Source organism: Aptenodytes patagonicus, chromosome 3 (genome assembly GCF_965638725.1).
Source record: "Aptenodytes patagonicus chromosome 3, bAptPat1.pri.cur, whole genome shotgun sequence".
Taxonomy (NCBI): domain Eukaryota; kingdom Metazoa; phylum Chordata; class Aves; order Sphenisciformes; family Spheniscidae; genus Aptenodytes; species Aptenodytes patagonicus.
Window position 1 is genome coordinate 96,161,917 of NC_134951.1, and position 136,634 is coordinate 96,298,550.

General features: G+C 57.4%; 4 protein-coding genes across 12 annotated transcripts; 3 read left to right on the top strand and 1 right to left on the bottom strand.

The window, feature by feature from the left end:
- Positions 1-27,043: 27,043 nt before the first annotated feature.
- Positions 27,044-37,926, bottom strand: MRPL14 (mitochondrial ribosomal protein L14). The gene is made up of 3 exons (XM_076335548.1): positions 37,869-37,926; positions 30,261-30,354; positions 27,044-27,700 (listed from the first exon to the last, which is right to left on the bottom strand). The coding sequence occupies exons 2-3, from the start codon at positions 30,332-30,334 to the stop codon at positions 27,334-27,336; spliced, it is 441 nt and encodes a 146-aa protein (XP_076191663.1). The 5' UTR covers positions 30,335-30,354; positions 37,869-37,926; the 3' UTR covers positions 27,044-27,333.
- A 103-nt stretch (positions 37,927-38,029) lies between these two features.
- Positions 38,030-87,478, top strand: TMEM63B (transmembrane protein 63B). 3 transcript variants are annotated; one of them, XM_076334339.1, is made up of 24 exons: positions 38,030-38,147; positions 68,030-68,228; positions 68,804-68,883; positions 70,740-70,778; positions 74,434-74,524; positions 75,355-75,392; positions 76,166-76,308; positions 76,567-76,618; positions 76,908-77,016; positions 77,556-77,626; positions 78,448-78,528; positions 78,660-78,783; positions 78,873-79,006; positions 79,156-79,293; positions 79,569-79,722; positions 79,991-80,097; positions 80,916-81,002; positions 82,397-82,462; positions 82,602-82,764; positions 82,917-83,022; positions 83,169-83,336; positions 83,477-83,592; positions 83,828-83,908; positions 84,970-87,478. In XM_076334339.1, the coding sequence occupies exons 2-24, from the start codon at positions 68,052-68,054 to the stop codon at positions 85,132-85,134; spliced, it is 2,490 nt and encodes an 829-aa protein (XP_076190454.1). In that variant the 5' UTR covers positions 38,030-38,147; positions 68,030-68,051; the 3' UTR covers positions 85,135-87,478. The 3 variants fall into 3 exon arrangements, with proteins under 3 accessions (XP_076190454.1, XP_076190456.1, XP_076190455.1); XM_076334340.1 differs by lacking the exon at positions 38,030-38,147 and adding an exon at positions 38,524-38,557; XM_076334341.1 differs by lacking the exon at positions 70,740-70,778.
- Positions 87,479-89,271: 1,793 nt separating this feature from the next.
- Positions 89,272-103,726, top strand: CAPN11 (calpain 11). 2 transcript variants are annotated; one of them, XM_076334344.1, is made up of 22 exons: positions 89,272-89,300; positions 93,354-93,636; positions 94,233-94,302; positions 95,772-95,890; positions 96,033-96,166; positions 96,337-96,505; positions 97,098-97,181; positions 97,268-97,353; positions 97,565-97,639; positions 98,055-98,215; positions 98,295-98,464; positions 98,691-98,702; positions 98,999-99,210; positions 99,334-99,373; positions 99,641-99,706; positions 100,055-100,112; positions 100,211-100,275; positions 101,141-101,209; positions 101,341-101,419; positions 101,883-101,999; positions 102,075-102,133; positions 102,397-103,726. In XM_076334344.1, exons 2-22 carry the CDS (start codon positions 93,391-93,393, stop codon positions 102,421-102,423), a joined length of 2,118 nt encoding a protein of 705 aa, XP_076190459.1. In that variant the 5' UTR covers positions 89,272-89,300; positions 93,354-93,390; the 3' UTR covers positions 102,424-103,726. The 2 variants fall into 2 exon arrangements, with proteins under 2 accessions (XP_076190459.1, XP_076190458.1); XM_076334343.1 differs by lacking the exon at positions 89,272-89,300 and adding an exon at positions 90,224-90,278.
- A 7,196-nt stretch (positions 103,727-110,922) lies between these two features.
- On the top strand, positions 110,923-131,008 carry LOC143158418 (uncharacterized). Of its 6 annotated transcripts, none has more exons than XM_076334345.1 (33): positions 110,923-111,481; positions 114,640-114,747; positions 116,145-116,300; positions 117,006-117,137; positions 117,253-117,444; positions 117,526-117,609; positions 117,761-117,879; positions 118,048-118,162; positions 118,436-118,522; positions 118,844-118,959; positions 119,136-119,280; positions 119,501-119,607; positions 119,721-119,802; positions 119,976-120,110; positions 120,184-120,315; positions 120,576-120,832; positions 120,991-121,114; positions 121,280-121,474; positions 121,785-121,940; positions 122,479-122,699; positions 123,041-123,218; positions 123,535-123,681; positions 123,908-124,306; positions 124,665-124,784; positions 125,936-127,477; positions 127,872-127,952; positions 128,189-128,275; positions 128,443-128,534; positions 128,738-128,823; positions 129,461-129,527; positions 129,647-129,810; positions 130,109-130,240; positions 130,452-131,008. In XM_076334345.1, exons 1-33 carry the CDS (start codon positions 111,053-111,055, stop codon positions 130,685-130,687), a joined length of 6,423 nt encoding a protein of 2,140 aa, XP_076190460.1. In that variant the 5' UTR covers positions 110,923-111,052; the 3' UTR covers positions 130,688-131,008. The 6 variants fall into 6 exon arrangements, with proteins under 6 accessions (XP_076190460.1, XP_076190464.1, XP_076190462.1 ...); XM_076334349.1 differs by having other exon boundaries at positions 123,989-124,306; XM_076334347.1 differs by having other exon boundaries at positions 119,721-119,793.
- Positions 131,009-136,634: the final 5,626 nt, after the last annotated feature.

The window sequence follows — 136,634 nt, forward strand, 5'->3', positions numbered from 1 at the left end:
TTTCATCACACTGCAGAAAAATGGGAAAGGATCCTGTACAGGCCTGAGCAGTGGTACAGCCTCGCCCAGCCCTGCCTGCCCTTGGACCCCTCATCTGCGATTTCTTCTTGCACAGCCGCACTTCCCAGCACATTGGTCTGTGATGCCCGGCTCCCTCTCTCCTCCCCTCCTCGCCCTGCCGTGAGGACCACACAACCTCCCACTGTGCACACAGGATGCAAAACCATTCAGAGCTGTCATGAGGTGTGATTTTGAGGTAGCTGGAAAGCACTGGTATAAGCTGACCAACTCTCCTGTGCATAAGCAACCATACCCTGTCCGCCCCGAGCTCCATCTCCAAACCAAGGCTGGAGCCTGGGTACCGCTCACAGGTTAAAGATTGGGCACTGCCATTCTGGCTTGGGGGGAGAAAGAAAGTGAAGGCAGAAAAGGATGGAGGGTTTTCTCATACTTCCTTCACCCCAACAAAACACATCTCCACTCCAGCAGCTCTGTGAAAGCAAATATACAAGGGACAGGCGTTGCAGGTAGGTCCACTCCAGCCAAGCACTATGAACATGCTGTCACTCTTCCCATGCCAAGTGCCGGTTTTCAGCCGGTTTTAACTTGGCCATACTTAAACCGTTTGGGCTGAACTTTGTCTTGCTGGTTGGCTGCCTAACGCTGAACTATCTATACAAGTATAGATATAAAATATATAATTTCAGCCAAAATGATTCATCTGCTTCCAAGAACATTGTAAGGGGAAATACTTTGGTTTCTCTTGCTTTTGTTACAGAGAAATCTGATGACCTTTTCTTTGAAGAGCTCTTGAAGCTGCATGTTTTTGGCATGCGGACTTGAAGTTTGGCAAAAGGAGAAGCAGGGAAGGTCTTTGGTTTAGTCCAGATGCACCCTTTGCTGCTGCCAAACTTAGCCAAGTCTTTGAAATACTCCGTTTCACATGTGCTCCCTTAAGACAGCCTTATAGTGCTCACCAGCTAAATTCCCTGAAACTTTTCCCCTTTCAGGATGCACTCCAGCCAGGGACTGAGCAGGATTTCCAGATAAGCAAAGCTGCGGACCGCTGCTATCCAGACCACAAGTCCAGTCCCTCCCTGGGATTAGGCAGCTCCTGCCCCCCTCACACTCCCTGTCCTGGCCCAGGCAGCATGAGCAACGCACACACAGGAAGGTGGAGAAACGAGCCGGTCGGACCGAGAGACACGGCCACAGGAACTGCTGGGAGGAGAAGGATTTGGGATGGGTATTTGGCTGAAGGGAGATTGGACTGGATCCAGGAGGGGAAAGGAAGGTGAGCCTCCATGAGGAGTCAGCATGAAGAACTGCGACCAACCGAGAGCATGGCACAAGGATGCAGAGGATCCTGCAAGGATGCAACTCTGGAGAAAGCCAGGGTATCCCGAGAGCCAGACAAAATGAGGAGCAGGGTGGGAGGAGGGGGGCAGCCAGCTGCTGAGTATCACCAGCATGAAACGAGGCAAGGGTCTGGGCAAAACCAAGAGGTCTTGGACAGCATCGCAGGCAGAGGTGACAGCCAAAAGGTGAGCAGGGAGCATAAGAGCTGATGTTTGGGGATGTCAGGACAAGACCACATCTGCAAAGAAGTTTTTTTAACACGAGGCATGGAGGGGAAGCTGCATATCATGGAAGTATTACTACGAGGGCTCATCCTAGTAGGGGGTGAATCAGTCCTGTACCTTGACATCGGGGTCCTGCCCTGCTAGTGGAAATCAGCAGAGCTCTGTAAGTGTGAGCTGAGGGTCTCGTAGAGGTGTGCAGGCTCCATGCTCTGAAGACAGAGGAAGGAATTAATCAGAAAGTAATAAACTATAAATCGGGACATTGTTTTCAAGCAGGGAAGGACACATCCTGCTTGGTATGGTGCAAATGAAACCCTCCAGTATGGCGGAGGCTCAGAATAGCTCCATTTGTTTGTTTGTTTTCATTGTGATGCTCTGGTTTTGCTTGGAAGCAGCCGCACTGAAATCTTCGCAGCTCCGAGGTCTCTGACCTCAGCTCCAGCCCAAAGGAGGGCAGAAGGTTTGGAGACCATCCAGGCAAACATTTGAAGCTTGTGAGCCTCGCTTTGCACTAGCATTAAGAGCTCCCTTCACAGTCATACTTCATTAGCTCTAGGCACCAATGCGAAAGTCTCTCCATGGACGTTAGCTGGCCTTTCATGGGACCGCCGTTCTGCACGGATGAGCAGTCAACACTACCAGTGTCTGCTTTTGCTTTATTCTTCCCTTAAGGAGGAAAATTCTCTTACCACTTTCTTAAAAATAAAAAAAAACCCAACACACAGAGAAAAAAAAAATGCACTTACACTCACAGAGCGGTGATACCTTTTCATTTTTCCCCCAGAATCCCACAGGAAGTCCAGGACAAACCCTGCTACTTTTTCTTGGGAAACATCTCTTCTTCCTCGTTTCATACCTAGGCGAGAGCAGAATGTTTGCATTCAGGCTGTGTCAGCAGCACGGGGGTGACTCGCCCATCTTCCACCTGGGGTGCCAACCAGTGACTCATCTGCGACGGAAATCAGGGAGCGTGAAGCAGAAGAAGAATGGAGAAAGCAGTGGTCCAAGTTATTCCGAGTGCATCACTCCACCAGGAGATGTCTTCCTGTGCAGACGGGGTCACAGGCCCTGGCAGACACGATGGGCAGAGCTGGACCTCAAGCTGTGGGGAAACCTGTGATGGAGAGTGTTTGTGCATGTGAGTGTCTTTGAGAAAGGGAGTGTCTCTGGGCAGCTCTCCACTTAAATGCTTCCTGTACAGAGCGGCTGGAGATTATCTGTTGGAGCTATTTCTTTGTATTGAACCTTTTATTCTGTTTTAACAGCAGGTTCTGGATTCTGCAGGGAGCTTTTATGTTTTAACACAAACCTGCAAACGCCCTCCCTCCCCCAGGCCTTGACCCTGAAGCACCGGGACTGCCTCCTGGTCCCCGAGCCCTGCCTTGCCATGCTCTGCCCTGCCCTCCCAGGCTCTCCCCTGTCCTGCCAGGCCCTGCCCTACCGTGCCAGGCTCCCATCCAGCACCGTGGTCATGTCACCACATTTTGTTAGCAGGGCATCCTGGCGCACGGTGGGATCTGCAGTCCAACCTGGGGGCTGGGCCTGTGAAAGGGCAAGATGGGCCCGAGCCACCTGGACTGCAGCTCCCAGGAGACAGAACAGCATCGAGAAGTTGTGAGAGTGACTTTTTTCTTGACAGGAGCTGAGCAGCTGGAGAAGGAGCAATGCTCAACCAGCTCTGCATTTTAACCTCCCTCTCTAGAGGAGGGCCAGGCAGGCATCCGAACGAGGGTAGTCCTCAGAAACTGCACAGCAGAAGTGGCTTCACAGGAGCATTTGGCATCAGAAGAAGGACCAGATGAGATTTGGCTGCTGAAGTCCTCCTGCCCTCAACTTCTCCTCTGCAGGCTGGCTCCTGCCAGCTGTTCCTCCGTCTCTTTGCCGCAGCGCTGCCAGCTTTGGCCAAGCCAAGAGATGAGCCTTTCCAGCCTCAAAGCTAGGAGCCTGCCGAGGGGAGTTAGACCTTAACCGAGATCCTTAGCCTCACAAATTGATCTGAGAGCTCCTCCAAGGGGCAACGGCACCGCGGAGGAAAAGCACGCCCACTGTCTCTCTCCCTCCACATCCGCAGGTGTCTGCAGAGCCATCAGACCTGTGGTGCTCCGTGACCTCAGGCGTCTGCTCCACTTTCTCTGGGAGAGACAGCCAGGGCGCTTCCCTGGGCGCGAGCAGCTCCCACGCAGCGGGCCAGCACTCGGTGCCAGGGGATGTGTGTGCAGAGCCAGCCGGAGGTAAAATGCGAGCCTGCTTTCTCGGAGACAGCCAGGGCCAAGCCCAGAGGAAGAGGCGAAGAAAGCCTTTGCTGTCAGAGTCAGGGTTTACAACCAGCCATAAATGGCCTCGGTCCCTAAAGTTCCCATGGTGACAGTCCTGGTGGGAACTGAGCTGTCTCCTCTGCCCCGTCCCCACCAGCCCTTCCCAGGTCGGGGTGTGCAGCCGCCTGGCGCAGCCCAGATGAGCCCACACAGCTCCAACACCCCCTGAGATGGGGAATGAAGTGCAGCCCCAGCTCCGGGGGAGCAGCAGCCAGGGCACCTTGTGTAGTGTCCCTCCAGGGCCAGGCTGCAAATGCAGCAGCTTTGGGGTTTGCTGCTTCTTGTTCAGCCGAGTGCGGGGTTTGGTATTCGCCTCCACTCAGGCTCCAAAAGGCAAAAGGTCGGTGACAACAATGGATGACCAGTTCTCCCTGGGACAGAGACACGGAGCACTTACCCCTGAAGCCAAAGGCAAGCTTTCGGGAGAGAAAGGCTGTTTGCAACCCATGGTCTCTGCTATCAGCTCCTCTTGAATTCACCAGTTAGTTTTCTTTGCTGGTGCCTGGCCAACTTGACTGGCAACTCTTCCCAGCACATGATATTCCCCTGCTTGTTATATCAACTTGCTTATTTAACGCATTCAGATGGGGGAAGGCCCACTGCAGAGCCACCAGTGTGTAATGCAGACCTAGGTTCTCTCCCAAGGAAGGCTTCCCTTTGACCTGCTGTGAGACCATGGGCAAATCCCTTAATCCTTCTGTACCAAAGATTCCCATGCATAAAAAAAAGACAGAGCTTTTTCTCTGTTCTTGCTCTGCCTTCCATGGTAGTAGAGAAAAACCTCTTTCCTTGTGGAGATGGATGTATGCACCACATCCCACCACAGGAGCTACTCTAGACTCCCTCCAAGTGGGACTGGTCCCATCAGACTATCCCCAGTGTGGACACTGCTGCCTGAGCTAATGACCCCAGGCTCCCCATATAGCTGGTGGGAAGAAAAATCACCTTTAGGACTTGATGGAGCTAACTTATTTGAGATGTCTACTTGAGGATGAAACAACTGATGCTGTGTAAGTGCTGCTGGCTGCTCACAAAGCCCAGGACATCTTGGTCGCATTAGATGTCTCCACTGCAGAGGCTGAGATGTGGTCAGACAACTCGTGCTGGCCACAGCAGCTGCAGTTTGGATGCACAGATGGTGTGACCCTGGTGAGTGAAAAAGATTACTTTCCCCCAGTCATCTTTCTGAGCGTAATTCCTCTTAAGGCAGAAGGCCTTGCCTTGGCTGGTTACGGCATCGCTGTGCAACGAACGTGAGTCACTGCTGAATTACGACTCCTTGCTTGCCGAGTTTAAAACAGAGGAAGGCAGCTTAAGCAAACGGAAGGGGCTAAGCATGTGAAAAATGTTCCTTTTTCAAAACTGCCATTAGCCAATTGAAAATCTTTGTATTTGGGCTGCAAGTCTATGCCAAGTCTCTGTCTGAGGCTCAGTTCAAACACTCAGGCTATATAATCCCTTCCAGTCTGGGCTCATAATGGAAACGCCAACAGACCGTTAAGCACAGCGGTATTGCCAGGTTCTACTATAATTAAACACACACAGGAAAAGGTATAAATAACCAGGTTAAATTAAGGCAGGGGGCTGTGATTGAAGGGATCTCCGGGAAAGCCTGCAGCCCTGCAGCCTGATGATTGTGTCTGACTGGTTCAGGGGTGGTCGACCGAGGACCTGGGTTTTGCGCCTGGCCCAGGTGAGCCCCCTCCAGCAGATGCTGTGTATTAAAGCAAAGTCATCTGGCCACGATCACCTGCAGAGCATGATGTCCCAGCTCCCAGGCTTGCGCTTCTGCCCTCTGTGCCTTGCAGAAAGCCAGGTGAAGGGGAAAATGGGAGCCTCCCTGCCTTCTGAGCCATGCTCAACCTTGCTGGGTTTATTTGCCCCATTGGGATGACTTTATCCACAGCCTTGGGGTCCTCTGAGGGAAGCACCTCTCTGCAGCATGGAGGTGTTGCAAAGCGGCCGGAGGAGACATGGCAGGTCCCGCTCTCTCCTCTCTGCAGGTTGTTACCACTTCCATATCCCGGCTGTCTGACAAGAAACCCTCCTGCATGTAGATGCTGGGGAAAGGTGGGACACTCCCCAGCGGGACACTGGCCTGGCTGTACCAGCAAACAAGTAAAAAGCCAGGAAAACAGGCAGACTCACAAGCGAAACGTTCCCACGCCAGCCTCCTTCCTTGTGCTGATGGGTGCAAGAAGTAACGCCACCTGAATGCTGCGGGACCCTCAGGTAAGGCAGTGTGGGCTGCAAGACCACAAATGCCACCACACAGTCCCGTGCTTGTTCAGGACAGCAGTGCTGGCTCCCGAGCTTTTCAGCAGGATAAGCTGCACGCACACGTCCCTCCTGGTTTTCCTCCTGTGACTCCCAGCTCGGTTCGACTGAGTTTTCTGGGCCAACTCTTCTAAATTTGTACAAGTATCCAGGGAGCTTCAGTAAATAACACAGTAAATATTTGTTTTCAATAGCCCCACCACGAAAAGACAATGAGGCAGCAGCCACGCAGCCACGCACAAGGACACAGCCATGCGTACGACCCTGGGCGATCGCGGAGCACGCCCCACATCAGAAAGCTCGCTTTTCTATCTGAAGAAATAACTCCACCGGGATTAATGTGAAAAAGACCCCCCTCCGCTGAAGCCAGATACACGCATGCTCCAGCACATATGTATATTTGTGTACGCTCGTATATTTTTCTGACCGCAGTCATCAAGCATCAAATCTTGCACTTTCCATAAGAAGAAAAAGCTCATTTCCAGCCTGCAAGACCGACTCTGACCTCAGCCTGTGCTTCCCCAGCTGAGCTAATAACGCTCCCAACCCCCAAAATATGGAGGCAGCTCAGAATGAAAATGTTAAAGAGCCGTAATTCCAGAGGATGTGAATGGCTAATTCTGTACATTCAAATGAAACAGAGGGGAAATATACTGAATGGAGCCCATGTATAAGATCATATGAAATGTAAAAAGACTTGTTGTTCAGCGCACACACTGCCTCTTCAATCTAGTTCTGTTCAAATGCCCATTCTTTTCGTTTGGCATCTCCTTGTCCCTCGATGGCTGAATCAAAAGAGGAACGAAATAATGACACAAAGATTTTAAAAAACTCAGCCCCAGCTGCAGCAGGGAGAAGCCTGAAGCGAAACGTGAGAGCGTACGGCTCTTTGTTAAGGTTTCCTTGGCTATAGAATATGGTATATGAAACGCCTGGCGGATCCCGTTTGGTCCTATGGAGGGAGAGCTCTTAAGGTGGCTCCCTTGGGTTTGGGGAGGGCTGCGGGAAGGCTTCGCCGCATTTGCAGGCAGCAAGCATCCCACCTGCAGAGACCCCAGGGCCCGGCCAGTTCCCCCTCCAAACGCCCCAGGGGCCTGTGGCGCGTTCTCTGCAGACGGTGGGTGGTCCAGCCTTTTTTTGTCTTTTTCTTCATTGTAGCTGCCGCTTTACATCGGGAAGCCAAGCTCAGCGCTTCTTGTTGGGAGATGGTTCCAATTTATATAGGTTTCCAGGAAATAAATATGGTTTTTTCCATGCCTCTGAGGTATTATGTGGATGCCCGTCCCCAGCCGGCAGAGCCGCGCATGCAAGCAGCTACGAGGCCTTGGTGCCAGCAGTGCACAGCCCACAATCCCTGGCCACAGCCTTTTCTAAACTCTGCATTTGGAAGCTGGTGAAAGAGTTGATGTCCCGATGACTGCAGGGACCCCAGCGTCACCAGCCCAGCAGAGCCAGGGCAGAGCCTGCCTGTTGCCTCCCGATCTCCAGCGTCCACATCCATGGGAAAGTTCGGCAGGTCCTCGCACCAGATGCCCCCACTACAACCTCCTTGCAAATGCTGCAAGAGATAACGCCTTTTAGGAGAGGGCATCACCCAGAGCATCCACTTCTGGGAGGGGAAACCACCGTTTGTTCAGCTCTCTGGCTATGAGGAGCAACCAGAGAGAGAAGGTGCAGTGCAGAGTGGAGGAGGAGGCTCATGAGGACAGGGCCAGCTCTCCCCGCTGCCACCCAGCCACTTGGCCGGTGCCATGAACAGCAACACCGAAAGACATCTAGTAAGTACGGCGGTGACTGGCTCCCCACAGCTGAGCAGCTTTGAGCCATATTGCTTAATCTAAACAATGTTCTGTGAACGTCAACACTAATTCATTTTCTGCACAGTTTTCCTCTCGGAGGCTCTTCCAGCAGCTGCAGCTGATTTCTGCTCATGCCCAGCATGTCGTCCCCAGGACCCCCCATCTTCACGGTCACCAAGGTGGTTCTCAGCATGTCCCCTCACAGACCCCAGCCCTTCGGACATGCTGGGAATGGGGTCTTTCCATGGGTTCCCTGTGGGAAAAACCAGTGATGCGGAGATGCCCTGAGCTAGCATCAGCCCTGAGGGCCCAGTGGCCGACCTGTGCCTCCTGGATAGGTGCTAAAAGTATTCATTGGCATTGATGGATTCTCTGTGTTGTATATTACTTGGGACAGACTTGGCTTGTGGGCTCCCTGTACATTGTGCCTACCCCATGCAGAGGAAGCCTAGATATGGTATCTATCTCCTGTGGTCCTGCTCCAGCATGTCTCAGCGCTCTTGGCCATGGCCAGGCTGGACCTCCCAGCTCCTGGGCACCCACCACGGGCCAGCACAAGCGGAGTGCCATGACCAGCCAGGCAGCAGGATGCTTCCCCGCAGCAAGGAGCACAGGGCTGTTCTTCTCAGCTCTTTGCCTGGCAAGAGGGCCTTTGCAAACCACTGGGGAGACATTTCCAAAGGCATCAGGTCACCCCAGCACCCTTGGCTATCTCAGCTAAATCCCAGAGAGGAGGGCTGCCACGACCACCGCTCCCTCCTGCTAGGGCTGCGCCCCGGCCACGTGTGCTGCCGGCACGTCAGGAGACTTGTCACCCGCCTGTCCCCAGGGCTGGTGAGGAGGAGCACATTCCTCCACAGCCACTGAAGCCACCACATGACGCTCGCATGCGTGGCTGCCAGGAGGCTGGCGCGATGCAGAGGAGGACAGCCAGAGTGGCCATGTGATCCCCTCGCTGCTATTCCTGGTCCCCGGGGAAGCTGGAGGACTGTCACATGGAGCAAGAATCATCCAGCTGCAGCGTACAAGCCAGGTGAGTCCAGCTGTGGTGACAACAAATTCCTAATTAGTTCATTGCATCAGACCGGCCAAACACTCACAGTCATTACCCAAGGATGGCCTACGTGCCGGGCAGGGTGTACTCCCCTGATCCCTGCTTCCCAAAACGGGAGTGGGAGAGCCAGACTAGCTCGCCCTAGAAAAGGGACACGCTGTGTGCTGTGCCTGGCAGGCCAACCAACTCCAGGTCACTCAAACCACACTGGGAAATAACAGCGAGACAAAGTGCCAGGCATGCAGCAAATGGCCCGAGTGTGACTGTCCTACACAGTGAGGTCTCATCCTGCCCCATGCATGGATGTGGAGTGGGTCTCTCTTACCCACGGCCACAGGGACCCGGGCACAGGATGGTGGGGTGCACACTGGCTCCTCCATCCTGCTCCCCTGCGGCTGGGGGTGTAGGCAGGCATGACCCACTCCTTTGTGACCGCTTCCCGAGGACGGAGAGCCGGGCGTACGTTTGGAAGACCCTCAACATGGCAGTAGCGGGGCAAGCTCCCCACACGCTCGCCAGCAGCTTTGCAGAGAGGTGCTCTCCCTGCGAGCTCGGCTGGACACTGCACGAGTGACAGCTGGCAGGTCGGAGCCCTGCCATGTGCCCGCTCCTGACAGCATCAGAGGGCAGCAGCACCGCTGTCTTGGAGGTAGCGCAGGCAGGTTTGGCAGGGAACTATGTATCTTGGAGCTGCTTTCCCCACGGCGGTAGCTGGAGCCGATTATGAATACTTAGCTGGTTTAATATGCAAACAAAAATCCCTAGATTGTCAGGTCTTCCAAGCAAGGGACCATCTGAGTGCTTGGCAAACACGCAGGGCACAGGGGGAGCTGTGGCAGCCGAGCAGCGATAGCCAACGCTGGTCACAGGACGGAGGTGAGAAACTATGGGCCCAGCCAAGCAGCCCGGGCTGGGCTCTGCTTCATGCTCGTTCTGAAGTTTAGCTGCTCTCCTTTGCTCAAGCCAGGCTCACACAGCATGGCAAGGTGTGCCCCAATCCTCCCTGGCCTTGAGCCCCATCAAGGCCTGTGCTGCCGGTGGCTTCAAGACGCCGCAAGGTGCCGGGCCAGGCAGGGACCTCCTGCCAACCACGAGGTGGAAGCACCCATGCCGCTGCAGGCCCTCCTGTCCTCCTCCTGCAACCCGACCCCGGGGGCACCTCACCCCACTGGCTGGAGAGTAGCCCTCTCATCTGCCCTCTGGATGCAGGATTCTGCAGGATCCAGGATGCCACTGAAACATGGACTCCTTTAGGGTGGCACGCAGTAGCCACCTCCCAGTACACAGCAATCCTACCTAACTGGTTCAGGCAAGGGGTGATGAAAAACCCTGCATCCTGCTGAAACTGCTGTGGGATTTAGGTCAGGCAGGTGGGATCACCCAGGCTGGAGCGGGCAGGAACCAGTGCCTAAATGGTGCCAAAGGCACCACCAGATCTGCAGGATACCACCTTTGAGGCACAGCTGGCCAGGCTGGGGGGGTCAATGCTGCAGCACCAGCCTTGTCCATCCCACAAGTAACGCAGGCACTGCTGAGAAATGGGGCCCAGCCGCTGTGAGCGCCCTGCTGGGGCTTTCTGCGGTGTCCCTCGCCCACGCCGCAAGCCGGCTCTGCTCCTGTGCTGTGGCACGGGGGTGCCACAAGGGTAGGTACCCCCAGCAGGAACCCAATCAACATGCTGTTCAGAAAAGCCATGTTAGAGCTTCCCTCGTGGAGAAGCGCCGCTCTTGGGGGTCTCCTCCAAAGCTCCCCCTGAGCATCTCTGCACCTTGAATGCTCCCCAGAAGGAAACTCAAGCCTCACCAATGCAGGCAGCCAAAGCTGCGTCTGGAGGAAATTTTATCCCCCATGTGGCAGAGTGGGCAGAGTGGATGGGAAAGCAGCGATTCCCTCAGCCCGCTGCCTCCTGGGAACAGCAAGGGCTGTCCGTGTCGCACTGCAGTCACGACCCACACCCGCCCGGGCGTTAGAGGGAAGGCTTTGGGGCTGTGCACAGTCACTACGACGGCTGTTCAGTCACCCATCCCACAGCTGTGCCAACGATGCTAATGGCCCGGTCCCTAGAGTGGGAAATCCCAGCTGCAGCTGGAAGCGACCGACACATGCAGTCCCAGGTGTTACCTCAGAGGCCCCAAAACCGTAAAAAAAGGGGTTTTCGTCTCCTTATCTCAAAGCACTGAGCACTCATCACCCCCAGCTTCTCTGCCAGCAAATGGCAGGGAGTTACTCAGCTTCTTTTCCCGGCTTTCCCCACCAAAAGGGACCTCCGATGCAAGTGGGAGGTCATGGGAGAACGGGGTGGGGGGCTGTGAACAGCCCCCAGGGCACAAAGAAGCTGCAGGGGAGGAGGATGTCCCAGCGCTGCCTTGCGAGGCCGGGCATAGAAGTGGGCAGTGGGGAGAAGGGAGTTTGTTGACAGCAAAAGGCGGCTGTGCCCCCCAAAGCCCAGCCTGCTCCCAGACCCCCCCCCCGCTGGCCCAGCGCCCCCACCCCGGGGCTGCCGAAAGCTGTCCAAGGGGCGCGTGGAGAGCATCACTGGGGCGCGCCAGGGCCCAAGGTCACAGCGGCAGCCCGGTGTAAAACCTATGGGGCAGCGCTCGCCCCGAGCCAGGCTCTGCTCGGGGGGCCGCCGGGGACCCGGGTGCGGCGGGGTGCCGGGGTGTCGGGCGGGAAGCGGCGGGCGGGGGCGGCGGTGCCGGCATCTCCGCGAGGACACCTTAAAGTCGGTGCCTGCGGGCTGCCTCCCCGCCGCCCCGCTCGGCTCCTCGCTGCTCCTCGCTGGGAAGCAGCTGACTCGGGGCGGCTGCCAGCGCTGCTGGCTGCTGGATCCGGCCGCTGCAACGTGCAGCCTGACATGTAAACCCGGGCAGGCCTATGCTAATGGCTGGGGGAGGGCGCCTGGCGCAGGGGCGAGGGGGAACGGAGGTGGAGGCCGGAGCCCAGCCAGCAAATTCCCCCCCCCCCCCCCCCGCTTCTCCATCACCACCTCCCCGCATCCATCTGCCTCCCCTCCTCCTCCTCCTCCTCCATTCATAAAATCCGGGCGGCACTGCCATCTACCGTAGCGTGCGACAGCCAGCCCGCCGCCCCGCTCGGCCCATGGGCAGCCCCCCAAGCCCACCGCCCCACCGGCATCCCCGCCCGCGCCCCTGCCCCCTGCCCATGGGTCCCGGCCCCATTGCGAGCCCTCGTCCCAGCAGCACTCCCAAAGCCCCCACGAGACTTCCCACGGGGCAGAAAGGCAATCCTGTCCTTGGCCCTTAATGCCAAGTTGGGGTCTCTCTGTCCAGCCCCTCACCCCAGCCTCAGGCTTGCCCCGGCTGTATTTGGGAGGGTCTCCTCGCCACCCTCTGGGGCAGCACAGCCAAGAGCTGAGCGGACAGCCCCACCGCCACCGACCAAGCAGCTAGAAATCAGGAGGCGGCAGACAGCGGTCTCCTACCTATGCTGTCTGGTCTCCCACCCTTAGGCAAACCCTCAGCTCATGTTTTCAAGCACCTCCTTAAAACCACAAAGTCCTCTCTCAGCACGGGGAGATAGGGGAGATAAAAGCCCAGCTTTTCCTGGAACGAGCCATGGGCCTGAGATGAAAGTAGCACATGCCCGCCAGGAGAAGGGTGAGAGTTAGCCATCAGCCATAGTCCCTGCTTGGGAAGAAACCCTTCCAGGGCCAAGCAGCCTCCTCCATGTGGAGACACTAAGGGGCAGCCCCTTTCCCGCAGTGATCCCTTTCCAGTTCCCCACTGAGGAGGGCCTGGGCTCCCACCCCCCTTTGCTTACAGCGTTTTATTCTCCCTCCTCAACGTGCAATGGGGCGATCCCTGGTTGGGTCTTATTCCACATCCCTTTCCTTACTATCACACACAGGAATAAAGTCTTGCCCACCCCCTCCCCACATCAGGGGACCCTCCCCAATCCCCCATGCCCTTCCTTGCCTTCCTTCCCTCCCCTTGCTAGGGAGAATTATCCCCAGGCAGCAAAGATGGCAACCCCACACCCCACTGGGAAGCGAGCAGCCCTGCGGGGTGGCTGGAGCCGGACCTCCAGGCTCACGGCTGGGCGAGCAGGAGCAGCAGGCTCCGTGGCCGAGCCTCCCCACTGGCAGCATCTCAGCTTGCACCAGCCTCCCTCTTTGTTCACTGGAGCTTCCCCCCGGGACTGAAGCCACAGGGTGAGTGGGAGAAGGGGAAGGTGGTGAATTTGGACCGGCCCAACAGAACAACCTGTAGGCGGGTCAGCGTGTGCAATGCATGTGCAGGTGGGAGACCTCATGCTTGAAGCTGAATGGGGAGCACTGTCTGAGCATCTCTACAGGGAAGAGAGAGAGGGAGGGAGGGAGGGAGGGAGGGAGAGAGGGAAAAAAAAAATCTTGTGAGTGCAGCGTTTGCAAAATGAGCTGGCAGTAAATAGCTGGAGGATAGACAGCGTCTCTGTACGTGAGGCACAGCACGGAGAGCTGCACCTGAGCGAGGCTGGGCCACTACTCGCTTCAGCATCACACGTCACTTACTGATGCATCCTCCCCAGCCTGCCCTCTCTCTGCACCGGCTCCCCCGCCTCCGCCACGAAAATGCAGCGGGAAAAAATGGGTCCCCCCCCACACCCGATGCAGGCACAAAGAAGAGAGCTGGGAGAGGCACAACTGAACTTGATTCAAGGTCCAGCTCATGCCTGCCCTGGTTCCAGAGGGCATTCAGCAGCACAAACCTCCTGATCCCCTTTTCCTGCTGGGGACCCACACTCCCCTGAGCTCAGCCTCTCCCCACGCCCCTGCTCAGGCGCTTTCTTCCCAGAGCAACTGCAGCCGTGTTGCCAACACTCCCTGCTTGCAAGTGTCAGTCTCGCTATCCAAGTCCCTTTGTTCCCCTCGCAGGGCAGCCTTCCTCTGCATTTCACAGCAAGAGGCTGAGGCCCAGCACAACTCATCTCACCTGGGGTGTTCCAGGCAGGAGACCACCTCCCTTCCTCCCCGCGCTGTGAAAGACCAGGCAAAATTCACACAGCACCTGAAAAATGTAGCGCCTTTCCTACGTGCCGTAGGAGAAGGAGCAGAAGCCATCCTTCCCCTATAGAAAGGCGCACTCAGGGGTATCGGCTATAGCAAAACCAGCCAATTATTTGCAGTTTTCCAAGGCTTCCTCCCCAGGCCCCGCTGGGTTTGCTGGTCCCACCGGCGTTAGCGAGCGGTCCGGCACCCCGTGCTCCGCGGGAAGGCCGGCACCCGCCTGACACCGTGTGGCCGCCGCCCGCCTTGCAGGGACGCGGGGCGGCGGGGAGTGTGGCGGAGCCAGCCCGGGGATGGGGAGCGAGTCGGTGGGAAGGGGGGGAAGGCTGCGTGGGAGTGGGCACACAGGGTCTCGCCCAGACTGACTCTTAGCAGGGCAAGGCTAACAGGAGCGGGGAGAAATCGCAGACCGAGCACATGCCTGACTCCTGCCACCCGCCAACCAGGGATAAAATGCTGCGTACTTTAATAAAGCAGCACACGTGTCCCGGCAGTTTCCATAGGTGCCCATGGATTCAGCCCAGCATGTCCAGAAGGAAAAGAATTTCAATTTACTGCTAGCTGATGCCCCAGACTCACATGAGCACACGAGACCTCTCGCTCTATGGGCAGCGTTTGACAGCAGGGGGCTGCTATGATAATGCCTCAACAGATGAGAGGCCCCTAAGAACATCCATATGGGTTTCAAGCCCCTCAGAGAGTCCTCCCCGTTGCACGGCGGGGCCTTTCGCCTGCCCTTCCATGGCTTTGCTCACCTCCTGCCAGAAGGCTGAATTTCCACTTCCCGAAGCACAAAGGTTGGGGGCTCTGCAGGGGCTGCGCAGGAGTAAAACCCAGTCATCTGCATCCCACCAACCCCATGGGGTGCCCATTTGCTGTGCCCACCTGTGAGGTGTGAGGGTCAGAGCATCCCTGTATGGCACATGTCCCACACAGGTCAGGGTGGGGGATATGCTCCTGCAAGAGTTGAAACACCCCAGCAATTCCCACTGCTCGGAGCTGACCCTGCGGCATCCCTGAGGCACCACCAGCAACTACGACACTGCAGGACTCCAGCTCAGGGAAGCTCCAGCAGCAGCTGGGGACAGGGCTGGCACTCAACCTTCTCGGGGGAGCGGGAGGAATGGCTCCATGTGGTGCCCCAGGGGAGTTACTGACCCTCAGCATCCCCTCCTGCAGGGACAGCTGAGGTCTGCCCTCATCCCTGGAAAAGCTGCCGGGACGCTGGGGGCAGGGGGACGTGAAGGTGTTTGCTGAGAGGGCTTTGAGAGCCAAGCCACCTTGGAGCAGGCAGCCCTTGCTTCAGGTGTTCACCCAGGTACCCAAGTGAAGCCCTGCAACCTTCATGGAAAAGCTTGTCTCTATTTAGGAGAGGATCCTTTGGGTACCCTTACTTACCTGCCTCCCTTCTCCATTTTACAAACCCCAATGGATGTCCCACCTTTACTCCTCTCGGGGCCTTGGAGAGAGACCTCCACAGGTCTGAGCACCAAGCACTGAGCATGGCTGCCAGTTGGTTCTCCTGCAGGTACATCAGCCGTGCCCAGGGAGCTGGTGACCCCTAACCCTGCCGTACTGCTCACAGCATTCACAACCTCCCCCGGGCATCTCCAGCTCTGCACACCTCTGCAGGGAGAGAGGCTGTTTCTCATTCCCAGGCCTTCCTGGAGCAGAGCTTGCCCTTGCTGCAGAGCCCGTTGGCAGCAGGGTGGTGCAGCTATCAGCTGCTTTCTCTGTTCCAACTTCAGTTTCTCTAACTGTCTGCAGTTCGGAGAGAGTTTGATGTGATACTCTGCCCCAGCACGTCCCTCTGGCCGGAGCCCAGCGGGGAGAACCGGAGACATTCAGACGGCGCATCACAGGGGAACCATTTTAATTAAAAGTGATGGTCTGGTCAGTGGGGCATGGGCTTCTTTGGGGATATGGGGGGGAGGAGGAGTGAGCTGGGTGAGTGACGTGGAGGGAAGACGTGCCTGCTCAGGGTTAGCTCTGGACTCGACAGCTTTGCAAGGAAAGCGGGAAGCGGCAGGATGAGCTGGTGCTCGCTTCCCAGCGGCCTCACCATGGGGCTGGTGCTCCTGGCAATGCTTACAGTGCCCTGAAAGCCTGGTGCAAACTGGGGGACTCCCTCCCCCAAACCCAAAGCATTTGCTGCTTCCCAATACCAATCCCTCTCCCAGCAGAGAAGGAGGACGTCTGTGCGCTGCTTATGGATGTTTGGGGGTACAGGGGCCTCACACTGGCTCTCCGTCTCTGCCAGAAAAGAAAGCTAAAAGCTCAGGAGGGCCCTGCACCAGGTGGGTTATTGCAGCGTCGTGAGGAGCCACCGCAGCCACAGCCACCTCCTGGAGGTGGGAACGACCACTAGGTCTGATGTCCCTCCCATTGAGCCACAAACCGTGCCGTGCTCTCAGCTCTGGTGGCAGAAGGGATCCATCACTGCCGGGGATGTGCTAAGAAGACCAGAAACGACTTACGAGGGGGAGTAGGGTTTGAGGAGGAATTAGGCAAGGGGATTTTTCCTCATGTAGAAGCGCGGGATCCCCAGGGACTGGGAGGCTTGAAAGAGGGCCAAGCCCTTGTGTCCATCCTAAAGAGCCTCTCTCAGGCTGGCCTCCTGGCTAGAGCCTAGTCCACCCTGGGTAGCTGTGATCCTCTCGCCTTCACCCAAGGTTCCCGGGATGCTCTGGAAAAAAGCCCCCAGACACCAAACCACGTGGCTGTAAATCACCAGGGACGTGTCTTCCTCCAAACACCCACCAGGCCTTTTTTCTGCTCCCGGGACAGCCGTGGAAAGCAATGGCTGGGCCCTGCACGCTGTGCCTGCCCGCAGCCATACTCCTGGAGGGGTCAGAGGTGGAGCAGCCTCCAGCCTGGCACAGAGGCAGGTGCCGTGACGGTGAGTGACGCCACACTCCTGTCCCAGCAAGGATGTGTCCCGTCGCCTCCCCACCTCGGCTAGCAGCAGCCCGGCCACATGAAACCACAATTATATTTCAGGCAAAGCGGGGAGCATTTCTAGCCCGCGCCGCCAGTCGCTGTGAAAAGCCGTATTTGCCGATCAGCGCCGGCAAGATGGAGAGAACGTGGCCGGAGGATGGGTGGCATGGGATGGAGGTGGGGAAGCTATGCCACCAGTCCTTGGCAATGCCTGGCGAGACAGCGAGGAAAGGGTGGAGAGCGACTACGTGATGCTTCGCAGGGAGAACTGATCTTATTAATAAAAGCTGCTTCTTCCCAAGGCCTTGATAATCTCTCCTGCTGCAGATTATTTACAGCTGTGGAATTTAATACTCTAATGAACAAAGCTCCCCAAAGCAGAGAGGGAGCAAGCGGACTGTTAACCCTTCTGCATGGCACCAGGGGCTTTCGGCTCGGGTTTGATGTCTCAAAGCAGCTAAGCCACAGGCTGCCACAGCCCCACCGGATCTCAGCATCTATGTGGCCACCACCCAAGCCAGGCCGATACTTGGCAGAAAGTCAACCCAAAGTCCATTCAAACACCTGGATGGGGAGAACACCTCTTAATTAAAAAGGCAGGCCAGTGAGCAGTGCTCAGAGGCAGTCTGGGCAGGGCTGGGGGCTGTGCTGTCAGTGAGGTGGTGCTGCATTAACGCCCCTGGGTAAGCACTTGACCTTACAGATACTGGGCCAACAAACTCAGCCCGCAGGCTGAGAAGATTGCCAGCCCCAGCTAAGTTATCCACCCCACACGCTCAGTGTCAGGCATGTGTGAAACTGAGCCAGCTAAGCCCTTGGAGCCTTGCTCCGGGTCTGTAACACCGACAGGGCCGCGAAATGCTGCACAGCACTCCCTCTGCCCTCCCTGGGACCAGAAAGTCCATAGTTAAAGTATATGCTTTAACATACTCTGCAATGTACCCCCTTCCTCAGCTTGTCTTGAAATTCAGTGCATCTCAGGATGAGGGCATAGGACCCATCGGACTTGGCTTATTTGCCAGAACAGTCCCTTAGATACAGCTGATTTGGAGGGAGAGAGAATGGGGTGGGCTTCAGGCGCAGCCTGGCGAAAGCAGGGGTAAGAGGGATGTGTAGGAAGGACTGGTTAATCATACGGGCTGGTTGTCTCACCAGCGCCTGAGCCTGGTTTGAGTGTGTTCATTGCTGAATGGGATGGGCACAAGAGAGCAACCAGAGGAAGGGGTGGGCAAAGGGATGGAGAAAGAAAGGCAAACACCAGGCCTCACTCACACGCTAAAATCCACTAACCACCCCATAACAAAGTCGCAGATTGTGGAGCCATAAATGCAGCCTGGTTTTGATCTCCACCTCTCTTAGCATGCCTGTACTTCAGACATTCCCCAAGGACCACACAAATCCTTGGTCCAGTTCTGCACAGCATGGTTTAAAGGGTCACAGTAGCATCCCTAACGTAAACTACATAACTATAGTCCCCGGACATGATAAACGGCCCCCATCCACCCCACACAGCTCATGTAGGAAAAAGCAGAGCTATGGCAGAATTCAGGTGGGATCTGCTATCCTCTCAGCCAGTAAAAGCCCAGCTCCTGAAGCGCAGGAAACATAGAGCTCACGCACCAACTCACGAGTGTCTTGGGATGGCACCTCCTCTATTTCTCAGCAGCACCCGGCCTTTGCACAGCGCCAGAGCAGCCTACACCTGCCCTAAAAACACAGTATGTGCCTCCCAGGTTACGCAGCCCTTTTGCTCTTGACCTGCAACACCCCTCCCTACAGCCCCTCTCCCACCCGTGTGATGCCATCTGGCAAGGATCTCTCAGGGCTCTTCCCCATCATTCAGCCACCCCACATAGGAGGAGCTGGAGGTTGTAGAAGGGAGCTCAGCCCAGCCTCAGGTGGCCCAAAATTTCCACGGGACAGGCCATTAACTCTGCATTTCCCCATTCTTAAAAGTCTTAAGGTTTGCTCAACTTTCTGCAGAAACACAAGATACTGCCTGCCTGCCACCACTCTGTGTTGGCAGAGCCTTTTGCCATTGAGTTTGCTAGCAAGCAACGCAGGCTGCTGTGAGCACGTTGAGTGGAGACACCAGCAGTGAAGGGAGCCCAGGGAGCAGGGGGAGGATGGATCCTACCCCACAGAGCCCAACGGGTGTTTGGAGACCCTCTCTCACAGGCAGGAGGCCAGCCTGGCTTCCCTCTCCCCCCTGCCCCAGTGCCTGAGCTGCCAAGCCTCCAGAAGGGAACTGCCTCCACAGGTCTGGGTTTGATGGCCCTGAGATTCCCGTGTCCTCAGCTCACCCCGCTGCAGGTGAGGCCTCCTGGGGACCCGTCCCTCCTCCACAAGGCAGAGCCGAGGCACATCAAAGGCAAAGTAGCAGACTCGTGAAGCTAGTTAAACCAGCTATTTACTGCTGTTAGCATCATGAAACGCAGATTCGAGGCTTCCTAGAGCTGTCTAGGGCCTCCTGGAGAAGGAGAGCCGAGCATCAACCTCAGGAAACAAGGGCAAAGATAACATCTACCATTCTACCACCTCCTCTCCTCACTTTATCTACCCCTCCGAGCAATGAGTTTTGTGCCATCAGTGAACTAGAGCCTTTCCCACCACTCTCCAGATGCACACGGGGGATCTTGGGCCTTGTTTTGAAGAATGTAGACATGGTTAGGAGCAAAGCTCAGGTGGCTGGGCAGCACGCAACCATTTTCTCTGCTCCAGGCATGCATGAATGCAAAAGCCCAAAAGCTCATTGTGCAGAATTAGCCCCTCCTGCACTGGAGACAGCTACCACCTTCCTAAGCCTCTGGTGCATCCCAGACTGCTTGGTCCAGACCATGGGGCAAAGTGTGAAAGTCAGGACAAAACAGCACCTGGGGGGCCCCAGGCAGGCCTCCCCTAGGGATGGCTCGAAGCATGGTGATAAGAAACGCACTCTGGCCTTTAATCCCAAGAGATGCATCTAATACAGGAAACCGCATTGGGATGCCATGGTCACAACCGGGGTCCATCAGAGGAGGAGGTTTGGTTCAGAGTCTGGGCCACATGGCCATGGTTGTGAGCTCCGTGATGGCCCTCTTTGGCCAGGGGTGGATGTCACGGGGTGACGTTACCATATCTGGGATGTTCCAGCTCTCAAGGACTGAAGGTCAGCCACCATCCACATTCATACCGGGGAGTTAGAGCAGCAGTCAGGAAGCCCAACAAAGCATTGCCCTCGGTTTTGGTATGAGGACAGCCCCAACTGGGGGGACTGCTGTACAAGGGGTAGGAGATGAGAATTTCCCTGGGCTGGCCCAACCTTGGCTCATTCCTTTTCCTGCCCTGCCCTGGTAGATCCTGGCAGAAAGAGCAGCTGGTGGACTCTGGATGCAGCTTCACCTCCTCTCCCCACACTCCACAGGCAGCCTGGGATACAGCTGCTGTAGGTCGCCACTGGCAGCATCCCGGTACCTGGGACAGGATGCCTGCCGTGCTCTTCCCAGAGCTGCAGTCCTTCGGCAGGCTGGGATGCCGGCAGAGCTCGCCCCGCCATGCCTCCAGGCAAGCAGAGGGCTAGCCTCACAGTACAGGAGCTGCGGGACCACCGCGTCCTGGCCTTGGCCCCGGGGGAATACTCACCAGTGCGCCCCCTCACTCCACACCCAAGTGCTACGAGGCCATAACTATGAAGAGCAGCTCATTTGAGCTAGAGAGCAAGAAAGGTCTGGGGTATGATCTTATACCAAATTACCTTGGATTTACTTCACAGGCTCTGCCTTCGTCCATGTTGTATCTTGGGGCTTGCGTGTTTATTTTTAAAGAACCACATTAGGTTCATGGAGTTTACAGCCTTCAGACATTTTCAAAGCAAGCTCGTATTTCAGATGCCCAAGTGACAGCCTGTCTTTGGTGTCTACACCACAATAACTGGGCACATCACTTCCCAACCTTTTGGGGAGGGCGTGTGTATTATTCATACCGAGCACGCTCACTCTAGCTGGCATGAAGGTGAGCGTCCAGGTTCATTTTGAGCTGTATTAAGCAGTGGAGCTTGCTGGTGCCCTGGAGCAATGAATTCCATGGGGCAACTTGTGCTTTGGGTGAAAGGAAAAATGAAAAAAGGCTAATTTTATTTCCTCCGCCAGCCTGTTTGATTGAACGTCACCTCTACTGCACTCTGAGAGGGTGAATGGATGTGCCTGATGTGCTTTCTCCACATCCTTCTTTTTATCCTTCTGTCATGAGCCCTCATTAATCTTCCTTCTCTCCAGGCTAGACACTCCTGAGCTTTCCAATTCTATTTTCTTGTTAGAGGGTGTATCTGCGACAGGCCTAGGAAAATTCCTGTCCTCTACCCCTGACAGCTTCTGAGATAAGCCGTCCAGCCCGGCATGCACTAGCTCACTTGAGGCTCCACCACTGATTTATGCAACAGCATAAAGACTAGATTCAGTATCATTCACCACCCCATTTCTTATGCTGGAGAACGGGAGAAACTACTCAGAAAATGAGTTGGCAAGGCTGCAGTCCGTGCTAACTCACCCACGGGAGCCCTTTGGGCAGCGACCTTGGGGCTCTGCCCTGGCAGTGATGCCAGCCCCAGCCTCCTCCCCTCACTCCCAGCTCTTCACCCCCTCCAGCCCCTCTCGGTTTCCCAGTACAAGTGTCCAGCCCATACAGTCTCCCTGATAGATGCTCTCCCCCTGCCCTTGTCTATCTTGAACAGTAGCTTGTAGGATATAAACATGCGAGGCCCTGGGTCCAGCTGTTTCCCGGTCCTCTGCTCTCCCTGGGTCATGCGGATCCTAAACAGCACAGCCATGTCCAGAAGAGAAGCAGATGGCTAAAAAAATCACAACCCTCACTTGTCTCATCATAAGGGCTCGGCAGGGTCCTCCTGCTGCCTTTCCACGGGTGGCCGGGTGGAAAATGCTGCTCAGCTTGCAAACCCCACTCACTGCCTGAGGCTTGGCAAGCCTCTCCCTCAGGGAATGGGATTTAGCATCTGCCTCTAGGTGAAAGGCCCCGGCAGGGGGTTTCAGTGCATTTTGAGGGGTTGTTTTGCATCAGGAGAGTGGCCCAGCTCCAGGCTTCCCAAGAGAGCCAGGCTACGCCTCCCTGCTGCCCACCCCTGCCCCCTGCTTTGCAGCCTCCTGCCATCCATGAGCCAGTATCCTGCCGCTGGGCAGGGCATCATGTCCCTCCTCTCCCCGCCACGAGCAGCTGCCGGCCCTGTGGGAGTCACAGCGCCTCTCGCAGACCCATCTTTCCATTGATTTCCCTAGCCCAGCTTGCCCTCACCAAAACGGGACGGGGGTTAGATGTGACCCTGCCACCCCTGGCCACTCAACACCCCTCCGTGGAGACAGGGCTCAGCCCCAGTCAGAGCTCCCTGGCTCTCGCCAGATCTTTCCCCAAGAGACCAGGTCAGGCTCGATCGCCCCAAAGTCTCCATCTTCCTCCTCCTCGCCAGCTGCGGCTCTACTGCCCTGCTGCGGGCCAGCGGCTGGGGAACGTGCTGACAGAGGGAGATTTCAGCTCTGGCGCGTCAGTCAGGCTTAGGGGCCCGCTGAGCGGCGCAGGGGGCCATGGGGGCAGGCTGCCGGGCACACCATCACACCCACATTGCCATCTAGCCTCCCACTCTGGAATGTGCAGCTCGCCACCCTCACCCCTGCCAACCGAGCAAGGCTCGCTTTGGACCAAAGTCCGGCCTCTGGCTGCATCGCCCCCCGGTTCGGCCGGGGTTTTGGCTGTCTCCTCCTCCTCCCAGCCCCCAAAGTCACTAGCTGCCTCCCCCAGCTCTGTGGTCCATCCACCCTGCTGGCGCAGGGCCACGAGACGGGGCCGCCTGTCTCCCAGCCTCGGTCTCCAAGCAGATGGAAGACATCAGCTCCCTGCTGCATCCCTCCACGATAATCTGTCTCGCCCGCTTCCTTTCGGGGACACCCCTTCTCACGGCCAGCTAATCCCCAGCGCTTGCCTGTCTCTTTCCAGATCCCAGCCCTCACCAGACAGCCCCGTCACATGTCTTTTCTGGGCAAGCATCTCCCCAAAGGCCATCTCTCCCTACCCATGCAGGATGCCCTAAAAAAAGGCCCCTCTCCCCCAACTCCCATGGAAGAATGTCTGGGCACAAAGTCCCTGCCATCGCCAGAGGAAGAGGCACCCTCTCGGAAGCAAACCCCATATCCAAACACACAGGAACGGACACTAACCCAGGGACCCAGTTGGGGCTGACCAGGGAGACACGTTTGTAACGGGGCAAGAAGACCCTGGGAGGACTCTGCCTTTGGCTTCCCCTTCCCTCTGCAGCGGGTGGCAGCTCTCCCAGAGGCTGCACAGGAGATGAGAGAATTTCTCCTAAGCACTGTCTCACGCTGGGAAATTTTCCCATTTACCATATAAAATCACGTTAATGGCAGAATAATAAACATAAATAGGGTGCAGGGGAGAGAATGACCTTCTGGCAGCAGCTGAGGTAGGTGGTGTTTTGGTTTTGCTTCCCTCCTCTGAGGGAATCATCCCACCAGCCTGCAGCCACCCTTCAAGAAAAGGAGCTGCAAGAATTGCTACCCACGGAGGAAATCACAACTGATTTCCTAGCAGGATGGATGCACAAGGAAAAGCCTCCCATTTGGGGAGAGCTCAGTCTCAGGCAGATCCCAAAGAAAGACGCCGCAAACTGGAGCCCAGGAAACCCAGCAGCCGCTCCCGGGGCACCACTGCCTCGCCGCTCAGAAGGCTCTGGCATGTCCGGAGCAGAGCCGGGGCCAGCCTGGAAGTTGAGAACAAGCAGGTATCATCCCCTGTGCTGAAACAAAAGAGAGGACCTGGAATACAGGGCCTGCTTGAAGGAAAAGAGAGAGAGCCTGGAAAACCTGCATCAGCCTGGGCCGCTGGCAAGGCGCCATGCATCTGCTCCTGCCTGTGCGGGCTCCGCTGCCGGAGCAGCGCTGGGGCAGTCAGGGGCTGACGATCCCGCAGCCGTGGCAGGGCCGAATTCAGTGGGACGGGTGGGAACAGGCTAAGGGCTCATCCATGAGCCAGGCCCTTTCCCCTCGGAGAGATGCTGCTACAGGCAGCGCCTGGAATTTGCCAAGCACAGAGCTGTCACCGTGGGCCGGGGATTTCTGCCGAGGCTACCTTCCTCATTAGGGAAAGATGGGTAAAAACTGCAGGAGACACTGCATGGGATATGCTTAGCTTAGCTGTCTGCATGTCTGCTTATTAAGCTCCGAGGTTAAGGATTTAGTTCCACATATCAGTTTACTTAGAAATAAAGCATCGCTTCACATTTTAATCTCAAGTATGCTGCATTGTCTTGCCCGCTTCCTCCCGTGCCCTCTCCCCACGACCTCTTCCCCAGCAAAATGCTGGAAAGTTATTAGCAAATATTCTGTGAAATATTTAATATCCAAACAGCGGGGTCTGTGCATCCCATGAGAGACTCATAGCCCTTATGGTCAGGACAAGAAAAACAAGGATCGTTTGCAGGCCCCCAGATCCTACTGGGAGACGCTTCGGGGCTGGAGTTGTTGCCAAGCAAAAACCTCACAGTAAAGCAGCCCTTTAGATGAGTTACAAACCAGGCTAGCTGGGACCCAGGTATTCCAGCTTGGGATGGACCTCACTTCCACTGTGCCCACAGCCTTTCCACAGAAATGAAATACCCCGTACAGGTGCCATTTGAAAGTATGTTTTCCGGCCCTATGTTAGTGGAAGCCATCTTCCTCTTCTGTTCTCAAAAGGATTTACATTGAGGAAGTCTGGGCTCCTGTCTGCAGGAAGGGCATGACAGACATGTCAATTGGCTTATGATTTGTTCATTAAAAAAACTATAAAAGTATTTCTTTACGTGTTTATCGGGGTTGGGAGACTTTCAAAGGTTGTGGAAGGTTTTCTAAAGCAGGACCACAGAGCTGTTAAGCGGCATAAACACTTTCCCTAAAAATGCATAAAAGCATACACCCTTTTTCTACTCAAAATACTTTAGCCTGCTACTGGGATGAGCTTTGAAAAAGCTAAAAAGCACACCTGAAGTGGGCTGTGAAGATTTACACCCTGATGGCAGGGCACAACGCTGACTTTCCCACCCCTTAGCCGAACTCGGGTAGATTCAGCACCCTGCAGCCCTGCACAAAGCTTCCCCGGTGCCAGGATCGCACCTGTGCGCCCAGCACTCGCTAAAGCCCCTTGACCTTGAGCAGAGCCTGGCTAGCCCCGCGCCCCCGGCCCGGCTCTGCTCCTGAAGCCGGGGCGGGACGGGACGGGACGCGGGACGGCGGCGGGCCCCGCCCGGCGGCAGGGAGCCGCTAGAGGGCCCGGCCGGCTCGCCGGAGGATGCCGGGGCCGGGCAGGCCCGGCCCGCTCCCCGCCACCCCGCTCCCGGCATCGGTGCGCCCGCCCGCCCGGCTCCCCACGGCCGCAGGGCAGGCACCGAGCATCGCCCAAGGGCTGGGAAGGCGCTCATCCCCAAAAAAAGAGCCCCGGGAGCATCCCACGCTGATCCGGGAATAAATTCAACCAGGGGAAAAAAGGCGGTGAGCGATGCCCGAGCAGTCAGGCCGTGCCATGCCCCTGTGACACGGAGGCAAACCCCAGACATGGAGGCAAACCCCACCCGAGGAAGGGAGGCCAGTCACGCTCGTCGCTGTGACTGGCACGCACAGTTTGCTCGCCATCCTGCTTAGCAAAATGGCATAAACATCGCCTCCGAGCATGGGAAGTTCCTCCTGGAAACTGACTGCGCTCGGATAGACTGGAAAGACTGACACCAGCCAGGCGAGCATCCGCTCCACCGCTATGCCAGCGGGCAGACACCTGTGAAGCAAGCAGGCTGAGGGCTTAAAGGCAAAGCCCGCGGGGTTCAGGACTCAGAGCAGCAGACTCAACATCCACTGTCCCATGGACAACAGCAAACAAGGGATGTGCTGCCAGCAGCAGTCGATTCTGCTTTCCCACAGAACTGGGCAGCACATAGGCGTGGGCCCCTCCAGTTCACAGGGAAATTTTACCAAGCGGGACAGTGCCGTTACTTAAAGGTTGAGATTGAATTTAAATTTGACGTATCACCTTATTTGCATTACCTGGAGTAATGGAGTACGAGGGGATCCAGGGCTCACCTTTTCCGTGGGCAATGTGGGCTCCACAGTGGGGAGCATGGGGCAGATACATCTGCCAGGAGTAACTAGTTAAAGTGTGGAATAGCTCAGCACTGCAGTCTTCAGATCTTCACAGAGGGGCAACGCAGGGCCAAGGTAAGGAGCTTTCCCAGCACAACAGGGAGGGGAGGTGGAAGGACAAGGCACAGCCAGCAGCCACTGCCACCAGACCTGTGAGGGGTCGGCTCAGGGGCCTGAAGCTGGCCAGACTCCCACTGGCTGCATCCCCCACACCCTCTGTCCCAGCACTGCTATTTCTAGGAGTGCTCTGCCCCGATGTCCCTTCACCTGCCACGAGCACCAAGTTGCTCTGCTCAGCTCCATACAAAGGCAGCTGTTTGGCTCCTGGATCACAGCTGGCCCCGAAAGCAATACAGTAGCATTTGCCCACTATTGTGCCCGAGCTTAGGAAGCTGGACAACAGCCAGTCTCACCAACTGACATCACAGACAATGTCTGACACAGTCCTGAAAAGCAGTCCAAAAGGAAGCTTCTTTCTGTGGACCTTTCAATCTGAACCCAGCCCTTGCATCACTCGGAGAACACAATTTCCTGAGGTTGGTCAGGTGGAGAGCATAGGCTGCATCTCAAACCTACCCCATTCACCTCCCCTTCCTGCCTCTGCTTCCCCATCTCTGGCATACCCTGTTCAACCACACACGGCTGAAGTTGTGAGCCATCGTGCTCTCCCAATTCTGATTCCTCCTAAAGACTTTTCTTAGGCAAAGACGTAGAAGCTAATCCTTTCATTGAACGTGCCCAAGGCACCACTAGTTCATTATGTATCTCTCCTGCTCTATTACAAGTGAATCCATTTTGTAGATCCCAGTGCCATTGGGCCAGGAACTGCGCTTTATGTCTTGCTCCTGGGGAACTGGGAAAGGCAGAAATAGGGAAAAGAGAGCATAAGCAGTACAAAACAGGAAGGATTTCCACATTCTCATTTTAATGATTAGACACGAAATTAACACCACTGGAGCAGTAAGGGTGAAAGACCATTTCCCAAACACACTGCAGATGTTCTGTGAAATAAATCAACCTTCTTTTGGAGAAAAACAAGGTATTTAAACTAGTTGCTTGTAATTCTTAAACATGAAGAGAGGTTCTTGATGAACCTCAACTTTTTCACATTTCACCATTTTCTAGAAAAGGACCGAGGAACAGCTACTGTATGAAAGGATATAAACAGGACTGCCAGAGACCTTTCTTAGCTTTCATACAAAGTTGCAGGCAATGGCCAATACTTTGGAGAACTCTCCTTCTCTCCGTCGCAGGATATAGGGTATTGGTGTTTTTATTCTAGTCCCTATTGGATTTCCGTTGTCTTCTATGAGTACCACATTGTTGGAATCAAATCTAGGCGTCATGGTGGGGCCAGGCATCTTGTGCCCTACAATTAAAGCCTTCTTCTTTTCTCCTTTGATAGCCAGAAGGATTGTATCTCCTACTTTGCCAACTCCCGTCTTGTTGTACACGTGGATACATTTTGGTGGCCGGTGGTAAGGCGTGTTCCCCAAGGCGCTGTTGTCCACCACTCGCACGCGGGTGAGTTTCTGTATTGCTCGGCATGCTCCAGTGATACTAGCAAAAGACAGGAAAGAATGAGAGACAGATCTCCTCAATAATCCTTGGGGAGCGAGGGCAAACCCAGCACAGCATCTTGTCATTACACAAACCACTTGGAAGGCGCCAGCAACAAATACGTACCATATGGGTGGCACATTTACTGCGTGCAATGTGCTCTTTGAAAGCCAGATGCTACTCTGGGCTTTGCACAGTCTTCACTAAATGTCAAACATAAAACGACCGTTCTACTCTGAAACACGACTAAAGATGGCGTGAAGAGTGGCTTGCATTTACTGAGCTTTTCAGCAACTGCAGATGATTCCAGTCAACTTCAATTTACAAGCAAAAAAATGTGCTTGCTTCTGCCACAAACAGCCTACAGGAAGCTAAGAATCAAGTCAGGCTCTTTCAATCTTGCACACAGTCCCCAGCAATAAGGACTTTTCTGACCAATCTTCTTTTCAGTGAAGTCTATGAGGGTCTCCCATCTTATTCTGCTCTCAGCGAGACCTCTGAGGTCCTGCTGTGGCTGCGCTAAGCTGCCACCAACTAGAATCTAACAGATCATCACCTTCCCCATGTGGGAGGAACCCAGAGAGACGCAGTCTCTTCTGTATCTGTTTGCTCTGTGGGATTATCAGGAGTAAGAAACAACAGAAATAAACTGCACGATACTAAGTTGTTAGATCTGAATCTGAATATGCTTGGGAACAGCAGGAATAAACTGAGAAATAATTCAGCCTCCCTTTCAGGAACGACTATTCTTTTATCCAGTAAGCTCAAATTCAAGTGATTTGTTGCTTCTCTTCAAAGGACGCCCAAACACAGACCATTGGAAAAGCAGGAAGATCCTTTCTACTGCTAAACAACTGCTTTGCAGTAAGGTACTAGAAACGTGCTGGCCAGACAGCTGCAGGAATGCCAGGCTCCTGTCAGCTGAACTACTCAAATAGACAGCATGTGGAATCAACCTAACCGTTCACCTTGTTTTGCAGAGCAGAAGTGCGTACAGCAAACAAAGACCAATGGGGACCACCACCCCTTCTTGAAGACGAAGGACCTGGATTTGCAATGCTGCCTAAAAGAAGAGCAAGCCATCCCCAGCGTATCAAACACAGTGTGGATGGACATCAGTTGAAGCAGACATTTTTACATGCAGTAAGTGAAGGCCGGCTGGGTCAGTCTGCATTAGTCTAACTGCTCAGACATCCAGTGCTGCCTTTCAAGACTTGTTTCCCCCAGCAGAGGCCTACCCCAGCTTTCCCCTACAAGAGGGCACCTCTCCTCTCTCAAAGTCACTCACCTCTGCAAGCAGCCACCATCTCCCATCCCTTCCCCTGGCAGGGACTGTGGTGTACCACACTCTCTATCCTCTGCTTGCCAGGCTGTGGCTGCACAGCAGGGAAGGCAGAAGGGAGGAGGCTGGAAAGGGACAAGAGTGTTGTCGCAGGAAGCAGAAGGGGAAACCTAGGTGGGACCAAGGCCACAACGCAGCAGTAGCAAACAACTGTAAGTGTGATTGCCCAGGTACCACTAGACAAGAGTAACTGCATAAGGAGGACTTTTTCTTTCCCCTCCTTCCTTCATTTCTACCACAGTCTTGGAGCAAAACCCCACCACATCCAAAGCAGGCCCACCACAAAGGAAAGGTTTCCCCATTAAAACTGCTGACGTCCTGCAGTAGCACTGCTCACCTTTGTGGACTTGGCCTCCCTCTCACTGTCAGCATATATATATCTTTTAAATGGAGAGAGATATATAGAGATATATATACACACACACACACTGGCCAATGCTCTCATGCAGCCCATATACAGAGAAAGCCAGTAAGACTTAAGATACCTCCTTGAGATAGCTCCTGGAACTATCACACAACCTAGCCCTGAGCATTGTCTTAATCCCCTCCCTAGACCACAGTCATGGGAATGACTATTCTCACCCTATAAACTGAAGCCCTGACCCTTCAAAGAGCTATATGCTAGAGAGTCCCCATACCCGCACCGAGTGTGCGGTAGGATTAGGCTCTAAGCTTTGTGCAAGGCGCTGTAAAACATGAGGTCCATAAATTTAAGAAAGTTTAAATGCCTTGAGCCTGGAACAAGAACCTAAAGAAAAATAACAAAATGGACACTGTTAAGGTACAAGACAATAATTTTTCAGGTTACTCTTGTTCTAAATAACTGAAATTATAAGCTCTGGAATAATTTTAAACATGTAATTGGCTTCACATCAGCAGGGGCTGGCTGTTGTCTTTTTGGACTTGGCTAAGAAACACAAGCACTTTCAACTTCTGCTTGCAGGCCCTTGCATCACCCTCAAAGGCCTAAAAGCCTCCTTACAAGCATACAAAAATGCAGAGTTCAGACCACACTCAGACTGCCAGGAACCTGCATCTGTTGTTGTGTCTGGGTTCACTTTACAACCTGTGAAGAAACAACTATGAGATTTTATTATATTGTATTATCCTTTTTGAATTAAAAATACTCTATCTTATGCTTCACCTACTTAACAGCACCTCTTTCAATCAGGAAATTCTCCCAAGAAAACAAAAGCAAAAGCTGGATTTGAAAATTACCTGAAGTGTCGCTGGATCACTGCGCTGCTTAGATAGGTTAAGGATAAACCCAATCTCCTATTCAAGAGAGCCATTTGGATTCTGGTAACCCGCCCTGTGTAAGAAACAAGAGAATTATGAACTCTGGAAATTGGAAAAAATTTATTTCACTTCATTTTCCTTATGTGAATCGCACACTAGTCTCAGCACCTCTTTAGACGCTGCAATCCACAGCACACAGAGTGCTAACAGCATCCACAGCACGATACAAAGCAGATCAACAACCCCTGCCTGAGTTCAGCAGACAGTATAATTCAGATGCGTGCACTACAAATCTGGATTCAGTATCACTGCACTGCGGTTTCCTGTGCACAGAGGTAAGCGCCCTTCTGCATGCACTGTGAACCATGTAACAACAAGCAGGTTTGAGAATTTTGGATGTGAACCAATTTAGAGGCCGCAGTGACCAGTAAAAGCTACCATAGTTACTTGTAAAAGCTACCAATGTTACCTATAAAACCAAGCAAAAAGCCAGAGGTCCTCTGTAGACTGGCATCAGAGCTTCGAGAAACAATTTGCCAGACAAGAAACAAGACAAAGCTCCACTGGTGAGGGCATGCTCCCTCTTAGCATATACAAGGTGTTCAGCAGCCTGTGTTTAGAGACCAGAATCACACCGCTGCCAATCTCGCCCTGTTAAGGCTGCCCAGATGAAGCAGTTCCCTGTAACTTTATGGTGAACGCTCAACCCAAACAGAAACACTACCCCGACTGCAGCAGAGCTGGGTTACAAGGTTAACCTCTGAGGTTACCACACCCTCTTCCCCGACTACATCTGTGGCGGTTCCCTAACCTCATTCTGTCAGACTGATGGGGACCAGCTTGCACAAGCAGTCGCAAAGGCTTATCTGAACCCGCATCACTTTGCCGGACATCAATTAGGGAGTGATGACCCAGGCAGCTATGCTGGCAGATCCAAGTGAAGGGAGAAAACAACACAGACCTAGAGCCAGTCCTCTTTCAGGCCAGCTCAGATAAAGCTAAGACTTTCCATCTGACTACAACTACCGCTGTGTGACACTGCTTGCTTAGACCTCGGCAGCGTAACCGACACATGCGCTGCTTCTCTCCTTTCTAAAGTAAACATTGAAAAGACATTGACCACTTACCTCCCTTTGCCAGTTCTGATGAGCTTAGGGCCAAACTGTAGCAGTACATTGTAAAGCCATTTTCTTAACTTTTATTTTAAAAACAAAGCTGACCTAACTTCTCTAGGAAGAAAAAAATACCCACAGAGCCTTCTGACAGATGATGCCACAGCTGTTCTTATTTCAGCCAAGTAAAGTCCAGGCTAAATTTTCACTCTCTCTTTATTGTTTTTATTTTTCCCCAGTGTGTTTGCTTACTTGGAGATGTGTGTATTTTTTAGGGTTTGCGGTTGTTCTACAGAGCAAGCATTACCTGACAGCAGGATGAGAAGTACTGGAGACATGCACCACAGCAATTTTGTAGCAGCACTCCCTGAGCAAAGCACACCATACGTGGCAAACGGTCTTGCTTGTCACACAGGCAGGTTTGGAAGGGATCAGCAACAGCCAGAGCTTATATTTATTTGCTAAACAAAGCCACTTTTCTGTGGGGTAGAAGATCTCCAGATGAGTTCAGAGCTTCCCTTCAGAGCCTGCCTGCAGTCCCCTCTCTTGGAATGAGATTCCAAGAAGGCTGTGTTTTTGCCACAGCTCCTTACCCAGCTGCGTGATCCTAACAAAAACAAGACCCTGTGGTATTTACAGTGCTGCTGGCAACCAAGGTCCAATTACCTGGGCCTTGCTGCTGCTAGGATTTCTAAGCAAGTCCAACTACGTTGCCTTGCTGTAAGCCCACACCCCGCGTTGGCAGGGAGGACAGCCTGTGTCCCATTCTGCACTTGGGTGTACTGTTTCCCCGTGTGAAACTCAAACCCAGTGGGTAATATTGCTCCTACTTCCTCCAGAATTGCACTGAGGCCCTGCGTCCCTCTAGAAGACCCAAACAAGCAGCAGCGTGTCAGCTTCTCTGTGGTCTTTGATGGATGCTTCCCGGGGAGTCCAGCTCTATTCCCCTGGCAGGCATGGTGGCCTCGGTGGCAGGAGAGGATGGGCCTGCTCATCCCCACCACCACATAAGACCGATAGGAGAGGTCTGCTGGCTCGTGACAGGGCAGGCGTGGGCGCACGCTCTGCCCGCTGTCAGAGGGACAGCAACGTCACGGCCAGCATAGCTAGATGCGCTCAAGGCCGCATGTCAGAGTCCTAAAGCACTGCCTAAACTCTGAACTCACTCCCCACTCCTGGGAGGAGTCACCGTTTGTTTCTTCTACCCTGTGGCAGCAGTGAAGGTTTGAAGTCATGAAAACTACTGGCAGAAGCATCAACAGTGTTAAGTGTCCAAGGACTGTTTGTTTTTCCAGATGACTCAGCGCTCCCTTCTTTGCTAAGAATTATTCCTCGGCACATTAAGATGTGTCACAAGCTAAGAAACTTTGTATGATTGATAATTTGGTATGAAGCATCCTGTGAGGAACTGAGTAAACAGGGGGGATGCTTCCAATTAGCAGGAAGGTTCAGGGTGGAGGGAAGAGAAGAATGCATCTGTGGCATGGAGTACAGCATTCAAGGGTGCAAGCAGGTTCACGAACAGTGAATCACATCTTCAGCTATCGTAACATGCCAGCTTGCCTTCCAGAAAGGAACAGCCAATAGTTTGGGTCTGTCTCCAGGCACTCCTCAACCAGACCCAGTCCTGACTTGCTCCCTCTGCGGCTGTGAACAGGGCACTCGATCTCCTCCACCCTCAGTTTCCCCCTCTGTGGAGCAGCTAATTACTAAACTAAAATCCAAAGGGCACAGAAGCCACTCCGTCACGCTGGGTGCTGCCACACGAACGCTCCGAGTTGGTGCCAAAGTTGAAGAGCCGCTATGAAGCGATGACAGCCATCGGCCCCAGCGTACCCGGCACCTCTCTCCTTCCCAGCGCTGATGTTGCCTCACACCAGTAGGCCTTAAAAAGGCTCAGAGGAGGCTGCACTTAGCACAGGCACGGGGAACGCAGGTTCACCCGAGTCTGCTTCTGAAGGTGGCTCTCCCCAGGTCGTCAGGTTTCAGTGCTCAGAGGTATATGGGACGCGTACCCCCACAACCCTCAAGCACAGGAAAATTTGCAGGAATTCCCAGAAGTCTGCTGTCGGTATTGCCCAACTGATACAGGAGTGCACCCTACAATACCCTGGATGGGCAAAACACCACCGCTGCTTAGTAATTTAGTCACTAATACACTCCTGACCAAGGAATCGGAAGGGACTTTTGGAGGTCATCTAGTCCAATCTCCTGCTCAAGCACGATTAATTTCCAGGTTGTTCATGCTAGGCAAGAGCAGTATTTAAACAGACACTATCCTAAAATGAAAGGCCCAACACAAAGACAACAATTGATACAGTGTAGGCCACACGTAGCTGCACCAAAGCAGTGATAAAAAACAGTGCAGAGCAACCTCTCTCCCACCTCCTACCCTGCTGCCCCTAAATTCTAGCAGTGGCTCTATCTCATGGTTAGAGAGACTAATTTCTTAAAACCGGAATCGTAGAGATGCTTTGCTTCTCTCTGCTCCATACATCAGTTAAAAGTCAGCACAGATCTCAGACTGAGTTCAGAGTAAGATTCAGAAAGGGTGAAGGAGTCTGTTAATCAAATATTCACTAAAATGACCCAATTTCTACTTCACTGAAGAAGTCTGAGCATGCAATAACCTGCTGCAGCAAACACTCCCTTCTCGAGGGCCCTTCAGCCATACCCCATTCAATGCAACAGACCGTCATCAAATTCCAACACCGCACAAGAAAGGAACTCTTCACCAGTTATAAACCTCTGGAAGTTATTTACCCACGGCACCATTTTCAAGTGCCATACTAAAGCTACCACCTTCGCCATTTTCCCTTGAGATTAAAGAACTAACTTACATTTACTGCAACCTTGAGTGTTTTTTTAATGGAAGAGTTCTGGAAAATTTCATCCCAGCTACCAGAAGCAGGCCACATAAAATATTTTCATCAATCGCATGCAAACACACCACCTCAGGGAGCCGCTACAAAGCAGGGACATCTTCCAGATAAGGAGGACAGGATTACATACTCACTTTGAACCAACGTCAGGGCACACAGTACCAAGAAAGGAAGCCCTGTGTCCCCCCAACACACATTTCCATCATCTCCCTTATGCTGCCTCTAGCATTCATGTAAATCAGTCACAGTTTTCAGCCAGATCAGTCCCCTGATCCAACTCATCCCGCGGCCGCGTGAATGCTGGTGCAAGGGAACGCAGCAAAACACAAGACTGGGACTTCTCCTTTCACTGCCAACCCAGACTTACACCGTGACAGTATCTCCGGAGAAACACCAGGAGATTTGGACAAGAAAAGGGTCTCTTTCATTTCAGCAAAAATACTGATGTGCTTCACAAGAATGGTCTGGATGAATCTGCACTATTAACACAGCCATGGGAGCACTAAAAAGGTCTGTGTCTCAATACTCAAGAGGCCAGTGTGACGGCTCTGACCAGATTTTTATCAGTGGTGTATACCCTAAAAACCAGTCAAGGTGCCGTTCTTACCCTGCCTGCATCCTACAGTAAACGTACTTTTAAATAGTGCTGTTACCTAGCAATCCAGTATTACTTTCCTTTTTGATCACAAGTTTTGGAAATGACACCTGCTTCCTATATTCCCAAGATCCGTTGTTCCACAACCATTCAGCTATTTCTTTTCCTTCCTTCTGCTAGTAACTCATCCACAAAAACAGGCCCCAGGGAAAACCAATGGATGTTGCAAAAGCAAATGCTGAGGCCTACAGCAAAGCCTGCTGTCAAACATACAAAATAAAACAGGGAAAAATATTCTTCACTTTAATAGTCATAACCTGATCTGCACAAACAGTGGGGCCAACATCCCCTTTATTCTTCTAAGAGACCAAAATAGACATGCTCCAGGCACCACAAAGATTTGAACCGCATCTGTCGTCCATCATTAAAATGCAAGAAATAAATCCAAGACAATATGCACGATGCAAATACCTAAACCCCTACTCTGCCACTGCAGGTTTATTTATAGACCGTCTGCCAGGGTGAGCTACAAGAGCCAACTGTGAACTACGGGACTCAATCCATTCACAGCTCTCCTCATAAAGGAAATGATGTGATTAAGGGCTTGTGTGTGTTAAAAATACACAAGATATTCATTACCAAGACATAATTGGTTTTACATTAATGACAGCCAGAAAGGCCAGGACTCAGAAAGAGGAATTAAGTATTTTCAAATTCATTTATGAATAGGATTAGCTATTAAACAGGATATTTATTGATCCAAGTTACCAACAGAAACTCATTACAGGTACATCTGTTAACAATTTTGAAGCAAAACACACTAACCTCATTTTCCAGATCACAATCAGGAAAGACAGATTAAAAAAAAGAGCTGAATATCTTTAATGGAAAACTTATTTTTGACATTTTAAGTACCCAGAAGTCCCAGTTCTAAGGTACTTATGGCTCTTATTGTTCTAGTATCCGAGCACCTTAAACCATTCTAGATATTCATATTCACAGCACTGTACTAAAATAGGAAGGGATTATTCCCAGTGCACCAGCAGGAAATTAAGCTACAGAGAGGACAACTTCCTGTGTGAGGTCAAGGGAAGAGAGCGGTACAGCAGGTATCTAATTCCAGAAGCTCTGCTCTGGTATGGTCTGCGGGGCTGGAAGTGAAGCCCAGTGAGGTCCTGCCTTGTCCACGTCTGTTGGAATTCCACGTGAATTCAGAGAACTGCCCGCACTCCCATAATGTAATGCTGCTATCACCTCTCAAATGTATCTTTACTACTTCTGAAAGTACTGAGGTCTCAGGACCTCAGGTGGCAAGCCACAAGACCAGATTCTGTTCCCAGCCCTGACATGGATGACCAGGTCCCAACCAGCAAGGTGCAATCACAAACCAGATAGCAGTAACCGCGCTGGGGGGAGCTGTGGCAGGGAGAAGGACACAAACAAGAAGAAAGCGAAGGTGGGGAGCTGTGGCTCAACCATAAAAAAAAGTCAGGAACCACTGACCTAGGCTAGCTGTTCACAGAACAAAGAACAATAGTGGCTCCAGGCCTTCCTGATAAAGCTACACCAGAAAAGGCTGGCTAATACAGACCGAATTCAGGCTGAAGAGAAACCTAACCTGGAGATAAAGGCACACTCATGCCGCAAGGCAGCACAGAGCTACCTGCAGCTTTGCTGGAACAAGCCTCGCTTCTCACTCAAAAACTTCCCTTAACTCAGTTTCTCTCCTTCCCAAACAAGACCCTCCCAGGTAAGCTTGGAGAACTCTCGAACCAGACAAGTGAACACAGCTCAGATGAGCATCTGTGTCCTGCTTTTAAAAAGGCTGGCTGCCTGTCTGCTTTTACTACAAGGAGTAAGTCTTTCACGCTTGTAAGAAACCTGTCATGCTGTCTTCTTCCCCAAATTGCCTCCCCTTACTCACCAGACCTCCAAAGGGGTTTTTTGGAGAATAACCAGCAAAGCACAGACTAGCACCCACACTTCCTGAGTCCCCATGACACACACGAGTAAATGCCGCGCTTGTCAGGACACAGGAATTTTGGTCCAACTTTGCTGCATGACTACTCATACCCACACAAGCCTAATCCCGGCAGCACAGCCCCACATGAATTCTGAAGCAAAGAAACGCTCTGAAGGACACACGTGCAGGAGTGTCAGAATAGTGTCTTCTTCCTCCCCCAGGCCAGACTGCTAAGGCACGGGCTTAAGCCCACTGGGAGCTGAGGGTGCTGCCTGTCGGAGAGGCAAGATGCTGCCAGTCACCCCACCTGCAGTGCCCTGCCTGCAAGCCACACAAAGGCTCCAGGCTCCAGCTCCCAGCTGCTTTTGCAAGATGTCACAACCATCTGCCCTGCTGTGTGCCACTCAATCCCACATGCCACCTTCGGGGCCTGCGTTTCTCAGTCTTTTTAGGGCAGCAACCCATGCTCAGGGTTTAGACCTTTCAGGCCCTGTGCACAGCGCGTCAGCGACCCCTGCAAACGGCTCCCTATGAGGGACGGGCAGCAGGGCCGGTACCCGGGGGAAGGGAGGACCCAGACAGCCCAGGCGCCGCAGGGCCCACAGGCGAGCACGGCAGCCGCACACGCACTGCGGCCCGCTCTCACCCAGCCCCAGCGCCCGGGGGCTGAGGGGGCCCGCCCGCGCCCCGAGCGGCTCGGCCACGAGGCCGAGTGAGGGCCCGGCGCCGGCTCCGGGGGAAAGCCAGCACCCCGGGAGCAGACTGGCCCGGCGGCGGGGCAAGGCCGCCCGCAGGCCGCCGGGTCCGCAGGCCGCGGCCGGCCCCGCCCGGGAGGCCCAAGGCCCCGCGACGGCGGCGCCGCGGCTCAGGGGCGGGGCGCCCGCTGCCGCACGGCTGCTCCCACCCGGCGCCCGCTCCGCTCCCCACCGCCCCGCCCCGGCCCGGCCCGGCCCGCCGCCGCTCCCGGGGCCGCCTTTGCGCGTCACCCCCCCCCCCGGACAGAGCGCGAGACCCCGGCCCCCCCCAGCCGCGCACCTCCGAGGGGAACACGGGCCCGCCGCCCGCAGGCCCGCGCGCATGCGCAGCGCCGCCGCCCGCCGGTCCCGCCCACCGCTGTGCAGGGCCGGCACCTCCGCGCCCCGCCCACCCGGGGCCCCGCCCCGCGCCGAGCTCAGCCGAACCGAACGGAGCCGAGCCCAGCCGGGCGGTCGCCGCTCGCTCCCGTGCGCGGCGCAGAGCGGTACCGCAGCGCCCGGCCCGGCGGGGCGAAGCGAAGCGGCAGCCCGGGGGGAGCCAGTCCGCGCCTGACACGGGGTAAGCGAGCCGCCGGCGCGGCGGGTCGCGGCGACCGCGGCTCCTCTAGGCCGGGCGGGCCCGGGGCCGCAGCCCGCCGCCGTCGCCTCGGTGTTTGCTGGAGGGGGTGGGGGGGCAGCGGCCGCGCCTCGGGCCCTCCTGAGGGCGGAGCGGGCCGGGCCGGGCGGCGCGGCCGTTGCGCGGAGCCCCGCAGCGGGGGCAGCCTGGGGCGGGGGGCGCCGCCTGCCATCTTGGGGCGGAGCGGGGCGGGGGGCGCGCCCGGGTGCGGCGCCCGCGGAGCGCCCCGCGTCCCCCCCCCCAGGGCCGGCCCGGGCTGCGTGGAAGCGGCGTGGCTCGGGGCACCGGGGTTTCTCGCCCGCCTCCGGGGCGCCCCTCCTCTGCCGTCTCCCCGTGCGCCGTCCCTCGGCTGGGTAAGGTGGTTTCTGCACCCCATTTCTGCGGGGTGGCACCGGCTCCCATCTCGCTTGCGATCGCCGTCGGGGGTGCTGAGGCTGCTTTTGTGCGTGCTCGGTCTTGGAGAGCTGCCTGTCCTCCTCCCTGCCCCTCTCCTCCAGGCACCGCTGTGACGGAGAGTAGCAGGGGAGGCGGGAGGGATGTTTCAAGGGTGGGAACAGCAGGCAAATTTCTGATATTGCCCTGCCTCTCGTACCCTGGAGAACTTAGCAAAGAGCTATTAGATGGGGCTTGTGTACGTGGTTGTGCAGCTAAGCAGCCCCTTTCTGCTCGTCTTGTTTACCAGCCCCTCCAAATCAGCAAACTGTGGTTTTTCCTTCTGTCCTGGAGTGCGCCCTGGGTGTCTGTATGTAGGTACCTGCTGGAGGCATCGTGCCAAAAATCTGTGACGTGGCTGCAGTCAGCCGGCTGCCCATAGCAGGTTTGATAGCTCTCAGCTGGATGGAGACCAGGTGTTTGGGGAATTTGGGATTCTGGGCACCTCCCTTCCTCACTCTTCCCTCGATAGCAGGAGTTGGAAGCAAAAGGCTGATCAGTGTGTGCTCAGGGTGTGCTAATTTAGTTGTGCGTAGACCACAAGAAGCCCCACACCTTGCATTTGTCTGTAACTCTGGAAGTGTCCTGCTCCATCATGTCATCCTCCAGAGTAAGCGTGCATGGAAAGCCACGGGCTGCAGGGCAGGAGCATCCCATTAGCAGCGGTCACAAAGCCACTGAAGGGTTGCACAGCACAGGTGCCTCCTGGGTGGTCCTGCAGATGCCCCACCCGGGGGTGGGACAAAGCCTTTAAAATGCATTGCAGGGACTGGTACCCCTCCAAACACCCATGCTATATATGGTCCCTAATAGCCTTTTTTTTTTTTTAATGCTTCTGAGAGAGCAGAAAGCCAACTACTTAGCTCTTAACCGGCTCCGGGAGGACTCTCTTCAAACCAGAAATAGCAAAGCATTAAGGATGTTGCTTTTAATGACTGCAATTAGCTGGTATCTACCTAGGAAAGGCCTTTTTTGTCTCGAGCCTTTTAGTGGTAGGAATATGCTATCTTTACAGGGAGAGAAGTCCTTTCTGCAGTCTTCACCTGGATACCTTAGGAGCAAGATAAACATGAAAAGATGCCTTTGTGGGGGTTGGAAAGAGACTCTGGTTTGGCTCATGAGTATGTTTTGTTGCACTAAGTTTGCTCTATTTTTGTCTGTTCCTGTCTTCAGTAACCTTGGAAGGAACTGAAGCTACTGTATTTTCTGAGGGTGTCGGTTTTCTTGTCAAGAAGGCATTGCCGTGAGGCTTTGCAATGCTGTTTTCTTCCCCTTTGACTGGAGCATGGTGCAACTATCCTGAAATGTCCTGAAGCCATGAGTTGAGCCAAAAAAAGAAAACTACTGAGTGCTTTGCTTCTTGTTTGTTGGGGGTTTTTTTGTTTTGTTTTCCTTCTGGGTTTTTAAAATACCCTTGGTCATATGTTTTAGCTTTCTTCAGCAATAAATTGAGCTAGGAACTTGCTTGGGCTTTTTTGATAAATTTTTACATTAAAAAAAAAATATCGGCATGAAATCGCTTCGTTCTGGGAACTAGGACTTTAAGAAAACCCCAGGTAGTGTGACATTTGCGATAAAAGCCTGAGAGCTGGCAGTGCCGAGGGCCTGCTTTTTGTCCGTTGCTAATTACGCTTTCCTTGAGCCCAGGGTAGCTGGAGCGCCTGGGATCACGGGGAGCCCTGCAGCGTCCTACCAGCAGCTCCTCTGCCACCCTCCCCATCCATACCGAGGTGCAACCCCAGCCCATAAGCGCCCCGTCTCCATCCTGGCAGCCAGGGTGAGGCTGTACGCTGGGGACCCGAGGGCTCCGCGGGAGGCACCTCCCGCTCCCAGGAAAGACAGCCGGGACCTGCGCCGTCTGACGTGAAGCCTGCGCAGCCGTGGGGTGCCTGCTTCGTGACGGAGGAGGCCCTGGGCGTAGGATACTCGGTGCGCTGTTAATTGCAGACGGCGCTGGTTATGGATCCTGTGGCTGATTTACATATCAAAGCATCTGAGAGCTCCGCGATGGGTAACGGAGGCAAGGATGACAGGGCTTGCTGGAGGCTGGGGCCGGATGTTCCCTGGGGCTTCTTGTGGTGCAGAGATGAGACAAGATGATGGGGATGTTTGGAAAATGGAGATTGTCTCCATGTCCTTGAATGACAGCACCGTTAAGCCTTTTTTAATCTAGCAGCTGCTTTCCAGGGGGTGGGAACCAAGGAGAGAGGGAGCAATCCTTGGTGGCCGTTCCTCGGGCTGCTCCTGCCCTACCTCCTTTGCTCCAGTGAGAGTTTGCCGAGCAGCCCGCTGTGTCGAGCCCGGCAGCCCCGCGCTGCCCTCCGGAAGCTGTCCCCCCCTGGCTGGTGGCTCCTGCGGCAAGCGGCCGGTATGCCAGCCTGCTGCCTGTTCTCCACGCTGCATCTCCCACAAGGAGGCGGAGGCCCTGCTTGGAGCCTGAAGCAAAGGGGCAGGTTTGCTACCGCCTGAACTGGCTCTGCAGGGTCGCAGGTCTCGCCTGATGGCTCAGGAGGCATTGCGGGGGGAGCAGCGGGAGCCTTGAATGGGCCGTGGCCTCTGGGATGCTGCATGAGTCAGAGGAAGGTTTGCCTGTGTCTGGTCTCAGCAGAGCTGTCTCCTGCTCCTCCCGGCTCTGGAAACGAGCCTGGGGAGCTCGGCGCTCGCTTGCAGGCTGAGCTGGAAACCGAAATGTAGGTTTCCAAGCAGGAAGAGAGGGAGGGAGTCCCCCTGTCCCCCTGCCGCTTTGTTCTTCACAGGTGTGTTGCTGGTCCTGATGCTCTAGCTTTGAAGGACTGCAGCATGGGACAGCCGGCCTCTCTGAGGGTGGCTCTGTGTTCCTCGTGGGAGCGCCTGCTGCCTGAGACTGCAGCCCTTGGCCTCTCTCCCATGGCCCATGCAGCTCAGGCTCTTGCTGGGAAGGACTCCTCATCTTGCCAGCCATATGGGGAGTTGGTGTGTGCAGGAACTGCCTTGAGCCTGGCCTTCTCAGGAGGCACCTCTTTGCCTGCAGCTCTCGTCCTGTCAGCAGCTCTCTGGCTTGCTCAGGAGCGTGAGTTGGGAGTCCTGATACATTGGCTAGAAAGTTGGTTAAAAGGAGAAAAACAAAAATCAAGGAACGAAAAAGAAACACACATGTGTGTACGCACTCTGCAACAGAGAGAGTGAGATTCATGAAGCTGGTGCCAAGCTTGTAGAGCAAAGGCTTGCAGTATGAAATGGCTTTTCTCTGAGCCTGCAGGCCTGTGGTTGGCACTGCCTTCTCACTTCATGTCCTTCCAACATGGAGCTGGGTGTCTGCCCTCTGCTCCAAATACAGATTAGCTGCAGGAAGCCCGAGACTCTCTTGCTAACTGTGAGATGCAGAACGTTTTCCTCCGTGCAGCGCTCCCTGCCCTTCGCTGGGTTATCTTTGCATGCTCATTGTGTGTTCCCCGCACATGATTGCTAAGCAGTGGTAGTAATACTTCCGTTCCCCCCCCATGGCTCTTGCATGTTGATATTGCCTGCCTGCCATTCCCCCTCTTCTGCTTTCAAGTCCCTTCCTCCCCATCCCTCGTAAAGCCAGGTGGGGCAGTGGGAATGCTTTCCCAGTATCCCAGTGCTCTCCTTAGGCCAAGCTTTTATAGCAGCTTATATGCACAGCTTATATGGGCAAGATGGGGATCCTGCTGGCATAGCCCACTGCATCTTTTGAGCGAGGTCTCCTGTTCTTGATGTGCTTTGGTCTAATTGTCGATGCCAGCAGCTTCTGCCCACATGGTTATTGTGCTGGGGAAAGAGAGAGGTCTTGTCTTATGCATGCTGTTTTTTCCCCAGAGAAATTGGCGGTTGGTAGTACGGGCCTGGCTTAAAGCAAGGTTTTGGAGATTCCAGTTTGTGTGGCCCAACCTGGGAAGATGTTTGTGCTATTGCATTAAAGAAAAGGGCTGGATCTCTTAAGGGACTGTGTATTTGAAAGGCAGCACATTGCATCAGCACCAGGAGAAAGCAGCTGCAGGCAGGATTCACGTCTGCCTGTTTTCAGTATGTTCTGCAATTGCTTTCGTGAACCACCACAACCATGCTGCCTCTGAGAAGCAAGCCGAAGAACCTCTCTGCCTTTCTCTGGCTGGAAGAGTGGCTGCTGTGGGTCTTTCCTGCCCAACTGTTGCCTGTTGCTCCCTAGAAGGACTGTCTGTCCCTGGAGCTACTCCTGTGAGTCCCTGTGTTGGGTGTCCTCATTCCCTCTGCACCCCTGTAATTCTGTGTGCAGAGCAGTTGCTTGCTTTGACACCCCTTCCCTGCCCCCTAGGGATCCTCCCGCTGGGTCCATGCAGGTCTCTTCTCCTGGCCCAGTGCAGAGCTCGCCCTGCAGACAGCCAGCTGCCACCAGCGATGTGACCTCTGGGCTCTGTCATGCCAACAAGGAGGCCACGTGGTGTAGCTCGTGGGGAGGTGGTGTGCTCTCTCCTGTTGACCTGCACGGAAGAGCAGCTCTGACGGGCTCCCTTAAGAGCATCCCACAGTCTCCTGATGTGTTGCCGACATGGGTCAGGGGGAGGGTGCTTCTCTTAAGTGGAATTTCTTATGAGAGTGCATTTAGTAGGAGAGTCATGTGTTGGCCTGGCCCTGCTTTTGCCAATTAAATAGGGGCCTTTAGTAGGCTCTGTCTTGGGTCCCTTCAAAGCCGGGGGTGAGACAGTCTTGGCATGATCTTTTACTTAGAGGAAACTCAGATGGCAGCAGGCTTTGTCTTGTGCTTGAAATAATTATCAACATCTGATGTATTCTGCTTGGAGGTCAGAGAGGGCCTGGCAGTGACACAGGCTGGGGAGGTCTCTGCAGCTGACCTCAGGATAGTTGGGCTCTTGAGGCAAAAATTTAGTGCCTTTGGGTCCCAAGGAAGATCTTAAAAGGGATTCATCCCTCAACTCCTTGTGCATATGGTCTAGACTCCCTTTGCGTGAAACCATTGGACTGTGGAGGCTCTCAGGTGATGCTGGTAAAGCTGACATCTTCCCCAGGATGACTGTGTATGCAAGTTGGTGATTTGGTTTTGCTGGGCTCTTGTCTACGCTTGAGGCATAGACCTGGAAATGAATTATTGTGTGTCTGCTGAACTGCGGTAGCTGCCCAGGGGCTCGCTATTACTCACAACACAGAAAAGGCAGCTTTAGCTGGCATGAGTTGCAAAGTTATAAATCTGGGAGGAAGGAACCGGATTTGTGGTGGATGCGAAACTCTGTGTGAACTCCCAGCTAGGGCAGAAGGAGCTGATGCAGCTATTGGATAGAAGAAGGAATTGGCTCCTAGCTGCATGGAAAAGAGGAACAAATAAAATGTGACAGTAAGAACTCTGTCTTCACCTTGCAAAGAAGGTCAGCGGTGATGAGGTACTTAAAGGACTTAATTTTAAAAAGTGATCCAAGCACAAGTCAGAACAGGTGACAAGAATAGTTAGGTAAATTAAATGTGGGCATGTGGGCACAGCCTTATGAAATTTCCCTGAAAGTACTTAAAGAATAGACTAAGGCAACTTTTGCATGGTGAGCAGCCACCTTAGAGAACATCTAGTGGAGGGAGATCCCAAGGTTTGATCCCTTGAAATACAGAGAGAAGGAATGGGACTACAACCAGCCTGTCTAAATAAACAGTTAAGCACCAGTGTTTATCCTGTTAAGGAGGTGGGAGAATATGCTGATTAAAATCCATTCAGCATGCATTTGTCTGGAACATACCACATCACGTCGGTCAACGCCCTTGCCTGAAAGGATGGCTTGCCTACTGGCTGAGCAGGGGCGATGGATGTGATAGATCTTTACTTAAGTGAGTCTGTGTCACTGACCCAAGCATCAGCCTCGTAAACAAACAGTCAAGAGGTGGGAGATAGGAAGCATCTCTCAGGTGAACCCACAACAGGTTGAAAAGCTGTACTCAAAAGGGTTCCTGTCTGATAAGGAGACCCTGGGTAGGCAGGGCAGGGGAAAATGTTGGTATTACCAGGGTTTGTGAGCAGGATGAGTTAGTGCTCTGCTGGAGAGGAGAAAAACATGAGGCAAGCCTTGTGCCAGGCTGTATGAGGAGTGACACCTCTAAGGTGCAGGAAGCAATTGGTGCTCTCCTCAACACAGATGAGGTGTTGCTGATGGACCAGGCTCAGATGTAGATGCAACCCTTAGAGAAGGATGTGCGCAAACAAGAGAGTATCCAGGAAAGCAACAGAAGTGATTAAGGTCTTTAGAAATATGGTGTGGGAGGAAGGATGAGAAGACTTAGGACTGTGTAGCCTGAGGAAGAAAAGATGGAAGAGGGAACTTCATGGTCTTCAAGGATGTACAGCAATATACTTCTAGAATACCATAGTTGTGATGAAGACAGGGCAGGAAGTCACTTTACCCGTAATGAGGGAGTTCAGACTTCATGGTTTTCCGTAATATCAGTTGGGATGGTGAAGCAGAAGAGGAGGCTATCTTGAAGGGGTTTATGTTTTTCGGGGTTGGGCGGGTGGTTTGTTTTAGAACAAATTAGCCAAAAGTCTGTAGATATGGATGAGTTGCAGCTAGCTGTGCCTGAAGCAAAGAATCTCACCAGATGACCTATTAAGGCCTCTTCAAACCTTGAAGTTATGTGAGATGTTTGACACCTGGAAAGGCAGCAGTGAGTAGCCCTAGGAGTGAGACTTTACTGCTGTAGGTGGTGCTGGGGAGACTGGTACTAAAATACTCTTGTCTAAATCCAGTGTCAGTGCTCAGAAAAGGGTGCTGAAAAATTGAAAAGAATGCAGAAAAGACAAAATAATCTGAGGGCTGGAGAGAAAGCTTTATGGTGAGAAACATAAGGAGATCAATCTGTTTATCTAATCAAGGAAAAGATTAAGGTGGGACTTGGTTATCCTGCATAAGCATAACGTATCTTATGACTGTGTATCATTAGCTTGGTAGGGTAGAAATGCCAGGCCGTGAAGAGTGGTAAGAAAAACCTGTGGTGAGATGCTGGGGCTGTGGTCACCTTCAGAGCTGTGTAGCCAGCTCTCCCTCCTCCTCTTGCATGGGTGCAGGTCCCTGTCTTCACCTGTTACTGCTTTCTCAGTGCACCCCTGTTCTCTGGGTTTCAAAGCCCTCCTTTTTTGTTGCTCCTGCCTTGGTATCTGTCTAAGCCCCTTCCTTGAGACTCCTCTACCTTATGAGGAGGCATCTCCAGTAAAAGAAAGCACTAGCCTGGCCCCAGGTAATGTAGGGTGATGCCCTGACAAACCTACACCCACTCTCCGTGCATGTGCTTCTGAAATTGTTCCCTGCCTCTCCTTGCCCCAGCCCGTCATCTGCCTCCGAGTGATTTATAGCATCTCTTCCCTTGTGGCATCCGGCTTTATTGCCAAACAGGTACCTGGGAGCAGCCAGCACCTACCACCTCTCCAAACTCAGTGCCTGGGTCAGTGAAATTGACGAACAAAACCAAATGTCACCCTTGCCTCTTGCTCCTGCCAGCCTGTGGTCCAGTGCTCTGTCACTTATAGCTGCTGGTTTATTTAGGGTCGTTACGCCTGTTTTCAGTCCATGAGTTTCTGCCTTAGCCCGATGAAGAAACCTTGAGAGGGAGATTGGGTGAGATGCTGCAGCAGATGGCTCGCTAAAATCTTGCTACATCCACAACTTCCCTTTCACCCACTAACGCTGTAATGCTGTTAAAAATAAAGATGATCCAGTGTGCCTGACAGGATGTATCCCTTGTAAATCCCTGCTGCCTAGAGATCCTGGAACCTCATGCTCTCGTATCTTCATGTTTTATTATTGCCTGGGGTAGGAGGGGAATTTCAAAGCTAGTAGATAGCTCCTGACTATGGTTGTGAGTCAGGGGAAAGCAAATGCTTTGATGTGCTTTAAAGGAGAAGAGGGGACACCACCACCACCACCCCCCGCCACGTTTCACTGCTTTATTTTGTTTTCTCTCAAGCTTTGTTCCATTTGATGGGAGCAGAGCTTTGGTTTGTAGGAAATAACCCCCGTAAGCGTTTGTGTTGTCTTATGGGGAGTCGAGTGCTACGGGGTAGAACAGACTGAGTTGCTCCAGAAGAGTCTTGTGGAATAGCAGCCATAGCTCAGCTCTCCTCTGGTGGGTATGGGGTGAGGGACACACCTTTGCAAATCAAAGGCATAAAAACATGGTATAGTAGCAGCATTTGAGCATGGTCTGGGCCATGTCTGTGTGGTGCATTAGGTGCCTCCTTCAAAACACCTGCAGCTTCTGGCCTGCTTGATGTGTAGGATTGCCTGTTTTGATTGCTCTGCTGATACATTATTTTGGCAGAAATGCTCCTGCTTCTCAGCTTGGCTTATTCCACCACCTCAAAACACCGAGAAGCAGTTTTGCTGGTATAACTGCACCTCCATCAGCAGGTTATGCCTGTGGAGACATGTTGATCACTTGGGTCTTTGCCTCTGTGTCTAACACAGCTGTGCTCTCAGATGTCTCTGGGGTTGGCTGGGTGTGAAAGATCAAATAGGACCTCTAGCTGGAGCTCAGAAATCTAGGGAAGAGAAGGGATGGGGCAATCAAAGTAAAGGAGGTGTACAGTTTTAATGATCCTGTTTTCAAAATGTATGGGTAGGCAGGCAGTGCTGGAAGTGCGTGGCTGGTAAACAGAGAACAAAGCAGGTTTCGGACAGCTGGGGGAGAGGGGACTTTGCTATTTGAACTGCAGCACATATGCTCTGTCTCTTGTTTGCACTACATTTCTTGGAGCAAGAAAAGGCATTTTTAAACCCGTTCAGTGAAGGTAGACTCCAGCCCATCCAAGCAGTGGTGCAGGTAGAGCTGTGCGTTGTGGCCAAATAGGTGCGTGGACTGGAAACTCTCAGTCTAGTCCTGAAAAGCTACTGCAGGGGGGTGAGCCTGTCTGGCCCATAGCAAGCATGCCTGCCTGCTCTTCCCTCTGTTCCCTTCTCTTCCCCCATGGCTGTTTCCAGCCTGTCAATCATCCTGATCAACCTCTAGTTGCCTCCCAGCTCACCCCAGCATTTCAGAACATCCCTTGACTTGCAACACGTTACTGATTGTGAAGCCCACGCTTTCTACCAACCCCTCCTTGCAGAGCTGGCTCTGGAGGCTCCAAGCAGAGCTCTGGGGCAACACCCTCTCCTCCTACCCCAGGATTGGGGCTTGGCTGCCTTGTTATTCCTGCTCTGCCTCCCTGCTTAGAGGGGTGTGTGTGTTTTAGTGCCCTATTTTGCCTGCAGAAGCCTCATGCCGGGAGGATTTCAGGATCAACGAGGGTTTGAGACTTGAATATGGCTGGAGGGCGGGTGGTTTGGGGTTTTTGGTTTGTTTTTTTTTAATCTACCCCTGCTTCTTCTTAAGGCATGTGCATTGGGGATGGTGGGACAGAAACTTCTGCCCCGTCCCTTGGTAACCCAGCTGGCGAGAAGGTCCAGGAGGAGGCCCTGCTGGCGCACGCTGCTGCTTGCCATGCCGGCTCCTTCCCTGCGCTGCGTCATCGAAACAAGTACCAAAGGGAATAGCTGAGATGCAGTTTCTATGCTCCTAATCCGGTGACTGTGGATGCTGGGGGAGAAGAGCAGCGGACCACAGAAAATGGTCAGGCATATGTGCTGTCTCTGTTGGGTTCCCCTCACAGGGCTGGGGATTGGCCTGGTCCTAATATAAACCTGAAGTCCTCTACAGGGAGGGAAGAACTACAGGGGGAAAGGCAATGGTGGAGACAAGCGGCAGGTAGCAGGAGGTGATGCGTAGGAGCCGTGCGAGGCGCAGAATGAAGAGCCCATGGATGGGCAACAGCAGCCATCAGGGCACTGAGCAGAGCACCCCATAGCAGCACCGCTCCTCACACGTAACCTGAAGGTGGATGCTGCCCACAGACAGGAGAGGCTGTGCCAGGGCTGGCGGGGGGTCCTGTGACTCAGGCCATGGGTGGATGGGGAGTGTTTTATTCCTTCTTTCTCACTCCTTGAGACAAACTTGCTGCTCAGTGCCACTGCCCCCTCCCTTAAGGGCAGGGAGTGTAACTGGCCCTGAAGAGCCTAAGCACTGACCTTGGATGGAAGATTAAACTAGCAGTGGCAAAACTTCATAAGGTGCACTGCTGCCCGCCTTGGCATCTCCCTGGCTGCTCAGAGCTGACTTGAGCTGGCGAAGGTGGCCTGAAGCTTGTGCTCTTGCAGTTACCCCAGCAAGCAGCTGGGAAGCCATCCAAACCATCCAAAAACATCTTTGGTTTTAATCCTGTGGCTGGTGATGCTCTCAAGCAGGGACAGGACAGGTGTTGCTCACCCAGGAGAGGGTTAAATCCAAAAGCCCTGGCAGGCAGGGCAGTGACAGCCCCCTCGGACCTTACCGATGGGAGCAGAGGACCATAGCTCCAGGACATACCCTTCACTCCTAGTAACTCAACAGGGATTTCAGCTGACTGTAGGTGGGGGTGCAAGCAGCAAGAAAGACTTGTGTGCTGCTGGTATGTCTAATCTGGAAGGTGGAGTGTCTTTCTAATGCCTGAGAGTTACCTACGTGATCTCCCTGGGAGAGGTTGTATGTGATTCCAATGGACAGAAGCAGAGGCATGGGGCATATCAGCAGCATGCCTGCGGTCACGCAGCCAATTGGGGTGGGATGCAGAGCAGAGCCAGCTTGTCCTGCATTGTGGGTCCACGCAGCTTCACTGCCGCTCTCTAAAACAGAGTGCTGACACCTCACCCTGTGACTCGGGGCGGTGGGGACACTGGGGGCGAGCTGGATGCGTGGTTGTGAGTGGTGGGGAGTGAGTCAGCACCGGGGGCGGGTGAATCGGTGCCGGGAGGAACAGGTGGGCCGGGGCATGGGTGGGGATAGCCAGGAGCTGCCACGTGGGCAAGTGGGAAGCTGGCAGAGAGCAGGGGCCCAGCAGCGGGTGCCGGGGTGAGCCAGGAGGATGAAGAGAGCGAAGGATCATCCTAGGCACAGGCAGCGCTGCTGGCACCTCTGCCTCTGGCAGCACATGGAGTGCAGAATCCTGCACCCCCGCCGAGCCCATGGCTTGTCGGTGGGGAGAAGCCGTGCTGAAGGGATGGCACGTGAGGGCAAGCTGAGTGGACGGCTTATAGCCGAAACTCCTGCGGCTGACCAGCAGTTCCTGGGCCCTATGTGTGACAATGTCCTGTGTTCCTGCCGCTAAGGCGGCGTGCTCCAGGCACGCCTCTGGACTCCAAGCCTTGGCTGAACATGCACCAAGCCCCAGCTGAGGCTTTCTGATAAAGCCCCCAAGACAACCCTCCCTGTGCCTGTTAGGAAAGATTAAAAACTCAGAAATCGATCCAGTCTCTTAATGTAGTGTGCATCCTCGCCAGCCTGTTTGGGGCTGGTAAGTGCAATGGTGTAGGAGATGGATCTGGGAAATGACAGAGGGGAATGGAGCCAGGAGGTCCATTACCAGTTTGGTAGAGTGGAAGAAGTGTTGGCTATTTGAGGGCAGGAAAGCAATAAGTTTCTCAAAGACGGAGAGGAAAATGTGAGGCTCTAAAAATGTCTGGCATCAGGAGACGGCTGGGTGCAGCTGGGAGGGAGGACAGGAAAATGTGGTGGTGGCTCTGGGAGGAGCCAGGGGCTGGCACCGGTTGTTTTGCCTGGATGGGCTTCAAGACTCTGATCTGCCACCATATGGGTGCGCAGTTCAATAACATCACGTGGGGTCTGTTTCCAGCCACCCAGGAGAGGGTATAGCTTGGACACCGGAGAAAGTCTGCAGAAGTTAAGGAACCCTAGGAGATACTCATTTCTTGCCTTGTGTTGCTTAGGAGCATATTCCTGGACAGTATCCCGAACGTGAGACACTGCCATGGGAGCCTAGGGTTGTAACCCCTTTCCCCCCCCCCAGGCCCCCCTTTGAGACCCATAGCTTGTCTCTGCCCACTGCTGAAGGCTGGCATCATTAGTGCCTCAGCAGTTGGATGTCACTGCTTTACACAGACCCCCAAATCTAACACTTCCCAGGGGTGCTGAGCAAATGCAATAACAGAGTGACCATCCAGAGGGGAGGCTGGATGAGGGTGAGTGGTGGGGGCTGCCTTCCCACCTGCCTGCCGGAGGACTGCTGGCTGGCAGGGTTGTGGTTCCCCCTGGAGATGGGCACTGCCTGAAGAAGCCCTGTCAAAGCATTGTAGCAACCAGCAGCCCTTCATTGAGCTGCTGGAAGAGGGTCCCAGGAGCTGTCAGGAGGCTTTCGGAGACCTTATGTTAAATCTGTTTTTCAACACCTGCTGGCACTTGGTGCTTCCTGAGCCTGGAGCAGGCTACAAGGGGATGCTGGCTCACTCCTGTGTGCTGGATCTAATCTCACCCTTTCACAGGAAGATCTTCCCAGAGCTTAAGGGTATGATGTGTGTAAAAAAAAAAAAATGCTGAGCGTGCCCTTGAGTCTGCTTGCATTGGTGAGGGAGCTGCAGGTGATCAGCCATGCTGCAGCACCCAGCCCTAAGTAACTCTCCCACGGTCTCCTCATCTTCCCATGACAGGAGAAAGATCCCTTGCTCATGCTCCCTTGACTCATTTTGTCTTCCGCTTCCAATGAGAGAGCGCTTGGTGTTGGTAAACAGCATGTTATAAATAGGCAACTGATGCTATATTAGGAGGAGTTTTCTCTGCTGGTGACCACAGGCATAGTGGGACCTGGGCCTGGAAGCTGTGAGCTTGGCTGGCAGGTGTGCGGAGGCACTGGTGATCCCTCATCAAGGGGCTGCTGTGGGCATGACTGGGGTGAAACTGCCTGAGAGCCAGCTCTCTCCCCCCCCACCCCCCCCCAACCCTGGGAAGCCATCCACAGCCTCCCACCCCTACCAATGTGTGGATGGGGGCATTGGAGAGGAGGCTTGAAAGCAGCTAGGACTTGGGAGGAAGGAGTAAGATGCTGTTGTGGTTTAACTCCAGCCGGTAACTAAGTACTACACAGTTGCTCCCAGTGGGATGGGGGAGAGAATCAGAAGAGTAAAAGTGAGAAAACTCGTGGGTTGAGATAAAGGCAGTTTAATAGGTAAAGCAAAAGCCACGTGCACAAGCAAAGCAAAACAAGGAATTCATTCACCACTTCCCATCAGCAGGCAGGTGCTCAGCCATCTCCAGGAAAGCAGGGCTCCATCATGCGTAATGGTTACTTGGGAAGACAAACGCCATCACTGTGAACGTCCCCCCCTTCCTTCTTCCCCCAGCTTTATATGCTGAGCATGATGTCATATGGTATGGAATATCCCTTTGGTCAGTTGGGGTCAGCTGTCCCGGCTGTGTCCCCTCCTGACTTCTTGTGCACCCCCAGCCTACTCGCTGGTGGGGTGGGGTGAGAAGCAGAAAAGGCCTTGACTCTGTGTAAGCGCTGCTCAGCAGTAACAAAAACATCCCTGTATTATCAACACTGTTTTCAGTACAAATCCAAAACACAGCCCCATACTAGCTACTGTGAAGAAAATTAACTTTAGCCCAGCCAAAACCAGCCCAGATGCACATGGCTGTGTTGGGCTACAGTTATCCCTGAGGGGCTGCAGGTGTTTCATGTAGGGATGAAGGTACTGCAGCTGGCAGTAGTGGGGTAAAACTTGGGGCAGGGTCACTGTCAGCTTCCTCCTGTTGACTGACTCAGGAGAAGGTATGTGGCCAGCATTTGGGTGAGACTCTGAAGATGAGCAGATGACTTCCCCGGGCTGCTTTGCAGTGCCCACCGGCATGCTGGGTAGAAGGCACAAAGTGAGGGATCTCTCTTTGATTGCTACCTGGTCACACACACGCACATCCCTATGCCTGTGGCACTTGGAGAGCAAGTGTTAACCCTAAAGCGCTGTTGGGGCTGTGGATTTCTGATGAGCTGCAGTAAATGAGTCAGCCCTTGGGTGTGTGCACGATGTGGAGCCCAGCAGAGCTCCGTGCTGCAGGGTTGATCCTTAGAGGTCCCAGCATTGACCCTGATAGGATGTGTCCCCCTGGCAGTCGGTACCCAGCAGCCATGCCTCGTGGCTGGCACCACAGCCTCGGCAGAGGCCCGATTTCCGTATGCGGGGATTCCTCAGAGGCTTTGACCGGGATGATGCCGGTCGGGTGGCGTAGGTGGAGGGCAGGGTGCCAGGGGTGAAATTCCAGCCTCCCCACTCACTTACAGGGCTGTGGCAGGGTTGCCGTGGCAGGCCTTGGGCATAAACAGGCAGGCAGGGAGGCAGTGGCGGGGCTGACTGCCCAGGAGAAGAGGCTGGAGGAGGTGCTGCTCTCCTGCATCCTTGTACTTTTCCATTTCAGGCCCTGGGGGAACTAAGCACGGCTGCTAGGTTTGCTCTGGGGGCAGCCGGGCACCTTCCCCTCCAGAGGCTGGCCTAGGAGGTATGCTCCCAGCCCCAGCAGCAGCGTAGGGTGGAGAGGGGATGTCTCCACCGCAGGCAGCTATGATTCAAGGAGGAGCTGTGAGTTGGCACACCTGGGATGCACCTCCTGCTAGGGCGATGCTTAGGCAGGGGACTGCTGACTCTGCAGCCTTCCCCCCCCATCAAATGGGAGGCTGACTGGGGGAAGGAGCAGCTGGGCTTGCCTGGAAGCTCTCAGGAGGGCAGTGGTGGTCTGCAAAGTGTAAACTGAATCTGAATGCTCTTGCAGTTTGAGGAGTGGAGGTCTGCTGCTCAAATAAGCAGTGTTGTCCAGCCTTACTCTGCGTTGTCCAGCTTGTGTTTTAAGCCATGTAAACCTAATGCTGCCTAGCGCTTTCCCGTGAAGCGTCAGGCTGGCTTCTCTGAGCTGACTGGGATGTGTTGGAAGAGCCAGGCAAAAGGCATCCCAGGAAAAAGAGCCTGACCAGCGTGTGAGGTGAGGCAGTGTGGCTGCGCTTTCTCCATTGATAAAAAGCAAAATGCCCTGTAAGAGGCTCCTGCCTTATCTCCAGCATGTAGCATATGTCTTTCCACACCATGATCTGAAAAGCAAATGTTAGGAAGCCTCATCTCCATCATGCAGTAATGGAGTTCGCCTCTGCCCTTGGCATCTGTAGGTCGCCTGCCCCGGCGGGAGCGCAGGAGACTGTAGATCATACAGCTGCTTGGGAAAACTCTGAGGTACTCGAATGCTTTAGTGCAAGACACCTTTTCAAAATACTCCATAACAGCGATGGAGATGCAATGTTGGTTGTGCAGTGATGTTTGCCAAGAGCTAGGCAAGCCCTGACGCTAATGCTGATGATCAGTAGCAAGTCTGGCAACAAGGTTCAGGTGTGTCCCACTATGTAAAAATAGGACAACTAGGGTGTTTGAATGTTTGTTGATTTAAACGGGAAAACTGAAGTTCACCACGTAACAGTTGACACTTGTCAAACTACTGTGTTTATTTAAAAATTTAAAAAGCTTGCTTTCCCCTCCCGCTGTGGACGGTTTGGATGCCGTGGGAGGCAGCTGTGCCGGAAGGAAATGGGAAGCCAGAGGACAAGATAGGATGACAGGGTATAGGGGTTTAGATATTTGGCCACAATGTGACTAAAAGAGAACTCTTTGGCCTCTCGGGCTATGAATGCAAAGAAGTTGTGCTGCAGAGCAAGGAGACCGCAGTACTCTTCTCCCTCTGGCTCTGGCCGTATCTGTGTTTGGGATGTTTGGGCACAATACGGCTAGAAGGGTGTTGACCACACAGAGAGACATCAGCCATGGGAACAGTCAGAGGCTGGAAAGGTGTGCTTGGAAAGATGCCAGGTGTACAGAGCTTAGCTTAAGGAGAGCGGAGGCAGGTGAGACATCTCCTGACAGCAAGGGATCTTCAATCCCCTTGCTGAGAAGGGGGAGCAGTATTTTTGGAGGAGCAGCCGGAAGCAGAAGTTATGAAATTTAGAAACAGAATCAGGAGGAATGGCATGCCTTTCAAGCCTGCCAGAACCATTTCCCCATGAAGAGAAGAAAGCTTTCTGGACTAGGATCATTTATTTAACCAGTCACTATGAAGTGTACTGCAGGAATCTATTTCTCATCATCAAAGAAAAATTCTGGTTAAGCTACTTGATCTTTACTGCTTCTATCCTGAGACACTCAACTGGGGCTGGGTTGATAACCGGTGCACATAGCTGGGGTTCAGAGAATGGCCTTGGAAAACATCTAGTGCTTGAAGCAGAGCACAGTGCTCAAGCCTGTCCCTTTTTAGGTAAACACTTTAATTTAGCCATGTACTTAAGTTATGATGGCTTCAGTGAGAGCGTTTCAAGATAAGTATGTACTTAGGAGCTTTCCTGAGCAGGGGCAATTTCTTTTGCATGAAGATCCTTGGAGAAATATCTTAACAAGCATTAGCCCATACAGCTGCCAAAGCTAGATTTGCATTGGGAGAAATACTAAGCAGTAACCTCATCTGGGTTATTAATTAGTAATTAAATCTTGGAATGCCATAATCTACTAATTGTTTTTATACTACTGCTCCTGTGATGTGTTTGGGAAGGCCAAGCAAACTTCACGCCTATAAGGGAAATTCTGGAGGAACTGCTTGCTGTTCTGTCACGTTGTATTAGAGGCCTCAGCCACTGCTTTAACGAGTGATTTTTCTTTTCATGCAATACATGTGGTATGTTGTCCTGATCCAGAAATGAGGTATGGAACAGCATGTTCACCCTTTCCAGCATGTGAACCAGCAAAGAAGAGTTTTGTTGTTTGAAGGTACCCTGATTGTCTTTTTTATTTGGGTGTACTGCCCCTTCTGCCCACCTCTGTGATGCTGCACTTCACATTGGTCCATACAGCCAGATGGCTCTTCCGTGCAAGGGGAACACCCAGGAGTGTGATTTCTTGGTGGAAACCTATGGCACGCTTTGGTGCATCCTGCCAATGTTGTGCCGTGTGCTGGTACCCGTGTCCAGGGGAGGGTTAGGGTTGTGGGTACAGGGTGACCGTCAAACTTTAAGGCTTCATGCAAGGATGGAGACAGAAGGTCAGAGATGAGATTCCCCCCAGGCTTGGGGCAACTGGACCCCAGCCATCAGTGTCGTCATGCTGTTTTCTTTCAGCATTGGAAGTCATCTGTGGAAGCACAGAGTACGAGGGAGTGCTTTGGGAGGGAGAGGTGGTCTCGGGAAACGCGGCCAGAATAAGCGATGGGTCTTGGCTCCCACTGACACATAAGGATCAAGGCTGAAGGGCTTAGCCTGGCAGCAGAAGCGGTGGGATGGGAGCAGCGCAGTTCTTCTGAGCGTGGTCCCGCTCAGGGCTGCCGCTGTGGCTCCAATCAGGCAGTTCCCCACTGATTTGCACTCTGTTTAGGGTGATGCTTTCCATGGAAAGCAGCCTCCAGGTGCGCAGGCTGCCTTACAGCAGCTCCAGGCCATGATGCTTAGCTGCTCCTGGGTGTTCTCCAGACTCAAGCCCATGGAAAGCACCTGCTGCTGTTTTCCTTTCAACGCCACAGCCTGGAGGAGCAGAGCCCAGGAGATGCTGTGGCCACCTGGCAGGCATGCCTGAGGGGGCTGCCAGGTATCCAGTCTTAGTTCTTCTGTGTGATGCTGGTCCGTCTGGGCAGGAGGGCCCTTCCTGACTTCACCTCAAGCCGCCCTTGGTGCACAGTATTCAGTGTGCTCCACATTGCTTCTGGGGTGACCTCTAAGCCATTTCCTTCATGTCAAGTCAGGATTTTGGTGGTCTTAGTAGGTGTGAGCACCCTGGCCTCAGCTGGGGCTGCGGGCAAAAAGAGCCCAGGTTACCAACTGCAAGTCTTTAGTGGACTTTCGTAGGCTTGATATTTGCTCTTGTGGAGCTGTGCTCCATGGATAAACAGTGACTCAGAGCAGCTTTGCCCAGTTAAAGTACTGTTTCTTTGTTTGTCCTAACATTGAGATAGAGTCCAGATGACACAAGGCTTGCACTGCCACGTCTTACTGAAAATTCAGTGCCTTCCTCCAAGTCCAAGGAGCCACTTTACCTCGCACACCTTTATCTGCGGGTCTGGGAGCCGGGCTGCTTGCTTTGAAGTACCACTTCGGTGTTCCTGATCTCGGCTGGATGCCATCATCTCTATGCCCAGTGCCCAACCGCTGTTTTGTTCCCTGTGTTCCTGAGCCAAGCCTAGCTACTCTTGCCAAGCCCCACGGGGTGGAGAGAGACCATCGGAGAAAAAAAAGAGCCTAGTCAGCATCTCTCAAGTGCTGGTGGCTGGCTGGGAGCCCGGCGTCACCAGCCTGGTGTGTGCGAGTGACTCCTGCCTACGGACCCCAGCCCTGGCAGTTGAAGGCAGGCAGAGCTACCCTAAAACTCAAAAAGAGGTGTTCAACCCTCATTCTTCGCAGCAGGTAAAGGTTATTGGGGAGCTGCCTCTAGATTAGATCCCTCTGGCAGCATCAGGGCAAACATCCTGCAGAAGAGGGATTGAGACACATCGTTGGGCACTGATATGCCAAGTGAGGTCCAGCGGTTCTCTTTCTGTAGCATAGATGAGGGCTTGGGGGCAAGGACAGTCTCAAGGCTGTGTTTAATGTCCGTCTCGCTCTGCTGTGACCTTTATTATTTATTCAGTGCCCAGCAGGAGCTCAAAATTGGTCTCTCACAGCCTCTGTCTCCCTTGTTGGAGTTCAGTAGCTGCTGGGACAGAGTGCGTAAGGGGAACCGTGTGCTATAAAGCCTCAAGGTTTTTCCAGCGTCACAGCGTCCTAGTTTGGACATCCTTGTGGCCAAGGTTGCCCTGCTGCTCTTGGTTGTACTGGGTGCTGTGCCAGCCCTGTGCATAGTGCCCTGGTGCTGTGCCATGGGTTGGGCTGTGCTGCTGTTGCCGGAGCTCTGACTCCTATCATGATTTCCCCAGCAGATGCAGGATGCTGGTTCCTAGATGTTCTCCTATAACTGTCCTGGCTTGCTAGCCACATCCAGACCTCTTGCTGTGAGAGCCCTTTGCTGATGTCTGCTGTTGTTGAGGAACAATTGACTACTTTCCTCCTCCTGCTGTGACTGCCGAATCTCTTCTCAGCATGGAGTCATAAAGGGAGCTCAATTCTGCCTGCTGCAGGGCTGTGATTATGTTGACCTTTGTTGCTTGGCTGTGCTCTGGGTCCTTTGTAGACCAACCCTGCAAGGCAAGCGCTACCCTAGGAGTGCTGTGAGGAAGGTGAGGAAAAGGTGAGAACATCCTCAGCCTGCAAAAAGCAAACACTTGGAGCTGCAATCTGCTTAAGGACCTTTGAAAAGGATCAGCCTTTATTTGTTATAGGAAGGGTGCATATACTCCAGGGTTTAGAGTAGATGTTCCTGTTGTTGTAGGAGCAACACTGGGAGGCTGCTCCTGCTGGAGGTCATGCAGCATCCTGGCTGCTTGCCCCCCAGTGCCCACCAGGGAAGGGGTTTCCCTCTAGGCTTCCTAGTTTTACATCCCGTGTGTTTCCTGCTGGATGAGAGAGCCAGGCTGGTGGGCCCTTCCCTGCTAGTGCCAAGCTTCCTCACCTTCTGATGTGAAGGAGGGTTTTTCTGTGTGCTGCTAAGCATTATCTCCAGGGATGCTGCTCTAAGCCCGTGCACCCACTTTGCCACCATTCCTGAATTGATGCAGAGTTTCAATTTTCCTGGGTCCCTATGGAGCACTTGCTAAAAGCAGGGGCATGAAGCTTTTCTAAACTACCATCCAAGAGAGATAATGCCCCAACCCTGTGCACGCTGAGTGTGGTGTCAGTACTTAGGGCAGGAGGACTGGGCAAGAGAAAAGCTTACCCCCAATAACCTCTGAGTGAGCAGCTTGCATGCTGCAGAATAAGGAGTAGGGATGCTCCCAGGGCTGATGCAGTAGGGTACCCTACCAGCCCCTGGTGAGGAACCAGCTGTGGAGCCCTGAGAGGCAGCTTGGACAACTCTGAGAGATGCTCCTTGCCGCTGCTTGGTGACTGGTATCACCAAGGGTTTCCTTGGTGGGAAGTGCTGATCACACTGTGTAGGTAAGCAATTGTAGTCATGCCCAGTGGACAAAATTCCTGTGTCTGAGTGCTGTGCTGCAAGGAGGTAAAGACTCCTGTCATGCAGAAGTGAGGAGGAGGAAACAGTCAATGTGACCTTGAGAGACTAGCTCAAAAACCTGGTTTTATGAGAGACACACATATGCTTCACTCAAGAGGAAAAGCTAGGTGCAGATGAGAATACCCAGACTGTGATGACTGGTAGGGGACAGATATGGGGCACGAGGGAAGGTGAGTATGTTAATACTCCCCTATGCACAAGAGGATTAAGATCAGAGATAAACAAGGAAGCTCTAAGATGAGGTGAGCTTACTGATAAAGGAAAAAGGGATGAGAGCTGGGAGAGGTGCAGAGCTCCTACTAAAAATGTGTACCTGTGCAAAATGGACAAGATGGCATTTGGGCACTTAAGAAACAGAGGGGAACATGGAAAAATTCGGAGTAAATAAGGGATCACCAGGGAGATTGGTCCACTTTTCAGCCAAGCCAGATGTCATGCACCTGAACAGCTCTCCTTAACAGTGCTTGAAAGCCGAAGTGGTATTTGTGCAGTGAAGATCCTGTATGAATAGTCACTCTCACCTAAAAAATGAAGTATAGGATAGCCAACTTGGGGCAGGCCCACAGGTATTTTGCAAGGAAAGTGCAGACCATGTGCAAGCAGTGTAAGCGCTGATAACAGACATGTAGGAGATAACCAAGAAGGCAACCCCTGAGGAACAGCCCATGTGCTACTGGGATCCATAAACCAGAAGCTGAAAACCACTGGTGTTGAGAGATGGTGGAGTCTCCATCCTTGGGTTTAGTAAATGTCCGTTGGGAATTGGTAGAGTTGCCACTGCTGGGGTGTTGGGTGACAGGTGAGGAAGCCGTTTTCTGGGACTTACTCCCAACCGGGGCCTGTTTGCCATATGGCCACTGCTCTGCAGAATATACAGCGTGAAGTCCAGCGCCTCATCAGTCTCACCACTCAACTTATTTCTGTTGCGTTTGCTGTATCACCACCAGCATATGCCTACAGGAAACAAGGGAAGCCAAACAGTAAGCGGTATTTCTTTATAGATTATAAAGTACAAGCTGGCAGACAAACATGATTTCTTTCTGATAGATTTACAGCCCAGGACCTTGAAGGGAAAGTGACAGGTATATATATTTGGAACTAAAGTGTTTGATTCGGTGACTCATGAAATCTAACACTCAAAATTTAATGCAAATCCGGTTGGCTGTGACTCTGCTGTGCAGACTGAGAGCTGACTGATGTGGAGAACTGTTGGATAGGTTTGGGCTTCCTCTTGATGGCAGAGGAGGAGACGGGCCCTTGCCGTGGGCTAGGGTGGGACACATGGATGGGACCCTGGGGGTGTCCGTGTGGCGTCGAGACTCCATAGTGTTTGTCAGGAGGCAAACAAGATGGGGCTGGGAACCTCTCCCTAGTGGTGCAGAAATGCCAGGTGCCATGGCTGTGTTGGTTCCTTGTAGCGGATGGAGGCAGTCGGGCTGCCTTCTTGGCAGCAGAGCTGCAGCATGGTGTCGCGTGGGTGCCGCTGTTCCACCAAACCTCCCTGGAGGGGAAGGGGACACCATCAGCCCTTCTCTGATGGCCAGACAGGGGCAGACACCCCTTGCCCAGGAGCACCCAGTCCAAAGGGATGTGAAAATTGAGGCAGGAGGGCAGCAAGGTGCGACGTGGGAGCAAAATGCAGAGCCAGAGAGACGAAAGAGCCTTTAGGCTGAGGACAGATTAGCCAGCCGAGATGAGAGGAGCATGAACCACAGCGTACCAGGGTTTTGAGCCGTGGTACAGCCCCTCTTGGCATGGTACGTTATGTTCAGGGCACCATATGACTTGAGAGCACTACCAGCAGATTGGAGGGAGTTCCTGTAAAAAAAGAGGCATAAAAAAGACCTAGCTGTCTGGAGCTAAATCTGTATCACTTGGCAAGGCAGACAGTTTCCAGTGGGCGAAGGCAGCGTGAAGGGTTTTGCTGATGTTCAAAGGCAAGGTTTTGTGACTGATTATCCTGGGTGATCTTGAAAGGGACAGAGTCGTGAAATGGACAGGTTCCCTAACCTTCATGGAAGTTAGCGCCCAAAAGCTCTTCTCCTTATTGAAAATCATGGATGAGAAAATAACCTCCAAGAAAGAAGACGTGTTATGTGGCTTGGTCAAGGGAGGACTGTCAAGATGACGTTGTGGAAATGAAATGGCTTGGTTTCACCTGAAACTTGAAGATTTCCCTGATGCTGAGATTCCCCAGCTTGCGGAGTGGTTTTTCGCAGGGAAGAGAGTTCTTCAAACAACCCTGTTTCAAGCCTTTGAAACGAAGGAGCAGCCCAGTACTGACCCCCAGGAAGTAAGCAGGGGTCTCTTCGGGATCACCCTCTAGCAGGTTCAGGACAGAATGTCAGGAGGAGTTCCCCTCTTCCTTTTGGGTGGGGAAGCCATGCTTCCTTCCCGTTTTGCTCATGAAGTGATCTCTGTAAGTCTCGGTTGCCTTTAGGAGAAAATCAAACCCAGGTTTCTCGTGGATCCCAAGGCTCCCCGCTGTTACAGTCTACTTCCATCCCTGCCAGGCACCGTCCCTGCACAGATGAGTCACTTGTGTGGTTGGCTGTGCTTACAGCTGTGCTGGGAGCTGGACCAGGGGTTCCCCAGCAGCGGGATGTACGCAGCCAGCAGTACGCGAGCTGCCGCAAAGCAGTGCTCCGAGCAGCGTGGGGCCAGGGGCTGGCTGTGACAGTGACGGTACCTGCCAACATCGGGGCTGGGAGCTGATACAAACAAAAAAAGGTGTGATGCCCTTTGCTGGTAGATATTTGAGGCCTGATGCAAAGCCAGCTGGAAGGACTTTGGACCCAGGGCAAGGGTGCGCTTAGTTTTTGCTTTGAAGAAGCCGAGCCTGCCAGATCAAGGCTTTGGAGGCCCAGTGTCTGCTTGGCTAGCTCACACAGACGATGAAGTGTGCAGGGAGCTTTGTATGTTGACTGGAGGAAATAGAGAGGAGGCAGAGATATGCAGGGCTTTGGCAGGCCCTCCTCCTCCCTGGTGATACAGGACTGATCCCTATTGTATGCTCGTCGGTGCTTTTCCCAGGCTTGTTTGAAATGCACCAGTAGCACATTTGCTTCTTGATGCTTTTTCCCTTGGCCTGCAGATCGCGTTCCTCCTCGCTGTGCCCGGCACGTCAGCACTTCTCCGGCCCTCAGCTGCCTGAAAGCCCCATGCCAGGTCTGAAGCATGGCGCAGGGCAGCTTTCCCACCACTCTGTCTGCAGCAAGAGCGCTATTTACCCCTCTTATTTGCTGCTGTACTCTGGGAAAGGCTTTCAGCTAATTTGCAAGCCCCCTTCTCCCCATCTCTCCTGAGGCTTTTCCCTGCTTGCTTACCAAGAATTGGACTGTTCTTCCTGTGGTCTGTTTGTGGCTGCAAGCGGTTTGCACAGAGCTCTACTGGGCTTCGCCGTCAAGATGCAGGTAACCTAGGTGGCTGTTTGGGGGGTGAAAAGGCTCCCTCAACCTTGGGTGCCAGCTGCTGCGTGAGGGTCCCCAAGTGCCTAGTGCAGGCAGGTCTGCGCTGCCCTGGCGGGCAGGGGGCTCAGGGTGACACGTCCTCCGGGCTCGGGTCCCTGGCATCACGGTGTGGATTACCGATGGTGCTTGGGAGACCAAGGGGACCCCAGAGGAGCAGGTCTGCAAGGTACAGGCCATGCCCCCAGCACCCTCTGGGGCCAGGAACCAAAACGCACCTCACCTCCTTGAATGTCGTGTCCTAGAGATTTAGCAAATTTTGGGTTGGTTTTTTTTCAATCTGGAAATCTCTAGTATCCTAACCTCAGACCTGCTGGTATCCAGCTGCCTGTCTCTGTGCCCCCAGCCTGTTGTGAGACTGTCACATTTCCATAAATGAATGCATCTCTACCAGAGCACAATCTCGCTGTTGTAATTACAGATGGGGTTATTAACATTTACTGGTGAGAAAACAAATGAACGTAGCTTGTGTGCTTACGTCGTTCTGGCTGCAAGTGCAGGCATATGCTTTATTGATTTATGTTTTTCTGCAAGCGTTTCTCAGGCCGCCACCTCATGTCTGGCTGACATCAGTGGTGTGGCTGGAAAAACACAGCTAGACACTTGCCCATGTTGGTGCCTCTGTCTGCCTGTAAGCTGGCTGTCCAGCTTCTGCATCACTCCTGCCCAAGTCCCAGCAGGGTGCTTTTTCTTTCTTCTTTCCTTCTTGTGCCAGGGGTTTGGCAGAGGATGCGAGCGCTGGCCGTGAGGGCAGAGACTCCATGGTGAGCTGGCGAGGAGAATGGGAAATGCTTCATTTGGGAGGGCCTGCAGTGCTATTTTTATTGCGTGTCCCGGCCACGCTGTGCCACGGCAGAGTTCAGTGTGGGGCAGGCAGCTGCCTCAACAGGCGCCTCCTGGTCCCCTGCCCTGCAAGAGCCCCTCGGGCCTCTGCCAGGCATCACCCCCTGCCCAGACTGTGGGATGACTCCGTGAGCATCCTGATGCACACTCTGCAGGCTGAGACACAGCCGTGGAAGGGCCAAGGCATGTCATCCTGGCCTTCCCAGGCTCATGCCGCCTTCTTCCCTCTTTCCCTTTGCAATGGACAGACGGGAGCGTGGAGGCTTGCTTAACTCCTACGTGGGTGCTCATCCAAGAGGAAAACCCAGGGAGCTGTGCTGACCTGCAGGCCAAGGACAAAGGCGAGGAGGAGAGCGCCTGCCCTGCTGGGTCCGCCAAGCCCTCAAGAGCAGCGGTTCCCAGGGCTGCATTTGCACAGAGCTTAGCAGGTGGGAGCTGGGCTGGAGGCTGCGTGCACTGCAGCGCCGGGTGGGATGTGCTTTAGGGACTTCAGCTAGGGAGTGGGATGCCTCTGCTCCTGACGCGTGGGGGTAGAAACGTGGGGCAGTGTAGACATGCTGGTCCTGCTAGGGATGTAGAGGCTGTGGTGTGGGGCAGGGAGCAGGCTTCTCTGGGGATGGGGGAAGCAGGGGGACTGCCGTTCTTCCTTCCCACCTTCCTGCTGCTCATAGAGAAGGGGATGGAGTCCAGTATTGCTGAATAAGAGCCAAAAATGCCTTTTGGCAAGTCTTTCTGTGCTGTCCTTGCTGTTTTGAGGAAGTCATGTGCAGAGTGCAGGAGGGGAAGGCTCTGGGGCTTGCATGGGACCTGGTTTGATGTCCCGCTCTTACTGCCTCCTTGGCCCCATTGCGTGCTGTGGTGGGAAGCCGTGCTCATGGTCAGGAAATGGCTTGGACACCTCGGGCTGGTTCCCACCGCCCCAGGCCTCACAACAGCTTCCCACCAACTCCCTGTGCCTTGGTTCTCTTGATGCACAGGGACTTGTGCTGATGTTAGCGTCTCAGCCCAGGCGGAGGCAAGCTCACCCTGTCCTACAGCCTGCGAGGGGAAGGAGGGACCAGGAAAGGCATCTTTAACCACTTCCCGGTACAGCACAGCCTGTGGGGTCACAGGGGCTCTCTTACCTGCGGGTGGCAGCATAGGTGTAAGGAGACCCCCAGGGTCCTTCCCCAGAGGCAGGCAGTGGGATCGGAACAGAAAGCTTTGTAAAACCATCTCTGCCTTGGGTGGAGGCAGGGCATCAGGTGTGTATTTGGGGAGGGGGGCAGTTGTTGCTGAAGAAGTCCCCTTCTCCCTCCCGTGCTGCCAGGGGGGATTTCCTTTCGTAATTGGGAAGTACGCTGCTGCGCCGCAAGACTGTGCTTGCTGCGAGTGCCGCCTTTCTGCCCCACCTGTGCTTTGCTTGAAACACTGCACCCAACATCAGCTGCCTCCAGGACCAGCCCTGCACCTTGCAGCATGGGACACGTTGCAGTGTGCCCTGCCTGATTGAAGGTGGGGACAGAGGGTCCCCTGGAGCAGCCGTCTGAGACCAAGGTGCAAACTGAGCATGAGGACAGGTATTGCAAGGCCCACGGGTTGTGCTGTGCCTGGCAAGACCAGCCAGCCTCCTGCTCAGCCCATAGGCTCCTGGGAAAGGTCTTTGGATGAAGGATACTAGGTAGGCACTGTTCATCAAGCCTGCAGAGATGGTCACCAAGCTTTTTCTTAGTTGCCTAATTTGTGTTGTAACCCCAGAAGGAGCTGGACACCTTGGTGGGCCTGACCTCAAGTGATGTGATGGCAGGTCGCCTCTAGCCTGCTGCCAGGTGTGCCTGCATCTGGGGGAGCTGGAAGGGCAGAAGTGCTCCAGACATCCCTGCAAGTTTTCTCAGCCTTCCCACACACCTGAAGCACCTCTGTCTCCATGGGGAGCCCCTTCTTGTGCTTACCAGCCGGGTGGGAGGTTGCATACCTAGGGATGGTACTGACTGCTGCTGTGCCACCTGGCTGGGCTGATGAAAAGGCAGTGTAAGCCTTGGGCATATATCACAGCTTTTTCATGACTGGGTGTGCTGGCTGGGTTACTGGAGAGGCTAAGAAGGTTTATCTCCAGTCCCTTCCAGTCCATCCTCTAGGCTTCAGAAAAAAAAGTACAACTCTGTCTCTGTGATATGTGGCTTAAATTACCCATAGGCTTGCCAAGTTTGTCTTGAATGCGTAATGGTTTGTATAAATAATGATTATGATAGAATCATGGGCAATGTGAGCATATGAGCCTCGTTTCTTTTAGAAAGACAACCAGAAAACGGGGCTATAAAACATGCAGGAATGAGGTAAACAGTTTGGTCTCTGCAGAGGAAAATCACACTTCCCTGATCTGTTGCAAGTCTTTCAGTACTTTGGTGAAATAGTGGGTAATATTCGGCCAGCTTGTGTAACTTTCTTGGATGTTCAGAAAACCTCTGAAATTCCTCACAAAAGACTGTTAAGAAAACTGTCCACTGGAGGAGATGTAGAGTCCTGGGTCAAAAACTGGCTGAGGGTCCACAAACAAAGCCTAGGTGTGAATGAGGAATTTCGGTGGGACAAGAGCAGAGGGATGAGGTCCTTCGCTATTACTGACCCAGAAAAGGTAATGTGCAGCAAGGTACCCAAAATCTGCTGATACCCTGGAGTCATTCAGATTTGTCAAGATGAAGCGACTCCAAAGTGACACCGTGTGAAGCAAAGTGGTGTGAGGCGATGAGAAAGTGGGTACTGAGAAGCATGCAGCCGGGTGTATTGAAAGGAATGATTTGTTCTGGGACATGGCTGGCTTCTAAATTACCGTGGCTACTCGGGGCAGCAGCACTGCGGGCCGGTTACAGAGATGCTTTTCCTCAATACGCAAAGATGCCATCAGAGAAGTAAATCATGCTCAGCCGCACGTGGAGTAGCGTAAGGAGAGATGCTGAGAGCATCAGGATGCTGTTCTGGCAGTCAAGGTCATTTCCCTACCCATTGTATGTGGTTCTGGTCACCTTTCCATAGGGTCAAAAGAGAGGATATATTGGGGATGTGCACTGAGAGTGGTTAGAGCTGGAAGACACCTCGTATCACGGGAAGGAGAGGGCACTTAATAGTAGTGAGCTGCTTAGGTCTCGAAAAAGCAAAGGCTTTTATTCTTTGCCTTTTCTCACTATGCAAGGAGAACTGAAGGCTGTGGAGTTGCAGTGGGGTCATAGTCTTTTACTCAACATCTGGAACTCATTGGTGCAAGATACCATTTACAACCTAAAAGTTTACAAGATTCCCCAAAAGAGGAATGAGAGGTATTTCTCTTTGCAATGAGTCTATCTAGGCTGGCACTTCAGAGGTAAAAACAAAGGGGTATAACCTTTCACGCTCCAAAGCGTGTGACTTTCCTTTAGTGACTCTCATCCCATCGTTTCTTCCCATCCCTCCCCTGGAGCTTCCGAGTCTCTCGTTAATTCAGCTAGGGTGAATTATCCTGCCTGGCGCCCCAGTTGGTTCCCAACTGTGATCTTGTGGCTTGGCTTTCTTCTCCTGCTTTTCTGCTCCCGGCAGTCCTGCTCCTGCTCTGTACCTGTGAATATCTCTTAACAGCCTGCTTGGTGGCTTTTCCAATTTGGCTGACCCCCCTCAATGCTTGTACCCAGCTGGGCTTTTGCTGCTCACGGTGCCCTTTGTGGTCGGTGCTTCAGCTGGTTTGCAGCTGTGCATCCTTACTAGCTGAGCTGGTATGGATCGCTTTGAAGCAGAGCTCTCTAGGACACCGCAGCGAATGGTTTGGTGGTCATTATCCAGCCAGCATTGTGCTGTGATGCTGATAAATCTCTGCAGCTAGGCGGGAGATTGCCAGGATATACCCGTGAGCTGGAGGGAAGGGCCCTGCGCCCTCTGCTAATGTCACCATCCAGCGCGGAGCTAGAAGGGCACGGCTGGTGGCAGAGGGCAACTCAGGGACAAGAGGCTGAAACCAGCACAGGGCAGCAGTGGTGGCTTTCTTGCGCTTTGGGCGAGTGACAGCTCTTTTGCCCAGCCCACCAGGATGGCATTTCTGGGTTTGGGTAAGCAGCCCCTGAGCATTGCCCAGAAGTGATGCTGTGCCAGCCAGCCTTTCTGCATGGTACATGGTGGTAGTGAAGGATTTGGGGTGGTTGGTGGGTGCTGGATAAGAGGGGTGGTTCAGGGATCGGCAGCCTGGGTAGATCTGCCCGTTTGTTACCGCTGCTTCCTTCTGCAGCTGATGGGGTTTTCTCTCCCCTGTTCCACAAGGCAGTTGTGTTTCTGCTGTGGATTTGTCATTTCTAGACCATGCCGGTGATGCTCAATTTGCATTTATCCATTGCTAGCATGGTCTTCTCTGTGTTTCCCATGGAGCTGCTCTGCACAGGAGGATCATCTCCCCATGTCCAAGCAGTGATGCTGACCCGAGCCCAGCTGTGGGTCTTGTCGCAATTCGGGGAGGGCACTGAAATAAATGAGATATTTGACCAGCTAAATAGTAGAGCCTAAGCCTCCTCTCTGCCCTCTGTGTGGTTGCATCTAAATGTATCCAAGTCAGAGGAAGGAAAGAAAACAAGCAGGGGGTGTAACCAGCCCCTGATGGGTGCCCTGGGACCTGGGGGCTGAGGCCTGCAGTGAGTAGAGGGTAGTGATTCAGCCTAATAAAGCTAATGGCACGCAGCCAGGCAAAGGAAACTGTGGGATCATGATGCAGCAACTGTCCTGTAGCAGTTTGTTTCCATCATCCAGACGTGACTTCATGTCCCCACCACCCCACCCTTTCATTCTTTCCTGTACCTAAACGTTCTCCCTGGTGAGAAGGGGCTGACACACAGTGTCCTCAAGAAGAGGAGTAGTCATGAGAAAGAGGTGCACCCAAATGGCGTGAGAGCCAGGGAACAAGGGAGGGAGCTCTGGGACTGTGTGTGGTGGGACCACAGCTGCTGAAGCACCCAGGCTCTTCCGGCACCCCCTAAACTCAGCAGGCTTCTCCAGATGACCTTGTCCCTGGACACTGGTTCCCAGGGAAATCCTGTAGCGCAGAGGAGCCTGAGATAGCAGGCAAGGTTGGCCCCTAACTCCAGCAGGGCTACACTGTCGTCCAGCTGGTGTGCGTCTAACCAGGCCTTTCTTCTCCTTTCCCCAGGGAAGACGATGAAGCTGTAGAGATGCTTCCCTACGTGATCGCCACCCTGGGCTCAGCAGGGGCCACCTGCAAAGCCTCCACATGCAACAACAGTACCAAGGACTACTGCTACAGTGCCCGCATCCGCAGCACTGTGCTGCAGGGGCTGCCCTTTGGTGGGGTGCCCACTGTCCTAGCCCTTGACTTTATGTGCTTTCTCGTAAGTCTACCTACTGTTGCTTCAGCACCTTCTCCCCTAATTAGCCATGAAGGGAGGACTGTGGTCGGGTGGTTAGAGTTGAGGGCCCCAAGTGCCATCCTGGACTTTGCTGCTGGCTGACTTTATGGCCCTGATTGTGTGCCTTAGGCACTGTGGGCTTAGCCACTAAGGACATGGGTCAGGTTAGGTCAGTCCTGCATCCCAAAACTCCTGCTTATGATGCCAAGTCCCTGCAGCTTTACCCACCCAAAGGCTTTGCGTGTTCCTCCTTAAGAACTGCAGGACCACAGATGCTGTAGCCATAATCTCACCTCCTTGGGTCCTGAGGGCCTTTTGATCCTGTGGCTAACTTAGCTACTGTGTGTTGCATCCTGGACCTCTGCCTCCCACAGCCATCCAGATAATCTGATTTTAACAGCCTTGGGGAACTTGTGCTCTCCCATGGCCTCGGTGTACTGTTAGCTGAGTGGTCCTGTCCCCTCCTACCCTCCCTGTTCCTGTGGCTCTGCATGCAGAGGACAAGGATGGAGTTGGACAATGCCTCATCTCACAGCTCCTCCTTTGCTCTCTTCCAGGCACTGTTGTTTGTCTTTTCAATTTTGCGTAAAGTTGCTTGGGATTATGGACGCCTGGCCCTGGTGACTGATGCTGACAGGTAAGCGTGGGAGAGGGACAGGAAAACAAGGCACGAGTGGTACCCTTCTTTGCTGCGGGGCAGAAGGGATAAATCCCCTTGCGTGTGCTGGAGGCAGCTGGGGAGGAGAGGCAAGCATGCCAGTTGTATCCCCTGAGCTCCAGGAACAGGAAAAATCCCCGCTTACAGGCTTTTTTGTTACAGCATCCTTTTCCCAACACAGGGAGTCGTCCCCGCCGGCTCCATATCACTTACGCTCCCTACAGTGACAGAGGTGTGCAGGGGCCCTTACAGAGGAACAGCAGATGCAGGGGAGGGAGGAGAGAGGAAAAGAGGTCACAGGAAGGGTGAGGCCTGCCACAGTGAAGGCTTTGTGAAGCCTCTGAAGGTGTTTTTGTGGCTCTGCTGGATGCAGTTCTCTTTAAGAGCACTTGAAAGCAGTAGGCTGCATTTCCAGGTGTGGTACTGCTGTGCTAATGCAAGTTTAGCTCGCATCCCAAGTGCTGATGAGTCGGTTTGGGTATGGATCCTTCCTGCCCAATACGTTTGGCTACAGTGTCTGCCAGCAAAAGCTGGGGCCCACTGGGGCTGGGAGCTCCACAGCTGAGTGAGATGCTATTCTCATTTTTGCTGTCAGCAGCAGGAAAGACAATGATTATTTTCTTCCAGTGCAGAACGAGGAACTCTCTTTGATTAAGCTAGAGGGGTTGTGCAGGTAGTCCGCCTCTCTCCAGGGGTGGTTTGCTGTGCCCATGGTGCTTTGTCACGTGCTGGAGGCAAAGTGTGGCTTCTTGAAGGCTGGCTGTGATAGGTGGTTCTTCCCTTTGATCAGCTCCACGAGCTCATCGTGCCCAAAAGGCTCACATGGGGCTGAGCTCCAGCCTCTTTGGTTCCTTTGGCGATACAGGTTCAAGCAAGCTGCTCTTGAGCACTCCCTGCACAACAGTGGAAAGAGTAAGAGTTGTTTTCTTCCAGCACCAAACCAGGAACTCTCCTGGTTTGGGTAAGTGGTCCTGGATAGCGTTAGATAAGCAGCTGTGTCCCTGGGGCTCCTCTGCACCTCCTTTCCTGGCCTGGCTGGGGAAATCAGCAATGCAGGGGCATTGGGGGAAAGTGAGGAGAAGGGAATAGCCGTATGAGACCTCACTGGGGAGAGGGCAGCAGCTCCTCAGGGTTAAGCTATCTGGACCCAGGCGCTGGCTGGTAGCCACAGGGGCTGCACAGCTCTGGCCTTCAGTGGGGAGAGAGGGCTGGCCCTTCTCGGAGGCGATGCTTGAGCACCTTGGGTGCAAGGGAGTGGAGCAGTGGCTGTAGGCAGAAAGGTAGAGGGGTGCCAACTGTTTGGCGAGGGAGAGCTGGTAAGTGCAGGGAGACGGTGCTGTGGTAAGGGCTGTGGATCACCAGGACCGGGATCCCAGGGAGGAGCCCCTGCTGCTTGGCCCATCCGCAGGGTGGGATGAGCATTTTGGGAGAGCAGGATGCAAGTGTGTTGGCTGCCTGGGTGGGGAGGAGAGGCATGGAAGGGGAGCTCAGATGGCAGCTGGGCAGCCCCAGCAGGCTGTCCTGCCTGGCCCCGTCCCTCAGGAGCTCCCTGGGACGCCCACAGTGTGGAGACAGGCCACCTTCCCAGTGAAGCCAGCTTCCCTTTAGCTGGCAGCAAAGCACTCGGCCCCTGGGCCAGCAGGGGCTCCAGGTTGTTGTGGCTTGGGGCGGTGCTGGGCTCTGGAAGGAAGGTCTTCTCCAGCCTGATCATCAGCAAGTTTCTCTTCTTCAGGACGGTGTGGAGCCATGTCGGGTGTGTAGCTCCCTGCGACAGAGGGGACCCAGCACCTGCTCCCATGATTGTAACCTCTCCCTTTCTGTTTCTGTGCCCCCAGGCGCCGACGCTGGCAGACAGAGCGAGAGGAGCGGGAATAGTATGTTGTTTTTTCAGGGTCTTGTTTCTTCTCTCTTCTTACTCGCACTCACTCTCGTTCTCCTTTTCTCTTGCAGTTTTCTGTCTTGCTTCTAAACTAATCTAAGTGGCTGGGAGTTCAGGCTTGGATTTGTGCCTCTCAGTGGATTCATGCTCTTCTTTTTCCCCTCCCCTTTGTGTCAGCCACTACCGCAGCTGGATGCACTCTGGTTTTCCCCTAGTAGCCCTTAAATGCTCCCTGAGGGCAGCAGTGCTGAGGAGCTCCCAGTCCCAGCCAAGGTGGAGGGTACCATGTCACATACCCTCCTGTACCTGCCCGTGTCCAGCTATCCCACCTTATGATGGAGAAGATAAACCCAGTTGCCTGAGCCCACACCACACTTGGGTCACCCAGGCGCAGGGGAGCCTCCTTTGCCTGGTCCCTCTTGTGCCAGGGTGCCACGAGTGCTGCTCCCATGATAGCTGCAAGGGCAGGCAGGTGCCCAGAGAGGATCTTGCAGGCAGTTGCAAGACTTCTCTCTTTTTCCTTCACCCCATGAGGCTGCCAGGACGAGGGCAAGTGTTGGCCCTTGTCCCTTGCCACCTACCCCCAGCTGGCAGCATGCCTAGCAAGGCAGCACCTTTATCCCTTCTCTCTCCCCCTGCAGAAGCAAACTTCCTGCCTCAGCGCTGAGAGCATCCTCCAGCACCTTGGCCTAGCGTTGCCCATTAAGCACTGCCATGGACCCTCCCTCCCTGCTCTTTCATCTTTCTTGCTGTTTTTATACCTAAGAAAAGAGCATCCCCCGTGCCTTGCTGACTGGCTGGGTGGTGCATGCTGCAGAGGGTACAATCAGCCAGCAGGACAGAGCCTGCAATGGTCGCTCCAACCAGGCTGATGCATGTCTGAGGCTGGGGGAGCAAGCTGCAGCCTCACTTCTCATACTCCACTGGCAAAGCAGCTACCTGCCACTGCTACTGCCTTGAGAGGGTACAGGAATGCTCCTGTTTTTGTAGTTGCTCCTTGCCCCCAAAGGAGCAGAGCAATCGGAGTTGTGGAAAACAGAGGTGGTGGTAGCTGTGGTACATGGCACAGAGGGGACCCCTCGCTTATGCTTGAGTGCTTCACTAGTGGTTGGCCCTGCTTCGAGTGTCTGGCAACTTTTCACTGCTAACACCTTGCAGGGGGAGTAAGGCAGAGGTAGCAGAGCTGTCATGTTCTGAGGCTTCTCGGGGATGCCACCTCAGTTATCCTCACAAGTGCTCATTTCTCTCCAGGGGGCCGCTTCTTCCTGCTCCCATTCTTCATCTGGGCTTGCTGGAGCTTTCTGCTGACACCCCCACCCCCCCCACCCCCAACCTACTGCTTGTCCCTGGGGTGGTGTTGGTAGCCAGAAACTTCCAAAAGCCTGTGGAGCTGAGCAAGGAAACCTTGTCCTGGCTGTGCTCCTCCAAGGCTGGGGGCAACTTCCCATCCCAGGCATTCTCTGTGCTGGGGCGCAGTGGCATGTGGTGGGTTAGAGACGTGTATGCCTCCTGGTGCTCCCAGCCCTTGAATGTGCAGCATCACTCTTGGTGCAGGAGGACATCCTCCTCAGATGTGTCCCTTTGCCTGAGAACCGGCGAGTACCCTTGTCCTGCCCCTTGCCAGGGCTTGTGGTAGCCATTGGCACTCTTAGTCGGTGACTCAGTCTGCACTGGGAGAGCGTGGCAACCCACCTGCACCTCCGTGTGTAAAGGCAGTGATCACAGAGCCCTGTGGGGCTTGCCACTCACGCAGCTACCTCCTGCCTTGCACCACAGCAAGCCCCTTCCATAGCATGCTTGGCCTCCCCTCCTGGAGCCTGCGATTCCCTTGGCCTGAGGCTAGCCATGCCTCGGACCCCGTCCTTCTCCCTCCCTGGCAGGGCCAGCACCCAATCTGGGGCAGTGGGCAGGGTCCCACCTTAATCTTCTTGCAGTTTAGGGCAACCTTGCCTCTGCTTACTTGCTTTGTTAGTGCTTTGCTTTAAAAAGCCACCAGGTAGGTGCAGGTACCATTGGAGCTCCCTCTTCAGCTTCCTGTCTTTGACAAGGTTTGGCCCCCTCTGTCTTCTCAGCATTGCCGGTCATCCTGCTGAATGGAGCTGAGTTTGCCTGGTCATCTCATACCTTGGCACTCTTCTCAGTTTTTCCCTCAAGTGCTGCTTCTGCTCTGCCCTCTGCCAGTACCAAGGAGCCAAAAGCACGCTGTGTCATCGTGCTGGGCTCCCCTCGGGGCTGCAGAGAGCAGAAGCTCACCCTTGCTCCCTGCACCCAGCTGGAAGGCCTCTGGGATTTTAAAGGGCTGAAGGTCCAAGAGCTTGGGTGAAGCTCGCTCTGTCGCTCCAGCAGAGCAGGGCGTTAGGCTGTGCAGTCGCAAGGCTGCGCACCACTGTCTAATCTGCACTCCTGTAGTCTCATGACCTTCAGCTAATCTCCTTTCTCCTCTCTCCGTTACTTCCAGCTAGGGACTTGAGCAGGTGCTGCTCTGCTCTGAGGGGGGCCACGTGACACATCCTCTTTCCTTTGGCAGGGTCACGAGGGTCTTTGCTTGTTCTCCTTCCCATAGTGTCATCCACCTCGTCCCTAGCACTTGTCTCTCAGCTGCTTCTTCTCTGGGTTCTTGTCCATCTGATCCTCCTTGAGCCTGTACTGGTTACAGGGAGACCATGTTTTCATCTATTTTTTCCCCTTTGCTTCTAGCCTTCAGATCAGCCATATCTCTTCTTGCACCTCCAAGGTCCCGGCCCGCTGTTGTCATCTTGCAAGTGCTATTAATTTAGGTCTCTGGACCATTTTCTTGTCTCCTTTGCTAGCTGCCCTCCACCTCCATTCGTAGTGGGTGCTATTCTCTGCCTTGGATGCTTCTGCTGCGAGTTCTTCATCTAGGTCCCTGCCTGCGTCTGGAGTAAAGCGGTCTGGGATATTCACCTCTCTTGTTTTCCTGTCCTTTAGCCTGCAGTCGTTCACTTCTAGCTGCCTGCCCTGCTCCTGCTGGAGGGATTTCCAGGCAGGAAGCCCAGCTGAGGCTGTGGAGCAGGTTGGGCTGAGCCTGGCTCCAGGCAGCACAGCTGCTGGGGCTCAGCTGCATTCCTTCTTCCCCTGGGTTTCCCTGCACTAAAGCACTAAGGGCAGAGAGGACTGGTGTAGCGCGAATACAGCCCACCAGACTCCCAGCCTTCTTCTTCCCTAGGGCGAGTGAGGCCCACCAGGACCTCAGGACAGGAGCTGCTGCCAGTGCCTCTCCGGAGCGCCGGGGCTGCCGCCTCGTGGCCGCACTGGAGCCAGAGGGGATGCAGCACCCTCTGGCTCCTACCTCCTCTCCTCTGCTAAACCCTGCACTGAACAGACCTCATTTCTCCGTGGCAGCTGCTGCCAGCCCCTCCTTGTGGGGGCTGCTGCGTAATGCGGGTGCCTCTCAGAAGGTGCTGAGTGAGTAGTATCTGTGGTCGAGCCTGTGATGGCTGCCGGGCTCAGGGTGCCGTCTGAGGTCTTTGCTTACTGCTACCCTCTGCTCTCTGATCTCACCTCTCTCCATCTCACCTGGGGCAAACTGACCTGAATTAACCTCTGATATTCTGTGTGCTCTTGGTTCCTGGCCAGCTGCCTCCTCACATCTTCTAACTTTCTCCCTCGCCTCCCACTTGTCATTTTAGCGTAGCCTCTGCCCTGCACTCTGACAACCACGACCGCTACGAGCGCCTCACCTCCGTCTCCAGCTCTGTGGACTTCGACCAGAGAGACAACGTGAGTAGCAGCAAGAGTCAAACACCTTGCCTTTGAGTGGCCAGGAGCCCACAGCTTGTCTGAACCAAGGGCTCTTCAGAAGCAACACTGTTTGCCCATCCCCCGGCCTTAGGTCCCATGCCTTGTAGTGTGTGAGTGTGGTATAGAGCTCAAGGAGGCATAACTACAAGGCTTCTAGACATGTGCTTAAATAAGTAGGCTGTACATCCCTGTGGCTTAATGGACATCTGTCCAACATATCATCTCAGCATTACAAACCATACTTGCCGGGAGAAAGGTATCTGGCTCCTCCTCACACCACTGTTTACCTCTACTGCTATTTTCTTCTCTAAAGGGGAGGTGCAGTTCAGTAGGACGACAGGGTGTGATAGATGGGTGGTGAAGCTCCCAGGAGACATTCCTTCCCCAGCTGTTCTTTGAGGAGCACTGGCTTGGCCCATTCTGCCTTCCCAGTCCCTGCAGAGCTCCTCCTGTCCAGGACAATGGCTGAAGTACCCGTATGCTGCATTTTCTGAGTGTGCCTAGGCTGTGGAGACCTTCTGTGCCAGCCAGGACCCCGTGGGTTGCCTGGGAGGCTGAGCTGCCAGTTGGTAGGGGACAGCCATGTGGCAGAGTCCAGCCTGTGTTTTGCAGTGTGGAGTAGCGCTGTCATCTCCTTCACCTGGGCCCGTCCATGGCTCTGCATGTCTGGGTGCTTGTGGTCTGTCCCCCCTGAGCCAAGTCTGTGGAGGTGCAAGAACACCAGCCTGGTCCTGTGAGGCTTTGAAGGAAGGAGCAGGGAAAAGGGAGCACAGAGTGACGTGAGACCTTCCTGTCTTCTTTCTGCACAGGGTTTCTGCTCCTGGCTGACAGCCATCTTCAGGATAAAGTAAGTGCCCCAGGACCTGCATGGGAGACCCACATGGGGAAGAAGCAGAGGTAGTGCAGGGCATTGGGACACCCAGCGCAGTACAGCTGCGTGAAGTCACTGCAGCCCCTTCTCTGAAGAGCATAAGCTAAGTGTGTCCTCTGGAGAGGACAAGCAAAGACAGGACTAGATGAGGAGTCCTAAAGCCAAAACTAAGGTCACACAGTGAGTCTGTGACAGAGAAGAGCACCCAGCCCAGGTCTACCCTGCCTCAGTGCCATCTTAGAAACACTGTCCAATGCTCTGCAGAGATGCTCTTCTCCCTGGGACTCCTGCTAGGGGCACTGCTGTCCAAGGAATGACTACGAAGGAGGGACTGGAGAATGCAGGGAGATACCTGCAGCCTGATGATGCTCAGGAGTAGTCTCCTAAGCACTTCTTGGCTTCAGAGTGCTGTGGGACAGTGTCAGCCATCCCGTATCTCAGCAGGGGAGGCAAGGCACGGCACATCAGAAGGGTATGAGGTGGGGTTTGCGTGTGTCCAGCTGCCTGTCCTGGGAGGCAGAGGGCAGGGGCATGGGGAGTGGGGCTGCAATAAGTATTGCACGGACAGGTTTCTGCCCAGGCTGGTTCGAGGCTGTGTGCTGGGCTCCCTACCCTGGGGGATGGCCACAGCTCTGTAGGGTGCTACCAGGGGTGCTGTGTGGGCTCAAACCAGGAGGGCAGCCCTGTGCGTTTCTCCGGTGCTTGAGGGAATGTGGAAGATTGCCTGACTGCCTTTCTCTCCCTGGCAGGGATGATGAGATCCGGGACAAGTGTGGGGGTGATGCGGTGCACTACCTGTCCTTCCAGAGGCATATCATCGGGCTACTGGTGGCCGTGGGTGTGCTCTCCGTGGGCATCGTGTTACCTGTCAACTTCTCAGGGGACCTGCTAGGTGAGAGCAGGCAACCTCTGGCTGGATTAGGGAAGCTGCTTTCAATGCCATGGCCCAGACCACCAGGGAGTAGTGAAGGGCAGGACAGGACTAACACAGACAAACCATGACTCCTGTCCAACTTTGAGCATGGGTCATCCTGGGCAGCTTGGGTTTTAGGGTGTTTTGCAGTTGAGATTCTTGCCATACCCCACTCCAGTGATGCTCTGTGCCCCTCAGTATAACTGAACATGCCTGTATCTGCTTCTTTCTCCCTAGAAAACAACGCCTACAGCTTTGGGAGGACAACTATTGCTAACCTGAATTCTGGGTATGTGTGGGCAGGGGTGGGATGGATAATTGAGGCCCTGAGGGGGTATTTTGTAAACGTCCACTTGCTGCAGAGCCTCACTTCCTTGAAGGCTCCATTTCTGCCCTCGCCGTGAGGCTACTGTCCCTGCTCCAATTTCCAGGCTGAGCTCCTGGAAGTTGGTTGTAGGGCATGTGGGTGCCGTGCCGGTTACGCTGCTCGTGGCCACAGCACCTTCAGGGCCTGGCCGGTCATATACAGAGTTGTAGTGGCAACCTTGCGTTGGCCTTTGTGGTCTCCCTTGTGACAGGAATAACCTGCTGTGGCTGCACACGTCTTTTGCCTTCCTGTACCTGCTGCTGACGGTGTACAGCATGCGCCGGCACACCTCCAAGATGCGCTACAAAGAGGATGACTTGGTGAGCAGGACCTGGCCGCTCTCCCAGGCACATTTTCCCATGCCCTCCTGTCAAGTCAGGTGGCCTTGGAGAGGGTGCCGAGCACCCCACTTCCCACAGCAATTTGAGGCTCTCTTGTTTTGGCTGTTGTTCTGCCTGGCCAAAGGCAGATCTCCTCCAGAGCAGCAGTCCTGACTGCCTGTGGGGAAATGAGAGAGGCCTGTGGGGAAACGAGAGAGGCCTGTGCTGGGTGAACATGGCGGGGGGGAGCCCCATGCCTTCCAGGGGTTGCTCCAGCTGCTTTTTCCTTCCTCATTTCTTAAGGGTACCCCCTGTTTCTGTTCAGGCAGCTGCAATGTAGGCCCCCTGCCTTCAATCTGCAGCGCACCAGGATGCCAACAGCTAGTGGAAGCATAGGAGAGGGGGAGCCCTGGGTGCTAGAAGTGTAGGGACTGCCCTTTTCCATTGTTGTCTCAAGCCTTGGGGGATTTTGCTGCAGTCTGGTCTTTCACATCATCCACACCTACCTGCCCTCTCCTTTTATTCTTCCTTCTGTCCAGGTTAAGCGAACTCTCTTCATCAATGGGATCTCAAAATATGCTGAGCCAGAGAAGATCAAGAAGCATTTTGAGTGAGTCTTGCTGCGTCTCTAAAGGCTGCTCTGTAATGGGGATGTTTTTATTGGGGTAGTGCTAGTGTTACCTGAAGCAGCAGTAATACATTGAGAGCAGAAAGCTAGTCGAAATCGGTGAACACTTATTTTAGGCATCTCAGTACTACTTTTCTGTGCAATTTTTTATCTAAATGTGCAGTGTCCTTGATTTGTGCCTTGGGTTATGCCCAGCTATCGCTTGTGGAGCCATAGGGGGTCAGCGTGGTAAGTAGTGGACAGAGCGTGTCCTGTGATGTAGTCAAGTTCAGAGATTGAGATGCAGGCAGGAGGTGCTCAAGCAGTGGCTGTGGGATGTTGTGCTGCTGCTTCTGCCCTGATCATGGTCCTTGTAGAAAAGTGGATTTTTCTTTTTAACATAAAAAAAAAAGTCCTCTTCCATCAGGACCTCAATGAACACACTGTCAGGGCCATGTTTAGAAGCACCATGGGGAAAGGAGAAATGTTTTGTACCCTTTGTACCCTTCTGCCTCTTTCTGACCCCAAGCCCTGTGGCCTGTGAAAGCAGAGAGGGGGTGTGGGGTCAGAGGGGTGCCTTGCTTGCCACAGGGCGAAGTCTGAAGAGGGTCCTTGTGCCAGAGCCTAGGGGATGTAGCGTTTGCCCCATGCGTTGCTCCTGCTATAAGGGACAGCCTGTAGGCTCCCCTGATGCTCCCAGCAAGCTCTTGCTGTGCATCATAACGCTCAGCCTGGGGCAGGACAGAAGTCCTGGACACGTGGGGTTTGCTTGAGGGTACAGTCTTTGGTGCTGGGTGTGATGAGCTGGTGCTTCCCGTCCACAGGGAGGCCTACGCCAACTGCACCGTCCTGGAGGCCCGTCCCTGCTATGATGTGGCCCGGCTGATGTTCCTCGATGCAGAGAGGTAACCCCTGGTTTGGGAGAGAGGGCAGGGTGGACCAATGCCACGGGCTTCCACTCAAGTCTGATGATATGGGAGCTTTTTCTGAGCCATTCTCTTTCCTTCCTTCCTTCTCTTCCCCTCTCCTGTTTCAGGAAGAAAGCTGAGCGCGGGCGAATCTACTTCACCAACCTGCAGAGCAAGGAGAACACACCGTCCATGATCAACCCCAAGCCCTGTGGCCACCTGTGCTGCTGTGTCATCAGGGGCTGTGAGGAGGTGGGGGGAGAGCTGGAGGTGTTCGGCAGAAGGGCGCAGAGGGCCTTGGGTCCCCAGGTCTCTGCTCTGACCCCTGTCCCCCCGCCCAGGTGGAGGCCATTGAGTACTACACCAAGCTGGAGGAGAAGCTCAAAGATGACTACAAGCGGGAGAAGGAGAAGGTGAACGAGAAGCCTCTGGGGATGGCCTTTGTCACCTTCCACAATGAGACCATCACAGCCATGTGAGTGCAAAGGATCCTGTCCTTCCCTGGAAGGTGACCTCTCGCAGCTCTCCCCTTAAATCAGAGGAATGCCAGCACTAAGGCATCCCCCCTTACTTGTCCCTGCCAGCCCTCTGTGTCAGCATCTCCCTCTCTCTCCTCTTCTCCAGAATCCTCAAAGACTTCAATGCTTGCAAGTGTCAGGGCTGTGCATGCCGTGGGGAGCCCAGGGCCTCCTCCTGCAGCGAGTCCCTCCACGTCTCCAACTGGACTGTCAGCTACGCCCCCGACCCACAGAACATCTACTGGTGAGCAGCTCTGTGGGGCTCAGCGGGCCCTGCCCATGGGAAAGGAGCGCATCCTCCCTGTCTCCCTCCCCATCTGCTCCTCTGGTAACTGAATGAGTTGTTCTTGCTGAAGCCCAGCCTGGCTGAGCTAGAGGTCTGATCTGACTTGGAGGGGGAAAGCCTTGGGCTGGTGCCCCACACACTGTTCACACAGCCTGGGCCATATTGTGAATGTGAGGCTCTGGACCTGCCCTTCTCCCCTATGCAACCATTCTGATGCCCTCCTTCCCTGCCAGGGAACATCTCTCTATCCGGGGCTTCATCTGGTGGATCCGCTGCCTGGTGATCAACGTGGTCCTCTTCATCCTCCTCTTCTTCCTCACCACCCCTGCTATCATCATCACCACTATGGACAAGTTCAATGTCACCAAGCCTGTGGAGTACCTCAATGTAAGGCCTTCAGAGAGGGGTGCAGGATGGGTAGCGTGGGAACTGTCCCGAGACACAACAGCCCCTGCAAGGGAGGGGGTAGCGAGAGAGATTGTCAGCGTTCCCCAGGTCCTGTCAGCCTGACCGGGAGGGAGGTGCTGAGCCTGGCCAGGGTGCAGTGGCAGCCGCGGTGCTGAGGACTCAGTGTCAGCAAAAGCAGCTGTACCTGTGGCTGGTGCAAGAGCTGCCGCACCGAGTAACATGCAGTCTCTTCTCTGCCTCGTTACAGAACCCCATCATCACCCAGTTCTTCCCCACCCTGCTGCTGTGGTGCTTCTCTGCTCTGCTGCCCACCATCGTGTATTACTCTGCCTTCTTCGAAGCGCACTGGACCAGGTAAGGACAGCCAGCGCCTGTTCTTAGTTATACCAGCGTGCTGCCTGGCCACTAGACACTTCTTCCTGATGAAAAGCTCCTGGCTGGATCCTCCTGCTTGAACTCCTGTCTTCCACTCCAAGCATGGTGTTACATTGCACTTCTTGGACACCTGGGGTCTGCTGTGGACAGCTGTTCTGCCAATCCTTAGCTGTGGTTGTGCAGCATGGTTGTCTGAGCAGGGCTTGAAGTAGGTCTACAAGAAGAAGAAAGCTGGGATGAGTCGGGGCTGGTAACTGTGAGAAAGGCTATTAGTGAGGGAAGTCTTGGCTCAGGTGAGCGGGCAGGGGTGGTGTGCCTGTACCCATGTGTAAGTCATAGCTTTTCCAAGGGAAGATCGCCTTAGCTGCTATGGCTTCTGGCCATAGGGAAGGTATTTGAAGTGCAGAACACTAGAAATGTGCTGCTTGTGAGGCACATTCCCAGCAGGATGTCCAATGTAATCTTTGTTTTCTGCTCTGTGTTGCAAGGACTGGTGGGGAGGATGTCACTAGCTCTGAGGATTGCAGGTGAAGAGAGATGATTGCTGAGAGTCCTCTAAAGACATGAGAGCTGGGAGAGCCTGTGAGACAAGGAGGGAGGAACTGAGATTTGGGGACAGACAGACAGACCTCAGACACACTGGAGGGAAAGGGGGCGTATTCATGTACCAGTAGTGGATAGGGTGGGATTTGGATTAGACACTGGGAAGCACTTTCTGATGAGAAGGTGATGGGGATGCCACTCCTGGGGCTGGCGGGCTGACAGTGAAAAGTCAACAGCCTCCTCTCTGCCCTCAGGTCTGGAGAGAACAGGACAACCATGCACAAGTGTTACACCTTCCTCATCTTCATGGTCTTGCTGCTGCCATCACTGGGCCTGAGCAGGTAGGGCTGGAGGCGGGGGGGAAGCAAGCACAGAGACCTGGAGCATGGGGAGGGTTGAGGTGTCTCCCTGGTTCTTCTCGTACGCTGCTTCCTTTCCCTGCTGCACAAGTGCCATGGCCACCATTCCCTTGGGGAGGTGGCATTTAGTTCTGGTTGGGGGCCAGGCCAGACCATACCCAGTTGGGTCCCTAGGAGCTTGTTGAATCAATCTGCAGGTGTGTTGACGTGTGCCTTGGTGTTACGAATAATGCAGCAAAAACTAGCATGGTTGGTGGACACATGTGAAAAGTCTGCTCAAGGTCTGTTGGTGAAGGAGGAACTCCCCACCTCTGTATTCAGTGTGTGCTCCGAATTTTGCATGAAACGAGCAAATTCCCCATTTAGGCCAGAACTGAGTAGGTTGCGCTGCTTGGCTGGGTGGGATCACTATGTGTAGGCTGCAGAAATACCGATCCGTCTGGATGTGAGCCCCAAATCTTCCTGCAGGGGTTATAGAAATGCCCTGTGGCAAACAGCAGTGCATCAGCTGCCAGCCATCGGCATGGGCTCCCAGCACTGAACAGTGGCGAAGTAGGGAAACAGCACGAGGAAGGAAAAACTGGGAGGTGGGAGTGGGACGGGGGCTCCTTACTGTGGTAGGGAGTTACTTATGCGTTGTGGGGTGGGGAATCTACATCCCCCTAAATTCAGGATACAGCCCCTCAGTGGCAAGTTAGGCAGCTCCTGAGAATAGACGAGCCCTCTGATAGAGGCAGAAGGGTGAGTGATTACAGCAATGTTTCCCAGCCAGATTAAAAATGCCTTGTTGCTTATAACCTTACAACCTAGGCAGGTGAATGCTCTTGGAAGGTTTGCATTTTGACTGGATACCATTAAACAGACCGCACTTCCTTCTGAGGATACAGTCCTGCTGCTGTTATGTGTGGAGCTCCGTACTCCACCAGTACCCAAGGTGCTGGAGGATTGCACAGTTTTATATCAAAAAATCAGAATCAAGGAAAATGGGATTTGTCTCTCCTAAGGGATTTTTTTAATCTCTGTGTTGTAGGGTACTTTTTACCTAACCAGTTTCTTCTGTAGTGTCAGTCACCTGTTCCTTGCATGGATGTTGTGCCCAAACAGAGGGGAGAGGGAAATATTTTACTGATAGAATCAGGGCAACGGGAGAAGACGACACACGAGAGTGGGGAGCTTTACATCCCTTTTTGGGTGCCGCACTGTTTTTCCCAGTGTCTGATTTACATAACTGCTGGTGACACATCCCAAGAGGGAACAAAAGTCTATGGTCAGAGCTCTGAGTCTTTCTAGAGCAGCTTCCACATACTTGCATGTGCATGTCTGTATATTGCTGCTTCTGACTGTTCCTCTTTTCTTCTTGCTCCCCTCCCCCACAGCTTGGATGTGTTTTTCCGCTGGTTGTTTGACAAAAAATTCCTCGCCGAAGCCGCCGTGCGATTTGAGTAAGTGGAGCTGGGCAGAAGGCCCTTCTTTGCAGTGGGGGCAGGTTCTTCTTGGTGTCCAAAGGTACTGGGGGCTCCCAGCTGCTGCCCTGCAAGGGGGGAGCACCTCCTGCAGCCTGCTCTCGCTGTGCCTCCCCAGGTGTGTGTTCCTGCCAGATAACGGGGCCTTCTTCGTCAACTATGTCATCGCCTCTGCCTTCATTGGGAACGCCATGGACCTGCTGCGTATCCCCGGCTTGCTCATGTACATGATACGCCTCTGCCTGGCCCGCTCGGCCGCCGAGCGGAGGAACGTCAAGCGAGTACGTAGTGGGGACAGGTCATGGCCTCCACCCAGGGCTGGGAGTGCTGCAATGGGGCCCCCATGCTCGGGGGCTCACCTGATGCTGGGTGTGTCGCACACCCCCACTGAGCTCCTGGGGTCATGCTGACCAGTCTCTGCTCCCTCTTGCAGCACCAGGCCTACGAGTTCCAGTTTGGGGCTGCTTACGCCTGGATGATGTGTGTCTTCACTGTGGTCATGACGTACAGCATCACTTGCCCCATCATCGTCCCCTTCGGTAAGTGATGCCCCTCTGCCTCCTTGCATCGGAGGCTGAGGGAGAACTCAGGGGGGAGGCCAGCAGGGTGGGGTGGGGGAGATATTCCCTGTACTGGGACAGAGGTTGATTCCCCTCTCTGCTGGCATCCCTCCCCTCAATCCCAGGGCTCATGTACATGCTGCTTAAGCACCTGGTGGACCGATACAACCTGTATTATGCTTACCTGCCTGCCAAGCTGGACAAGAAGATCCATTCAGGGGCTGTGAACCAGGTGGTGGCAGCCCCCATCCTCTGCCTCTTCTGGCTTCTCTTCTTCTCCACCATGCGCACAGGTGAGCGCTGGGCTGGGATGCCATCCCCTCGCCTCCTACAGAGCTGCTTCCTTGCCTGGGCTGTGGTCCTGGCAGCCCCTGGCCATGGGGCACGGTCAGGGTCCCTCTGACACCGCCACTTCGGTTTTTCTTTGCCACAGGGTTCCTGGCTCCCACTTCCATGTTTACCTTCGTGGTCCTCGTGATCACCATTGTGATCTGCCTGTGTCACGTCTGCTTCGGGCACTTCAAATACCTCAGCGCTCACAACTACAAGGTGAGACGGAGTGCTGGGTGGGGGTACGGGACCCTTCTCCTTGGGAGCACTGCTCAGCCGCAAAACAGCAGGGGCTCTAGGGGAGTCTCAGCCTGCTCCCCTGGCAGAGCCTCTCAACCCTGGCTTCATGGAGGGGACAGTCCCAAGGCTGTCCCTGCTGCCTGTATGCTGCTCCTGTGGTGGGACAGCAAATGTGTTGCCCCAGCAGTCTCTCAGTTTCTCCTTTCCTCTCCAGATTGACCATACAGAAGTGGACACCGTAGAAAACAGGCAGAACGGGAGACCTGCCACCAGTCTGCCGGCTCCCAAATCAGCTGTGAGTCCCTGTCCCCACCTCTGTGCCCTGGCGTGCTCCTTACCCGGGTTTGAGAAGGGGGAGGTAACTCCCTGTCCAAGTACCTCACTCTTCACCTCTCTGAGGCAGCAGAGTCCCCCAGTGAGGGTGGGAAGCAAGTGTTGGGCACTGTGCCTCTCACCTGAGCTGGGGGAAGTGTAACACCCCCACACACGCACAACCCTTTCCCACTGCTCCTCAGATGCTGTGCGTTTACTTTCTGCCTCTCTCTCAGCTGGGACAGTGAATCCAGCCGGGTCAGTCTCCCTTCTCGTTCTGCATCTTTGCACGCTTGCCTGTCAGCAAAGACTGTCACCCACCAGGCTGGTCCTAGTGCCAACGCAAAGGGGTCTCCGTGGGCATTGCCTTGAAGGCCATGAAAGTGCTTTGAGGACTCTCCCCTCCCCTGCCTAATTGAGATCCCAGAGTCAGTTTTCTGAACTTCTCCTTGGCTCACTGGCTCATTCCAGCTGCTTCCTTCCACCATGAGATTTTTGTAGTTGGGGTCTGTGCAGAGCTGTTCAGGGGGTACATGCAGAGATGTGGTAAAGCAGAGCCCCCTGCTTCCTCGGGAGAGCAGGGCTGGGGTGTGCACGGGTAATCCAGGCTCCTCCCCAGTCTCCATGTACCTAAGGGCAGTGGCATCTCTCCAAAAGGAGATTCCTCATAGGAGGCAGGCACAGCCTCAGAGGCACACATCCACTGGCAAAAAAGGGAGCACAGTCTTCCAGTCCACATGGGCTCCAAAGAGCTGAGAAGCCCCATGCTCTCCCAGCCCTGGCTTTCTGAGGGTGCTGCCTGTCCCAGGATGCTGGGGTTTGGCACATCCACTGTTGCAGGGCCAAGCCAGCCCCGCTTTTACCCCCTCTCTCAATACATCCCATGGAGACTAGACCCTTCCTTGCCCTCCCAGCGTATCCCCACACTCAACCTCTTGCATGGCACTTTGCGTGCTGTGCTCTGCTGCCATGAGAAGCTCCCCAGGCTCATGTGTGTTTCTGCTCTCCCCTCACCGCTCGCCTGCCCTGTGCGTGGCCTGGCAGAAGTACATCGCCCAAGTGCTGCAGGACTCCTCGCCGGAGGGCGAAGCAACAGAGTCGGAGGAGCAGGGGTCGCAGGATGAGGAGCTCATCAACGCGGATGGCATGAACGACACGGATTTCCAGTCGTGTGAGGACAGCCTGATAGAGAATGAGATCCACCAGTAGGGACCTTGGAGGGAGGGGAAGGAGGCCCAGGAGCGGGGCAGGCTGTGCGCACGGAGACCTAGGGAGAGGCACCCGAGGGTGCTGGCCACTGCCCTCACCCACCCACCCCCCGGGACCGCTGCCTTCAGTGAGGGCAGGGGCCCTGCCGCAAGCTCTCCATTTCCCTGCCCCTCCACCCCTGTGCCAGCCCGGCAGCTCAGCGGGCACGCTCTTTACTAGCTACCTTCTTTAAGGCATCCCCGGACCCCAGAACCCCAGGGGCTGGGGAGGAGGGGGACTGTGACCCCCGTGGTGCTGCTCTGGACCCGCAGGGAGGAGGAAGGCTGAGTGCTTTGTGGGGAGGGGCGCAGCGGGAACCTTTGGGAGCTCCTCAGCAGGTGCCTCTGTCCCCTGTCCTCCTGGCAAGAAACACTAATAATTTATTAGATTTACAGGAAGGTGACAAACAAAAAGCTTTAGTCAGTGTATTGGAAGTCCCCCCTAGGGAGGGGGGTGGCTTTTGTTGCACCTTCTCCCTGTGCCCATGCGTGCCCTTTCTCAACCCCTTGCAGTATCCCTTTGGTGTGACGTGCCAGGAGCTGGGCCGGGCGCGGGGGGTGGTGACAGAGACCTCCCCCCCACGGGGAAGGTGACAGCCTGGCCTTGCCGTCAGGGGTGGCATCACCCCGGGGAAGGGGCATGGGGTTGGCGTGAGCTGGGCAGCCCCTCGCGGGGTGAGGGGTGCTGTGCTGAGGGCATTTCTCGTGGGCAGGAGGAGGCGCAGGCAGCCTCTCCCCCAGGTCCTGTCCCCTCCTCCCCCAGGGGCACAGGCAGGGGATTGCAGCATCATTTTAAGTGGCTTCCCCCCCATTTTACTCCCCTTTCAAACAAATCAACCCGACCCCCACGTGGTACCGCTGCTCCCTTTGCTGCCCTGTCTGCACAGCAGGGTCAGACCCGAGGGCAGGGAGGGGGCTGTGCTGGGGGTCTCCTGGGTGCTAGGGAGAGGGGAGAAAGGGTCCTGGACTGCAGGCCCTCAGCACCCTGTGGGGTCGGCGCTGCCTGTTGCCACAGGGCCTCATGGGCTGCCTTCCCTGAGCTGCCACAGGGTCTTCCCCCAGCTGAGGTAGTCAGAGAGGGAGGGAGCCCTGGGAGAGCAGCCCCTGGGATCCTTCTCCAAGCAAGACCACTATCTTCAGGAGCACAAAAGCCTCGTGGGGCTGTGCTGGCTTTCTTCACCTGCCCTGACTGGGTGTGGGCTCCCCTGGCATCGCCTAGCCTGAGAGAGGGGGGCTGTTCCTCCCCTACCACTGCCCTTGCCCCCTCCCTGGTGATAGCCATGTCCCAGAGGCAGGCAGGGGACAGGATGGATGGGAGAGGTGGACTGGAGCCCCTGGCACCTGCAGGGAGGTCTGACCCTGTTTAAAGGCTCTTTGTGAGGAGGTTTCTGGTCAGGATCAGTTGCCCTCACTTGCTTCCCCCCTCCCCTTGTGTAAAATGTAAAGGAAAATAATAAATCTCCCTGCTATTGAGCTATATTTATTTCCCTCAACCCCCTGCCACCATCCTGTTTGGTGCTCATTGCGGATACTATCACCCTCCCTTTGCCTGTCATCTGTGGGTGCTGCACCAGCTCGCTGGGGCCATGCCCTCCAGGGTCTGACCGGGCAGGTGAAAGGGGACAGTCATTTACCTTTTCAATCACCCGTGCTGGCCCTGGAGCTCCAAGCACTTTAATAGACCTGAACAAGTGAAGCGTCAGCTCTGCTCTGGGGGAAGGGCGGTCATATCCCATGGCTTTTCTCCCCCTCAGCCCCCATTAGAGGAGGGGAGCCAGACACACAAGAGCAGATGAGGGAGCTGCTCTGGGGAAGACGTAGCTGACTTTCCTGTACGCCTCTCTATAGGAATCCCAGGCCCAGAGGAAAGGGGGGATGGAGGGGAAGAGATGTGGGTCTTCAATGCATGGGGAGGGCAGGCTACCCCAGCTCCCAGGGCTCGGCCAGGGCTGGAGCACATGCGGGTGCGGAGTGGCACGGTGAGTGTCACCCATCCCCTCCAGGGACGGGCTAGAAATGAAATGAGCATGCAATCTGAGAGCCCCCAGTCCGCTCCCAGGCTGGGGCAGGGAGGATGTTGATCCTGCTTCCCTATTCTTGCACCCACCTACCGCCCTTGCCCCCGGTCCAGCAGGCAGGCTGGGACGCTCCAGTCTCTGTAGGTACGGCCATGGCCCAGGGCTGCCTCTGCGGCTGTCAAGGCTCTGCCCGCGGAGAGCTATGTGTTCTGAGTGGCACTGTCTGTGTAGAGATGTGTATAATACCCTGTATATATTTGTGTAAAAAAGAAAAAAGGAAAAAAAGGAGCTATTGTTTTTGCAGTCTTTTCTTTGTGGAGCGGGTTGGGGGCTGGGACCTGGGAGGAGAGGACCCCAGCTGCAGCAGGGATGCAGGAGTATGTGTGGTGTAAAAGGAGGGGTGGGGGGTTGTGCGCTCCCCCTGTGTGAGCACAAGCCCTGCCCTGCTCCTGGGAACCCAGCTGTGGCTCACAGGCTCTCCCAGCCCAAGTGGACTCTCCCTCCAGCTTGCAGAGGCATCAAAGGCTTTGCTGCTAAAAGCGGGTGTCTGGGGAGCTGCGTGCACTGAGGCTGGGATGGGGGAAGATGCTTTGGCAATGGTGTGGGACAGGAGGGGAGTTTTGCCGATAGCCTCGGTGGCAGGTGTCAGCCCAACCCTATGGTCCCAATAGCAATTTACATGGCCGTTCCTGCCATCTCCATCCAGGAACCAGTCTCCTAGTCTGGTCTGGGTGGGCAGCTAAAGCCTTTGGAAAAGGGTGAGGGGTGCTAGACCCCTGGAGCACAGCTTGGCTGGGAGTGCTTTCCTGCCGTATGGTGCTGTTTGTAGCTGAGCCATCCCCTAAGCACAGGGGCAGGCAGCAAGCAGCCAGCCCCCAGGACTGCTCCCTGCTGCTCTTTGGTGCGTGCTGGAGCTGGGGCGGTTCCCAGGCAGCTGCTGCATGCTCACTGATTTGTGTACAGTGGCTGTTGTTCAGAGGACGGCACAACAGAGAGGCGAGGTGTGGGGCAGGCCTCTGAAAGACGGACGAGTGACCCCAGGCTCCCAGCTCTGTTCCCACTTTGCTGTGTTCAGGCTCTGTGGCTTCATGTGCCAGTGGCGCAGTGTGAGCAGAGGACAAAAAGCTCTCCTTTCCCCTGGCAGCCCGCAGCCAAAGGACCGGGACGAGGCAACGCCTGCGCACAGACAAAGAGAACCAAAGACCAGAAGAGGAACGGTGCCCGCTGCCAAGTCCCTGCAGGCATCACTGCAAAGGGAAGCTTGAGGGAACAAGGAAATTGTGGAGGTATTTGTGCAGGTGTTTGACGGAAACTGCTCTCAAGCACAACAGCCTGCGCAACAGGATTACACAGGAGCTGTCTCCTACCGCAGGAGAGTCGGCTGTGAAAGCGGCTTTAAAGGCCACCAAGGGGTAATGAGGCAAGAGATGAACAGGAGAACGGCATCACAACAAGGATGGGCACTGTCTTGGGTGGATCTGAGTGGGCAGGGCGGGTCGGTGGTGGTCAAGGCCAGAGAAAAAGCTGGCAGAGCCGTTCAGGCACAAGCCCAAAGCAGGAACAAGCCCTGGCATTGCAGGTTTGCTTGCTCCTTGCCTGAAAGCATGCTGCTGCCTGCAGCTCGGTGCAGAGCTGGCTGGTGATGCCAGCAGGGACCCCCCCCTACCCTTCCAACCTGTGGGCAGTGATGCAGATGCCTTCTGGCTGAGGATAAGATGGAGCGGCCACCGCGACAACCCAGAGCAGGGCACCCCAAAGCCTCCTCTGCGTCAGAGTGGGCACAACAAGCTGCCTGTGGCGGGCTCTCCTAGGTGGGGATGGGGACAGGGCAGCTCCGGTGCATCCTGGCCAGGGCCGGAGCGTTCCCTTATGGGTGCAGCAGCAGGACCATGCTACAGCTGGTTTTGAATGTCCTGGTTGCCCTTCCCTCAGGCAAATGACACAGCTCCTGACCCCATGTGCAACCTGCTCCCTGCCTAGAAAGGATTTGCCTCCCTGGAGCAAGGTGGGGTGGGTTAGAAAGCAGATATTCTGTGAAGCCTGGGGGAGCAGCTGGATGCCAGCTCCTGCTGTGAGGCGGTACGGGCACAGCCTCCCCAGCTGCGACCAGGTACGTGGTGAGGAGAAGGAGCCCCGCTTGGTGACACCCTTTGGGATCACCATGTTCAGCCCCGGCACCAGAAGGATGGCAGTGCAGAGCTGCTTCTCCGGGGCTGGGGCAGGTGGGGCTGGGCCGAGCTGATCATGCCAGGCCAAGCTATGCTGTGCTGAGCCATGTTGGCCACACCAGGCTAAGCTGTGCCAGTCCATGCTGGGCCATGCCATGCCAGACAAAGCCATGTTGCACCACACTAGGCTGTGTGGTGCCGTGCCGAGCCCCGCTGTGGCCATGCCTGTTGGCAATGGCACCACCCAGCATAGCCGCACCCTGAGTCATGGAGGGCACGTGTGGGCAGCCCTGCTGCGGGAAGCCCCAGGGCAGTGCGACCTGCTTGGGATGGGCCCTGCCGGCACCCAGCAGCAAGGGGCAGCTGGTGGGGTGGGTGCCGGCCGTGACTGCCAGGGCTTGCAGGAGTGAAGTGGTGCGGGCACAGCCTCCCTAGGCATGCGGGAAGAAGGGACCCCACGGTGGGTGACGCCTGTCGGGACCACCGTGCTCAGCCCTGGCACCAGGTCAACAAGCCCTGGGGCGAGGCGCAGCACAGAGCTTCACCCAGCCAAGCTGGGGTGCCAGCAGCGTGGGGCAGTGCCATGTCACCCCCAAACCCTTTCCCAGGGGAAAGGTTTCCACGTGCACCGAGCCCCTTGCTCGGAGCAAAGGTGGAAGGAGCACACCCAGCCCAGCGGTACCCCTCCATCCCGGGGAGCTGGGAGAGGGTGACAGCAGACAGGACCGCACCAGCAGCCCCGGTAAATCCCTTCCCGGTAGCTGTGAGCGGTCGCTGCGCCTTTAATTCACCCTCCCACCTCCCTCCCGGCTTTGCTCGCACATCCTGCCCGCCGAAACCCCACCTTCCGCGGGGCCGTACCGAGCTGAGCCGGGCTGGGCTGGGCTGAAGCGGGCAGGGCGGTGGCGGCGGCAGCTTCCGTAAGTCCATCTCCCCCCTCAATCCCCATCTTCACCCTTATCCGACCCCCAGCACGGGGTTAGCACCGGGGGGGGGGCCCCGCCGCCGGGCGGGCAGGGCTCCTCCTGCGTCTGCCCCCGCGGCGGAGGAGCCCTGCCCTCCCGGCGGCGGGGCCCCCGCCCAGCCGCTTCCCCCGGGCTCTGAGCTGCTCCAGGCTTGCCTATCCCCCCAATCCCCTTTTTATCCGCGGGGATTTTTGCATTAGATAACGCAGCCGCGGAGAGCCGGAGGCTTCCCAATCAGGGCGGCGAGTAAACTGGGTACCGCAGCGATCCGGGGTGCGATGCCGACCCCAAGCCAACGCCGCATCTCGTCGAGGGGATGCGGGAACATAAAGGGGAACTTGTGGGAAATGGGGATCTTTGTCACCCGGAGGGCTGGGAAGGGCCTGAGAGCTGCTTGCGCAGCGTGGGACCCTATGGGCGGCTGTGGCTCCTTGCCCCGAGCTGAGTATGCGGCAGGATGCTGTGTCTGGGCTCCGCCTGGCTGATTTTAAGGAAGGGAACTCCCCCTTCCTTCGATCTCCAAGAGCAGCTGGCGAACCAGAGGTCTGCAGGGATTTTTGGCTGGGCTTCAGCAACGATGCTGTCCAGGTGGTTTTCAGTATGTGCTAAGGTGCACCAGGTATCAAGGACCCTGTGGGGACCAGCATGTCTTTCTGCTCCCACCTGAGAGGGATCAGAGATGCCTCCGATACTGGAAATCATCATATTGTGGTTGGATGTTGCCTGGTGTGGAAAACTGCCCTGGGGGCTTGGCTTGTCTCTGCACGCCCTTTCCTCCCCCGTGGAGGACCTGCAGTGTCCATCAGCATCAGCCTGGAGGGATGTCAGCAACTGACCCCATTGCTTAAGGCCCTGCATGGTTCCTGTCCCATCCTGGGGTCTGAAATGTTTTTCCTCGCTCTGCGCTTGCGTGACCTCCGTCTGCCACTGTGCACAACCTTCCCGAGTATTTTGAGCCGCAGAGCTAAGAATAACTCACACGGTGCCCGTGTCTGGGCTGCACACAGCTCCCCATGTCTGCAGCCGTGTCCAGTGCCTCTAGGCAGGGCAGGAGAGGGTGCAGGGAGCCTAGCAGGCGCTGCGGGCACGGGAGTCCTCTGCAGGCTGTGGTGTGACTGCTGGGGAGGTGGCGAGGTGGGAGCTGGAGGCTGTGCAGGCGGCTGTACTTGGGATTCCTCTTCCTGCAGCCTCCCTGGGCTCTGGACAGCGGCTCGGACTGGAGGAGCCATCCTGCCAGCTCTGCAGGCAACGAGTGCCTCGCCGCTGGGAGAGGCTGCCAGGGTGCTGGCTGTGGAGCAGGAGTCAGAGTGAGGAGATGATGGAAAAGGGCTGAGCTCCATAGATTTGGAGCCACTGTAGAGGAGAGAAGGGCTGGCACTGCCTTGGGGAAGGATAGTGGGTTTAGAGCATCCCAGGGCAGGCAAAGTGATGGGGAGGAATACATTTTCCTCCTGAAAAGCTTCTGGTTAGGGCAGCCCCTTGGGTTAGCAGCCAGGTTTACGTCCTATGCACATGCCAAGAGCTTGCACCCTTTTTGCTGTTGTCTGCCTTCCCTTAGCTATCACAGCACTTCAGGACAAGGAGAGCCGCCTCTCTAGAGCCAGGCTGCACCCTGCTCCCCCGGGATGGGGCGCTGCGGAGGCAGCAGGCCAGCGCTGGCATCCTAGCCCACTGCTCAGAGTGGGTTGCTGGCTCCTGGGTTATCTACCCGAGGACTGCTCTGCTGCTTTGCATGAAGAAACCTCCGGAGTATTCAGCACCAGCCCTGCCCAGCAGGAGCCGAGATGGCTGGGGAGTGGGGCAGGCTAAGCCTCAAATGCCAGTGGCCCCATGGTGGTGGCACTTGACCCTCGGCCCTGCTGCTGGTGACCCTGCTTGCATGGGGGGGTTGGACCAGACGGCCCCCAGGGGCCCCTTCCAGCCTCGGTGGTACGGTGGGCGTGAGCGCCGGCTCCTGCTGTGGGTGCCTGAGCAGGGCCGAGGGCAGCTGGGCACAGGGAGGGGAGTTGGGTCTTGCCCCACTGCAGCAGGTGCAGTGGGGCAGGGCTGCGGGACCAGGCACGCCCCGCAGCTGTGTCATGCCGGTTTGAAGCGCATGGCCATGAGCTGCTGGTTAACCCCGCCGGGAGGAAGGCCTGTGGCAAGGCCTTTGCCAGGGCGAGGAACCAGGGCGGGGGGGAGCGGCTCTGCAGGGTCTCCTGGTGCCGGGGGGCCCCGCTGCACCCCGCATCCCTTACCCGGTGCCTCCCAGCAGGCTGCTCCGCTGGCTGCCGACGAGACTTGAGTCACCCTGCCCCTGTGTGTGCCGGGAAGGGCCGTCCCGCCTCTTCCTTCCCTCATCCTCCGCTGGCCCCATAGATAGAGCTGTCTCTATCTCAAAGCCCCGCTGGGCTCCTCCCTTCCCGGCCCTATTGTGCTATTGACTCAGTGCTCAGGCAGCTGGGGCGGCTTTCGAGGGAGAGGGAGAGGCGCCCGGGGCCGGGAGAAGCAGCAGGGTGGCCACTGATGCCCTCCCGGCTGTGGCAGGCGAGGAGGAGCCAGGACGAGGGAAGGTCCCGGAGAGCTGCGCCGGGAGGAGAGGCTGTTGGGGGCGGAAAGGGCCTGAAATTCCTCAGGGCTCGGCCCTTCTGCGCCGCAGGGACGGGACAGGACGAGAGAGCCGCGGCCTGGCCGCCGGCGGGCTGCCTCCTCCCAGCCGGCCCTCAAAGCCGCTCTGCTCCTTCGATGTCCCCTGAAGACAGCAGGGCTGCGATGGCTGGGCTGGAGGCCGTGGCTCAGAACGGGGCTGCTGCCAGGGATGGGATTTGGGGAGGTCCTCCTGGCGCGTGAGCCCACCCTGGGAATGCTCTGTGCACCGGCTCAGCTCGTTGCCCCGGGGCAATGCTGACGGAGAAGGTCCCTGCTGTGGGGGTGGTGGGGAATTGGGGATCCCGCCTCCGAGCCTGGCACTGTGTGAAATGGCTGATGTCCCCAGGGGGGTGCACAGGTACCGGGCCCTGCCTCAGCCTGGCCGTGCCCGTTTTATTGCAGGGAGCGGAGCTGAAGGTAGTGCTGCCGGTGCCCAGCCATGATGCCCTTTGGCGGGATGGCTGCCCGTCTGCAGAGGGACCGCCTGAGAGCCGAGGGGGTTGGCCAACACAACAACGCCATCAAGTACCTCAGCCAGGACTATGAGGCCCTCAAACAGGAGTGCATTGAGAGCGGCACCCTCTTTAGGGACCCCCAGTTCCCAGCTGGCCCCTCTGCCCTCGGATTCAAGGAGCTGGGGCCACACTCCAGCAAGACACGGGGAGTGGAGTGGAAGCGTCCATCGGTAAGTGCTGAGCTTGCTTCTCCTCAGGCTGGGCTGGCATCCCTGCCCTGCAATGTCTGCACTGACGTGGTTTGCCAAGCTGCAGCCTGTCCCAGGCCTGCTCCTCTCTGTGCTCAAAGCCCCTCGAGTACTTCATAGCCTCCTTTCCCAAGGGCCTAGAGCAATGCCCCATGAGTGTCTGGTCAGAAAAGCATCATGTCTAGCAGGCCCTGCTTCCTCTGGGCAGCAGACCGTGGGCTTTAAAATGGGTGGGCTATGTCATTGCTTCTAGGTGTCGTGGCATGGATGTGTCACCCTTGGTGGCTGGGGCTTTTGAGGGTGTATATCCCCTGGTGCCACGAGTGCAAGGGGAGTGCCATCAGTCTATGTAGCCGTGTCCTCCCATGGCTACAGCAGAAGATCTTGCCTTGCCTTACCATGATGGCCTTGGGGTTGCAGTCAAGCAGATTTCCCTGGCAGAGGGCAGGTGGGGTGCATCTCTCGGGGACCGTATACCCTTCCTCCTGAGTCAGAGCTGCAGTGGGTGCCAGCCCCCCTAGAAGCCCAGGCCCTGCTGAGATCCAGCACCAGCATCTGATTCTCTCCTTCTCCTGCAGGAATTAGTGGATGACCCTCAGTTCATCGTTGGCGGTGCAACCCGGACAGACATCTGCCAGGGGGCTCTGGGTGAGTGCTGGAGCTCTGTCCCCGGACCTTGGCTCAGAGAGCAGTGGCTGGGGAGGGCTGGCGTGGCTGGAGAAAAGGTGTTTGTATAAGGTTGAGAGTGGACCAGTTTCATAGCACCTTTCCCCAGGCCTGTGCAGCACATTTTCATACTTGCATCTGCACAACCATCTCTGTACCAAAGGCTCCCTTCCCATTTAGTGCGGTGGAAACTGGAAGGCGGGGGACAGCCTGTGCCTCCTGGTGGCTCTAGGTTAAGGCTCCACAAAAATGGGTTGCTGTGTGCACAGCTTCACCATGCTGAGATCAGGGGAGATGTCGGGTGGATCCATGCCTGACACACGCCAACAACAATGCCAGGAGTTGCTCCAAAGAGCTCCCTGCTTTGGTAAATGGTGAGGGATGGCAGCTGGATGACAGTAACAAACTGAGGTGAGGATGTGCTGGTCATGACAAAGTGCTTGCGAAGCAACGTGGTGTGGCAGAAGGGAACTGAGAGGAGAGCTATGGAGTACAAGTGGTGATTTGTCATTTCTCTGGGGGTGTCTCCCAAGGCAAAGGCACTGAGACAAGGAGAGCAATGTTAATGGGCTGGGTAGGCTGGCAGGGCTGGCAACTGGGATTTCATGGTCATCAGAACCAGATCTGGGTACCACCAAGAGTGTTGTCCTGATCTGGATCAAGTTGGATCCCACTTGATTGGGACTATCGTGTGCACACATAGCACGCTGGTTTCAGGGCTGACCATGTTTAATGCATCCAGTAATTAGAACAAACTGGAGGTGGTAACTGGAGCATGTAACAGCCCAGAGCACTGCGGTGGTGTTCAATTGGTCATTAAAAAGTCTGAAATGCCATTTTGTCAAACCACAGCCCGGTACAGGTTATCCAGGCTCAAGGCTAAGGTGTGACAGGCTTCAAAGGGAAAGGGAAACCAAGGCAAAGAATTTAAAGCGCAGTGCTGGCCTGTAGCAGCACTTGTGGTTAAGAGCATTTGGAAGGAAAAGTGCGGTGGTGTTGCTCGTAATTTGAGAAGCTGGTGCAGCAGTATTAAACCTCTCGCTTGATAAAATGTTTTTTTAAATGCAAAGTGTAATTCTGCTGCAGAACTCGCTGTCTGAGATGTGGAGGACAGTCATACGAATGAGTCCCAGGAGGGTCTAGATAAACGGCTGCAGGAGGGGGCTGTTGGTGCTGACTGTATGTGGTGGTCTGGACACAGGCTCCAGGTCAGGGAGGATTGTTCCCTGTTGCCTTGAGCTAATACTTCTCTCCGAGGCAGGCTGAATGAGCCTGGCTTCCTGAGCTCCATTTGTCTGCTGGACCCTCTCTAGTTTCTCCACATGCTTTTTGAGCTGGGGAGCCCCAAATATTTGCAAGGAGAGCATGCCACGGGCTCCTACACATCCACTGCCTACCCCCCCAGGTAGGGAGGTGGTGGGTGCTCACACCGGCTTCCTCTCCTTCCCCAGGCGACTGCTGGCTGCTGGCTGCTATCGGCTCCCTCACGCTCAACGAGGAGCTCCTGCACCGTGTGGTGCCTCACGGGCAGAGCTTCCAGGAGGACTATGCTGGCATCTTCCACTTCCAGGTGGGCTGGGAGCTCCTGGCCTTCCATGGCTGGTGGGCTGGGGGCAGGAGGGAGGGCAGTGGGTTGAGGGCATTCCTCTGGGGTACAGATGAGCAAGTTGTGTGATGCTCCGAGCTCACCCCACTCTCTCCTGACCCCCCAGATCTGGCAGTTCGGTGAGTGGGTGGACGTGGTGGTGGATGACCAGCTGCCCACCAAGGACGGGGAACTCCTGTTCGTGCACTCGGCAGAGTGCACCGAGTTCTGGAGTGCTCTGCTGGAGAAGGCCTATGCCAAGTGGGTATCCCCGTGGGAGGCATGTGGGCGGGTAGGGAACAGGACACCCCACTGTGCAGAGTGGAGGGAGTCTCTTCTATCCCTGTCCCTGCTTGTGCTGGGTGCCTGGGGAGCAGCAGTGTGCTATGTCCTTGTCACCTCACGCACCCCTCTTGCCGGCTGGTGCTCAGGCTGAATGGCTGCTACGAGGCGCTTTCAGGGGGCAGCACCACCGAGGGCTTCGAGGACTTCACCGGTGGCGTGGCAGAGATGTACGACCTCAAACGGCCGCCGCGCAACATGGGCCACATCATCCGCAAGGCACTGGAGAGGGGATCCCTGCTGGGCTGCTCCATTGACGTAAGTGGTGTGCCGGGACAAGCCCGGGGCTCTGCCCCAGCGATGGCCAAAGCAAGGCCTCACAGCCTGAGACCATGTCAGCACTCCCCTTGCTGGGACACCGGGCAGGAGGTTACTTCTTTCCCCTCTTATCAGAGCACCCTTTCCAGAGCCAGTGTGGCAGCCTCGGGGCACAGCAAGTGGGGCTGCAGCCCAGCTGCTGGGAAGAAGCTCCTTTGGATGGAGTGTGAATATCCACCTCAAGCGTGGGCTGTTGAACAAGGGTCTGCCTATAGCTCTGGCCATGTCTTACATCAGCATCTGAGAATTATCTGGAGTGGGGTTTTCCATCCGTTCCATCTCATGAAATAATTTTCTTGCTTTTTGAAGTTTGGGTGGTCCCCTGATGGGTCTTCAGGGTCTTCTGGCTGGGAAACTGTCTTTACATTGTCCTCAGCCAGCAGCCTTTGAGCAGAGGGTGCTGGTACCTGCTGCTTCTCTTGGCTGGAGCAGTGCAAAGCAAGGGGAATTCTCCACACGGTGGAGGGAAGGAGTAGGGATAGGACTACATGAATTTAATCATATTCACTTGAGCTTTGCACATTCTCCTCAGATCACAAGTGCCTTTGATATGGAAGCGGTGACCTTCAAGAAGCTGGTGAAGGGCCATGCCTATTCTGTCACAGCCTTCAGAGACGTGAGTGGGCTATGTGAGACTTTAATAGCAATAAAATAGCCTGGCCAGTGGCATGGGCTCAACCTCCTGTGTCTGGTGGCCGGCAGGTGAACTACCGGGGTCAGCAGGAACAGCTCATCCGCGTCAGGAACCCCTGGGGTCAGGTGGAGTGGACCGGAGCCTGGAGCGATGGGTGAGTTGGACAGATGGGACTTCAGTCCCACTGCTGGCAGGCCAGCAGGCACTGCACACAGAGCAATCGAGTGCATGGCACTGCCGAGGGGAACTTCGCAGCATGCAGTGCCCTTCGCATCGGCGAGGGGGGCTGTTGAGGGCCACCTCTGAAGTGCTCTCAATTCACCTTGAGTAGTCCTCATCTAATTGTCTCTCTCCTGCTACTCCAGCTCCTCCGAGTGGGACAACATTGACCCCGGCGACAGGGAAGAGCTGCAGCTGAAGATGGAGGATGGAGAGTTCTGGTGAGTGCCAGAGCAAACTGCTGCTCTTTCTTCAGCAGCCAGCCTGGGAAGGAGCAGAGGAGCTGGGGAGAGATCCCGTGGTCCTGCTCCACCTGAAACACCTGACCTGCCTTTATGAGCTGGTTTTCCAGCACTGGAGAGCCTGCTAGTGTTTTCTCATCTGGTCTAGTTAATAATTTTCCTCTCTTCAAGGAAATTCTGCCCAACTAAATGCAAAATAAACATCTAGGAAGGGTAAACATCCCTTCTTCCCCAAACCCAGCAGCGGGCTTTAAATGAGCTATAACTGCTCAGGGTAAAAGATCTTGCTGTCACTTAATTCTCCCAAAACATTGGCTGGGTCCAGAGATGCTTGTGCTCTCCTCCCTCCCCCTCCAGCGGTGCCCTGGCCTCAGCCTCTGCCTGCCTCCTGCAGGATGTCTTTCCGAGACTTCATGAGGGAGTTCTCCAGGCTGGAGATCTGCAACCTCACCCCCGATGCCCTTACCAAGGACGAGCTCAGCAGGTGGCACACGCAGGTGTTCGAGGGCACGTGGCGCCGGGGGAGCAGTGCCGGGGGCTGCAGGAATCACCCAGGTACCTCTCCCCCCGACATCTCTACTCTTGGCAGCGCGATTGAGCTGGGTGTCTCATCCACGTGTCCTCTTCCTCCCAGCCACATTCTGGATCAACCCCCAGTTTAAGATCAAGCTGCTGGAAGAGGATGATGACCCCGGGGATGATGAGATGGCCTGCAGCTTCCTGGTGGCTCTGATGCAGAAGCACCGTCGGCGGGAGCGGCGGGTGGGGGGCGACATGCACACCATTGGCTTCGCTGTCTACGAGGTAACCCCTGCCTGCCCTGATGCTGCTTCCTTGGGACTGGCTCAACCCTGCCAGTCCTGCCTGGACCTGGCACCCTAGTCCTCAAGGAAACCTTTCCCTTTGAGGAAAGGTCCTGCTTTGGACGGTCTGTGGGTTAATGTCCCCTGTCCCGTGCTCCCTGTGCTGTAGGGGATGGGGGCAGATACTGGGGTTCTGATTTTTTTTCCCTTTTCTCTCTTCCCTGCAGGTTCCTGAGGAGGTACGTCCTGAGCCGCCGGAGCCTACACCCTCCTGGAGGGAAGCGCAAGAGTGGGCAGGAATGGGTTAATGCACATGCATGCACGCATGTGCACCCAGGGGCATGGGAGCTCCCACCACGCTGGCAGTGGCTAGGGTGCTAATGGGTGCTGGGCATCTCCGTGAGGGAGGGATGGCTCCTGCTGGGATGGGCAGGGCAGGGATGTCCTGCCCAACGGGGCTTGCTTTGGTCCCACTGCTCCCCGTGGGTCCCCGCCGTTGCAGGGCTGTGGTCCACTAGCACATTCATTCCCCCAGGCCCAGGGCAGCCAGAACGTGCACTTGAAGAAGGACTTCTTCTTGCGAAACCAGTCGCGGGCACGGTCTGAGACCTTCATCAACCTGCGGGAGGTGAGCAACCAGATCCGGCTGCCCCCCGGTGAGTACATCGTTGTGCCCTCCACCTTCGAGCCGCACAAGGAGGCCGACTTCGTCCTGCGGGTCTTCACCGAGAAGCAGTCGGACACGGCGTGAGTCTCTGCCTGGCCAGGGGACGCCCTGTGTCTGTGAGTGGTGGGACATTTCCCCACCACAGGCAGCCTGCTGGCTGGGGACCCTGCTCATCACTTTGGTTTCCTCCTTTCTGCCCCCAGGGAGCTGGACGAGGAGATCTCGGCAGATCTAGCAGATGAGGTAGGAGCTGCCGCTTTGGTTCGGTTGGTGCTGAGGCTGTAGGGCTTGGGAGGCGGAGTTGCAGGCAGGAGGTGGCTGCCTGGGTTTGGGGTGTCAGTGTGGCTGGAGAAGGGCTGGCAGGGTCGAGGTGATGGGGATGTGGGAAGTAACAAAGATGAGAAGAACAAAGAAGAGCTTCCCTTCCAGTTTGGGTTTCCTGAGCCTGGGTGGCAGGGCAGAGCCCGTGTTTGACCACTAACCTCTTCTTTCTGGCCTGCGTCACCCCAGGAGGAAATAACTGAGGATGACATAGAGGATGGCTTCAAGAACATGTTCCAGCAGCTGGCAGGGGAGGTGGGTACGGCTGCGCCAAGCTCTGGAGGGCCCTGGCCTGGGGAGGGTATGGGACGGGACCCCTGGCCGTGAGAGCTCCAGCCCACCCCACGCTCGCTCAGTCCCATCCTGCAGACAAGTCCATCTCTGCCACGGCTCAGCCCAGCTGCCCCCAGGGGTGGTGTGACGGGAGCAGATTTGGGGAAGGGGCATCCAGCTGTGGCCCAAACTCTTCTGGGCATGTAGGAAATGCAATGACACCCTGATGTTTTGTGACTAAGGCAGAGACGTTTAGGCAGGAGGGGGGGAATGGCCACAAGTCGGGTAGAGAGCAGGCAAGGGATGCTGCTAACTCTCCTCCTGCTGCAGGATATGGAAATCAGCGTCTTCGAGCTCCGGACTATTCTGAACAGAGTCATTGCTAGACGTAAGCGCTGCCCTTCCCACCCCTTGCTCCCCGCGGCCCAGGCCTGCTCAGCAGGTTGGGTTTTGGTGCGCGTGCTCAACCTCCTCCTTCCTCCTCAGACAAAGATCTGAAGACGGATGGGTTCAGCCTGGACTCCTGCCGCAACATGGTCAACCTGATGGATGTATCCTCTTGGCACTGCGGGCAGGGGCCAGCTTCCCTGGTGCTCAGCCTGCCAGCAGCAAGACTTCTGCGGGAGCCGGGGCTTGGCTCTCCGGCCATGCCGAGGCTGTTCAAGCAGGGGAGGGAAGGAAGGAAGGGGTCCTTGTGGCTTCAGGGCCACCTGCCCTACACCCCTGGGCTTTAGCAGCAGCTTTTTTTGAAAGGTCTGTCAGTTCCCCTGCTTGCTTTGGGCCCTGGCTCTGCTGCCAGAAGCCCAGCCCAGCCCTACTCTCGCCTTTAACCTTTCCCTCCAGGAGGAAGCGCCCTGTGCTTCCCTTCGCCACAGGCTCCCCAGCCTGACATGCCATGATGCCACCCAGCCTTCGAGGCACTCCTGGAAGGGAAGAAGCGCTGTTGGGCTTCTTTCCCCCCAAACCATTGTGTCCAGCAGTTGAGGATGAGAGGTGTAAAGCGACAGGAGTCATGGCCTGTGTTCCTGCTTGCACAAGGACATGCAGCTGAGGGGTCAGACGAGGGTAGAGGAGCAGCTCCGAGCCCTTCTCCAGCCTGGGCCTGCAGCATCCCCTTTTGCTGCAGGCTAGCCCAGTTTTTCTCCGAGGACACCACAGCGGTGCGCTTCCTACAGCAGCAACACTGCTGCTCCCGGGGAGTGGAGCAGCAGCTAGTTTAAGCATTGCACTTTTCCCGCTGGGTTGCAGGCTCTGATCTTGCTGATGCTGCAGGACAGAGAGGGGAAGTTGGGGGGGAAAACTGGGCAGGCCAAGGGTGGCCAGGCTTTTCTTGCCTCAGGTGTCTGGGATCTGATGGCTTTGCCTCTACGCCACCCCCTTCTCTGGCTGCTTTCTCCTTGACCCTCTGCTCCCCAGAAAGATGGCAGTGCCCGCCTTGGGCTGGTGGAGTTCCAGATCCTGTGGAACAAGATCCGGAGCTGGCTGGTGAGGAGGAGCAGGGGGCATGGCGCACTGCACAGGGGTAGTACCCCTTCTGGGGCAGCAGGGTGAGGGGACAGCCAGACTGGAGGCCGCAGGAGAGCCTGCCCTTCACATCCTCCATGACGTTTTTGCAGACGATCTTCCGCCAGCATGACCTGGATAAGTCGGGCACCATGAGCTCCTACGAGATGCGCATGGCTCTAGAGTCAGCCGGTAGGTCTGGAGAAGGATGGGGCTGGGCTGGGGGCTGGGGAGGGGGCTCCTGCTGTTGGAGCCCTGTCCCAGGTAGCTGGAGCAGAGTGAAACTAGCCTATATTGCATGCTTGGAGCCAACCTGTTGTGGTAGTGAGATGTGGCCCGTGTCTGCGCTGGGCTCTCTCCATCCCAGCTGTGCCAAGTGCTGGAGCCTCGGGGTTAGGGATGCACACAAGGTGGTCCCAGCCTCTGTCCTCCTCTGACCTGCAGGGTCCCATCCTGGCGCAGCAGAGGCCTGGAGTGGGTCAGTGAGCTAACTAGTCATATGGCTCCAGGGAGAGCATCCCCTCTTCCTGCTGAGACTGGAGTCGGTGCCCTTCCTTGAGTGGGTTGGTGGCCCCTTTGGGTGGGGGCATGGACTTTCATAGTTACATCCTCCTCTCCTGCCCCCCTGGCGTGCTGACTGCTTTCTGCCTTGCAGGTTTCAAGCTGAACAACAAGCTGCATCAGGTGGTGGTGGCCCGCTATGCAGATGCTGACATGGGTGTGGACTTTGACAACTTTGTCTGCTGCCTCGTTAAGCTGGAGGCCATGTTCAGTGAGTGCCGGCCCCAGGGCAGGGAGGGCAGGGACAGAGGGATGAGTTGCTCACCTTGCTCTTGTGCCCCTGCAGGATTCTTCCACAGCATGGACCCTGAAGGCACCGGCACTGCTGTCATGAACCTCTCTGAGGTGAGAGCTCAGCCCAGTGGTGAGGTGGGCCCAGAGATGGGGTGGGAGACAAGGGGACAAGGCACTAAGGTGAATGGGGCACCTGGGGTTGGTGGTAGAAGCCCTCCAGCCCCTTGAGTAGGGAAAGAACCTGTAAAAGATCAAGATGAGAAAACGGGATTGCTTCAGGCTCCATGTTTCTTGGAGGGCTGTCAAAGTTGACACATGAGGGCATGTCAAAAATGCACCAGCCCCTGCTCATCCCTTCTCCCTCTCCTTCCCAGTGGCTGCTGCTGACGATGTGCGGCTAGGAGCCACGACAGATCCGCTGTGTCTGGGACACCCCAGCGGGCCAGGCCCACTCCAAGTGCCTCCCCTTGGATCTGTGGACACAGGATACTCTTCCCCCCTTGCTCCATCCCATGCTGAGCCACCAGCCCTGCCTCCCGGCAAGCCTCACGCCACCCTCTCCGGTGGACCAGGGGTCAAGGCAGGCAGGGGATGCCCTTCTCCTCTTCTGGGCTGGGCTTCTTTCCACTCCCCCCCTCCTCTCTCCCCACCCCAGAACAGGAGCAGAGCAAGAAGCATGGGGTACCTGTGCATCCCTGCACCGAGCTTGGCGGGAGTGAAGGAGCAGGCTGGGGACTGACTGCGGAGCAGGGAGAGGCAGGAGCTGCAGGGGGAAGAGAGGGAGGGACTCGTATTGCTTGCTCTAGTGCTGCCCCATCCCTGCTGGTACGTGTTGCCTGTCTCTGCACCCACGCCTGGGAGCATCAGCAGGTACTGCCTTGCTCAGGCAGAGGCAGCGGGTTCCCCGGGAGCCGGAGTGGACTTCTGGGAGGAGGAAGGGCCATACTCTTCTTCTTGAAGCCCTTGCACTGCACTTACCACCACTAAGCACGACCAAAGCATGGAGCCCACTGGCTCTTTCTGCGTGGCCTTCAACACATCCCTCCCACTTCCACGCCCCTGCCTTTGCCCCACCACTGGATCAAGCCCTCCAACTTAAGCACTGAATGTTTGGGGGCTTCCCTGCCACGTGAACACGTGCCACCCTGTAGTGCAGCAGAAGCTCCTCTCTTCTGCATGGGCACAGCAATGCCACCACTGTTACAGCGGCTTGACCTCCCCTCCCATCCCTGGGAGCTCCTGGGGCATCCGCTGCCCCTGCTTATGGCCCACAGCAGGGCTGGGGGGGGCCAGCACCCAAGAGGCAATGCCTTCCCCCAGAGAGGAGGGGGGGTGGTTTGGGGGGGTGTTCTCCTGCACACAGGTTTTTTTTTTCCCCCCCTGTCCCTCACCCTCCCACACTGTTACACTTTCCTCTTTCCTTGGGCTCCTTCGCCCAATGCATATGGGCTCCAGTGCCAACATATTTGCACTTCTCTTTGCTCCTCCACTCCCCTCACCTTCTTCTGGGGTAATGGGGTGGCTCCAGCTTGGCGGTCCCGTCCTTTGCCCTGTAGAGGCAGGCAGGCAGGCAGTTAGCTTCCCACAGACCCCTGTCGTCGCTGGAGGATGCGCCTGCAGCAATAACCACTGCTGCCCACCCGGCAGCTCCGCTTCCTCACCCCGCTCACTGTGTACTCTGGGAATAAACCAAGATCTGTTGGACGTGTGGCCCGGGCAGTGACTTGGGGGTCGCGTCCTCCCTCCGCTTGCCGTGGCCTGGGCTGGGGGGGATGAGACGCAGAGCCAAGCTCAAGGCACCCTGCTTGCCCAGCCTGGGCCATGGGTGGAGGAGCATCACCAGGTGCAGGTCTTGCCATGAGGATGCGGGGAGTCCATATCCCCTAGGATTTTATAAAACTCGTCTCTTTCTTTGCAGGGGGGTCTTAGCGCCAAAACACAGGGGCAGCATCATGTGAGAGAGCTGTAAGGGAGCACTGCTCTTCAAAGTGAGACCAAGCAGCATGCTGTTAGCAGGGCTGTTCGGTTATCCCAGGGATTTTTCAAGTGGAGGAAAAGCCGGTGCTTGCTCCCTGGTGTTGGTGGGAGGAAGAGTGTGTTAGTGCCGGGCTGGGATGGGGGGCCGGGCAACTTCACCCGAGCCGTGCCCCAGGGATGTGGGTGCAGCCGTGCTCCCGCTCAGCTAGGGGAGACCTGGGTCTGGCCACAGTGTCCCAAAGGCGTCCCCAGGGCACCACTGGGTGCCTCTGCCATGCAAGCAGCTGGAGCAGTTTAAACTCACCATCCCCCTGCCTTACCAGCGGCCCGGCAGCAGCTGAAGACAGCCAGCGAGGCTGGGTTTGGCCCAGCAGACTTTGCACTGGGGTGGATTAATGTTGGTCACGGTTTGCTGCCCTGGCCAGCCCCTTGCCAAAGTCTCCTCTGCTGGTGGCAGAGCTGGGGTCTGCTCTTAAAGAAAGGTGTCTTGGGGAGGTTAGGGAGGGGAAGGAGGGTCCGCTTGGATAGGATGGAGTTAACCGTGGAGCGGGTGGGAGTGGAGGGCAGCCTGGAGCTCCGGACCCTGGAAAGGGACCACATGAGGTATGTGACCCTGGGTAGGGGCCATGGGAGGCTGGTGTTTTCCCTGCTTCCTTTGAAGCCGTGCAGGTTACAGCTGGAGGCAAAATCCTTCCAGGAAGACGACAGTGGAGGGCCGGATGGTGGGGCTTTTCGCTGCGTGGTTCAGAGCAGGACTCGCTGTCAGCGTGTGCCTCCTGCCCCTTGCTGACACCCCAGAGGGGCACCACAGCCCAGCCGGCTCCAGGGGTGCTCAGCGTTTGGAAAAGGAGTATCTGCACGCACCTTATGCTCCTGGCATCTCAGTATCCCTCATGTGGGTGCCCTTTGTGCCAGCCCAGCTCTCTGGGACCGCTCTCCCCACGGTGGGGCAGCACCCAGCTCTGGGGCAACCCAACCTGGCTCAGAGCACAGAGGGGAGCTGAGGTGCGAGGGCGGCTCCAGCAGGAGGGAGCATCCCCCCAGCTGCCTCCCCAGGCTGCCCTCTCCTCTGGAGGCTCCCCAGGGCTGGATGAACATGGGCTGCTTGCACTTGGCTGGTGGCTACCTGTGAGCTGAGCTGCCCCCTGTGGGGTGGGGGTACCTCAGGGCTTGGCAGTCTGGGCTCCCCCGTGCAACCCCAAAGCCCCTGAGAAACAAGGGCTCGAGGTGGGGGGGGCGGGACGCAGGGGCAAGCATGCAGAGCTGTCATTGCTGTCCCAGCTGCGGGGCCTTGTCACGCGCACACAGGCCCAATTGTAAGGCACGGTGAAGCCCTGGCTTTGGGATGACAGGTGCCCCCAGCGTAGCCTTACCAGAAGCCCCCTCCCTCCCCCCCTCCAGGCACCAGCTGGCAGATCCCTGCCCTTGTCGGCCCCGGCAGCTGGCAGGCCAGTATCGGCAGGGAGTCGGCAGGCGGGGGGTCCCCAGCTGCCAGCTAATGCCACGAAGAGTAGCTTGGCTTGTCCTCCTCCTTGCAAAGGGGGACAAGGAAGCCCAGCGTCCTTAAATGCTGGTGTATGGTGTAATGTGAGGAGCAAGAGCGGCTGGGGGCCAGATGTGGCCAAAACTGCTCTCAGCGTAGGGTTTGTCTTGCCATGGGCGCTAGCCAGTGAGAGCCAGCCCGCTCCCGCCTTTCCCACACCCACCCCACAGGTCTGCGTTGGGTGGGAGTGCACAAGGTGGGCAGGCAGCACCCGTGGATGCACGGCACCGCTGCTGCTGCTCCCCAGTACCACAGCATCCCCTCCTGCACCCCATGCCCTGTGCCCCTGCCTCCCGCAGCCTGGAGCCGCCTGCTCGCCCCGGGGGTCCCCCCTCTCCCACCAGCTGCTCATGTCCATCCTCCAGGCACAGGAGGGGGGCAGGACCACAGCCCATCCCCACCTGGCCCCACCAGCTGCCCCAGCAGCCGGGCTCTGGCCCCATCTCCCCCTCAGCTGCTCTTCACTCTGCCCCGGGGCCCACCGCCACAGGAATGTCAGTCCCGTGGGCACAAGGGGCCTTTGTGTGAGTGGAGCCGGCGGGTGGGGGGCCGTGGCCCAGCCCAGCAGCCCGAGCCGGGGCTGGGGAGAGCCACAGCTGAGGGCACGTGCGTGGGCAGCAGCTGCCCCCAGCACGGCCTCTCAGCTCCCAGCCGGGCTCAGCGGTGTCCCCACTGCTGCAAGGGCTGTCAGGGAGGAAAGCCCCCTCCCCATCCTCCTTGCCCCTCCGGCACCAGCAGCTGAGTGGCGGGAGCATCCTGCAGCCACTGCCGGCCCAGGGAGCAGTGCCAACACCAGCACAGAGCTGGCACCTCCTTGGCGAGCCTCGGCGCCCGTGCCAAGGGATGCCATGGGCTCAGCCACCCTGCGAGGGGAGCGGGAGGGCTGGGGGCGCAGGGTGGGGACTGAGAGCACCGGGCAGCAGCTGCTGAATTCGGCCTTTTTCAACAGCTGCCGTCTCAGTGCCAGCAAATGGGGAATGTGCATGGGCCGGGGCTTTCCAGGGCCTGGCCGCGGTGTGTTAAACAAACTATTTATAGCACTTGTGTCCCTCCCCGGCAGGAATGGCCTGTATTCCTCCCACGTGGGGCCGGGCGCTCGGGTGCCACTGGTGTCCCCACCACCAACACCCTCTCGGGTCCCCGCCAGAAGGTTGAGGTCTCCTCAAAGAAAGGACTCTTGGCTGACTCTTATCTTCCTCCCCTCCATTTCTGTTAGCTCCCAGTGCTATGCCCAGAGCAAGATTTGCAGCAAACCTTGCACACCTTGTGAAGAGAAGCCTGAGGGCCGTGCCCTTCTTCCCAGCACCCCTGCTCCCTGATAAATCCTCTGGAGCCTTAACCATGCAACAGCATTGGCAGGTGCCGACAGTTGCTCTGTCCCCTGCACCTGCCCCTGAGGTGGCACAAGGGTCTCGCCTTCCCGCAAAGCAGAGATGCGGTCCTGAGAGCAGGCTGGGTGCTGGCAGGTCGCTCATGGGGCAAAGGACAGGGATCTGGCCCCCTCTTAAAGCCCATGCCAGCTTTGCCTGTCAGCTGACGGGACACAGAGCTGCTCAGCTGGCCTTCCCTCCGCTGACGGGCAGCAGCAACCAAGAGGGGTCGTGCCAGGAGGTAGCACAGCTGTGTCCTGCCCAAAGGCTGGTGCGTCCCACACCCCTGACCCTCCAACCATGCCTCCTCCGAGGTGGCCGCCCAGCGGGTCGTCCTCTCCCAGAGGAGATGGAGACGGAGGCGCCGGCTGGCTCCAGCCCTGGGATCTGCCCAGAAGACACGTGGGCTGTGAGCTCACCCCTGCTCAGCAGCAAGAAGGAAGGGGCTGGGCTTTGGGCAAGCCGAATCCCCAGGGCTTTGGGATGGCACAGCGGAGAAGACAAGAGGACAGCTCTGCGCAGTCCTGCCACCACCCTGAGGACAGCCCCTGCAGCTAGGCTGCTTCCAGCCCTGCTCTCCCGTCACAAGCGGTGCTCTGTCCGCAGGCTTCCCGGGACCTCGTGCCTGCCTTGCGCCACCCAGGGGCATCTCCTGCTCCTTGTTTGCTGATGTCCAGCTGCTAACTGACCACCTGAGAGAAATAAGTGCTACGGAGGGGTACACGGTCTCTGTTTGGGCTCAGGAAGTGGATCCCAGCCCTCCCTGGCAATTAAATAGGGGATACTTGGTTGTGCAATTGGTAAGATAAAGAAAATGGATGCCTGAAAGGAAGCAGCCTTGATATGTACCCGACAAAAAAGGAGCCAGCCAACTGGTGAGGGATTTTGAGCCCCTTGGTGAAGAGGGATGAAGGATAGACAAGAAAAATGGTTGAGAGACAGAGCAGTGACTGCAGGAGCAGAAAGTCCTCCATGGATCAGAGAGATTACAGCAAGGCTCTACATGCCTTGGCCCGGGAAATACACGGGCACAGGACTCCAGTGCCCTAAACCTTGTGTTTGGAAGTAGATACTGATGGGATTTCATTTTCTTTTGAGGTTGCATTCTCTTCCCAGCTCTGTGCCTGACTCACCAGAGCAGCAGGGTTAAGTCCCTCCACCTCCCTGGGCTGTACTTTTGCCCAACTGTGAAAGAAGGCTAAAGCCCCTGACCTTCCAGATGGGGAAAGGGGCTCGGCAACGTCTCTGCATTTTTGACAGAGACAAAAATCTGCCTCTTTACGAATCCCAAGGGCTTGGCAAACAAGCCCTGCCCCACTTTCCGCCCAGTGCTGGGATGTTGCAAGCATCTGGCTCTCACAGCAGGATAACCCCTCCTGCCCTTACCTGCGCTTGCTCCCTGGGAAGGAACAGGTTTCTGCAGAGGCCACACACTGACGCTTCTTTGTTCCCAAGGGATTTTCCATCCCCCCTTTGTGTATCTCTGCCACTTGATGCTCAGGCACAATGCCCCCAAGAACGTGCTGCAACACTTCTGCTGCAACACCTCTGCACCTGGCCAGCACCTCCCTTTCCCCATGGGACCAGAGGACAGGCTTTCCCCCACAGGCATGGTAGGATAGGCAGGCAGGGCTTTTCCTAGGAACAGGTAAGGCTCCCTAGGGAATAAGATCTCTGCTCTCCTCCATCACTGCGGTCACTACCTTTCTTCTGCACTTTTCATCCCAGTGGTCCCCAGCCCGCTTAGAGGTGGGACACTGCAAGGGCCCTCTGCACAGGGAGGGGATATTCCCACTGGGCCTGTACTGCTGGGGAAATCGAGGCACCGAGTGAGGCAGCAACTTATGCGGGGTCAGCCGCAGCACAGTGAACCCAGGAGTCTCAAGAGCAGGCCAAGTGCCATACCTGCTGCCTCCCTGATAAAAAGGGGAGAAGCTCCCTCCCAGGGAAGCGTAAACCCTGACACAGCTGCAGCAAAGCTTTGGCTCCTGTTTCCTTCGCCCAGGCTCTTCCCACTCCTCATAACACTGCCGGCACAGGGCCAGCAGCAGCATGCACCGGAGCGGTGAGCCTGCACCAGAGCCCTCTAACCGCAGCAGACCCGGAGCCTGGGAGGCTCCGGGAGCCTCCGGGAGGCCAGTCCCAAGGGGCTGACGTCAGCCCCGGTCCTTGCAGCTCCCGGGCCTGGAGCTGAGCCGTCAGGGAGCTGTTTCTGGTTTCGGCACATGGTGTCTCTGTGCTGAGGCACGGCCAGCCGGCTTTCCTCATCTCAGCCATGGCTGGCTCCCCGAGAGGAATCCGTGGGGCTGGGAAAGGTCACCCTGGCTGAACTAACCACCCTTGGATGGGACTCACTGGGCAAGGGACAGCTTGCATCAGGCAGGCTAGGAGACAGAGCAGTAGCTTTCGGTCCCTCGTGTCTGTTCATTCTCCTAAATTCTGCTTGAGCAGGAGCCAGGAGTAGGGCCTTGGCAGGGTTTTTGAAGGGAACAACGAGGGGAGGAAATGAAGCCAGCCAGCCAGCAGGAACAAAACAAAGGTTAGGCGCAGGAGGGAAGCGGAAGGGCACAGATGTGAGACATGCACCTTCCTGCCTGCGCCCTCACCCTGGCTAGCTTGTGCTCCCCTGGTCTGCAGGGCCCTGGCTGCTTGCCCCAAGCGGGCTCAGCTTGGGAGCACAGCTGGAAAGCATGGGACACTGGTTACCAGCCTGCTCTGGAGCCCCGCGTGGAGCCAGATCACAGCTCTTCCCCAGGGGAGTGCCCATCTGCTCCTCAGAGCTTCGTGCCTTGGGGCATCCCTTGCCTGCCCTCCTTGGCGGTTCGCCTGGTCTGCATTCCTGGCCCTTGTGGGAGCAGGGTGGCAATTGCTGGCGCTGGCAGAGAATGACAGGCAAGCATATTTTGGACCCAGCTGCCTGCTCAGGGGCTTTGGCGAAGCCTTGTAGTGAAATGAGACCCCATCCTGCCAGTCCACATTTCTGTGGTGGGCAGATGTTGTTCCTCCCTCGCCCCCCTTCTTCCCCCAGCGCTGCCACCCTGACAAATGGGGTCCTGGGTTCAGGAGCAGTATCACTTACAGGGAACATGTGTCTGGCCTGGGAGGAGGGGGCATTTAAATGGGCAGCTGGGTTTTTTGTTGTCCCTTGCTGTGGAGGCATTCCTGCCATTTGGGCTGGTAGCAGGTCCACGTGGGGGGAGCTGAGCAGTACAGGCTCCCCTGGGAGAAAGGGCAGAGCGGTGTCCCGGAGCAGGAAGGATCCCAAGGAGGGTAAGAGTGACCAGGGGAAGAGGTGGGGAGGAGAGCTCCCTCCAGTGCTTCTCCCCCGAGCCTCCCCCAAGCAGCCCCCCGCTCCCAGGTGCGGACCCCCGAGCACCGCGCTCGGGCTCCCGCATTCCACTCGGGTCGGAAGGTCCGAAGCGTGGGGAGCTCCTGGGCACCCCCCGATCCGCCAAGGCACCTCGAGGGGCGGAGGGCTCCGGGGGCTGACAGTGCGCCCGCAGGCTCGGGGGGCAGCATGCCCGCCCCGCCGCTGGCCGCCCCGCTGCTGCGCGCCCTGCTCGCCCGCCTGCTGCCGCTGGCCCGCAAGCGCCTCCTGCCGCCGCTCCGCCGCCTGGGGCGTCGGCTGCGCTCCCGGGAGAGCCGCCAGGCCCTGCTCACCTGCCTGCTCTGCCTCCTCAACCTGCGCAAGAAGGTGGACGACTGAAGCCGGCCGGGGAAGGGAAGGGAAGGAAGGGAAGGGTAGGGCAGGGCAGGGCGCGGCGGCTCTCCCCCGCCTCCCCTGCCCGCCGCGGGAGGAGGGACCCGGGCAGGGGAGGGGACGCGCCCCGGCGGGGGCGGAGGGTCCGCCCAGGCAGCCGAGGCCGGACGGCCGCCCGCGCCTTGCCGCTCCGGCCATGGGAGCCGGGCCGCCCCCCGCCCCGCTGCCCCCCGCCGCGGGGCCGCCCCGCTGAGCGCCCCCGCGGGAAGGGGCGGCCCCGCCGCCGCCCGCCCCGGGGAAGGAGCCGGCGCCGCCCGGGCGGTCTCCATCACCGGCGCTCCCGGGCAGCGGGGGCCCCGCGCTGCTGCTTAGCCCCACGGTGCCCGGGCCGGGCCCCCCGGCTGCCCCCCTGCCCGCCGGCGGCGGCGGGGAGGGCGAGGATGTCCGGCAGCACGGCGAGGAAGGTGCAGCCCTTCACCATCAGCACCAAGCTCTCGCTGCCCAAGTGTGCCGCCGACTTCCCCGGGGACGCCTGCCCCGGCATCGCCCTCGCCTCCGCTCTGGACAGCCACCGCGGCCTCCGCCGCAGCCTCAACGAGCGCATCTCCCTCTACCTGGCCCAAGCCCGGGCCAGCCCGGCCGCCCCCGAGGGCCAGCCCCGCAGCCCCAGCCCCGGCGAGGAAGGGGGGACCGACGAGGAGCGGCTGAACCGCAACTCCCTCGCCCGCTCCATTAAGAAGATCACGCTGTCCAACTGGCATGGGGAGGCTGGCGCGGGGGACGCAGGGGGACCCGGGGACCCTGCCCGGACCGGCGGCGAGAGGAACCACAACAACAACAACAGCAGGCCAGGGAAAGCTCAGTTCAAGGTAAGCGCTCCCCGTACCCTGCGCCCTGCTCTCTCCCCGTCTTCCCTGCGGTTCCCCGTTCCTGGCTGCCAAGGGACGGGTAGGTCCTGGGGAGGCTGCGCCCCGGCAGGGGATCCCTGCTGCCTTGTCCCCATGCCCTCCAGGCAGCACTCGCTACAGGGCTCCTGGGGTAGTCACTTTTCCTCCCGCCTCCCCCCCCCCGCGCACTTCTCTGTACCGTCAGGCTGGAGGGCAGGAGGTCTTTGTGGGTGAGCTGGAGACGAGGTTTCCCCTAGGGCTAAGATGAACCAGAAAAGCTCTGCCCCAGAGCCCGAGCTATGGAGGGCTCAGCTCTTGGGATGCCCGTGACGATGCAGTTGTGTGTGGGGAGCTGGGAACTCGCTCTCCCGTTTACCGGGGGGGAAACCAAGGCTGGGAGAAGGGAAGTGACTCATGAAGGGCCACACAGCCAGGCAGAGCTGGAACAAGGCTAGGAGCAGGACCCAAGGCTCCCGGCACCCCGCCCTCTGAGTTTGAGTGCTAGCAGGCGTGGAGGTCCGAATCCGTCAGTGCCGGAGCCCGGGAGACCCCCTGCGTGGCTGGGATGGGGCGGAAGGCAGCTTGGAGACCTCGCCGGCGCTGGCAAGAGCAGGCAGGAACTCCTTGGGATTTAACCCTGACCCGCAACAGCTGGTTTCCCGGCGGGATAGCGCTAGGGAGAGCCACGCAGCCCACTGCCAAAACCCTTGTCTTCATTGCCAATAAAGGCCAGGCACGGCCTCGCAAGAGCTGCCACTTCCTCCGGCATGCAGGCAGCTCCTTGCTGGGCAGCCGGAGTCTGCGCAGCCCAAGGGGCATCGGCATGAGGGCTCCCCTCTTTCATATAAGGTAGGGACACATGCTCGGCACGGTGGTGTGGTGCGGGACTCTCGGGAGGCTGCCAGGATCGGCCCCTCCTGCCTGTCTGGCCTGGGGGGGTGGAGCTGGAAGGGGGGGGCAGGCTGCAAGATGGAGCCTTGGGAGGGAGAGGGAGAGCCAGGGCACAGGGGAAAGTGTGTGTTAGGCGGGATGGCAGCTGGGGGAGAGAAGGGAACGCTGTCCCCTGGGCAGGGCACGGCCCCTGGCTCTGTGCCTCGTTCCTGCCCTGTAGGAATGGGGGACCCCTCCAGGATGAGCACAGTGCAGCCCAGGAGGGTTTGGCCCTGCTCATCTTGCTTGTGGGAAATCACTGACACCTACCCTTCTACGGGAATGCGGCGAGCATATGTGCTGCGTTAATTTTGCTTTTAATGAGGGAAAAAAGCATTCGCAGAGGAGGCAGCTGAGGCCGCTGCGCTCGTTTCATGTGTGGCTTTGCTCATGTTGTGAAGCCTGGGGTCCTGCTGGGGAGTGGTTAGCACAGCACCTCATGGATGCTGAGGAAGGCACGGCTCCTTCTCCCAGCCTTGGTTTGCTGCAAAAGTGTTGTTTTGCTGGAGTGAGGACCCAGCTCTGGCCAGAGGGACGGGGGGGGGGGAGTCCCGGTGGAGCAGCTCTGCGGGAAGGATGAAGTCATCCTTGTGCCGGCAGCCCTGTTTTCCTGCGGCTGACGGATCACGAGACGAGGACTTTAAATAAAGCTCCCGTGTCACCTGCAGGCTTGTCTCCCACGGCTGAGCCCTGGGGGGGGGCTCATGGGCTGCAGCCAGCATGGGACAATGCTGCCTGGGAGAGGGGCTTCCTAGGGTCTTACGCCCTGTGAGCACTTCATGTTTAGCTCCCTGGCATTCCCTAAACAGGCATCCAAACATCTCGGCCCTGCGGTTGGGCGGGAGGGTGCCTTCTCCTTCAGAGCTGCGCTTCCCGCAGCTGCTGGCACCCTCCTGCCAGACGCACTGAGCTCTTGCTGCGCCTGCCGGACCGTGACTCAGCCTCACTCCCTGCCCGCTCTTCCTGCTCGGGATGGGATGCTGTGGCGTGGTGTGGTGGTCTGTCCTCTGCAGCCACCAGCCGGGCTCTGCAGCCCCCTGGAAAGATCTGGTGGTGCTGGTCTCCCAGGGGTTAGAGAGTTGTTGGGCTGTTTATGGGGCTCCGAGCCTTTCTGGTGGCAGCAGCTCTAGAGCTGGGGCATACCATCCATGTTGGGACTCTTCTTTAGTCCTGCAGAGATGGTGGGAAGCCACTTTCTGTGCAGGGAGGGAGTCCTGCTTCGCCTGGGTTGGTTCCCCTTGGACACTGTCCCCAGTCTGGAGTGGTCTGAGCGGTGGTGGGCTGGGTCCAGCTCTGGCCGATCCATCACCCCATTTTCTGTGGCCTCAGAGGAGATCAGGGAGGGGGTGTGGGGGCAGCATACGTTGTCCACCACCTCGTGCTGTCCTGTGCACACTTCGATGGCTGTTACAGAGACAGCAAGTTGGCCCTGGGGAGGGAGTGGAAGGAGGTCCCTAAATTGGCCTGCTACATCCGACGGCCCAAGAAAAGATCCATCCATAGAGGATGAGAGTGACTGCCCTTGTGCATGATCCAAGCAATCCCACGCACCTCTCCTCCTGGGGCTGAGCTCTGTTAAGGATAAGGTAATGTGGAGTTCATCCTGGACCTCCTCTCTGTGCCTGGCTGTGGCTCCTGGACTTCCTTCCTCCTGCCTCTCCTGCTCCCACCCTCGCCTCTGTCCCACGGGAGCCCTTCCCTGCGAGTCAGCTGCCCCCTTAACTCTTGCCTCCCGGACAGGCCAAGGTCAGGGATCAGCAGCTGAGAGGATTCGGCTTCGTGCTGGTGGGGTTATTGTCCTCCTGTGCCCTCGTGCCTCTGCCCTGCTGTCCTGGAGATGGGCAGGGGGGTCTGACTCTGAGCATCTTAGATGACCAGGGGCCAGTGGTGACCACTGAATGGGTTTCTGCTGGCTTTGGAGTCAATTCAAGGGGAAAAAGGATGTGTGTGTGTGAGCTAAAATGGAGAAGGCACTGAGCAAAGCAAGCTTAGGAGCTCTTGCCACTTGCTGAATGTGTGGCAGCAGCTGCGGATGCTGCCTGGAGGAGCCTGGCCTGAATGCGTAAGGAGGGACGGGCAAGGTGTCTGGGTACTGCTGGCAGCCTCCTCTGGCCCAGGGCAGGGGGAGGCAGGTGCACGTTCCTCCGTCCCCTCAGCTGTTAGGACAGTCGAGCACTTCCAGGCTCACGGCTGCACCTTCCCATCTCTAGGTCTTCCTCAGGAAGGACGTGGATGCGGAGGACGAGCAGCAGGAGGCCAGGAGTCCCCGGGCTGGTGGTTTCTGCTCTCCGGTGGACAGAGGTTCCCCCTTCTATGCGGTACGTCCCCCTGCCCTCGCTGTTTAGAGGGTCTGACCCAGGGGTGCAGCTTGGGGCTGAGCAAGCGAGGGCGGCCACTGGTGGTCTGCCCGGGCATGGGTGTGGATGGAGCCTCACTGCTTTAAATGAGTGAGGGGACAAGCTGGGCATGATGGGGCGAGGGGATAGCCCCCAGGCCAACACCCAGAGGTTTTATCGCTTCCAAGGGAGCTGGATTACAGGCTCCTCCAGCCCTGGCTGTGTCAAGAGACTGAAGATCCTGGAGTCGCAGGAGGGCCTGAGAATCTGTGTTGCTATTTTAAAAAAAAAAAAAAAAAAAAAAAAAAAGACAGAGGATTTCTCTAGTTCTTGTGGTTAGGCAGAAAGGCTTTGAAAGCGACTTCCATGCCGTCAGCGGGGCAGCGCATGCCAGAGTGCTTAGAGAGCCTGATTCAGTTGCCCAAACTCCACTGCCCCACAGGCTCCTAGGAGATTGCACCCTGGTGGGCTTGGGGGCAGCTGGGACCCCACGGGGCAGCTCGCAGCCGGCCCCCTCGGGGAGGGAGGGAGGGCTGCTCCAGGCTGGCCCTGGGAGCAATTTCTGCCTGGTGAGAGGAGGCAGCGAGCCCTGCACCTTCAGGTTTCTCCTGAAGATGCCCAGGCTCCTGTTTGCTGCTGGTTAGGGTGCGGTCAGGTCCCCGTCCCTGGGCAGTGGGGTGGGAAGCGGGTGCCCAGGCGGCTGTGCCATCTCCTGGGCTGCATGCAGCTGGGCCTGGGGCTGAGCTTGGAGGGGGGCCAGTGCTTTCACTGGCTGACCTTCATCATCACCCCCGGCGGAGCTGGAGCCCTGAAAGAGCATTTCGTCAGCACCGGCCGCCCGCGAAGCCAAGCCCCGGGGGAGATGCTGTGCTTCCTGCCCTCTGCCACCACTCACTTGGGGTGGGGGTCTCCGGGTGCCCCTGAAGGAGTGGCGGACTGAGCTCGTCAGGGACCTGCCCCATGGCCTCCCCATTCCATCCCCTGGCAGTGTCCCCTGGGGTGACACCAAATGGATGCCGCAGACAAGAATGCTCCTTGCAGGGATGCACAGCCTCAGGCTGGAGGGGCAGCAAGCGCCACATCCGCCTCCAAAGTGGGCACAGTGCTGGGTGCCAGCCTGCCAGCTGGCAGTGACCCAGGGCTGAGGGACAGCCTGGCAACCCTCTGCCAGGGCTGTGAAAGCCACTGGTGCAGCCCTGGGAGAGGGGAGCTGTGCCTCGGGGTGCTGGGAGAGAACCCCAAATATGTCAGTGAATCAGTGGGATCGGGGATGAGGCAGGCTGACATACTTTACTTGGGCTTCCGAAAAGCTCCTGGGAGGTGATGGGGAGGGCTCCCTGGGGCAGCGTGCTGACCCCCCCCACCTCTGCCCACCCTAGCTGGCAGGACCGCCGGCGTCATCGCCCCGGAAAGAGAGCCCCAAGGGCAAGGAGCCCACAGTGGCACTGAGATGTGGTGGGCAAAGCAGCGCGGGAGCGTCCCCCCTCCTCAACCTGAGCCCTCTGGTAGCCCAGTTCAACAGGGAGATGCTGCAGGTGAGGCCAGCTGGGGCGCCTGCCAAAGGGCCTGCGTGTGGAGGGGGCAGGGGGGCCACCGGCAGCCTTTCATGTGAGCTGTGGGGTGGGGTGCACAGCGGGGAGGGCTGAACTCCCGGCCCTGAGCGAAGCCATGGTTGTGGCATGAGATCATGTTTGGCCGCCTCTCCCTGGCTCCCGGCCCCGGGGAGAGGGGGTCAGCCCGCACCAGGGCCCTGCTTCCTCCCCATGTGCGCATGCTCCTCCCGTCCCCCATCCTCCTCCTCCCAGCCCCTGTCCCTCCCCAGCACCGTGGGAATGGGGATGGTGTGGGGGGGGCTGCTTCCACACCGTGCTGGGGAGGGCGCATGGGTGCTTGCACAGGGGAGCCGAGCACGGGGAGAGGAGATGCTTCATGCAGGGGTGTCCCACGCAGAGACCCCCAGTCTGGCCTGCCTGGGGGGCCCCAGCTTTTCCTGCTGGGCTGGGGCAGGCAGATGCTGGAAAGAAGCGAGATGCTGCTCGCCTTTCTGCCCCCATTGCTGCTGTCGCCATTCTGACGCCCTTTGCTGGCCTGTTCTCGCTCAGAGCAAACAGGTTGTCAGCCGAAAGGGTGCCCTCTGGTCCCTGTTGTGGCTTTGAGGGGGTTTGGGCTTGGGTCCTCGAAGCCACATCCTCAGGGCTCTGGAAGAGGCACCTGGCCACGTGGCTCTTGCCACCTTGCAGGCAGAGGGCTGGGTGCGAGGCAAGTTGCGGGACCTGAAGGATGGCTGCGACCTCCAGGACTGGGAGGAGGTGACTCAGACCCTGCAGCGGGACATGAAGGATTTCGAGAACACGCTGATAAAGCTCAACCAGGTGAGGCTGGGCAGCAGCACGTCTCCCATTCCCTGCAGCACCCGTGTCCCCGGGCTCTCCACAGTGGGGGGTCCCTGGGAGCCCCTGACGCTGAGCGGGTCTCTTGGCCCCACAGATGGGTGAGCAGCTGATGTGTCGGGTGAGCCCCAGCGCCGAGGGGGTGCGGAGGCAGCTGCTGGCCCTGCGGGACCAGTGGCAGCTCCTGAAGCAGACGGCCGCCAGCCAGAGCAAAGCCCTGGGGGTGCTGCGGAGCCTGCAGGACTTCAACAGGAAAGCCGAGCAGCTGGAGGCATGGATCAGGCACAAGGTGTGGGGTGCGGGGAGTGCGGTCCGGGGAGGGGCACAGCCTGGCTGCCCCCCCACCTTCTCATACCCTCCCCTGGTCCAGGAGGAGAAGCCCTCCCTGGCAGCCCTCCTGCAGGAAAGCCCAGACAAGATCCAGCTCACCCGCCGCATCCTTGACTTGAAGCAGGTAAGAGGTTGCTGGGGCACTGCTGGCGTGCCAGTAACCCTGAACCCCACCAGCCCTGGGGTCCCAAGGCTGGGGCATGGCGCAGGTCCCTGAGAGGGGGGCAGGAGGGATGGCCAGGGGATGCTGACGTCCGGCTCTCTGCTTGGGCCAGGAGGAGCAGCAGTTCCAGAGTCTGCACGAGGAGCTGAACAGCCTGGCCCAGAAGCTGGAGAAACAAGGCAAAAGTGAGAGCAGGAGCATCTCAGCCCGGCGCAAGCACCTCAACAAAACGTGAGTGGAGGACACATGGGCTGAGCAGGGGCGAGCCAGGCGCAGGGAGCTGACAGGCTAGGAAGCAGGACCCCCCGAACCTCCCGCCTGCTTCCCCTCGCCCCACCTCTGCACGGCTCCCTAGGGGGGCACAGGCTGCCCTTCACCTCTCCCCTTCCACCCACGCAGGTGGCTGCGGCTGCAGGGGACCCTTAAGGAGCACCACGAGGCTCTGCAGCTGGCCCTGGAGGTAGCTGCCTTCCTCCAGCAAGCGGATACCCTGCTCGGGGCCATCCACGCCAAGGTACCTGCACTGCAGCCAGGGTCAGCCTGGTGCGGGGCTGTCGCATGGCTAGAGTGAAACTAGGTGGGCAGCACCTCGCTCTCGTCCCCTGCATGGGGGCTGCTGTGGTCCCAGCACCCTCAGCCTGCGGCTCGGGGAGAGAGCTGGGGGACAGAGCCTGATGTAAGATGAGGAGCCAGAGCAGCAAGCTCAGCTTTGCGGCGTCCCTTTCTGCTGGAGCTGAGGGCAGGGCCCCGTCCTCCTCCTGCCACTGAATGCAGCTTCTTCTTACAGCAGAGGAGCATCTGCGGTATGGGGAAGCCAGGAGAGGGCGAGCCAGGCCAGGATCGGGACGTCAGGGACATAGCCAGCCAGGTGATGGTAAGTGCAAGGCTCTGCCTCGTTCTCTGAGCCCCGGGGAGCATCCTGGCAGAGGGGGGCTTGTGTGCCTTCCCAGGTCAGCACTGGCACCAGCAGGGCTGGGGGCTCGGTGGGCACCCCACAGCCATGTGGGGTGGCCGGGGCTGTGTGATGGACAGGGGAGCCTCCCCAGGGGCTGCAGGGGACCGGGCTTGGCACCCACCACCTTTCCTGCTCCCGCAGAGCTGGTGGTGGGTTGCCATCACGCACTCGCACCACGGCTGTAGTGGCTCGTTCCTCGCCAGCCCTGTCATTGCTCCCTGGCTGCTCTCTCTCCTCCAGATGCTGGATGTGACTGTGTCCCAGCTCCTCAGCCTGCAGCCCAGCCTGGCAGCCCGAGTTACCCCCAAGCACCGAGATGTCAAGGAGAGCTGGGCACAGCTCCAGCAGGTGCTGAGGTAGGGCACAGCCCAGCAGGAGCCCCAGGGCCCCAACCCTGACCCCCCAGCACTGGAGCCAGAAGTCTGGGAAAAGGCCTGGTTAGACAACCTGGCAGGCTGTCTCTGGGGCACCAGCTCTTAAGGTCTCTCTTCATCCTCTGCTCCCCTGGGCCTCCCTCGCACCCCCTTCCCAGGACAGAGAAGGCTCCGGTGCTGGCGAGCGGTTCCCCAGGGGGCGAAGCTGCAGCTCCAAGCACTGAGCCCCGAGGAGACGATAGCAGCCGTGGGGCTGTGGGGAAGGAAGCAGGAGACAAATGGACAAGAGGCCCCAGGAGCATGGTGAGCACAGGTGTCTGCCTTCCTCCAGGCATCTCCAGCGCCTCTGCCTTGGGAAGATGGGGGAGCTTGTGGGAAAGGGGTTCGGGTGTTGGGCGAAGCCCAAGCTGAGCACACCTGTGACCTGGCCCCACTGCTTATGGGAGGTGATAAGTGCCAGGCCCGGGGCAAAGCGACGCACACTTTGGCTGGCAAAGGAGGAATGGGAGCCTTTGTGCCGTAGGTGCCAAAGGATGTGCCAGGGAAGATGGCGGAGCACGAGAGAGGGGAGGAGAGCAGCCCTGGCTCCCCAGCGGCGGGGCAGCCCCCTCATGGCAGGGACAGCAAAAGGTACTGGCTTGTGGAGGTGGCTGTGGGGAGTGGGATGGAGTCAGAGGGGACAGGGATGGGAGTTCCCTGTGCAAGGGGGGACCTTGCAGTCCTGACTGTCCCCCTCCCTGCAGGAGGAGGAGAGAGGCAGAGGCTGAGTGGGGGATGCAGCAGCTGGAGGCCCAGGTGCAGGACGTCTATCAGGCAGTGAATGCAGTAATGTCTCCCCAAGACCCCCCTTTGCTCCCAGCCCAGCCAGAGGAGCCAGTGTCAAGGGGGACCCTTTCCCTGACCCCCTCCTGCTGCTCGTGGGCATGCACACTTGTGCACTCACACCTGTCCCTGGTCTAATGGGCACTAATGCACCATGTCTCCCTGCTCCTTGGCAGACTGTGTCCCCACACAAGGAGAGTGGGGGTCCTGGAGTCCCCCCATGTCTGGTGGGGGACGTGGAGAGCCTGGAGGCAGCACGGATACAGTGGGAGCCCCTGGACGCCAGCTCCAGTGCCAGGGCTGTGCTCCTGGTGAGCCCCCTGGGGTGTGGGGTGGGGTCTACACCAGGCAGGGCCTGTCTTAACTGCCCTCCCTGCCTTCCAGGAGGGGCTGGTGCCAGGGGGACCCCTGAGGAGCCCGCAGGTGGAGGCCATGCTGCGGGAGCTGGGGGAGCTGTGGGAGGACCTGCAGAGGAAGCACCAGGAGAACGGCGCCGTGCTGCGGGAAATCGATAAGGTATGTGGAGGCAGGGCTGGGGTGGACACAGGGGCACGCCCCAGCTTGCTGGGGATCAGCAAGCAAGGCTGGTGCCCATAGGGATGGGAGCTGCAGCGTTGGCACTGACATCTCCAGCTGGCCTCGCAGCCCACGCGCTGCTCCAACTGTGCTGCCCAAGCTGCCGGTGCCCTAGGTACCCACAGTGGGGTGGCAGCGTGGCTCCTGCCTCCCCTGGGTGGCTCAGAGCCAGGCTTATGGGCTCCGTGCTCTCCCTGCAGGCACTGAGGCTGGTGGGGGAGCTGGACGAGGCCGAGCGGTGGCTGCAAGCTGTGGCCGGGTCACTCTCAGAGCCAGCCACTATGAGAAGCCCAGCGGAGCTGCGTCGGGACCTGGAGGAGACGGGACAGCTGGAGAGGCAGCTCCTGCTGTGCGGCCTCAAGCTTCAGGCACTGCGGGAGGAGGCGGCGGGCGAGACACCCGCTGAGCATGAGGGGGCGAGGAAGATGCAGAGGAAGGTGGAGATGGTGGAGGAGAAGTGAGTCGTGGGGGAAGGTTCCTCCTCTCTGGTCCCCCGGGGTGGGCAGGGAGGAGGATTCTTGCCCTGAGGAGGTGCGAGGAGGCACCCGAGGAGGTGCAAGGAGGAGGATGCTCGCCTCGAGGAGGTGTGGAGGGTGCTGGCACCTGTCCCCACAGGTTGGCACATGTGCAGGCAGCCCTGCGGCGCCGGGCAGCAGACCTGCGTGACTCCCTGGTGTTGTCTGAGTTCCTGCAGGACCTGCAAGAGGAGGACGCGCGGAGCCGGCAGGGACCTGCAGCGGTGAGCAGTGGAGCTAGGCGTCCCTCGGGATTGCCCAGCACCTGGGACTGGCCCAAGGGTTGGTCTGTGGCTGGCAGGGGGACCCTGTGGGTGCCCCCCTCTGGCCCAGCTGCCTGGGGGGACGCTCCCCATCTCCCTCATGCCTGGTGTTTCTGTTGGCTTCAGCCAGGGAGTGGGCATTGTGGCTTGCAGGGGTCTTTTCCCCTGCTCTCGGCCCAGGCCGGGCAGCTGCCAAGCAGCAAGGACATGAGCTGCCCCTTGGGAGAGCTGCAGGAGGCTGTGGAGATGCTGAACGATGCAGCGAAGGAGCGGGAGCGGGTCATGGAGGTGGCAGCAGAGACGGAGAGCCTGGAGCGCCTGGTAGGGGATGGAGGCGGGGGGTCTGGGGATGTAGCCGGGTGGTCCACCTGCAGCTGGGCATGCCAGCTAGTTGGGACAGGGCATGCGCATTGGCTGGTCCCAGTGGGACACAAGGGCGTTGGGATACATGGGGACTGCTCTGTGCGAGGCTGGTATCCCTGTCCCTCCCGTGGCTGGTGCTCCCTGCCCTTTTGCAGGCGCATGGCAGGGTGCCCCCAAGCTGGAGTGGGCTGGGGCCGTGTGGCAAGTGGTGGCACAGGGGGTCCCACGCCGGGGCTCATCTCTCTTCCCCCCACCCCCACCCATCCAGGTGGCAGAGGTGTCCCCGCGCCTGGAGGCCCTTCGCTGCAGAGCCGAGGCACTGGCTCGCGACACTGCTCAAGCAGAGAGCAGCTTCACCACGGTGAAGAGCGAGAAGGACCTCCAGGGGCTGCAGGGCTTGCTGAGCCGGCAGCAGGAGATGGAGGTGAGACCTGGGGAGCACTGTGGCTGGCCATGCCCGTGGCGGGGAGGTGTCCCGGCTGACTGGGGCCATCCCAGGGAGGTGCTGGCCCCCGGGGGCCCAGGTGTTGTAAGCCTTGGCACGCCGCAGCGGGCCGGACTGGAATTTTCCAGCGGAGCTGAGCCCTGCCCCGCTCCGCTCCCCTCTGCCAGCACGGGCCAGGCGCACGGGGAGAGCTTGCGTCAGCTCCTGTGTGCCAGCACCCGGCTGCCAGCACCTCGCTCATCTTCCCGACGGTGGGGAGGTGACTCACGCAAGCAGAGTGGGGAAACCAGGCAGCCCTCTGCTCTGCCCATCCTCCCCACCAAGGGTGGCTCTGCCCGCTCCCTGCAGCCCCTGTGCATCCTCCCCTCCATCTCTGCATCCTCCCCTCCATCTCTGCATCCTCCCCTCCATCTCTGCATCCTCCCCTCCATCTCTGCATCCCAGAACGCAGGGGAGTCCAGCCTGGGCGCAGAGGGGTTGGATGCATCCTGAACCTTTTCTGCCTTGTGACCTTTAGTGTGCAGTGTCGGAGACCCTGCAGGGGCAGCTGGAGGAGCTGGAGAGGGCAGCTGCCCGCTTGCAAGAGCTCTGCCCTGCTCGGCTGTGCCCTGTCAGCCGGGAGGTGCAGGGGACGCTGTGTGCCTGGGCAGGGCTGCGGGAGCTGCTGCGAGAGACCCGGGCCCGTGTGCAGCAGGCTGGCCGGCTGTGGCATTTCTTCAAGGATTATTTAGCGATGATGTAAGTGGTGATGAGCCATCAGGGTTGCCTCTGTGGTGGTTGCGGGGGAGCTGATGAGAGCATGGCATTGCCGGAGCATGGGCTGCTGGCGAGTACGTGGGCAGTGCTGGAGCTGCAGCCAGGCAAGACCATGGGGAGCCTGGAATGAAGGGCTGCGCCAGGGCTGCCTGCTGTGGGGCAGCTCCATGGCATCTTGTGCTGCCCTGCCAGGCTTGCTGCTACCCCAGCGAGCTGCTTCCAGCCATCCCTGAGCATGGGAATGGCTTCCCTGGGGCCTGCAGGGCTGAGGAGGGGTTGGATCGTTCCTCAGGCCCCTCAGCCCATCTTTCATGTGCCCACAGCTCCTGGACGGAGGACACACGGGCTCAGATCTTCTCTGAAAGCCCAAGCAGCCATGGCCTCCCGGAGACTCCATGTGAGGAGCTGGAGAGGAGGATTGAAGGGAAGCTCAAGGAGTTTGAGGCGCTGGCGGTGGTGGGGCAGCAGCTGGTGTCTGAGGAGCACTACCTGAGTGCAACAGTAAGGATGGGGGGAATGGGGTCGGGGAAACCCTCAGCACCCCCTGAAATCCTCTGGGGACAATCCCTGGAGGAGAGAGCAAGGTGCGGGTGCTGAACCCCAGCAAGTGGTACAGGGCCAGCCATGCATCCCTGGGGCTGCTCAGGACAGGAAGGGGTTTCACTCGGCAATGGATGCTGAGACCTGAGGTGATGTGACTGACTGTATCCCGGTCCCAAAAACCTCCTAAACTGCTCCCTAGTGAGGTGTCCTGGTAGGGCCAGTGTCCATGGGCCAGGAGTCCTTGTAGGCTGCCCAGCATCTCTCCTCCCCTCAGATAAAGGAGCGCTTGGAGGAGCTGCAGAGCATGCTGGGCTGGGTGCTGGTGCGCTGGCGAGCACAGAGGCACCAGCGGGACCCAGGGAGCAAGCAGGAGGACAGAAGGGACCCAGAGAGCCCCTCGGGCACGTCCCCCACCAGCCAAGTGAGTACCCAGCCACGTTGAGACTGTTGGGGAACAGGACTGGCCTCAAGGCTGAGGGTAGCAGAGGCACTGGATGGAGTGGGTGGTGCAGAAGTAGGGGAGGGATGTGTGCCAATACCTCTGCGACTCTCTGGCATTCAGGCAGGGCAAAGGGAAGATTGTCCTGAGAAAGTGCCTGGCCCTGGCAGTCCTTCCTCCACGTTCCCTCTCTTGCCTCGCTCCCCAGGAGCAGCATGCCCTGTGTGCTCAGCCCCAGCTGGAGAGCATCCACAGCCCAGTGGAGTTCACACCCTGCTCCCTCCTCCAGCCTGTGCAAAGATCAGAGCCACAGCTGCTAGCAGGAACGGCCATCTCCCCACTGGCATCGCCCCTCTCAGATGCCCCATCAGGAGTGGAGCGGAGCTGGGAGGAGCCCAGCAGCTCAACACCCCACGGTGCAGGACCCCCCGAGGAGGCTGTCATCTGGGATCCCGCTGAGACCTCCACACTGCTGCTGCCGCCACGGGGCCCCAGCGGGCTGGGGGGGACGGTCAACCTCATCCTCAGCATTGGCAAGAAGGGCGAGAAGAAGAAGGCACAGCCGGTGGCCGGCAGCGAGCGGCCAGGGGAGGAGGCGCTGCGGACGGTATGTGGGGGACGGTAGGCGGCTTCGGCAGAGCCATGGGTGAGCACCCAGTGCCTGTCCCAGGGCCGGCCACTGCCGTGCAGCCAGGGCAGTTCCCTGGAGCTGTGCCCCCATGCAGACTGGGAGGCTTTGAGGGCTGCGGGGTAGTCCCCATGCTGGGACTCCCCCAGGCCATTTCGAAGCGAACTTTTGGGGCCGTGTCAGTCTCAGGAGAGGGATCTTTGGCTGTGCTGATGCCAAGCAATGCCTGAGGGCTGAGGACCAGCTTGCGCCACCTCCTTTGCCTGCGCTCTCCTGCTGTGGCTCCTCGCCCACTCTGCCCTCAACTCTTTCTGTGTCTCTCTCTCCCCCCGCTCAGCTCCCTGCCACTAAACCCTCAGGCTGTAAAACCTTTTGGAAGCGTTGCCAGGGGCTTTTAGGAAACACTTGGGGTAGTTTAAAGAGAAAGAGAAAGCCGCCTCGCCAGCCGGTGGAAGAGGTAACGTCCCCGGGGGAGGCTGCATGCCGGGCAGAGTGGCTGCATGGCGTGAACCCGCCTGCTACTGACCCACCTGGCCGTGCCGCCGTTGCCCTGCCAGTGGTGGTCCCCCGGGGGAGAGGGGAAACTCCCCCAGTGCCATGGGCTCCAGAGTGTGGGTGCTGGGGCGTGCGAGGAGGGGGCTCGGATGGGGCTGGCCGCAGTTTGGCCCCCCGGGTAAGTGGTTTTGGTGGCCGCGGGAGGCACAGCGAGCTGTTGCTGGGGGGCAGCAGCAGTCCCTCATGCAGCTGACTGAAGGGGGAAGAGCTGGATGGGGCTGTGTGAGGGTGCATGTGTTGGGGGGGCATGCTTGGGGGTGCATGGCTTCTAACCCCAGGGCTAGGGGCTCAGCGTTTTGCTGGGGCTTCCATCCATTCATTGCTCCAGGCCCGGCACAAAAGGCTGTGTGCAAGGAGCCCCAAGGGCAGCCATGGCCAGGCCCCCTGCGGTGCGGCCCAAGGGAGAGGGCAGGGGGCCGGAGAGGCTGGAATGCATCGATGCAGGGCGAGGGGCTGCCAGGCTGCCAGGACAGTTGTGGGTTGCAGGCCCTCTCTAGCCTAAGGGGTACAGGGAGACGCTCCTCTGACTCCTGCAGACAAAGCCCTTCGCATTCATCCTTGTGACCCCAGAAACCCAGCAGCGGGGCTGCGGCTGGGCTGGAGAGGATGTCTGCGGGAGGGGAAGGGGCCTTGCATTCGTCTGCTCTGCCGTCTGGGGTCATGCAGGGGTGGCAGGGACAGGCAGCAGTGACTGCTGTCTCCATAGCCACTCAAAAGTGGTAGTTTGGAGGGCAGCGGTGGGGGGTGAGAGCTGTATGGCACAGGCAGCCCCCGCTGCACTGCACCTGGGGGACTCCATCATGGGCAGAGGTTCCCCTGCCTGCCTCTTCCCTGCCTGCGCCAAGGTGGGAGCAGCCCTTGGGCAGCTGAGGTGAAGCCATGCCGCTCCCAGCTCTGCACGTGCCGCTGGTGAGCGTTTTCGGCTACCTGCCCCCCCCCCTCCCCCCCAGCTCCCTGCTTGCCTAGGCGCAGCATGGAGAGAGGGCGGTCGGTGTGGGGTGGCAGAAGCTCTGGCCATGGGGATCACCGCTTTCTCCTTCTCTGTGTCCCCAGGCGCAGATGGATGCCGGGAAAACCTCCAGCGCAAAGCGGCCACCTGCCATTGCCCGTCGCCCTCCGTCATCCAGCGGCGGGACGCCGGCCACCTCGCACACTCTGCCCAAGGCCGGGGCTGGCTCCCTCTTCAACAGCCTGCAGCGGCGGGAGCGGGCGAGGGCTGAGCAGGCCCGGCTGCTGACGCTGCAGGGCATCATGGGTGCCAGCTCCCTGCAGCCCGCGCCCGAGGAGCGCCACGGCCCCAGCAACACGTGGCCTCAGAAGTGCGGCCGAAGGAAGGGGGGGCCAGGGGCGGCCACCGCTGGACCCCCGCTTGGAGAGCTGCTGCTCTACGTCAGGAACCCGCTGGTGCGGGACATCGACGCTGAGTGCGGGGCGGCCCCCCGGAACCCCTGCCTCCCCGACCCAAAAACCACGTGCCCCCACCTTTCCCTGGGCTCCGTGCTCAGCCTGGAGCTGCCCCGGGACGCAGCGGTCCTGGGGCGCCACCAAGGGCCCGCGGCGCAGCAGGAGGAGGCAGAGAGGCAGGAACAGAGGCAGGGCAGGGGGGTGAGGCCATGGGAGCCCACAGGCCCGCATGGGGCTGGCTGGCAGGAGGAGGTAGATGTGGATGGGCACAGTCCCCAGGGTCCCAGTGAGGGGCTGGAGATGTACCCCAAGAGCGAGCGAGGAACGTGGTTCGAGGAGGTGAGCTTCAACCCCAGCTACAGCCAGCAAAGGGCACACCGCACCGGGGAGGAGCGCTGGAGCCCACGGCACCCCAGCAGCGCCAGTGAAGACCTCCTGGACTTCAGGCCAAGCCAGCTGTCCCACGTTGGTGTGCCACACGAGCGGGTCGGCTGGGAGGGGGATGAGCTGGCCTCCCGGCTGGGCCAGGGTGGCAGCCCCGGTGCCACCGGCAGGGCCAGGCATTGCAAAGCCACTCGGCTGGAGCTCGGGCCATCCCCAGCCAGCATCCCAGGCAGGGCAGGAGCTGTCCCCGGCACTGCCTGCACACAGCAGCCAGCTGGCAGCAGCCGGCCCGGTGCGTCCCCAGCTTCCCCCACCGCCCCCACCCAGCTCTCTGTCTTCGAGTGGGCGCTGGGGTCCCCACAACGCCACAGCCCTGTGCCGGGCGCCAGGGAGGTTTGCCATCCTGTCCACGGGCAGTTTGAGGAAGAGGAGGAGGAGCTGCAGGCCATCTGGGACGGGGTGGGCGAGCGGCAGGCACCCAGCCCGCCGGCCGGCAGCCATGCCTGCCATGGGCCAGGGAGCGGAGCGGGCAGCCTACCCAGTCCCGATGCCACCGCCGGTGGGCCCCTCATCCTCTCAGCGGCCAACAACGTGCTGGTGGCCAAATTCACCCTTCCCACTGCCGCCCGGCTCCTCCACAGCCCAGCAGGAGAGAAGAGCCCCAGTGTGGGGCACAGCGACGGTGGCAGCCCTAGCGGGCACAGGGTGTCCCCCCGCACAGAGGAGCCAGTGTCCGCAGCCCCTTTGGATGGCCTGGGCGCCTGGGATCGGTGGAGGCATGGGGAAGAGGAAAGAGAGGGCAGCAAGGTGAGAGCTGCGGGCTGGGGCCTTTCCCTTAGGGTCAGGCAGGGGGTTGGGGGACACCCCAGGCAGCAGCTGGGTTACCCGCTCCAGCAAATGTGACCTGTGTTTGGGGACTCCTCGACTCGGGTGGCCCCTTTGCTCCAGCTGGGAGGGGTGGGGAAGAGCTAGGTGCTGAATGGCAATTTCCCACCAGCCCTCAGCCTTAACAAGGCAGCACTTCACCCCAAAAGCCGACAAACAGCCCAGTCCCTGCCCAGGCCAGAAAATTGTTCCTGTTGTCCCATTCCCACCTTGGCATCACCCGCCAGGGATGGGTCAGATGGACCCTGCGTGCCCCGGGGCTGAGCTGGCACCACTGGCCCCAGTGCTGCTTCACTCACCTCCTGTCCCCTTGCAGGCCCCCCCTGGTAAAACGGAGTTTCAGATGATGGAGGGGACGCTGGAGAGGAAGCACGTGTTGCAGACAGGAGGGAGGAAGGTACGGGCATGGCTGCGGGGCTCCTTTGGGACTGGGGTGCTGGGACATGGGGGCAGGTCCAGGTTTCAGGGCAGAAGCGAAGCCAGGGATGCTCCTGGCACAACCGTGGCAGTGCTGCTGGCCATGCTGAGAGGGCAGAGCCCACTGGGTCTGGGGGACATTTTGAGTTGCAGGGGACCGCTTGTCTTCTCCCAAACCCATTGGCATCACAGCTGTCCCCTGCTTGCATCCCACAGGCCAACTGCCGTGCCTGGGGCCTCTTCCACGCCGTGCTGATGAGGCAGACGCTGTGCTTCTACCAGGACCGCAGGGACAGCATCAAGGTGCAGTGGGGGAGAGCAGGGTGGCACAGCACCACGGGAGAAGGGGGAGCACTAGAGGGGGCTGGCAGCAGGGTGGGGGGCTGGAAGTGGGGTGTCCTCGCCCCCGCGGCAGGGGAGGGCAGCGCCTGCCAACCCCACTGTTGCTCTTGCTGTTCCCTGTGCTACAGAGCTCCGTGGTGGCCCTTCCCCTGAACCTCTCTGGGGCGGTCTGCACCCCGGACACCGAGTACACCAAGAAGACCAACTGCTTCAGGCTACAGTGAGTCACCCCTCATAGCCACAGCCCTCCCTAATGTGTCCCTGCACACCAACACCTCCAGCCAGGGCCAGCTTGGTCCGATTCCTAGATAAGGATTTCTTCCTTTCTTTCTCACCTGCTTCCCTTCTTTCTCAGGCTGGTGGGGGCTGTGATATCTGCACCCCACGTCTGTCTTGTTGCTGACTTGTTCTCCTCCCTCCCAGGCTGCGGGATGGCTCCGAGTACCTCCTGAGGGCCCCCTCCCAGCCCCTCATGAATGAATGGGTCTCCAAGCTGCAGCAAAACTCAGGTGAGCAGCCCTTGCTGGCAGAACAGGGGCCCGGCTATATGCAGCTACCACTGGCGTGCAGCCCCCACCGAGCCCTCTGATACACAGGGGGGTCAGAAGAGAAGCAGCATAGTGTTGTCTCTGATTTATGCATCCTCCTAACCTGCCTCGGGAATGGCAGTTCTCTGCCAGGCAGGATTTGGAGGCTTTGTTTTCACACCACATACACAGTTATAAATCAGGAATAGCACGACTGACGTCAGTGGAGCCTCAGCAGCAAAAAGCCAGTGTCAGGAAAATTATAATTACACCTCGGTCTTTCTCCATCTCCTCTGCGGGGCCTAGAAACCCCTTGCCAGCCCTCCAGGCAAGGAGATCTGTAACACTGAGGTCTTCCCGCTGCTGTACCCATACCCGAGGGGGCTGTCCTGGTTTCGGTAGGGATAGAGTTAATTTCCTTCCTAGTAGCTGGTACAGTGCTGCCATGAAATCCTAGGCTGGTTGGCAGGACCAAGAGCAGGCGCTACAGCAGGAGGTCAGAGGGGCCAGCCCTGAAGCACGGGCATCCGGGCGGCTTGGCCAGCCAGAGCTGCGGCTGGCTTCACGGGACAGGCCTGTGTGCCTAGAGCACCCAGCAGGATGTTTGCTGTGCCCCCAGGTTTCCCTGAAGTGGATTACTTCCAAGCAGCAGCACAACGTGTCGAGGGCACTGGCGGTGCTGGGGGGTGAGTAGCCAGGAGCTGGGTCTCATTATTACAACTCTCTCCCATGCTTGCTGGTGTGCCCTGCTCCAGCAGGGCATCAGTGGGCCAGTCTAGTTCATTAAATCTCTGCTATTTTCCAGTTTCAGCAAGGTCCCCAGCCCTGGGAGCTCCCACCTCCAGGGACATCATCAGGTCACAACTGCCAAGAGCCAGGAGATCATGGTGCTACCCCGCCCAAATGCCCGGCCGCAGCAGCCTCTGGGCAGCCAGGATGGCCCAGCCGATGGGGCTGTGGCAGCAGCAGGTGACTTTCTTGCCTGGCTGGGCTCCTGCTGTCCCCGGAGTCCTCTCCCCAGCCCAGAGAGGTGCAAGGGAGCTGACTGGGGGAAGCTGGAGGCTGTCAGTCAGTCTTGAACTCGGGGGGGACTGGGCCAGCAGTCCCGGCACCCCTTGCCCATGAATGGGGTTGGGGGAAGGACCAGTTACCTCCCTTCACTTCCGGGGATACTGGGATAGCCACACATTTCCATGTCCTCTTTGGGGCTGACACAGGGATGTCCTGTGGTGGCCTTGCCTTGTGACATGTCTCCATTCTGCTTCAGAGGATGCTCATGGGGCCGGGCACAGGGAGCAGCAGTGGACCAGGGGGTCCCCCGGGCTGTGGGACAACAGCTGCCAAGAAGATGACTACGGGCTGGTGGCCAACAAGAGGAGGTCCTACTCCTTCACCTCAGGTACAACCCTGGTTTCACTCTCACTGCCAGGAGGTGGCACCACTGCCCCTGTCCCCACAGACACCCAAGGGCAGGTGCGATGCTGCTCCAGCACCCACCCGGTCCCACATCCCTGCGCCCTGGGCTGCAGCCCCCCACTCGGGGAGGGCTCTGGGGGGCTGGCAGCGCCCACTGGTGACCTGCCCTCCCCACTGACTGCTCCCCCTTGCAGCCACCTACCAGAAGATCACGCCAGTGGCCGTGCCCAAGGAGCCGGTGGAGGCTGGGAGCAGCTACTCGGTCACACTGTACATTGGGGAGCAAGCGCCGGCTGTGCCGCGGGCACGCTGCCACTCCTTCGTGGCCCAGCCGGGGAGCCCGCGGGACACACAGGGGGAGAAGACCCCCGGCCCTCCTCGCCCCAAGAACAAATCTGTCTTCAAGAAGTTCTTTGGGAAGAAGGAGTGAGACCCAGCTGAGGGGGGAGAAAAGCCCCAGCCTGCCCTTTATCCTTCTCTTGGGTGCTGTCCTGGCCCAGCCTCTGCTCCCAGCACCAGCTCACCACTTGCCACCTCCCCGAGGGAGAGAGGCTGCGGCAAGCGGCTCCACTCCAGCTGGCCCCAGGGCTGCACTGTGCCCCAGCCACTGCCAGCCTCAGCCTGGCGCTGAGCACCCCTCTTGCCCACCTGCCGGGTGCTCTCCCTGGGTGCCGCCGGCTCCCCAGGCATCTCACTGACACGCAGCACAAGCAGGGGTGGTTGGTTGTTTTTTAATAAAAACAGACGCTTATTCTGGGAGCTTCTTCCTCCAGCAGCACCTGCTGGTGCAGGAGGAGAGGGGCTCTGCTGGTGGTTCCTGCTATGGGGGGGGGAGCTTCAGATGAGGGTGGCCCCTGCAGCAGGTTTTGGTCCTACTGAGGGATAACCCTGAGCCGCCTCGTGTCTTTCACAAGGATGCTTTGTCCCGTGGTTCCTCTGTGCCTGCACCCAGCCCAGCTAATCCCACAGGGCACCTGGGCCCCTTTTCCCTGCCACAGGGAGCTCAGCAGGAAAACCGCTGCCTGCAGAGCAAATCTTCCTGCCTGCACAGCTAGGCCTGCCCTTCCTCTCTCGCAGGATGGCCGCCGGCCCAGGTCACAGCAGGCGGATGCTACGTGCCATAGAGGGGGCTGGGGAAATGTGGCCGGACCCCTAGGGCTTCCTGCATCCTAGATATTTTGCAATAACTTCACTGGGCTATGCCGGCTTCAGCTGCCCCGGTTCCTGCCTGCGCTGGGAAGGGGAAAGAGCAACTGGCCCAGACTGTTCCCAAGTGTGCACCAGCCCCAGGGGGAGAAGGGGAAGTTTCTGGGGCCATGGGTAGCAGGGCCTCTCCCCAGCAGGCTGCAAGGCTTGGCCGCGCACACCCCTCGCCTCCTCATCCACACTGTGGGGCTTAAAATAGAAGCGCTGGCTGCAGCCCAGCTCTGCAGCAAGGACTGGGAGAAGAGAAATGTGGGCGCAGGGCTGCTCCTGCCACCCCTTCTCTCCCGCTCAGTGTCCCTAGGGCTGGGAACAGGCAGTGAGGTGGAGGTGGGCACACCAGTGTCACCTGCAGAGGGGCATTCTCCATGCTCCCAAGGAGGGGATGGAAGGAAATGCCGGCAAGGGGTACTGCCATGCAGGCGGGGGGGGGGTGGGGTGCGTGTGCACTTTTTGTGCTTCCCCCTGCACCTCCCCACCCTCCACTCGGCTCCATTGCTCTTGGCTCCGGCACCTGTTTTCCTCCGGCACCGAAGCTCAGCTGCCTGTGCTGCCTTAATGGGAAGAGGCGAGAGGGATGGCAGGGCTGGGGGGGGGACACCCTGGGAGGGGGCCAGCCCCGGCCAGGCCAGGGAGGAGGCCAAGGCACAGCATTCGCGGCTCCGGCCACACATACCAGGAGAGCAGCCGGTGGGCAGGCGCCAGTTCATTCCTGAGCAGCTGAGGGGCCCAGCGGAGGGGGCAGCGGGTGCAGGGCGCTCTGCTGAGGGCCCCCCCGCCAGCCCCAGGGGGCTGATGCCGACCCACGGTGGGGTGGGGGCTCAGCAAGCATCCAGCCATGGCCCGAGTCCAGCACAGCAGCATGGGGTGACGTGCAACCAGAGAGGTGCCCCCATCCCAGGGACAATGCTGGGACCCGCAGCACCATTCTCAGTGCACAGGGCCGTCCCCCTTGCCCGGGCTTCGTTGTCCCCCCAGGGTGGCTGCCCGCCTGTAGCCTCCCGTCTCGCCTTCCCTGCGCTGGCGCTCGGCCCCGCAGCAACCTGCTGACGAATCCCACTTGCAGTTCCTATGGCAGAAGCCACTTCCCCCCCTCCACTAATCCGCCCGTGCATGCAGCCTCCACCTGCTGAGCCAGTGGGAGCCGTGCTCAGCCGGCCCCAGCCAGCGCCAGGGCTCGGAAACCCGCTCCGGCTGCAGAGCCTCCACAACCCGGTCCTGCCGCCACAGGAAACCCCGACCCCGCTTGGCACCGGGCAGCGAGGAGGCTGCAGGCAGTGAGGAGGCTGCAGGCAGCATCATCTGGCACCAGGAGAGCTGAGCCCTCCAGGTAAAGGCAGGGTGCAGGCAGGGGGGTGAGCAGAGCAAGCGCTGTCCCTGCTGTGCCTTGTTCCCCTGGGTACCAGGGAGTAGGTCTGGCTCCAAGCCCCACTCTGCTGAGCCAAGGACTTGCCCCCCATTTTGGCTGCACAGCAGTCCTGCTGCAAGGTCACCCTGCAGCCGGGAGCCTGTGCTGAGCTCCCGGAGCCATCACCCACTGCCTCGCTCCCCCACCCCGGGGGGACAGAGGTCTGGGACCCCAACCAGGACCCGGGGCTTTCTGGTCCTGTGGCTGCAAGGAGGGTTCGGAGCCTGGCCCTGCTGCGGGGGGGGAGTGAAAGGGGGGGGGAGCAGCAGTGGTGGAGCTGGCTGCCGGCACCCTGCCCTCCTTGCCTGGGCAAACTCGGAACACGGCAATGACCCCCTCCCGGGGCAGGAAACCCCAAGGCAGGGTCCCCAGGAGGGCACAGGGGCAGGCGGGCCAGCCGTCTGCTCCAGGAGGAGGGGAGTCACTGGGAAAAGCCAGAGCATGGGACATCCCTGTGCTAGGGCTGTGGCAGCGGGGCGACCCCAGCAGCACCCCTCTCGCAGATGCGGGAGCTGCAGCTGGGGGGCCCCGGGGCAGAGTGGGGTGCGAGGCAGGGTTAGGCAGGGGTGGGAGCACCGGATTGCAGTGCCAGCAGCACCGGGGCCAGCCCTGGGCTGGGGCTGAGGGCTGTCCTGCACCCGTCTGCACTGTGTCCTTGACGTGGCAGGCAGCGCGCTAGGACCTGGCGAGCCCCGGGCAGGCATTGCTGGCAGCGCTCTGCCTGAACGGTGCGGGATCGTGCCTTGTCAGCCGGCAGCACAGCGGGAAGGAGCCTGTCAGCTCCGGAAAAAAACATGTAAGCAAGCGTGGCTGTGCCCCGGGCTACCCCGGGCTGGGCAGGAGCTCCCTGCGCTGTGTCCCATGGGCAGGGACGCACCGGCCAGAGGGCTGGGGACTGCCGCCACAGGCTGTCAACAGGGCATGGAGTTAAGGGCCGGTGCCTGCTGCCACGGGAGTGGGTGGGTGCTGAGGCAGAGCAGGGACCCCGGCAGCGGTGATGGCTGTGCTCCAGGGAAGCCCTGGCGCCTGTCCCGTGGCAGTGCAGGGCAGTCAGGGTTGGGGTGCTGGGGGGGTGACAGGCTGTCCGATGGGTGCTTTGACCCCAGCATGCTCACCCCACACTCCTGCCTGTACTGGGTGCTGCTGCCTTCTCTTCTCCCTCCGGGACCCCCCATGGGGCTGGGCAGGGGACCTGTTCCGGGAGATATGGCTGGCACCAGGCCAGTGCCATGGGGCAGCAAATGCCTCCCCCCGACCCCCCCAGCACCAGCCAACTGGGTAAGGTGTTTGGTTACCCTGCCCATGGGGATGTCACCCCAGGACTGGCACAGCCACCTCTGCCGGCCCCTGTCACCTTGTGTCAGTCCCAGCCTTCCCTGAGAGCTGGCTGCCTCCCTGTCCCACCAGTCCCATATGTTCCTGTATGGCCCCCGGGGTGCCTGCACCGCAGGGGACATGCTGGGAAGCCCTCCCTGTTCCTGGAGGCCCTGGGGCTGTGCCACCCCTCACCTCCCTGCTGGGGCTTCTTCTGTAGCCCCGTCTGCCTCTCGTAGGCCCTTTGTCCCAGTAGCCAGGCACTCTCCCATGACTCTTTCTATTTGTAGGCTGACCGCTGAGAGCCGGGAGCTCACTCTCTGCTCTTGCACCATTTCCCATCCAGCTCCTTCCTCCCCCGGCGCCATTCCCCGGCTGCCCTCGGCGTGATTTGGCCCGGTGCAGAGGTCCCAGCTGCCCCTGGGGCCCGAGGCTTGTTTGCAGGAGCCTGACCTCACGTGCAGGGGAGAGAGACGAAGGTACAGGCAGCGCAGGGTTCATGGCATGGCCCTTGCCCCCACATCCACCGTGTCTCTCAAGGTCAGGGTGCTGCTCTGCCGCCCTGGTAAAGGTCTCATGCGAGAGGTGAGAAAAGAGGGTCCCCGCCGCTGCTCGCTGCTCCTATCCCTCCTGTGCCCTGGTGCTGCCTCAGGGAGGGAGCAGGCTCTGTAGGGGCTGCGGTGTATGGGGAAAGGTAAGGAGCGAGGGAAGCTGGCACGGCCGGGTGGTAGGAGATAGTGAAACTCATCTGTCACAGTCCCCAGGACCATGCAGGAAAGATGATGGAGGACACGGTGGAGGAGCACGGCCACATGCTGCTGCTGGCCTGTTTGCGCTGCGCTGGCTGTTTCGTCCACAGACATAGAAGGAGCCCCCGCTCCCTGCCAAGAGTGGCCGGAGCGTCCCTGAAGGCAAGCTGGGTGGCACTGGGAGCAGCAGGATGGGGGATGCGGGCAGCAGTGGCAGAGCAGCCTGTCCTGCACCAGGGCGGGCAGCCCTGACCTGAGCTGCCGGCAGCAATGAGCCACTCTGGAGCTTACCGGGAATCCAGGCTTTTGTGGAGCTCTTTTTCTTCTCAAGAAGCCTGGCTTTTTGCAGGGATCCCAGCACTTCCATGACTGCAGCTACAAAGCAGGGCCAGCAGCAGCACAGCACCAGCACTGCTAGGCACCATACAGCAGCTCAGCCCTGCTGTGAAGCTTCCCAGCTCTGCCATCCCAGGACACAGCACTAGCAAAAGCCAGGTGACATTTTTCCACCTGCTTGCACCCACTGGAGATGGCAGGTCCTGCAGGGAGAGTGGAGAAGGCAGGGAGTAGGTGATGCCTGCAGGTCCTCCTCAGAAGGGGGGGGGTCTTCGTGGGAAGCCAGCCACTGCTGTTCTCAGGGCTGACTTTCCCCTTCTGGCTTGCCAGAAAGGAGATTTACTGGGTCTGGGTAGCAGTGTTAGCAGAGCAGGCTGTGTTTCCTCGGAGACTGTCTGTGAGTCCCTGTCAGCTGAGGATGGATGTGCCGAGTCAGCCTCAGGCCATGAGCCCCTGGGAAGGTAGTGCCAGGAGCCCCTCTTGTCCCTATGGCACTTGGCAGAGGCACAAGGATGCTCCTGGCTGCCTTATAGCCCAGGGTGGCGGGGAGAAGCAGGCAAGCTGCCTTTTGAGAAGTGAGCTATGCTGAGGAGGTGCGCCTCGTGCTTTTTCCTGTCCCATCCCATCCCTGTGAGACTCAGGGCTCACAGGGGACCAGCCAGGACCCCTTTCTCTGTGGCCTGCAGTTGAGCCGCAAGCACAGCCCTGCAGGACAGGTATCATGCTCAGGACGACTGTCACTGTGTTGTGTCCTCATGTGATCCATCCTGGGTGACAGCAGGACCCTGAAATCTGCTTCTGAACATCATCCCTGCCCTTCTGCATGGTATGTTACCTCCAGGCAGATGCTGCCCTGCTCCTTTTCACCGCCTTCAATCCAAGAGCTGGAGCTTCTGCCCTTGGACTTCCCTGCTTATGCCCCAGATTTCCTGGCTCTCGCTCATCCCCCACCCCCCCTCTGTGGCACAGCCATGGGTTAGCACAGCGCGCACACACACACACCCCCCAAGCCCTCCGAATTGCTGCCCACACTTTGGGGTGCCTGGTTCCACTTTGCGCACACAGCTCCCGATGCCGGTGATGCCCCCATCTCCCTGCTCCAGCCCACTGCCTCCTCGTCCTCGCGGTGGGCCTGGGGTCCCAGTGCTCGAGCCCTTGCCTGCCCTTCCCTAGCCCCTGCCCGAGGCGCGGCTGGGGATGCTTCCCGGCTCAGAAAGGCCAGATCCTCTCCCACCAGCCATCATCTCCCCACTTTCGGGAGCACGCCACTGCTGCGCTCCCCCCCCCCCCTGCTTTCCCACCCTCCCTCCCGCATGCCGCGGAGCCACTTAAGCCTATAGGCCGGCTAAGCCGTTCCCCGTGGGCTC

Bases quoted from the DNA above. Each gene is read 5' to 3' on its own strand.
- CAPN11 (XM_076334344.1), top strand. From the start codon at position 93,391: ATGATGCCCTTTGGCGGGATGGCTGCCCGTCTGCAGAGGGACCGCCTG. The intron at 97,182-97,267 runs GTGAGTGGGCTA...GGTGGCCGGCAG, and splicing joins CTGTCACAGCCTTCAGAGAC to GTGAACTACCGGGGTCAGCA. The intron at 99,707-100,054 runs GTGGGTACGGCT...CTCCTGCTGCAG, and splicing joins TCCAGCAGCTGGCAGGGGAG to GATATGGAAATCAGCGTCTT.
- LOC143158418 (XM_076334345.1), top strand. From the start codon at position 111,053: ATGTCCGGCAGCACGGCGAGGAAGGTGCAGCCCTTCACCATCAGCACC. The intron at 120,833-120,990 runs GTGAGTCGTGGG...CTGTCCCCACAG, and splicing joins GTGGAGATGGTGGAGGAGAA to GTTGGCACATGTGCAGGCAG. The intron at 130,241-130,451 runs GTACAACCCTGG...TCCCCCTTGCAG, and splicing joins GTCCTACTCCTTCACCTCAG to CCACCTACCAGAAGATCACG.
- TMEM63B (XM_076334339.1), top strand. From the start codon at position 68,052: ATGCTTCCCTACGTGATCGCCACCCTGGGCTCAGCAGGGGCCACCTGC. The intron at 78,784-78,872 runs GTGGGGGGAGAG...CCCCCCGCCCAG, and splicing joins TCATCAGGGGCTGTGAGGAG to GTGGAGGCCATTGAGTACTA. The intron at 83,909-84,969 runs GTGAGTCCCTGT...GTGGCCTGGCAG, and splicing joins TGCCGGCTCCCAAATCAGCT to AAGTACATCGCCCAAGTGCT.
- MRPL14 (XM_076335548.1), bottom strand. From the start codon at position 30,334: ATGGCTCTCTTGAATAGGAGATTGGGTTTATCCTTAACCTATCTAAGC. The intron at 27,701-30,260 runs GTAATTTTCAAA...GTCTTTTGCTAG, and splicing joins GTGATCCAGCGACACTTCAG to TATCACTGGAGCATGCCGAG.